Source organism: Cetorhinus maximus, chromosome 18, assembly GCF_964194155.1.
Source record: "Cetorhinus maximus chromosome 18, sCetMax3.hap1.1, whole genome shotgun sequence".
Classification (NCBI taxonomy): domain Eukaryota; kingdom Metazoa; phylum Chordata; class Chondrichthyes; order Lamniformes; family Cetorhinidae; genus Cetorhinus; species Cetorhinus maximus.
This window is the reverse complement of record NC_135896.1, coordinates 71,431,176-71,575,354: the sequence shown is the minus strand read 5'-3', so window position 1 is coordinate 71,575,354 and position 144,179 is coordinate 71,431,176. Positions and strand designations below refer to the sequence as shown.

Sequence of the window (144,179 nt, the reverse complement as noted above, 5' to 3'; positions counted from 1 at the left end):
CTGAGGGCACGGAGGCAGACCTCGGTAACCTCCAGGGACGCAGGGACACCAGGGACGCCTTGATCCAATGCTCCTTCAGTGAGGCTACCAAATAAGAACTACCACCTCATGCCAGGGCTGCCGCCTCCATCCTAGATCACAGAAATGACCCTTTCCTTGGCTCCCAAGATACACTCAGTGCCTGTGCAATAAAGGTTCGAGCCACCCACGTCCAGCATTACATACTGGCCTACCCTGCACCTGCAAAACAAATGAAGCATACTCAGGCTAATAACACAGAAGCAAATTTAATTGTATGCTTGAACTCAAATGGTATTGAACAGAAAGAAACCAGTGTTGGTAGTCATGCCATTAAAACATTTTTAAAAATGGTGGAACAAAAGATTACCTGTGAGCAGTCCCTCTTGTGCTTAAGGTGCTTTAAATTTATGTTTATGGGTGCCACATTGAGGTGCTCCCCCTCGCTGGCACCGGCATTGGAGACAGCCTGCTGACCCTGCTATCTTGTTGACCTTGATGAGCTTGGCGGTCATCCTCCGGCCAGTGGAGGCTGTGCTGGCCCCACCTGGGAGGGAGTGGCCAGTGCCATGGCTGGCATCTCCCCAGTCATTGCAGCTTCATTAGATGCCACGGTCACTGGTGGAGAGGTGGAGGAGCTGCAGCCGTCATACAGAGCGCCCTGAGGGGAGCCTGCAGAGACAACAAGCAGCTCATGTGCCAATGTGAGGTCGCTCTGGACCTCCCTGTTCACTACTGATGGACGGACACCTAGCTGGGATACTGAGTGCCTCATCCATCTCCCACACGGACACTGACCACCTGAGGTCATTGCCTGTGTGAGGGCTTGCAGGTCCGAGCCAAACCCCAGGAACCCCTTATTCTGTCCCTGGAGCTGCCTCTCCATGAGAGTCGGCACTCTCAATGGAGGAGGCAGTGCGCTCGGCCAGGAGGGTCAACGCATTGCTCATGCTCCACATGGACTCCTTCATCATGGAGACCATGGCACGCATTCCCTCATGTATCTTTGCCAGATCCTCCCGCACATCCTGCTGGGCATCCAGCAGCTGCTACCTAATGGACGACTCCAGAGACCCATCATCAGCCTTCAACTGAGCATTGTCCTGGTCCCCAGCAATCCTCCAACTGCCGGCGCCTTGGGCATGCTCAGCCTCCGCCTGCACCTCAAGCAATTGTGAAGTGCCCTCACCAATGTGCACCGAGATACTATCTGCTGAACTAATGCCCACTGGGTTGCAGGTATCTGCGATGGTCCCTGCTTCAGAGAGTGGGTGCAATGCATGGGGAGCATGGTGGTCCTCTGGTGTCAGGGGTGGTCCTTCAGGATCCAGAAAGGGACCGACTGCTGGTGAGCCTAAAAGGGAGAAGAAGGACAAGTCATTACTTAAAGTCATCACACTGTCACTGTGCATGCCAGGCACCCTGGTGAGACAATGGAGATCTGCATCACGTTGCCCTCGCCTTTCAATGGTCAATGGGGACTCAAGGTTTGAGGCTCACATCAATGAAGAGACTACACTAGAATGGTTGAACAAGCCGCAACTCTCACCACAGTGCACTGCGCTCTTACCTTCGTCTGACACCCCAGCTTCACCGCGGCCACTTGACCGAGGTGCATGGTGCCTCTCGAGCTCCTGCTCAGAGCGGGAGAGGATAAGCAGGTGTGGGGGTCCTCCGCCAGTCCGGGACCTCTCAATATTGTTATGGGGTGTCTTCTCCTGAAAGGATAGAGCAGCATTGATTAGTCCACACTCTACCCGCAGTGCCATTGCAGCCTGGCCTACCCCAGCTGAGGAGCACCTTGCAGGACAAATCTGAGTCCTGGCCCTCAAACCACAAGGCACTCAGTCAAAGCAGCCAGAGCCCACCCCCTCGGCCAGCCCTGGTGTGATTGACAATTGGCACTCAGACTCTAACACCCCTGAGCTCCATTGGGAGATGGCCAGCCCAAAACAATTCAACACACTGACCCATGCCAACATGGTGCTCACCCTTCCTGAGCACAGCAGGTCATTGAAGCGCTTCCAGCACTGCACCCAAGAGCACCACGCCACATCATGACTGCTTACCCAGGCTGCCACCTCATCCCATGCCCTCTTGGTGAGTTGCGGTGGCCTCCTCCTCCCATCACTGGAGACAAGGGTGTCCCTCTTGGCAGTCCCCTCCTCCAGGAGGGCAGCAAGGCACTCATCAGAAAAGCAGGGGGATGGGTGCCCCCCGACCTGCCTTCCCGCCTGCCATTTGCTGACACTCTGGACTCCATCCTTGCAGCGGTGGACAGATGTCCTTGCCTGAGGCTGCCTGGGCCGTTTTTAAACAGGCCGCCAGGCCACCATTGGACTTGTTGATCAACAGGCTCCCACCCCCGCTCAGCCCTTCCTGGCCAGTGATGAGCCATGTTTCATGCTGGGCAGGCCTTAATTGGCCCGCCAGCGTGAAATTGCGGTCCGGCCCCGTTCACAGGTGGCGATCAGCTTCCCAACCACCCCCGCCAAGCCTGCCCGACGAGGGCAAAATTCTGCCCATAGACTGTGTACTTACTGTGAATATTAAAGTATAAGATAGCTCTTATAAGACCATAAGGCTATAAGACAAAGGAGCAGAAATTAGGCCATTCGGCCCATCGAGTCTGCTCCGCCATTCAATCATGGCTGATAAGCTTCTCAACCCCATTCTCCCACCTTCTCCCCGTAACCTTTGATCCCCTTACCAATCAAGAACCTATCTATCTCGGTCTTAAATACACTCAATGACTTGGCCTCCACAGCCTTCTGTGGCAATGAATTCCATAGATTCATCACTCTCTGGCTAAAGAAGTTTCTCCTCATCTCTGTTCTAAAAGGTCTTCTGTTTACTCTGAGGCTATGCCCTCGAGTCCTAGTCTCTCCTACTAATGGAAACATCTTCCCCACGTCCACTCTATCCAGGCCTTTCAGTATTCTGTAAGTTTCAATCAGATCCCCCCTCATCCTTCTAAACTCCATCGAGTATAGACCCAGAGTCCTCAAACGTTCCTCATATGTTAAGCCTTTCATTCCTGGGATCATTCTCGTGAACCTCCTCTGGACCTGCTCCAGGGCCAGCACATCCTTCCTGAGATACGGGGCCCAAAATTGCTCACAATATTCTAAATGTGGTCTGACCAGAGCCTTATAAAGCCTCAGCAGCACATCCCTGCTTATATTCTAGTCCTCTCGAAATAAATGCCAACATTGCATTTGCCTTCCTAACTACCGACTCAACCTGCAAGTTAACCTTAAGAGATTCCTGGACTAGGACTCCCAAGTCCCTTTGCACTCCAGATTTCTGAATTCTCTCCCCATTTAGAAAATAGTCTATGCCTCTATTCTTCCTACCAAAGTTAATGACCTCACTCTTCCCCAGGTTATATTCCATCTGCCACTTCTTTGCCCATTCTCCTAAACTGTCCAAATCCTTCTGCAGCCTCCCCGCCTCCTCAAATACTACTTGTCCCTCCACTTATCTTTGTATCATCTGCAAACTTAGCCAGGATGCCCTCAGTTCCTTCATCTAGATTATTAATGTATAAAGTGAAAAGTTGTGGTCCCAACACTGACCCCTGCGGAACTCCACTAGTCACCGGCCACCATCCTGAGAAGGACCCCCTTATCCCCACTCTCTGCCTCCTGCCAGACAGCCAATCGTCTATCCATGCTAGTACCTTGCCTCTAACACCATGGGCTCTTATCTTACTGAGCAGCCTCCTGTGCGGCACCTTGTCAAAGGCCTTCTGGAAGTCCAAGTAGATAACATCCATTGGCTCTCCTTTGTCTAACCTACTCGTTACCTCCTCAAAGAATTCTAACAGATTTGTTAGGCATGACCTCCCCTTGATGAAACCATGCTGACTTTGCCCGATTTTACCATGCACTTCCAAGTATTCTGAAATCTCATCCTTAATAATGGACTCTAAAATCTTACCAATGACCGAGGTCAGGCTAATCGGCCTGTAATTCCCCATCTTTTGCCTCACTCCCTTCTTAAACAGGGGGGTTACATTAGTGATTTTCCAGTCCTCTGGGACCCTCCGTGACTCCAGTGATTCCTGAAAGATCACCACTAACGCCTCCACTATCTCTTCAGCTATCTCCTTCAGAACTCTGGGGTGTAATCCATCTGGTCCAGGTGATTTATCCACCTTCAGACCTTTCAGTTTTCCTAGCACCTTCTCCTTGGTAATGGCCACCATACTCACCTCTGCGCCCCGACTCTCTTGAACTTTGGGGATGTCACTCATGTCTTCCACTGTGAAGACTGACGCAAAGTACCTATTCAGTTCCTCCGCCATTTCTTTGTTCCCCATTACTACTTCTCCAGCGTCATTTTCCAGCGGCCCAATGTCCACTTTTGCCTCTCTCTTACCCTTTATATATCTAAAAAAACTCTTGCAATCTTCTCTTATATTACTGGCTAGTTTACCCTCATATTTAATCTTCTCCCTCATTATTTCTTTTTTAGTTGTCCTCTGTTGGTCTTTGTAGGCTTCCCAATCCCCTGGTTTCCCACTGCTCTTCGCTGCATTGTATGCTTTCTCTTTAGCTTTTATGCTGTCCCTGACTTCCCTTGTTAGCCATGGTTGCCTCGTCCTCCCTTTAGTATGCTTCTTCTTCCTAGGGATGAATTTTTGCTGTGGCTCCCAAATTACTCCCAGAAACTCCTGCCATTGCTGTTCCACTGTCTTTCCTGCTAGGCTCATCTCCCAGTCAATTCTGGCCAGCTCCTCCCTCATGCCTCTGTAGTTGCCTTTATTCAACTGTAATACCATTACACCTGATTCCAGCTTTTTCCTCTCAAATTGCAGGGTAAATTCTATCATATTATGGTCACTTCCTCCTAAGGGTTCCTTCACCTTAATCTCCCTTATCAAATCTGCCTCATTACACATTACTAATTCTAGAATTGCCTGTTCCCTAGTGGGCTCCACCACAAGCTGCTCCAAAAAGCCATCTCGTAGACATTCCACAAATTCCTTTTCTTGGGATCCACTACCAACCTGATTTTCCCAGTCTACCTGCATATTGAAATCCCAGTCCTGATCCCCTTGCAGCCATGTCTCCATAATGCCCACCACATCATACCTGCCAATTTCAATCTACGCCACAAGCTCATTTACCTTATTTCGTATACTGCGTGCATTCAGATACAACACCTTCAGTTCTGTATTTCCCGTCCCCTATCTCATTGTCGTCCCTTTATCTGACGTGCTTGAAGTTAGATTCCTAGCCCTTTCCAAACACTCTGTTCTATTTTGTGTTCTGGAGACTTTAATAGCCTCTCCTGGGCTCTCCTTTCTTTTCAGTTTTTTCATAATTTTCCATGAAGTTGAATCCACCCCCCCCACCCCCTCACACGCTAACCTGCTGCTTTGTTTCCCATTAGTCATACTTCTTGGAGTTTTACCCTTCCCTCCCCCCACTTTCTAGTTTAAAGTCCTGTTGACCACCCTATTTACCCTTTTCGCTAGAACATTGGTCCCAGATCGGTTCAGGTGGAGACCATCCCAACGGTACAGATCCCTCCTGTTCCAATACTGATGCCAATGCCCCACGAAATGGAATCCCTCTTTCCCACATCACTCCTTTAGCCACATGTTTACTTCCCTTATTCTCGTGCCCCTATGCCAATTTGCACGTGGCTAGGGTAGTAATCAGGAGATTATAACCCTTGAGGACCTGTTCTTTAATTTAGTTCCTGATAATCCCCAAACAGGTCCTCTTTCCTAGTCTTACTTATGTTATTTGTCCCGACGTGGACCACAACAACTGGATCCTCCCCCTCCCTCTCCAATATCCTTTCAAGCCGGTCAGAGATGTCCCTCACCCTGGCACCGGGCAGGCAACATACCATGCGGGACTCTCGATCCTGCTTACAAAGGAAGCTATCATATCATAACTTGTGTTATCCTTACAAATCTGCATATATATCTGTAAAGGTATAGTTGTGGGTGAAGGAGTGTTGTCATATAGTTCATCTTTTCTTTTGTAATAAATGTTTTATTATTTTGTTAAAAGTTCATTAGCTGACATAAATTCTGACAGGGATGGACAGACTGGATGCAGGAATGACTGGCTTGGGGGTCCAGAACAAGGGGTCACTGTCTCAGGATACAGGGTAGGCCATTTAGGACCGAGATGAGGAGAAACGTCTTCACTCAGAGGGTGGTGAACCTGTGGAATTCTCCACCACAGAAGGCTCTGGAGGCCAAGTCGCCGAACATATTTAAGAAGGGAATAATTAGATTTCTAGACTCTAAAGGCATCAAGGGAAGAGAACGGGAGTATGGTATTGAGATAGAGGATCAGCCATGACCATACTGAATGGCGAAGTAGGCTCGAAGGGCTGAATGACCTACTCTTGCTCCTATTTTCTATGTTTATATTACAGGCAGTGCATTCCAAATCACAACAAATCACTGCATAAAAAAACTTAATCTACCCTCTGGTTCTTTTGCCAACTACCTTAAATCTGTGTCCTCTGGTTATCGACCCTCCTACATTGGGAACAGTTGTAAAGCGAACAACCACAGTTTCTCCCATCTCTCCACATTACTGAAGTTCCTCACCCCAGTAGCATTCTAGTAAAATTCTGGGAAACGTCTTCTGTATTCTCTCTCAAGCCTTGACATCCTTCCTGATGTTGCCCAGAGCAGGACACAATGTTTCAGCTGAGTTATAATCAGTTATTTCTCAAGGTTGAGCTTAACCTTCCTGCTTTTGACTCTACGCCTCTATTAATCAAGCCCAGGATTTTTTTAACAGCCTTGACAATGCATCCCGCCACCTTTGAAGATTTATGTACGCATACTCCCAGGACTCTCTTCCTGCATTCCCTTTAAGATTATACCATGTAGTTTATATTGCCTCTCCTCATTCTTCCTACCAAAATGTATCACTTCACATTTCTCTATATTAACTAACTTTGAGTTATCTACATTCATCTAATTCTGGACTCTTGAGCATCCCCAATTTTATTCACCGCACTATTGGTAGCCGTGCCTTCAGCTGCCAAGGTCCCAAGCTCTGGAATTCCCTCCCTACACCTCACTGCCTCTGTACCTCATTTTCCTCCTTTAAAACACTCTTTAAAATCATCCTCTTTGACTAAGCATTTTGTCATCTGACTAAATATGTCCTTATGCAGCTCGGTGTTAAATGTTGTTTTATAATGCTCCTGTGAAACGCCTAGTGACGTATTATCACCCCGAAGGTTCTATATAAATATAAATTGTTGGTGCTAAATTTCACCTATGTGTCTCCCTATTTCACCAAACTATGTCCTCCTGAAGTCCTTTACTACCCTCCTCACTGTTTATTACATTGCTGAGTTTTGTTCCATATACAGAGTTTGAAATTATGCCCTGTATGCAATGTTCCTAATACCATTGCACACTTCCCTCCAGTCTGCAAACAATTGTCCACCTCTACTCTCTGTCCCTCAACCAGTTCCATATCCACCCTGCCAGTGTGCCTTTTAAATTTACTCAGTCAAAAGCATAGGAACAAATGTTTCCCCAAAGACTGCTGCACAAAGCTAATGTGGGTATGAACTTTAACCCACAACAGTTGGGCATTAACCACACAGCTGGTAAGTGTGTGTTTGTGCAGAGATAAAACACTAGATCTTTCACATCTTGCACTAGCCCAAGCACTGAGTCCATGGGTAATTGCCCCTTTACCTTTATTTTATTGTGAAAGACCAAAATCTGACCTGACAGACACTACTCAATAACTAGCATTGCTTCTCAAGACATCTTTCCGCCTGTGACCCATACCATACAGCAATCCCTTTAACTTAAATCTATAGTACTCTACATTCAATCATTCACAGCATTTTCATTTACTTCTTTATCTCCTCATTGCAAACAAGTTTGTAGCAATGACATTACATTTGTAATCTTACAACCTCTCTAAGCGTCCCATTCACTTGAAATGACAAGAATGGCCTTGATTTGGAGCAAACTCGAGGATTTTTACTCTAAACACATACTTAATACAAAGATAAGTAGTCATGTACTTACGGAGGAGACTGAGATTAATGCCAATATCTGCACAGTAACCAGGGACAGTGAAACCTTCATAATCACTCAGAGTTGAATGGGAACGAGAAATACACAAAATCTGCACAATTGATCCTGGTGCAGTTACAGAGAGCAGGGAAAGTTTCACACTAGCAGCTTTACGTGAGTCTCAGTGCCCCATACATACTCCAAAGCACTGCTTGCCTGTCTCCTACAGCCTCCTGTCCTGGGGCTGACTGAGCGATCTACTGCTGCTGGCGGAAGGAGTTCCCGGGAGAGGCCAGTGATGCGGTCCGGTTACACTCCTCCCTCCACCGGAAGTGGCTTCAGTTGAGGTTTTGCTGCGGTGGAGTGAGGTTGTGGGGAGGAGGATAGCGGTGGAGTTTAAATTAAAATCTTTTTAAAAAACAAGCAGGTTGAACTACTTCAGGACGTGGAAAAGGGCGCTGATGTCGTTTAGATAATAATTTCAAGATGTCAGAAGCACAGGTGTTACAACTTCAAACATCACCAAAGTAGAAGCAACTTTTAGAATAAATTCGCCCTGTGGTGTCTGAAACATAAAATCTTACAGCGCTGAAGGAGGCCATTCGGCCCGTCATGCCGTTTGTTGGAACCATCCAGCCCTTTCCCTGTAGCTCTGTAAATATTTTCCTGCCAACTATTTATCCAACAACTCGCGTAGTAAAAACCTTTCTCATCTCATCTCTCTGCTTTTTTGGCCAATTATCTTCAAACTTCCTTTCTGAAAATTGCTGAGAACTCTGCTCCTCATACCCAAGGCAGACTTAGTGGAAGAAGATCTTTTGTCATTTAGTTTCTTTGTTCAGAATTGCTTCGACGGTTTAATCCAAAACTGGCAACCCTACCAGGTAAAAAGCCCGGAGTTATGTCTGTGTGCTTGGGCTGTGGATTCTTGTGAGTTTGCATTCCAAGATTGTCTACCGTACGCCTGTGGATGACTTCAGGCTGATGATTTAGATGATGGCAAGCATGTTGTGAATCATGAGTGCAAAGATGAAATGGCTATTATGTGTCTGCTACCTTATCACTGAATTGTGTCGACAAAGTGTAATTTCCAGTTATTCTCTGAGTTCCGCGAGAGTTGGCAATCATGCACCATTTCACTTCTTTGCAGGTGTCAGCAGTGACTCAGTGGGTAGCACTCTCACCTGAGTCACAAAGTATTGGGTTGAGTCACAAAGTATTGGGTTCAAGTCCTACTCCAGGAATTGAGCGCAAAATCGAGGTGAACATTCCAGTGCAGTACTGAGGGAGTGCTTTTAGGTGAGATGTTAAACTAAGGCCCCATCTACCTGCTCGAGTGTATAAGAGCCCATGGCACTATTTCAAAGGAGAGTAATCCCCAATATCCCAGGAAATATTTATCCCTCAACCAACATCACAACAGATGATTTGGTCGTCGTCATATTGCTGTTTTGGCTGTCACGCTTCTTACATTTCAACAGTGACCACATTTCAAAAGTATTTTATTCACTGTAAAGTACTTTGTAAAATATTTTGGATTGTTGGCGTTTGTGAAAAGTGTAAGAATGGGGTGAGGGATAACCTGGGTCCAATTTGTGTCCCAACTGTGTCGCAAATACAAACTCACAAATTTCTAATACATTTGGCTATCTTTTGTTTGTATATTCTCACCACCCTCAAAACCAATGCCAAATCCTTAGCTAAGACTGGTGGGTCAGGTTTATGTAAACTACAATCTCTGGTGATTATTGAGGTTCCTGAATACCAGTCAGATTATTTCCGAAATATTCACTCTGTCAACCAGGGAATTGAGGCTAATTTCAGTGTCTAAATGCTAACTTGGTTGAGGCCAGGGATTAATCCCATTTTTTATATCTTCATACCCTGTCAGATTCTGCCTTTACTCACTAGACCAGCAGATAGGATTGCCAACTCAGGTTGATGTATTCCTGCAGATATAATCACGCGACTTCCCACCCCATGCTCTATCATTGGTTGCCCGACATGCTCATTGGAAACTGAATAGATTCTTCATGATCCAATTGGATGATTTTTGGTTGTTAATCAAAGCCTTTTCCCAACCTTTAACATTTTATAGCTAATAAAAATAATCTGATATGTGGAAAACACAAATTTTTTTAATGCCCCTAGAATTTTCCTATTGGCTTTCTCACAGGAGTATCCAGGAGATTATCTTCAAATCCTAAGACTCCAGGAAAATCCTGGAGGGTTGGCAGCCCTACCATCACGGAGAGCTTGGTCTTTGTCTTGCCCTTTAAGAGACCATTAGACAACGTACCTGGACTGTTTTAATTGCATTTTCTCGTTTGCTAGATTCAATGTGCATTTGTATCAAGAGTAATACTGAGAGATGCAGCCTAGGTAAGTTTTCAATTCAATCATTCATTTGTTAGGCAGCAGAAAGGACCCAAATTGTTAACTCCAAAGTGCCTATATTAGGGAGGGTTAAAAATGTATCATGGTGCCTGCCCCTTGCTGTCACATTTCAGAGGTGGGCTGATGCTCACCTCGGCAATGTCTAAAGTCAAAGATTGGTCACAGGGTGAGGAATTGCAGAGATACTGTCAGGACTCGGCTAAAAAGAGAAGATGGAAACACACATTTTGTCCTGTGATCATGTGTCAAGTGATCTGATCTTGCAGAATTTCATAGAGATGCCATTCAGCCCATCCTACTGCGGATGGAGGGGGAGGTTGTGGGAAGGCTTGATCTGCAGCAATCTACTGCAACTCTAATTCCTTGTTTCTTTTCAAATTCTTTATTTTCAGATACTTACCTAATTCTATTTTCAATGATACGGTCTATCTTAATAAGTGTAAGCAGTGGCTCAGTAAGTATCGCTCATGCCCCTGAGTTAGGTGGTTGTAGGTTCAAGACTCGCTACAGAAGCTTTAGCGCATAATCTAAGCTAGCATTCCCAGTGCCCGTACTGAGGGAATGATGCATTCACAGGGGTTGGGCAAACACGTTGTGGGTTCATTTATTTAAACTAGGCACATGAGGACATATATACATGGGTAGAGAGCTTGAAGACATCAACAGCAAAGCTGTGTGTGCTGTGTTCTGTTCACAGGCCAAAGTGAAACTGAGGCTCGATCACATAACACACCTCTCCCCTCGTGATGGCATGCTGATATCGCTTAAAAGGCATATTACAAAACTGTTGGAGATGCTGTCTTTTGAATTTGACATTAAACTGAGGCCTCGCCTGCCCTCTTTGGTGAGTCTAAAAGATCCCATGGCACTATTTTGAAGAGCAGGGGAGTTCTCCCTGGTGTCCTGACGAACCATCGTCACAAGAACAGATTATCTGGTCACATTGCTGTTCATGGAGCCTGATGTGCAAAAATTGGTCTGCCACATTTCCTATATTACAACAGTCATTACACTTCAAATGTACTTCATTGGCACATCCTGAGGTCATAAAAGGTGCTATAAGAAGTCTTTCTTTCTCAATAACAGCATCATTCCTTTCATTGCTTACTCAAGCCTTTTCAGAGTTGTGAAAATATCTGGTGAGGTACTTTTGCACTTTTTTTGTGTGCGAATGTTTGTTCTCATTGAGCTAATGATTGTCTGACTGAGGACAATTGTTATGATCTCTGTAGAAACTGATAACTTATAAAAGAAGATTTGAATTCCCAGTGACTGACTGACAAAGGATCACACAACAAGATTTCAAATTTTAAGACTGTTACTGCAATAAGCAAACTAAAAGCAACTATGACTAAACACAATTTAATTTAACACCCTAAATGGCAGAAAAGATATCTCCACCTTGAATTTATTAACTCAACCGAAAACCCCAGGCCACAGTTCTACTTCATTGCCCACTATCCACAGAATAACAGTCTTCTGTCCAGTTCTGACTAGTCCAACATCACTCCCAACTTCCAACAGGTTTGCTTCTCCCCGTTTCACCAAGTCGCAATGTTGACTGACCATCAAAAGACACCTCTCAGTTTTCTGCAGAAGTCTCAGCAGTAAGGCTTACTCCGGCGATTCTTTACCCCCTTCCCGGCCACACCAGGATGATCCTGAGTTTCCATATATTGCCACAGGGTGTGTCTCTTTAACCAAAGAAAGCATTCCCTCTCACATTTCTGCTTGGTAGCTTGCAGATGGGACACACTCTCCTCTCTGCTGATCACACCAGCCGCATTCCTTCTCTCTCCTGTCCAAAATCTCAGACACAGAAAGTCTGCCCAGTCAGTACAGCTGCTCTTGCCTTTGTTTTCAGGTGTTAATATTTTACATTTTGCTCCCAGTAAGTCTCACACTGCACCTCTCTGTCCCCTTGGTAACCAAGAAACATGACTCTCTTCACTACTCTTTACCTGGAATTAAAACATAATCATTTTATAAATCCTTACATTCACAACAAAGTACAACTCAGTGTTAGCACCCAGACATTGGGCAGAGTGCAAACTAGAATAACGCTTACCCTACTCTAGCCCAACAAAGGGCCTTAACCCAAACTTCACCACTCATTCATTATTGAGCTGGCGAAAAATGGGCTGAATTGAGAAGGAGTTATTAGTTGATGATGTTCAGCCATTTTGACTTATTTTTTCACTTGCCCTGCCCAGTCATCCTTGGCAATTTGAGAGTCGTTTTGTTTAGTAACCATGTGCTCTGGTTGTTGGTGACTTCCCAAATTCACGTCAGCCAAGAAATTGTCCAGTTGCTCAAGAGAAGAGCTTTAACCCATCAGTCTGGGCGGGGTTCAAACTGATGCCCCATTGGGGCAAATCCACTCAGCCCATAGTTAGAAGCTTACAGCAAAGAAGGAAGCCATTCGGCCCATCGTGTCTGTGCTGGATCTCTGCAAGAGCAATTCATCTAGTGTCATTCACCCACCTTTTCCATGTAACCATATAAATTTTTCTTCTTCAGATTATCCAATTCTTTTTTGAAAGCCTCGATTGAACCTGCCTCAACCACACTCTCAGGCAGTCCAAATCCTAACTACTTGTTGGATAAAAATGTTTTTCCTCATGTCTCCATTGCTTCTGTTGCCAATCAGCTTAAACCAGCCAACTCTGTTCTCGAACCTTCCACCAATAGAACAGTCTCCCTATCTACCCAGACCCCTCACTATTTTGAATACCCCTATCAAATCTCCTCTCAGCCTTCCCTTCTCCAAGGAAAACATTCCTAACTTCTCCAATCCATCTATGTAACTGAAGTTCCTCATCCCTGGAAACATTCTTGTGAATCTTTTCTGCGCCCTCTCTAATGCCTTCACATCCTTCCTAAAGTGTGGTGCCCAGAACTGGATGTAATACAGCAGTTGAGGCTGAACCAATGTACTCTACAGGTTTATCATAACTTCCTTGCTTTGTATTCTATGCCCCCTATTTATAAAGTCCAGGATCTTGTATGCTTTATTAACTGTGCTCTCGTAACCTGTCCAGCCGCCTTCAATAATTTGTGCATATGTACCAGTAGGTCCTTCTGCTCCTGCATCCCCTTTAGAATTGTATATTTCCAAGTCAGGATGGTGAGTGGCTTGGAGGGGAATTTCCAGGTGTTGGTGTTCCCATGTGTCTGCTGCCCTTGTCCTTCTAGATGGTATTGTTCATGGGTTTGGAAGGTGCTGCCTAAGGAGCCTTGGTGAATTCCTGCAGTGCATCTTGTAGATGGTACACACTGCTACTACTGTGCGTTGGTGGTGGAGGGAGTGAATGTTCGTGGATGTGGTGCCAATCAAGCGGTCTGCTTTGTCCTGGATGGAATCAAGCTTCTTGAGTGCTGCACTCATCCAGGCAAGTGGGGAGTATTCCATTACACTCCTGACTTGTGCCTTGTAGATGGTGGACAGGCTTTGGGGAATCAGGAGGTGAGTTACTCGTTGTAGGATTCCTAGCCTCTGACCTGCTCTTGTAGCCACAGTATTTATATGGCTAGTCCAGTTCAGTTTCTGGTCAATGGTAACCTCCAGTATATTGATAGTGTGGGATTCAGTGATGGTAATGCCATTGAACATGAAGGGGCGATGGTTAGATTCTCTCTTATTGGCGATGGCCATTGCCTGGCACTTGTGTGGCATGAATATTACTTGCCACTTGTCAGCCCCAGCCTGGATATTGTCCAGGTCTTGCTGCATTTGGACATGGACTGCTTCAGTATCTGAGGACTAAGAGATAGAAGGCTAAGAGGGGAGTTGAGAAATTTTTTCACCCAGAGGGTGGTGGGAGTCTGGAATTCACTGACTGAAAGGGTGGTTGAGTCAGAAACTCTCGTAACATTTAAGAAGTATTTAGATATTCATTCGCATTGCCATAGCCTCCAGGGCTATGGGCCAAGCGCTGGAAAATAGGATTAGCATAGTCAGATCTTTGTTGACCGGCAGGGACACGATGGGCCAAATGGCCTCCTGTGCTGTAAACGTCTATGAGCCTATGAGAGTTGCAAGTGATGCTGAACATTGTATAAGCAACAGAGAACATCCCCACTTCTGACCTTATGATGGAAGGAAGGTTATTGATGAAGCAGCTGAAGATGGTTGGGCCGAGGACACCCTGAGGAACTTCTGCAGTGATGTCCTGGAGCTGAGTTGACTGACTTCTAACAACCACAACCATCTTCCTTTGTGCTAAGTATGACTCTAACTAGTGGAGAGTTTTCCCCCTGATTCCCATTGACTCCAGTTTTGCTAGGGCTCCTTGATGCCACACTCGGTCAAATGCGGCCTTGGTGTCAAGGGCAGTCACTCTCACCTCACCTTGGGAATTTAGCTCTTTTGTCCATGTTTGAGCCAAGGCTGTACTGAGGTCAGAAGCTGAGTGACTCTGCCAGAACCCAAACTGAGCGTCAGTGAGCAGGTTATTGCTAAGCAAGTGTCGCTTGATAGCACTGTTGGTGATCCTTTCCATTACCTTACTAACTTAGTAAGAGAGTAGACTAATGGAGCGGTAATTGGCTTGGTTGGATTTGTCCTGCTTTTTGTTGTACAGACATACTCGGGCAATTTTCCACATAGCCAGATAGATGTCAGTGTTGTAGCTGTACTGGAACAGCTTGGCTAGGGGCACGGCAAGTTCTGGAGCACAAGTCTTCAGTACTATTGCCAGAATATTGTCAGGGCCCATGGTTTTTGCAGTATCCGGTGCTTTCAGTCGCTTCTTGATATCACATGGAATGAATTGAATTATCTGAAGACTAGCATCTGTGATGCTGGGGATCCCTGGAGGAGTCCGAGATGGATCATCCACTTGGCACTTTTGGCTGAAGATTGTAGCGAATGCTTCAGCCTTATCTTTTGCACTGCTGTGCTGGGCTCCTCTATCATTGAGGATGGGGATAGTTGTGGGGCCTCCTCCTCTAGTGAGTTGTTTAATTGTCCACCACCATGCACAACTGGATGTGAAAGGACTGCAGAGCTTAGATCTGATCTGTTGGTTGTGGGATCGCTTAGCTCTGTCTATCATTTGCCGCTTGTGCTGTTTGACACACAAATAGTCCTGTGTTATAGCTTCAGCAGGTTGACACCTCATTTTTAGGTATGCCTGGTGGTGCTCCTGGCATGCCCGCCTGCACTCTTCTTTGAACCAGGGTTGATCCTCTGGCTTGATGGTAATGGTAAAGCGGGGGATATGCCGAGCCTGAGATTACAGACTGTGTTCAAGTACAATTCTGCAGCTACTGATGGCCTCATGGTTGGCGCTATGGGCCATGAGTTGAGTTGCTAGATCTGCCCGAAATCTATCCCATTTAGCGTGGTGTTAATGCCAAACAACATGATGGAGGATATCCTCAATGTGAAGGCGGGACTTCGTCTCCACAATGACTGTTAGGTGGTCACTCCTATTGATACTGTCACGGACAGATGCATCTGCGGCAAGCAAATCGCACACTTGTTGTGAGCTTGCACACGAGCAGGGGAGAGACCTCATCCTGAATGAGACACAGCCAGAGTGAGTGTGGGTATTGGCAATTTGGTGCATAGTGGGAATTCGATGCAGAGGAGAAGAGGTGCTCTTTGCATTTTTCCTTTGCTATCCAACTTCTTAAATCTTCAGAGAGCGGTCTTGCCCTGCTGCAGCAGTAGAGGCTACAAGGGAGAGAAATGACTGGTAAGTAGTGGGTAAGTACTTACTACTTTTATCGCTTATAGTTTAAGGTATTTTTGCGGGTTATAGTTTGTATATTCTGTAGTAACAAGGATCAGGAAAGAAGGACCCTAGAGTAAATGATTTAAAAGGTTTAATTTAAAGGGATAGGTCATGGCAGGAGAGCTCAAAGCCGTGGTGTACTCCGCGTGTTCCATGTGGGAAGCCAGGAACATTTCCAGTGCCCGGGACCAGCATGTGTGCAGGAAGTGTGTCCTGGAAATTCGGGTTTCAGAGCTGGAACGGCAGCTGGGGACACTGTGGAGGATCTGCGAGTCTGAGAGCATCGTGGATAGCACATTTAGAGAGGTGGTCACACTGCAGATATAGGGACTTGAGGAAGGAAGGGAATGGGTGACCACCAGGCAGTCCAAGAGAAACAGGCAGGTAGTTCAGGAGTCCTCTGGGGTCCCGCTCGCAAATCAGTATTCCATTTTAGAGGCTGATGAGGGTGCTGGTTCCTCCAGGGAGTGCAGACAGAGCCAAGCTTCTGGCACCACAAACAGCCTGTCTGTACAGGAGGGGAGGAAGAGCAATAGTAATAGGGGATTCTATAGTTAGGGGAACAGATAGGAGCTACTGTGGCCGTCAACGTGACTCCAGGATGGTGTGTTGCCACCCTGGTGCTAGGGTCTGGGATGTCACTGAATGGCTGCAGGGCATCCTGAAGGGGGAGGGCGATAAGGCAGAGGTCATGGTACATGTTGGTACCAATGACATAGGTAGAAAGAGGGAGGAAGTCTTGCATCAAGAATTCAGGGAGTTAGGCAGTAGACTGAAAAGCAGGACCTCTCGGGTTGTAATCTCTGGATTACTCCCAGTGCCACGTGCTAGCAAGCACAGAAACAGGAGAATAGCGCAGATGAATACGTGGCTTAAGAGTTGGTGCAGGAGGGAGGGTTTTAGATTCCTGGATCACTGGGACTGTTTCTGGGGAAGGTGGGACCTGTACAAGCAGGACGGTCTGCATCTGGACCAGAGCGGGATTAACATCCTAGCAGGCAGGTTTGCTAGTGTTGTTGGGAGGAGTTTAAACTAATTTGGCAGGGGGAGGGGACACAGAATGTTAGCAGAATAGGGACACATCATAATACAGTAAAACAATCAAGTCAGAGGGAGTACAGCTGCATTAAGTTTCAAGGGAGTAAAGCAAGGCTGGATGGCCTCTACTTTAATGCCAGGAGTATTACAGGTAAAACGGATGAGTTAAGGGTGAGGATTGACACGTGGAATTGTGAAATAGTAGCCATCACAGAGACATGGTTGAGGGAGAGGCAGGATTGGCAGCTCAACATTCTGGGATATAGAATCTTCAGGTGAGACAGGGGAGAGGGTAAAAGAGGAGGAGGCATTGCATTATTAGTTAAGGAGTCAGTTACTGCAGTAAGGAGAGGTGATATCTTGGAGGGGGCATTGAATGAAGCTTTGTGGGTAGAGTTTAGGAATAAAAAAGGGGCAGCCACATTGTTAGGTGTTTATTATAGACCCCCAGATAGTCAACGGGAAATTGAGGAGCAAATATGTGTACAATTTGTGGAGGTGTGTAAAGACAATAACAATAGGGTAATTGTATTAGGTGATTTTAACTTTCCCAACAGGGAGAATCCCCTGCTCTGCAAATAGTGCCATGGGGTCTTTTACATCAACTTGGGGGGAAGACAAAGAATCAGTTTAAACTTCCATGCAAGAAAGCACGTCACTGAGTGGACAAGTTCCAAGTTTTGTCCCCAACATTATCCTTGTCTGAACAAGAATGTCAACAATAAACTGGAGATATATGAAGGCAACAGTCTAAGAAAGGATTAAGGGAAGGGTTGCGGAAAAACTGCAGTCATTGGTCAGTAGAGGCAGTGCCTTGAAAACAATTTCTTGAGATCTGTTTACCTCCATAATAAGGCAACCATTTGTATCTCTTCCCCTAGAAATCAGTTCCATCAAACACAGAACACTGCTCTTCTCTGAAATCTCTTGAACCCTCGGGGCAGTCCTGTTGAAACACCAAACCAGCACAATTCACTAATGTTATACGATGAGGAATAAATTTCACTGGAGGGCAATCAGAGGAAAGTCAGTGTGATGGAGATGGAAAATGACCCGACTTTCACTGCTCATTGGCAAGAGTCACGCACTAGCAGGTCAGAGAAAAGTCAGGCAGGAGAGATAACTCCCCCTACTCCCCTCTTGCTACTCCCCACATCTCTCTCCTCCCACCTCACTATATCCTCCCTCTCTCCCTACTCCTGTCTCACTACTGCCCCTATCTGTCCATACTCCCCCCTTGTTACTTTCCCCACACCCCTGACTTTCTCTGTTTCCCCACTCACCACTCCCTCCGTCCCTCTATTAAGCCTCCTCTCCCTATTCCTCCTCCTCTCCCCACCCCATCCACTCCCCAGGCCCCCTCCTCTCCCCGCTTCCCCTTCTCCTCACTCACCTTTTCCTCCCTACACTCCCCCTCCAATCCCCACTCCCCCTGGGGACTTTTTGGAAAGGGAGGAAAGGGTCAAGGAAAGAGACAGAGAGTTTCAAAGGGATAAAGAAGCCAGAAACTTTGAATGGGATAAGGAAAAAATTTGTTTACGTGGACAGGAATTAACCATCGCTGAATTCCCCACTATCAACATCCTTGGGGTTACCATTGACCAGAAACTGAGCTGGACCAGTTATATAAATACTGTGGCTACAAGAGCAGGTCAGAGGCTGGGAATTATGTGGCGAATTCATCCCAGATTTGCACTAAGTGCGGTAGTGGGCAGGAAAAACAATGTTTTACCCGCCGGCTGCAAAGGCAGCTTCTCACGCCGCATTGTCCCAATCCCACTGCATGAATTATGCATTCCCGGGAAAAGTGCTGTCTTGATGGCTGGCTGGCTTTCATTGCTTGCCATGACATTACTTTGCCGCTTCCTTACACCGGGTGCCATACTTAATGTGCATCTGCATGCACACCTTTCAGTACTTCTAGCCCAGGGCTGCTGCAAAGGAAACGTGGCCCTGAAAGGCAAGAAGACTGCAGTGCCATGATTAAGTGACGCGTCCCTTGAGTGCCTTTTAGATGCCGTGGAGGCTGGCCGTGATGTCCTCTATCCCAGCTTTGGCTGCAGGAGGGGCAGCAACATCCCCACTCCAGCTTGGTAGGTGATGGCAGTGGCGATCAGTGCCAATTCTGCACAGAAGAGATCGGCCATCCAATGCAGATAGAGGATGAATGATCTCATCCATGTTGCCAGGGTCAGGCAACGATCTCATCACTCCAAACTCACACACTCACAAGCCCATCATATATGCACTGGCATCTCACTCACTGCCAACTCAAGGGGCATCACCACTCACTCTCTCACACATACCCTCACATCTCCATCTGGCCTCATTTCCTCTGGAGATTGCCCTCTCAGCCCTCACCACCTTGAGGCCACTCGCACAGATCAACTTGTGCCCTCACACACATCCTGGGATACCTTCCTTCGCCGGTACTGTCCTTGCCCTGCAGCCTCTTCCCTTGCCTGAGGCCACTTCTCCCCCTTCCCCAAGTAAGCCCTAGCCCTGCAGCCGTTGAAAAGCCACTCCCACCTTATGGCTGCTCTGGTAGGTAGAGGCCTGCCTGTGAACCCCCCCCCGCCCCCAAAAGTGAGGTCGTGATGTCTGCGAAGCCTGGGCACTGATGACCATGAGTGCTGCCCGAAGCAAGGTAGGCAAACAAACCTCAAAGTCCTGCGCAAAGTGCAGCTTGCCAGGTGCACATCGCTTATGTACAGTTGTGAAACATGTCGGTGTACAATCCTGCTGGCGTGCTCAGATGCTCCAGTATGGGGGGATGATTCCAGCAAGCTGGGCTTATAATGATATGCAGATGTATTACAATGAGGTTCCCGACGTCCAATAGAGAGAAAAGCGGTCTACCATTGACGGGCAGAGTAGACGATTGCAAACTGGTTTGGTGATGTTGTGAAACCGATTTTTGTCCTTCTTGCCATATTGTCCACTCACACCACCAAACATGCCCAATGCCAACGGGCACTGAAAATTCTGCCGCTTGTCTCCACCAACCAAAAGGCCCAAGTCAGAAGTGTGGTAGAATACTTGCCTGGATGAGTGTAGTTCCAACAACACTCACAAAGACCAACATCATCTAGGACAAAGCAGCCCGCTTGATTGGCACCCCATGCACCACGTTCAACACTCACTCATTCCACCATGGATGCACAGTGGCAGCAATGTGTACCATATACAAGATTCACTGCAACAATTCACCAAGGTTCCTTTGACAGAACCGTCCAAACCCGTGACCTCTACCACTAAAAAAGATATAGATGCATGGGAAGACCATCACCTACAAGTTCCCTTCCAAGTCACACATCATCCTGATTTGGAACTATATCACTGTTCCTTCACTGTCGCTGGATAAAGATCCTGGATCTCCCTTCCTAACAGCACTGTGGGTGTACCTACACCACATGGACTGCAGCGGTTCAAGAAGGCAGCTCACCACTGCCTTTTCAAGTGCAGTTAGGGATAGGCAATAAATACTGGCCTAGCCTGTGAAAAAAATGAAAAAACCACAGGCAGATTGGATGATGATTTGAATTTAGCTCCTAGTTTTGATTTTGTCAGTAAGATTCACCTAGTGCCTAAATTCAGTGAGGTAGGAATTGAAAGGTATTTTGCCTCCTTTGATAAAATTGCTAAAGCTAGCTTGGCCACAAGAGGCATGGACCATTCTGTTACAAAGTGTTTTAGTAGAAAACACATTGGATGTTTATTTAAGCCTTTCGGATGAACAATCTGCAAATTATGATACTGTTAAAAATGTGGTACTTAACGCAAATGAGCTGATCCCAGAAGCTATAGATTAAAAATACCTGAGGAAAAGACAGAATCAAATGTTTGTAGAATTTAGGGAAAAGGAAATGATTTTTGACTGTTGGTCTCGTTCAATGAAAATTGAACAGAATTTTGAAAATGTGAGGGAGTTGTTGTTAATGGGGGAGTTTAAAAATAGTATTCCAGTGGGAAGAACATTTTGCAAAAAAATGGTTTGGATTGGGGAGAGCGGATTTTAGTAAAATAAGGTCATTATAATAATCTGGCCAAGGTGGACTGGGAACAGCTACTTGTGGGGAAATCTACAGAAGAATAGTTCAAAAAGGAAATGGGGAGGGTACAGGCTCAACATGTTCCCTCTAGGATGATATGAAGGAGTAACAAGCCCAGAGAACCATGGATGACCAGAGATATTCAGGTTACGATGAAAAGGAAAAGAGAGGCTTTTAGCAGGTACAAGGGGAGCAAATCAGCGGAGGCATTACTGGAGTACAGAAAGTGCAGAGTGGAGCTTAAGAAAGCAATTAGGAGAGCAAAGAGGCGATATGAGAAAGCTCTGGCTGGTAAAAGTAGGGAAAATCCCAAGATATTTTACCAGTATATCAATGGGAAGAGGATAACCAGGGAAAGAGTAGGGCCCATTAGGGACCAAGGGGGCAATCAATGGGTGGAGCCAGAGGACATCGATAGAGTGTTCAACGAATACTTCACATCTGTCTTCACCGAAGAGAATGAGGATGAAGGTATCGAACTCGGGGAGAGAGACTACGAGGTTCTTGAGCAAATTGATATAGGGAGTGACAAGGTATTGGAGGTGTTGGCAGGCTTAAAAGTGGACAAATCTCCAGGTCAGAATGATTTGTGTCCCAGACTGCTGAGGGAAGCAAGGGAGGAGATTGCAGGGACTCTGACCCAAATTTTTAATTCCTCTCTGGCCATGGGGGAGGCGCCAGAGGACTGGAGAACAGCTAATGTGGTTCCGCTATTTAAGAAGGGTTGTAGAGATAAGCCAGGGAACTACAGACCAGTGAGTCTCACGTCAGTGGTAGGGAAACTATTGAAGAAAATTCTGAAGGGGAGAATCTATCTCCATTTGGAGAGGCAAGGTTTGATCAGGGATAGTCAGCATGGCTTTGTCAGAGGGAGGTCATGCCTAACAAATTTGATTGAATTTTTTGAGGAGGTGACCAAGTATGTAGATGAGAGTAGTGCAGTTGATGTAGTTTATATGGATTTCAGCAAAGCCTTTGACAAGGTCCCACATGGGAGACTTATAAAGAAGGCAAATGCACATGGGATACAGGGTAATTTGATAAGGCGGATTCAAAGTTGGTTTCATTGCAGGAGACAGAGGGTGATGACAGAAGGATGCTTTAGTGACTGGAAGCCAGTGTCCAGTGGCATACCACAAAGATCTGTGCTGGGTCCCCTATTATTTGTCATTTATATAAACGACATAGATGACTATGTGGGGGGTAGGATTAGTAAGTTTGCGGATGACACAAAGATTGGCCAGGTGGTTAACCGTGAGATTGAGTGTCTTAGGCTACAGGAAGACATAGATGGGATGGTCAAATGGGCAGATAAGTGGCAGATGGAATTTAACCCTGAAAAGTGAGGTGATACACTTTGGAAGGAGTAATTTGACAAGGAAGTATTCAATGAATGGCATGACACTAGGAAGTTCTGAGGAACAAAGGGACCTTGGCGAGTGTGTCCATAGGTCTCTGAAGGCAGAGGGGCATGTTAGTGGGGTGGTGAAAAAGGCATGTGGGACACTTGCCTTTATCAATCGAGGCATAGATTACAAAAGTAGGGAGGTCATGTTGGAGCTGTATAGAACCTTGGTGAGGCCAGAGCTGGAGTACTGTGTGCAGTTCTGGTCGCCACATGGTAGGAAGGATGTGATTGCACTGGAGGGGGTGCAAAGGAGATTCACCAGGATGTTGCCTGGGATGAAACATTTAAGTTATGAAGAGAGGTTGGATAGACTTGGGTTGTTTTTGTTGGAGCAGAGAAGACTGAGGGGCGACCTGATCGAGGTGTACAAGATTATGAGGGGCATGGACAGGGTGGATAGGGAGCAGCTGTTCCCCTTAGTTGAAGGGTCAGTCACGAGGGGACACAAGTTCAAGGTTTAGGGGGGATGTGAGGAAAAACTTTTTTACCCAAGAGGGTGGTGATGGACTGGAATGCTCTGCCTGGGTGGATGGTGGAGGCGGGTTGCCTCACATTCTTTAAAAAATACCTGGATGAGCACTTGGCACGTCATAACATTCAAGGCTATGGGCCAAGTGCTGATAAATGGGATCCCATCCCATGAGATGAGGAAAAATTTCTTCACTCAGAGGGTGGTTAATCTATGGAATTCTCTACGACAGTAGGCTGTGGAGGCTGGCTCACTGAGTATATTCATGAAAGAAATTGATACATTTTTGGAAATTAGGGGCATCAAGGGGTATGGAGAGAAAGTGAGAATATAACGTTGAGATAGAGGATCAGCCATGATCATTTTGAATGGTGGAGCAGGCCCGAAGGGCTGATTGGCCAACTCCTGCTCCTAGTTTTTATGTTTCTATGTAGTCAAGCGGCAATACCACTACGCCATCACCACCCCTGACTTAACTTTAAATACAGCCATGCTTATCTAATCTCTAATACCCTTTTAAACCCTATAGCCCTGTCAACCTTTAAAGTATCAATAGCAGAAACGATAAGCACTTGACACTTCTTTATCTTGTGTAAATAAACATTGAGCCATTGGCAAAATAGATTAAGAAAACAGCTGTTTTCCCTTGAGTGAACCTCTTTCAACAAACGAATGGAAGTTTAGGTTCTCAGCCAAGTCTCATTATGCATTCTTAACTGAGAGCTTAGACTTCCATTACTTTGTTGAAACAGGTGCACACAAGGGAAAACATTACTTGATTGGCAAGGTTGTAGTAACAGCAGTTTTAAAAAAAAATGATGATGACTTTTTAAAAACATTTCCAGAGATGCCATTGTTACTATAGGGTTCATTGGTTTTGTACAGAATGTATAATGAGTGAATGGCCACGGAAGTGCTATGAGTTGGCATGGAGGGTATCAGGGGCCATTGGAGTGGGTGGACGGCCATGGGCTGGCATGGAGGATATGAGGGGCCACATTTCAATGACCCTTATTGCCAGTTGTGGAAATAGGCAGGCTGGGATTAGGATTAGATTACACATTTTTAAAAATTCATTCAGAGGGTGTAGGTGTTGCTGGCAAGGCCATTATTTATTACTCATCCTTAATTGTTTTTGAGATGGTGGTGGTAAGTCGCCTTCTTGAATGCAACAGAATGTCTACCTTGATCATTCCAGAGGGTAGTTAAGAATCAACTACATTGTTGTGAGTCTGGAGTCACATTTAGGCTGAACCAGGTAAGGATGGCAGATTTCCTTCCATAAAGGACAATAGTGAATCAGAGGGGGCAGAATTTTTCGGTCAGTGTGCAGGCACGATCAGCAGGCCTGGAAGTGGCCGAGGAATGGACTGGGGTCTGCAGTTGGCCGCTGATCGTGATTTCACGCTGGCTGGCCGTTACGTGAAGCATGTGCCAAAATGCTCAGCATTGCCAGGGTGAGGGTGGGAGGAGATCATGCGCTGATGTAAGCACGGGTGCAGGCAAGGACGAGCCCTGAATGAAAGCTCCCTGAAGGCAGAGAGCTGCCTCAGGGAGCTGAAGACTTTAAAACCTATAAATTAAGTTTTTAGAATCAGGAAAAAAATGTCCATGCACCACAATCAGTCACCTGAACATATACATGATGAAAATTCTGGCCATATATTTTTTTTATTTAATAATGGAAACTTCATCCTGCCTTTGGGTAAGGTTTCATCAAAAATGCAAAGTCTGCCTGGCAGATTCGCCCGTCCGCTAACCATAAGGTTAGACAGACCACGAAAAATCGGGGATAATTGGAACTTTAACAACTTTAATTGTCGGTGGGTATGCTTCCAACACTCACACGTGCCTGCTGACCAAAATACTACGTGAGTGCGGGATAACATTAGGATGCTCGCCTGACGTCATCACGCATGATTTCATGTCTGATTGGGTCGGGCATGTGCCCGCACGCCGACCTAAAAATTATGCCCAGGGGGTTTTTTAAAACAATGATCTAGTAGTTTCATAATCACCTTAACTGATATGAGCTTTTTATTCCAGATTCATTTCATTATTTCAATCTCAATTCCCTCAGCTGCTGTTGGGGGATTGAATTGATACCCAGATCACTAATCCAGGCCTCTGGATTACTAGCCCAGTAACATAATCACTACCATTACTGCAGTACTTCCCTCAGTTGAATAGCTAATTTTGACCGTGATGCCCTTCATTGTCAAATGGCTTGCTTACATCTACTGTAAGGGACTCACCTGGGCATTGGCCATAACTCAGCAAGAATTAGTGTCATTGAGAGAGTAGAGGAGAATGAGAGGGGAGAAAGTGGGCCAGTCCTTCAGTCAAGTTGTTTATAAAAATATATACATTTCACAACCTTTCCAGCATGTTCTTTCTTGAAAAACTCCTGCCCTTTTTTGCGTTTTCTGTTTTATGATTATTATCTCTCACAGCAGCTATTAAACTGGGTGTAGGCCCTTTCAAAACTCCAGTCCCACCCAGGTTCAGCTGGCTGCTGCTCTCAGCACACTCAGTTTTTCATTCAGCAAACAATAATCCCTGATACAGATACGTACAAGGGAAAATGGCTTCAGCCTTCCCAATATTTAATTGGAGGAAATCTCTGCTCATCCAGGACTGGATGTCGGTTAAGTAGTCTGATAATTTAGAGACAGTGAACAAGTCATGGTGGTGAAGTAGTATACATGGGTGTTGTTAGTATACATGTGAAAGCTAACACTCTGCTTTCAGATAATGTTGCAGAAGGGCAGCATATAGATGTTCAATAGGAAGGCCAAGGAAAATTCCTCGTGGGACACCAGAGGTAATGATGTGGGAGCAGGAAGAGAAGCCATTGCAAGTGATTCCCTGGCTAAGATTAGATAGATAAAATAGAATCAGGTGGGAGCTTTCTCACCCAGTTGGATGACGGTGGAGAGGTGTTGGAGGAGGATGATGTGGCCAATCGTGTGAAAGGGTGCAGACAGGCCAAGTAGGAAGGAAAGTTTACCTTGGTCAAAGTCACATAGGATGTCATTTGTAACTTTGAGAGCATAGCGAGATCAAAGGGAGGATAAAAGAGCAGACTGACCACATTCAAACCAAAATTAAAGTGTGACATCACAGGGAAGCAAATAAGTGATTAGCAGGTGAGTATTTTTCTCTCCAAACTTGGGCATTCGTTCAAATTAGGACCTGGAAAATTAAAAAATTCAATTGGATTAAGGATAACAGTGAGTGAATTAATAAGAATATAAGCACAGCACACGTCTAGATGCATTCATTAAAATTAAATTTAAACAAGGTACTAACTAGATTCTTAAAGAGAAAATAGAGGTTTTTTTTTTAGATCATAGATGGGATCTGAGTCCTGTTGCTTGCAATTCCTGCTCCACGTGGGAACTTCAGGATGCTCCATGCGTGTGGGGAGTGTCTCCAACTGCTTCAGCTCAAGCTCAGGATTTCTGAGTTTGAGGAGCAGCTGGAATCACTCCAGAGCATCAGGGAGGATGAATGTTTCCTGGATCGTATGTTCCAGGGGTTGGTCACCCAATAGGCAATGACAGTTCAGGATCGTAGATAAGTGGCCATCCGGGAGAGTAGGAAGAGATAGGTAGTACAGGAGTCTTCAGGGTGTGTGCCTATCAAACCTATCAAACAGGTACTCAGCACTGAGAGTGATGATACCCTGAGAAATGCAGCCCTATCTGTTTGCACTTGGGGTATGGATTAGTGAGTAATATGTTTATTACAGAACAGAACAAATACATTTTATAAAAAAACATGTCCCTCAAGCTTCAGATGTCCCACTTTGTGATATAGTATAAGTGTAACATTTGTATGCTGTTGGTTCAAATCATAAAACAGGAACAAGGCACAACTGAACATATAGAGAAATCAGTCAGAAATCAGTTACCCAAGAAAAAGAACTTGCAAGAAGATGAGGGGCTACCAATGGAATCACCAAAATATTATTTGAAACTACAACTCTCAGAATGCACTACACCTCCCAGAATGCTCCATAGTGTCAATGTACTTCCAACTTTCGGATTCATTAGTGTCAATAGCATCCTTCCCTCTCTGAGAGGTGATGTGAATGCAACCTCAGAACTTTGGTGAGGTCAGGTGAGATTATCTGCTTCACTTCTCTGATGGCTGGAAAAGCCAGTTCTGGAAAGGCAAAATCTGTCACAAGTGTCATACATGAAGTTGCCCCTTTTTGACGCCTTGTTTGCAGGCTGCTTTGGAGATTCTGAAACCACATGTTGTCATGGTGGTGAACTCATGCCCACAGCTGGTTTCACCATTTGCATTGATCATCAGCTAGAGTTTTCCAATTGTTGTGACTGATGTTGAGGACTTTCCTGTCTCTTTGACAGCATCTTTGAGTCAGAGCCCTGGGCACCCTGCTGGTCTATTGGCATGGGCTAGCTCCCCATACAGCATATCCTTGGCAATGAGGCCATGCTCCATCCTGTCCAAGTCAGTAAAGTCCTCTTTGAATGATTAATGCTAGCATGCTTGGCATATTTCCCTAAAAAGGACTCTTTCATTGGTGACTTTTTCTTTCCATGCGATGTCAAGAATGCATCATAGACACTGGAGATGGAAGTGATTGAGCCTTTGTTCTTGGTAGATGTAAATTGTTCAGGCTTTGCTGCCATATAGCAATGCGCTGAGGATACAGGCCTTGGAGATAAGCATCTTGGTCCTGCAGGTCACTTTGATGCTTTTCCATGCCCATTTCGTTAGTCGGCCAAAGTTGGTGCTGCCTTTCCAACATGTGTGCTGAGCTCTTCGTCAAGAGACAGGTTGTCTGTCACCATAGATCTAAGGTAGCATAAATCGCTGACTACTCCCAGTGTTGTGTTGTTGAGCCTGATCACAGGCAGAGACACAACACCCTGTTGTTATGACTCCATGAAGCTACAGTTTTCTTGGGTGAGGGAAAACATGACACAAGTATGGGACAGATGATTCACAAGCCTTTGGAGCTGGTCTTCTGGCTGGACAACTAGTGCGGCAATATCAGCATACAGAAGTTCTCAGATCAAGATATGCTGCACTTTTGTCTTGGCTTTTAGTCTTGATATGTTGAGGAGTTCTCCATTTGATCTTGTATGGAAGTAGATGTTCTATGCTGGAAGGAAAACATAGGTCAGGAGGACAGAGGAAAAGATACCAAACAGAGTAGGGGCTAAGATGCAGCCATGCTTCACACCATACTTGCTCTCAAAACTGTCAGAGGTGGAGTTGTCAAATTGAATGGTGCAGTTCATGTTATAATGGAAGAACCATGCAAGACTGCAAGTCTTAGGAGTACAGCCAATTTTCTTTAGTATCTTGCAGAGGCCTGCCTTGCTCATGGGGTCAAATGCTTTTGTGAGATCCACAAAAACAAGGGAGAGTAGTGTTTGCTGCTCTCTGCACTTCTTTTGTTGAAATCCTGCCCGTCCCGTCCCCCCCCACCCCCCTCCCTCACCCCCGCCGCCGATTGCCTTTCTTGTTTAACCTGATGATGTCTATGTCATGCATATTCAGTGGGACAGAGGAGGAGGAGGTCAAGAACAAAGAAAGAACAAAGAAAGGTACAGCACAGGAACAGGCCCTTCAGCCCTCCAAGCCTGCGCCGATCATATTACCTGTCAACAAAAACATTTTGCACTTCCGGGGTCCGTATCCCTCTATTCCCATCCTATTCATGTATTTGTCAAGCTGCCTCTTACACCACTATCGAACCTGCTTCCACCACCTCCTCTGGCAGCGAATTCCAGACACCCACTTCCCTCTGCGTTAAAAAACTTGCCCCGCACATCTCCTCTATAGTTTTCTCTTCTCACCTTAAATCTATGTCCCCTAGTAATTGACTCTTCCATCCTGGGAAAAAGCTTCTATCTACTCTGTCCATGCCACTCATAATTTTGTAAACTTCTATCAAGTCGCCCCTCAATCTCCGTCGCTCTAGTGAGAACAATCCGAGTTTCTCCAACCTCTCCTCATAGCTAATAACCTCCAGACCAGGCAGCATCCTGGTAAACCTCCTCTGCACCCTCTCCAATGCCTCCATATCCTTCTGGTAATGTGGCGACCAGAATTGCACGCAATATTCCAAGTGTGGCCTAACCAAGGTTCTATACAGCTGCAGCATGACTTCCCAGCTTTTATACTCAATACCCCTGCCAATGAAGGCAAGCATGCCATATGCCTTCCTGACTACCTTATCCTCCTGCGTTGCCACTTTCAGTGACCAGTGGACCTGTACACCCAGATCCCTCTACCCATCAATGCACTTAAGGGTTCTGCCATTTACTGTATAATTCCTACCTGTATTAGACCTTCCAAAATGCATTACCTCGCATTTGACTGGATTAAACTCCATCTGCCATTTCTCCGCCCAAGTCTCCAGCCGATCTATATCCCGTTGTATCCTTTGACAATCCTCTTCACTATATGCAACTCCTCCAACCTTAGTGTCATCTGCAAACTTACTAATTAGCCCAGTTACATTTTCCTCCAAATCATTTATGTATACTACAAACAGCAAAGGTCCCAGCACTGATCCCTGCGGAACTCCACTAGTCACAGCTCTCCATTCAGAAAAGCATCCTTCCACTGCTACCCTCTGTCTTCTATGACCAAGCCAATTCTGTATCCATCTTGCCAGCTCACCTCTGATCCCGTGCGACTTTACCTTCTGTACCAGTCTGCCATGAGGGACCTTGTCAAAGGCCTTACTGAAATCCATGTATATAACATCCAGTGCCCTTCCATCATCAATCATCTTTGTCACTTCCTCGAAAAACTCGATCAAGTTAGTGAGACACAACCTCCCCTTCACAAAACCATGCTGCCTCTCACTAATACGCCCATTTGCTTCCAAATGGTAGTAAATCCTGTCACGAAGAATCTTCTCCAATAATTTCCCTACCACTGACGTAAGGCTCACCGGCCTGTGATTTCCTGGATTATCCCTGCTACCCTTCTTAAACAATGGAACAATATTGGCCATTCTCCAGTCCTCTGGGACCTCACCCATAGCCAGTGAGGTTACAAAGATTTCTGTCAAGGCCCCAGCAATATCCTCCCTTGCCTCCCTCAGTACTCTGGGGTAGGTCCCATCTGGCCCTGGGGACTTATCCACCTTAATATTCTTCAAGACGCCTAACATCTCTTTTTTGATCTCAACATGATCCAGGCTATCTACACACTCTTCCCTAGACAAATCGACTGCTAAGTCTTTCTCTTTAGTGAATACTGATGAGAAGTATTCATTTAGTATCTCTCCCATTTCTTCTGGCTCCACACACAGATTCTCACCTCTGTCCCTGAGTGGGCCTACCCTTTCCCTGGCTACCCTCTTGCTTTTTACATATGTATAAGAGGCCTTGGGATTTTCCTTAATCCTGGTTGCCAGTGACTTTTCATGACCCCTTTTAGCCCTCCTAACTCCTTGCTTAAGTTTCTTCCTACTTTCTTTATATTCTCCACGGGCTTCATCTGTTCCCAGCCTTCTAGCCCTTACGAATGCTTCCCTTTTCTTTTTGACTAATCTCACAATATCCTTCATTATCCAAGGTTCCTGAAAGTTGCCATACTTATCCTTCATCCTAGCAGGAACATGCCGGTCCTGAATTCTTATCAACTGACGTTTGAAAGCCCTCCACATATCAGTTGTTGATTTGCCCTCAAACATCCGCCTCCAGTCTAGATTCCTCAGTTCCTGCCTAATATTGTTATAATTAGCCTTCCCCCAATTAAGCACCTTAACCTGAGGACTCCTGTTATCCTTATCCACCAGTACCTTGAAACTTACCGAATTATGGTCACTTTTCCCGAAATGCTCCCCTACTGAAACTTCGACCACCTGGCCAGATTCATTCCCAAATACCAGGTCCAGTATTGCCCCTTCCCTAGTTGGACTATCTACATATTGTCTCAGGAAGCCCTCCTGGATGCACCTTACAAATTCTGCACCATCCAAACCCCTAGCACTAAGTGATTCCCAGTCAAAATAGGGAAAGTTAAGATCACCCACCACAACAACCCTATTGCTTTTATATCTTTCCAAAATCTGCCTACGTAACTGTTCCTCAATCTCCCGCTGGCAATTGGGAGGCCTATAGTAAACCCCCAACATTGTGACTGCACCCTTCCTATTCCAGAGCTCTACCCATATTGCCTCGCTGCATGAGCCCACCGAGGTGTCCTCCTGTCGAACAGCTGTGATATTCCCATTAATCAGCAGTGCAACTCCCCCACCTCATCTACATCCCTCTCTATCCTGCCTGAAACATCTAAGTCCTGGAACGTTTATCTGCCAATCCTATCTATCCTTCAACCAAGTCTCTGTAATAGCAATAACATCATAGTCCCAAATACTAATCCAAGCTCTAAGCTCATCTGCCTTGCCTGTTATAATTCTCGCATTGAAACAAATGTATTTCAGACCCCCAGTCCCAATGTGTTCAGTAATTTCTCCCTGCCTGCCCTTCCTCTTAGTCCTACTGGCCATATTCATTGGTTCCCAGTCATTTATTTCACCTGCTGACCTATTGCTCTGGTTCCCATCCCCCTGCCATACTAGCTTAAACCCTCCCAGTGACACTAGCAAACCTCGCAGCCAGGATATTGGTGCCCCTCCAGTTTAGATGCAACCCGTCCTTCTTGCAACAGGTCCCACCTGCCCCGGAAGAGATCCCACTGATCCAGATATCAGAAACCCTCCCTCCTACACCATCTGTTCAGCCACGTGTTTAGCTGCACTATCTTCCTATTTCTAGCCTCACTGGCACGTGGCACAGGGAGTAATCCTGAGATTACAACCCTAGAGGTCCTGTTTTTTAACTTTCTGCCTAACTCCCTGAACTCCCGCTGCAGGAACTCGTCACTCTTCCTGCCTATGTCGTTAGTACCAATGTGTACCACGACCTCTGGCTGTTCTTCCTCCCCCTTCAAAATGTCCCGTAACCGATCAGAGACATCCTGGACCCTGGCACCAGGGAGGCAACATACCATCCTGGTGCCTCTTTCACGACCACAGAAGCGCCTATCTGAGCCCCTGCCTATAGAGTCCCCTATGACAATTGCTCTTCTGTGCTTTGACCCCCCCCCGCTGAACAACAGAGACAGCCATGGTGCCACTGCTGTGGCTACAGCTGTTGTTTTCCCCTGAAAGGCCATCCACCCCAGCAGTATCCAAAACGGTATACCTGTTAGAGAGGGGGACAGCCACAGGGGATTTCTGCACTGACTGCCTGCCCCTTCTAGCGGTCACCCATCTATCTGTCTGTATCTTGGGTGTGACCATGTCTCCAAAACTCCTGTCAATGACGCTTTCCGCCACCTGAATGCTCCTAAGTACATCCAACTGCTGCTCCATCCGATCCATGCGGTCTGTGAGGAGCTGCAATTGGGTACACTTCCTGCAAGTGTAGTTGTCCGGGACACTTGAAGCGTCACAGATTTTCCACATCCCACAGGTGAAGCACTTCACCCCAGCAACTGCCATTTCTAGAACTATTTAATAAATTAATTTAAATCTAATAACTGCTTATTGACTCCTTATTAACTATACGTTCCCTAGGGCTAGATTTCTACTATAAATGCTAAATTCTAAGAACAGTAATCCCCTGATTCTGGTCTAGATACCCTCTACTTATTAATTAAGTGATTAATTTTTTGGTTTAATTAATTGGTTTAACAGGTCGTGCAGTTACGTCAGCAGGTGGGGCTTTCCATACTTGAATAGCTCAGCTGGTATTTCCTCCTTTCAAGTTTTTTCCTTGCTGCTAGGAAGTCAATGGCCTTTTTGAGCTCAGGGAATGAGGGTTCTGCATTGAGCTTATATGTGACAGGTAGCTGCAGAGCATCATCAAGCACAGGCAGAGAGGTATCTGTCTCACGTGGGTATAGCTTGGAGAAGTGCTCTACCCAACAGGTCATTTGCTTAGCCTTGTCAGTGAGTAGTTTGCCATCTGTGGATTTCAAGGGAGCAACTTTGGTGATGGTGGTACTGGATGCTCTTTTAATACCTTCATACATAGTATGATACAATATCTTTACAAATAGGCTGCGTTTGCTGCCAAAACCATGCATGCGGAGTTGTATGCTGATGACAGGCCTAGGTTAACGGCTGCCATATTTATAGGGGGCAATGTGCAGCAGGACATCTGATCATCACTGGCAGCAGGAGGAGACAATGCTGTAAATTTCTATCCTGGACTGACAATGATGGATTTTGGAAATTCCTTTTACATGGCTTAGAAGGGAAAGATTTGCAGATGGGAAGCTAAAATCTTTTCCTTGTGGGATGATTTACTGCAGACTTGGTCAGTGTTTCTAAAGTCTGTCTCACTATCCCAGGAATGTAAGTATTACCATGTCTAACACTTGCAGCAACCTACAATCCACTTACATTGCTGGGATAGAGTGACAGAGTTTAGAAACACTCACCAACATGACCGCAATAAAATATCCCACAAGGAAAAGATTTTAGTTTTCCATCTGCAAATTATTCCCTCCCCCTTCTGCCACTCTGAGTTCCAGGTTGCAGGCTCCAGCAATGACGTCATTGGATTTCTGTGCATGTGCGGACCATTGCACATGCACACATGGGTATCGGGGGCCATCTTGCGTGGCCATATTGCGTTGGCAGGAGACATAGTGTTACAAGTACCATGACATTATCAGGCATGGGAGGTGCAAGAGACACCAGTTTATAACAAGACAGGTCACTCATATAGTACGGCAGGACTTGGAGTCTGTACCCGGCAGACACTCCTCCTACAAACTCAGAGAAACTATTCTTCTGATGAAAGGTCACGAGCTGAAATGTTAACTCTGGTTCACAGATGCTGCCAGATCTGCTGAGTATTTCCAGAACCTTCTGTTTTTGTTTCAGATTGCCAACATCTGGAGTATTTTGCTTTTATAGCTATTATTGGGACTTACTTATTATTATATTTATTGGGGACAGGGAAGAAAAAGAGAGAAGCAGAGAAAGAGGGCCCATGCAGAAAAAAGGCTGCAGTTGGCAGACTTAAAGTAATGAGGGCTTGGAAGAAGCCCTGAAGATCTAAGAAGGCAACAGAAGTTGGTGGCTCTGTGCTGCAGGCCACTGGGGTGAAGGTAACTCTTTGGAGCAGTAGTGTTATGCTTGATATGGCTGAAGAGCTGAATTTATGCTTGTGAGTTGGTGCTGGAGTGCAGACTGAGGAATCTAGGGGAATGGAGTCTTGGGAGACGAGTTTGAAACCGTGCGAGGTGGGCCTTTGTTGATGCTGTCTGAGTTGGAGTGGCTTTTGGAGAGAGTTCCAAGGCAAGATCTTCAAAGGCGAAGATTGGAATCCCTTGTGAGAGAGAGAGAGAGTTTCAGCGAGATTGGTTGACTCATAGGGCGGGATTGTCTGGCCCCACCCACTGACGGGATTGTCCAGTCCTGCCAACAGTCAGTGGATGTTGGATGCTTAGAAAATAAATCAACAAAGCAAATGAAGGGCCATAACTTCCAGTGGAGTGGCAATTGAATTGGATAGCCTTCTAATTTTTCTTCTAACTTTTTCTGGGTAACTATTACTTTAAGACAGTCAGGACCATCCGAAGTTTGCAATTTAAGTCACATTTTCAGATGGGGTTCCCAGTGCAGGGCAATTGATCAAAGGAAGTTTGAACTTCCCAGGCAATTGCTGTGCAACCCTTACCCAGTAACTTCTGGGGTGGGGAGGGATTCCCCAACGCATCTTTGGGGTACCCCCCGGCATTACACTGCCCTGGAGCTCACAAATTACCAAAATGTTAAATCAACCTAAAACAGTGGAGTAACAAATGGAATCGCACCAAATCTCATTTACCCATAATCCCTGTGTTTGCTGATCTACATAGGCTCCCTGTTTAGCAATGGCTAGATTTTAAAATTCTCATCCTTGTTTCTAAATCCCTCCATGGCCTCAACACTCCCTATCTCCGTAATCTCCTCAGCCCCACAACCCTCTGAATCTCTAAAGTTTTACAATTCTGGTCTCTTGAGCATCCTCGATTTTATCACATCACCTTTGGTGGCTGTGCCTTCAGTTGCCAAGGTCCAAAAGCTCTGGAATTCCCTTCCTAAACCTCTCAGCCTCTCTGCCTCTTTCTCACCCTTTAAAATGTTGCTTAAAACCTATCTCTCTGACCAAACTTTTTGACACCCAATATCTCCTATTGTCCCCTTCTGTGGCTCAGTGTCAATTTTTGGTTGGTTACACTCCTGTGAATTGTACAGTGCTCTGGTCAAATCACAGCTTGAGCACTTCTGGTCAGAGGCATGAGTTTATTTGAATAATTCTGTGCCATGTTGACATCCTGTTGTAGGAACTGCCCCAGATTGTAATGCTGTCATCCTTGGTTCTTTACCAAGCTTTCTAAGAACGAAAACAGAATATAGCCAAGACTGTTTTCACATCTTTGCATTCACAATTAGTGTTCAGTAGCGAGAGGATTCGCAGGGCTGATTAACAGACAGACTACTACATAAGAACATAAGAAATAGGAGCAGTAGTAGATTAAAATATGGTCCCTTGAGCCTGCTCCATCATTCAGTACTATCATAGAACTATAGAACCATAGAAAAGTTACAGCACAGTAGGAGGCCATTCGGCCCATCTTGTCCATGCCAGCCCGAGGACACCCAGGTGCCCTTTCTAATCCCACCTTCCTGCACCTGGCTCATAGCCCTGCAGCTTACAGCACTTAAGATGCAGATCCAGGTACTTTTTAAAAGAGTTTAGAATTTCTGCCTCTGCCACCAACTTGGGCAGCGAATTCCAGACACCCACTACCCTCTGCGTAAAAAAGTTCTTCCTGATGACTCCCCTACACCTTCTGCCACTTATCTTGAATCTATGTCTGATTTTCTACCCTAGATCCACTTTCCTGCCCACTCCCTATTATCCCCTGAGATATCAAAAATTTGTCTATCTTAGCTTTGAATATATTCAAGAATGGAGCATCCACAACTCTCTGGGACAGAGGATTCCAAAGACTCAGGGCCCTTTGAATGAAAAAATTTCCCCTCAATGCTAAATTTCTCCTCACTCCTAAATGATTGGCCCTTTATCCTGAGAATTTTGCCTCACATTCTTGATTCCCCAGCTGGGGAAACAACCCCTCAAGGTTGACCCTGTCATGTCCCTTCAGAATCTTGTAAGTTTCAATGAGATCCCTAATTTTCTCCAAAACTTTTTCTCTGTTGATATTAAATACCTTAAGTTCCTCACTCTTTTTAGCCCCTTGGTCACACTCTAAGTAATTCACACACACAGAATATGTAATTTGTATCTTCTGCTGTGAAGATGGACACAAATTTTTTGTTCAAAATTCCTGTTATTTCTTCATTCCCTGTGATAATTTCTCTGATCTCTGCCTCTAGGGGACCAACATTGAAGATGGCTACTCTCCTTTTGGTCTACTTGTAAAAACACCCTGTTCTTATATTTCTGGCTAGTTAATTCTTATATTCAATTTTCCCCCCTTTTTCTCAACCTTTTGATTGCCCTTTGCTGCTTTCTAAAGCACTCCCAATCCTCAGTCTTACTTCTATTCTTTGCAAAAAAAAAGCTTATTTTAACCTAATACTATCCTTAATTTCCCCATTAACCCAGGGATGAATCTTTCTCACTGAGATTTTGTTTTTTTAATGGGGTGTTGAACATTCTGAGTTGGTTCTTTAAAAATTTCCCCCTTCTTGTTTGCCACTGTACCTTTTAGTCTGTTTACCCAAACAATCTAACGCTCCTTCCTTGGCAGTAGCCATCTTTATACCAGCCCATGGTTCCATACAGTGGGATGTACCAGATGGTTTTATGAACTCCTACAATCCACACAATGAGGCAGGTGGGGTGGGGGGTACCCACTAGGTGTGAGTATCCCACTGGATACCAACCTACAATTCAGCTCTGGACCTCTAACCTCCACTCAATTGGAGTGGTGTTTGAATCCTAGACCTTCTGATCCAAAGTAGGGATATCTGCCACTGAGACAAAGGCTTTCTCCGTAATCCCGGTGATACCAAGTTTTAAAATACATTATTCCTGCAATCTAAATGTTTATATGGCAACTTTAACATAGTAAAATGTCCCAGGCTGTTTCAGAGGAGTGTTATCAGACAAATTTTGACATCAAGCCATATAAAGAGGTATTGAAACAGGTGACAAAAAGCTTTCTTAAAGTGGTAGATCTAAGGAAGGTCTGAAAGGAGAGAAAGAGGTGGAGAGGTTTGTGGGTGCGGGGGGGTGGGGTTGGGGAGGTGGGGGCAGTGCATGAGTTCCAGAGGGTTAAAGTAAAAAGTTCCCACAACAGTGTGAAATCTTGAATGCTCATTTCAGATTTTTCACTGGCAAAAGATAGATTACTTTTTGCTAATACTAAACTGTCAAACCCGTATAAACAGTGAAGCTCACAGTACTAGGATCATTGGCATCTATAATCACAACCCACATGTATCTAGCACTCAACTTTGAAACTGTCTCAAAAGTGCTTTATAGGGTGTGTGAGGATAGAGAGAAAGAACTAATTTAGCAATGAATGCCAAGCCAATGTGTGAGAGGTAGACGTAATGTAAAGTTTGGCTAAAAAGTGGGTTCTGAGAAGATTTTTAAAGGAGGCAGGGATTGGTTAAGTGAAGGATTTCCAAGAGGTATGGTCTATGCAGGCTGAAGGCCATGTCACCAATTGTGATACAAAGGGAGGCAGTGAGCATAAGGCCAGAGTTGGAGAACTGAAGGATGTGTGAAGGGACACAAAGCTTGAGAAGAATGCAGCGGTTGGGTGAGGTGAGGCTGTGGAAGGAATATTTATTCATGGCATATGAGCATTGCTGGCAAGGCCAGCATTTATTGCCTGCCTTGAACTGCTGCAGTGTAGGTACACACAGTGCTGTATGGGTCAGAGTCCCAGGGTTTGATCCAACAGAAGTGAAGGTACGGTGATATAGTTCCAAGTCAGGATGGTGTCCAACTTGAAAGTTAACTTGAAAGTGCTGGTGCTCCCATGCATTTATGAACATATGAAATAGGAGCAGAAGTAGACCATTCAGCCCCTTGAGCCTGCTCTGCATTCAGTAAGATCATGGCTGATCTGTTTGTGTTTCGAATTCCACATTCCCATCTACCCCAATAATCTTTGATTCCCTTGCTTAACAAGAATCTATCTATCTCTGCCTTCAAAATATTCAGTGACGCCTCCTCCACCACCTTCTGAGGCAGAGAGTTCCAAAGCTGCACAGTCCTCTGAGAAAAAAAATTCTCCTCATCTCTGTCCCAAAAGGGTGACCCCTAATTTTAAAACAGTACCTCCTGGTTCTGGACTCACCCACAAGAGGAAATATCTTTTCCATATCCGCCTTGTCAATACTGTTCAGGATCTTGTATACTTCAATCAAATCACCCCTCACTCTTCTAAACTCTAGTGGAAACAAGCCCCGTCTGTCCAATCTTTCTTCATAAAACAACCCGCTCGTTCCAGGTATCAATTGAGTAAAGTAAAAGCAAAATATTGCGGATGCTGGAAATCTGAAACAAAAACAAAAATAGCTGGAAAAGCTCAGCAGGTCTGACAGCATCTGCGGAGAGGAACACAGTTGACGTTTCGAGTCCGTATGACTCTTCATCAGAACTAAGGAAATAGAGAAATGAGGTGAAATATAAGCTGGTAGAGTGGGGTGGGACAGGTAGAGCTGGATAGAGGGCCAGTGATAGGTGGAGGCAAAGAAGAGATTGCCAAAAATGTCATAGACAAAAGGACAAAGGGGTGTTGATGGTGGTGATATTATCTAAGGAATGTGCTAATGGGGACATTAAGGGTAGCAAGCAGGACAAACAAGTGGCAGATGGCCCTAGTGGGGGGTGGGGTGGGGGGAAGGGATCGAAATGGGCTAAAAGGTGGATATAAAACAATAGATCGAAATAAATTTAAAACTAGATGGGAAAAGAAAAATATATTTTTTTAAATGATAAATTATTGGAAAAAGGGGAATCGGAAAGGGGGTGGGGATGGAGGAGAGAGTTCATGATCTGAAGTTGTTGAATTCAATATTAAGTCCAGAAGGCTGTAGAGTACCTAGTCGGAAGATGAGGTGCTGTTCCTCTACTTTGCGTTGAGCTTCACTGGAACATTGCAGCAGGCCAAGGACAGACATGTGGGCATGAGAGCAGGGTGGTGTGTTGAAATGGCAAGCGACAGGGAGATCTGAGTCATGCTTGCGGACAGACCGAAGGTGTTCTGCAAAGCGGTCAGCCAGTCTGCATTTGGTCTCTCCAATGTAGAGGAGACCAAATTGGGAGCAGCGATCAATTGAGTAAACCTCCTCTGAACCACCTCCAGTGCATTTACATCCTTCCTTAAATAAAGAGACCAAAACTGCACACAGTATTTGAGATGTGGTCTCACCAATGCCCTGTATAACTGAAGCATAACATTCTTACTTTTATGTTCAATTCTTCACGTAATAAAGGATAGTATTCCATTAGCCTTCTTAATTACTTGCTGTACCTGCATACTAACTTTTTGTGGCTCATGCACTAGAACACCTGGATCCCTCTGCACCTTGGAATTCTGAAGTTATTCTCTGTTTAAATAATACTCTGCTTTTTTATTCTTTCTGCCAAAGTGAACAACTTCACATTTTCCCACATCTGCTACCCTTGTCCTTCTAGTTAATAGAGGTCTTGGGTTTGAACGATATTATTGGGGAGCTTTGGTGAGTAGCTGCAGTGCATCTTATAGATAGCCACACTACCACTGCGCACCAGTGGTGGAGGGAGAGAAGGTTTAAAGAAAGAATGACTTGCATTTATATAACACCTTTCATGACCACTGGATGTCTCAAAGTGTCTTACCGCCAATGAAGTACTTTTGAAGTATAGCCACTGTTTTGATGCAGGAAGCACGGCAACCAATTTGTACACAGCAAACTGGTACAAACAACAATGTGATAATGACCGGATAATCTGTTTTTGTGATGTGGGCTGAAGGAAAACTATTGGCCAGGACGTTGAGGAGAACTCAAATAAAAACAGAAGTTCTGATGAAGGGTCATTGTCTTGAAATGTTAACTGTTTCTCTGCACAGGTGCTGGCTGACCTACTGAGTTTTTTTAGCATGTTTTGTTTTTATTTCAGATTTCCAGCATTTACAATATTTTGCCTTTGCACCAGGCTCATTAAAATGGTTCCATGGAATAGTTTATGTCCACCTGAGAGGGCAGGCTGTTTAGTATCCCATTCAAAAGGCAGCCCCTCCAATAGCCCAGCACTCCCTCAGTACTGCACTTTAGTGTCAGCTCTGATTTTGTGCTCAAGTCCTGTAGCGGGACGTGAACCCACAACCTTCAGACTCACAGGCAAGAATGCCATAGCTGACACCTTCCGAACATCTTTCTTAGTAGCAAATCACCAACTTTGACCCTCTTCTTGTGCTCTCTCCTTCCAACATCTGGTGTTATTTTAATCAGTAAGGGAATCAAGGGTAATGGAGAAAAGGCAGGAAAGTGGAGTTCAGGATTATCAGATCAGCCATGATCTCATTGAATGGCAGAGCAGACATGATGGGCCAAAATTAGAAGAGAGAGCAAGTGAGTCCGGAAGGCATAGAAATTATAGGTCAGTTAAGGCACAAGGGAGGTTTGCAAGGTTGAACAGTATTTATTATTAACCTTTGCATTAAGCAAGGAGTCTGACGAACAAGGCAGATGAGTTGAGGGCACAAATTAACACATGGAAGTATGATGTCATTGCTGTCACAGAGACATGGTTGAGAGAGGGGCAGGATTGGCAGCTCAATATTCAAGAATATAGGGTCTTCAGGCGAGATAAGGAAGGAGGTAAAAGAGGAGGGGGTATCGCAATATTGATCAAGGAATCAATTACAGCAGTAAGGAGGGATGACATCTTAGAAGGCTCCTCAAATGAAGCCATGTGGGTAGAACTTAAAAACAAAAAAGGAGCAATCACATTGCTGGGAGTGTACTGTAGGCCCCCAAACAGTCAGAGAGAAATAAAAGAGCAGATATGTAGGCAAATTTCAGTGAAGTGTAAAAATAATAGGGTAGTAACAGTGGGGGATTTCAACTTCCCCAACATTAATTGGGTTAGTCATAGTGTGATGGGTTTAGAGGGAGCGGAATTCTTAAAATGCATCCAAGAGAGCTTTTTAAGCCAGTACATAGAAGGTCCTGGGTTTAATTTTAGGGAATGAAGCCAGGCAAGTAGTAGAGGTATCAGTGGGGGAGCATTTTGCGGATAGTGATCATAACTCCATTAGAGTCAAGGTTGTTATGGAAAAGGACAAGAATGGGCCAGAAACGAGAGTTCTAAATTGGGGAAGGCCTATTTTAATAAGATCAGATATGATTCGGCCAGAGTGCAGCTACCTTTAGGTAAATCTGCTTCAGAGGAGTGGAGCTCATTCAAGAAGGAAATATGGAGAGTACAGGGCCAACATATTCCAATAAAGATGAAGGGTGGGACCAACAAATCCAGGGAACCCAGGGATTTACAGGATTGGATAAAGAGAAAAAGGGAGGCTTACGCCAGATACTGAGGGCTCAAAACAGCAGAAGCCCTAGAGGAGTATATAATGTTTAGGGGGGGACTTAAAAAGGAAATTAAGAGAGCAAAAAGGGGGCATGAAAAAACATTGGCAGGTAAAATAAAGGAACATTCAAAGTTATTTTACAAGCACATTAAGAGTAAGAGGGTAACTAGGGTAAGAGTAAGAGGGTAACTAGGGAAAGAGTAGGGCCCATTAAGGACCAGAATGGTAATTTGTGTGTGGAGCTGGTAGGGTTCTAAATGAATACTTTGTGTTGGTGTTCACAAGTGAGAGGGACGACGTGGGTATGGAAATTAGGCACAAGGACTGTGATATAATCAAAGAAATTGGCAAAGAAAGTAGGGTGGTTCTAAGTGGTCTGGCAGGCTTAAAAGTAGATAAATCTCCAGGCTTGGATGAAATGTATCCCAGGCTGTTGAATGAATTAAGGGAGGAGATAGCAGGAGCGCTGCCAATAGTTTTCAATACCTCTATTCAATACCAGGAGAGGTGCCAGAGGACTGGAGGACAGCCAATGTGGTACCATTATTCAAGAATGGAGGAAGGGATAAACCAGGGAACTACAGACCAGTCAGTCTAACCTCAGTGGTGGGGAAACTGTTGGAAGCAATTCTGAGGGACAGAATTAATCTACACTTGGAGAGGCAGGGATTAATCAAGAACAGTCAGCATGGATTTGTTAAGGGGAGGTCATGTCTGACCAATTTGATTGAATTTTTCGAAGAGGTGACCAGGTGTTCGATGAGGGCAATGCATTTGACATAGTCTACTTGGACTTCAACAAGGCTTTTGATATGGTCCTGCATGGGAGACTGATAACGAAGGTAAGAGCCCATGGGATCCAAGGCAATTTGGCAAATTGGATCCAGAATTGGCTCAGTGGCAGGAAGCAGAGGGGTGTTTTTGTGACTGGGTGCCTGTGTCCAGTGAAGTTCCACAGGGATCGATGTTGGGTCCCTTGCTGTTTGTGGTATATATCAACGATTTAGACTTGAATGTAGGAGGGTTGATCAGTGAGTTCGCGGATGACATGAAGATTGGTGGGGTGGTAAATAGCGAGGAGGATAGCTTTAAATTACAGGGGGATATAGACGGGCTGGTCAGATGGGTTGATCAGTGGCAAATGGAATTTAATCCAGATAAGTGTGAGGTGATATACTTGGGCAGGACAGACAAGGCATGGGAATACACGATGAATGCTAGGACCCTAGGAAGTACCGATCAGAGGGACCTTGGTGTGCATGTCCACCGGTCCCTTTAGATAGCGGGACAGGTTGATATGGTGGTTAAGATTGCATATGGAATACTTGCCCTTATTAGCCGAGGCATAGAATATAAGAGCAGGGAGGTTATGCTGGAACTGTATAAAATGCTGGTTAGGCCACAGCTAGAGTATTGCGTGCAGTTCTGAAATCCACATTATAGGAAGGATGTGATTGCACAGAGTGAGCAGAGATTTACCAGGATGTTGCCTGGGTTGGTGAGTTTTTTTTTAAATGAGAGACTTGATACACTGGGGTTATTTTCCTTGGAGCAGAAGAAATTGAGGGGGGGACATGATTGAGGTGTCTAAAATTATGAGGGACATAGATAGGGTAGACAGGAAGGAACTTATCCCCTTTGTGGAGGATCAATAACCAGGGGGCATAGATTTAAGGTAAGGGGCAGGAGGTTTAGAGAGGATGTGAGGAAGAATTTTTTTCACCCAGAGGGTGGTGGGAATCTGGAACTCACTGCCTGAAAGGGTGGTAGAGGCAGAAACCCTCATAACATTTAAAAAGTATTTGGATGTGCACTTGCGATGCCATGGCATACAAGGCTATGGGCCTAGTGCTGGAAAATGGGATTAGAATAGTTAGCTACTTGTTTGACCGGTGCAGACTCGATGGGCCGAAGGGCCTTTTTCTGTGGTGTGGACCTCTATGACTCTAAGTATCATCCCAAAAATAGCCGTAAATCAGAAATTGGAAGGGAGGGAGGAACTGAAAATTACAATCACCAGGAAAGTGGACAGAGCAAATTGTTGGAACTGTGGGTTGACAAGTCCCTGGGTCCTGATGGATTTCACCTTAGGGTCTTAAAAGAAGTGGCTGGTGAGAAAGTTGGGGCATTGGTTTTAATTTTCCAAAATTCACTAGATTTGGGGAAGGTTCCATTAGGTTGGAAAATTAGCTAATATAATTCTTATACTCAAAAAAAATTGTCTCAGAAAGTAGGGTTGGACGGGCAGCGATAAATCTTTCAATTATTAAATTAATGTCTTTAGTAGGCCTCTTAATTGTCAGCGGGCGTGCTGCCACCTCTTGTGTGCCCCCGCTGGCCAAAATATGCAAGTGCACGATGACATCGTTGTGCGCTATTTTACGCCCGTTCGGGTCAGGTGCGCACCCACCCACAGGGCAGAAAATTCTGCCCATGTGTCGCAACTACAGCCTCAGTTCACCTATGTTTTTTCCTCCTTAAAGCTAGATTACAGCACTTTGGCACTTTCTCACTCTAGTAAAATCTCCTGTGCACCTATTCCAACGCCTTGACATCCTTCCTCACTTGTAGCGTCAAAAGTTGGACAAAATACTTCAGCTAGATTCCTAAGCAGTGGTTTATAAAGGTTTATCATAACCTTTGTGCTTTTGTACTCACCTTAAGCAAAGGATCCCAAAGGCTATTTTTTAAAAAGTCTCCTTAATTTGCCTTGCCACCTTCAAAGATTTGTGTCCATAAACACCCAGGTCCCTCTGTTCCTGCACTCCTTTCAAATTTGATCATTTAGTTTTATATTGCCTTTCTTTACTCTTCCTACCGAAAAGGATCATTTTTGCCTTGTTAAATTGTATTCGCCACGTGTCTGCCAGTTTCACCAGTCTATGTCCTCCAAAAGTACTATCCTACTCACTATTTACATTTCAAGGTTCTGTAAACTTTGAAATTATGTCCTATGTTTACAAGTGTAGATCATTAATATGTACAAAACAACAGTGGTCCTAATACAAGTCCCTGGGTGAGATCATTGTATGCCACCCTCCAATTTGAAAAACAACTGTTCTCTATTATGCAGTTTTCAGTCTCTTGACCAATTTTATATCCAAACTGCTACTTCCCTTTTAATCCCATGAATACTGGGGAGGAATCTCCCATAAAACCTGATTGCCCCTTGTTAAAGGAAAGAACGGAAATAGAAGACAAGCAAAAAAGTAGGTAAAATGAAAATTACCAATAAACAATTGGAGTCACCCACAGCCTTTCTAAATCTAGTGTATTCTTTATTTGGATGGTGAACCCAGTTATTTACACAGATGTTGTTGGAGCCTCTCAGACTCAACTTGTGAAATCCATCCTCTCAGTGACTGTGACCGAAATTATGATCTATCTTCTGGCCTGATGCCCAAAAGACACAGCTGATTGATGTACCAATAACTGGCTCTTTGCTAAAATATGGGTTGTTATAAGCCACTGTTACTATAAACTATAATCTCCTCCAAGTCACAAAGGAAGAGGACAGTGGAAATCTGGCTTCTTAGAACAGGCATACTAAGCAGTCTGGAAAAGCAGTCTTGCCCCTGTATTTTACACATCGAGAACCCAACAATTATATGTGAAGATGTGCTGTGTGTGTTTTTGACAGTGTCCATCAATAACCCGATAGGTACATAGTACCCCATTCAAAAACTGGAATTTAACATTTAGGCTCTAAGCAAAACTTAACAGTTTAAGTTCTGTACATCCACCATACATACTGACTTCTTGCTGTTTTCAACAGGACCATTTTGTCATGGGCCATCGCTGCTTCTCCAAGGATTCATTTACACTACAAAAAAACATTTGTACTAACGATGCAGGAGGTGTATTTTGTAGGGGTTACAGAATCAGAAAGAATTCAGACCAGCCAGGTATTACCCACGGGGAAAGGCGAAATTAGAGTCTGCTCTGTGCAAAGTTCTTAATTCTCTTCCTTTCTCTATCTAACGGAATGTGGAACAGGAAGTGGCAAAATCAATATTTTAAAGCAAATTTAACAGTAGCACACAGTTGGATTAAGCTTGAAATTTTCAGCAAAAGAAGGGACAATAATGTTGAGAATGAGCCCAAAATAGTTTGGAATGATCTTAAACTTTATGAAAGGAGGACATTTTGAAGTTTGAGCCCTAAACTTACCATTGCTTGATTTTAGCAGATTCCTTGTGCCCTGGAGCTTCTTGGCTTGAGGTGGTGAGGTCTGGTGAATAATTGCAGAACATTCCCCAACCCGCTTCAGGGAGTGTTTTGTCCTATGATTAGATTATTATCCACCCCTTGGATAGTAAAACAACTCACTCTACAGTATCTTAAACACCTGGAATACACAATTCCTAGCCTCTGACCTACTTATACATATGAACATACAAATTAGGAGTGGGTCACTCAGCCCCTCGAAGCTGCCCCACAATTCAATAAGATCACAGCTGATCTGATTGTAGCATCAACACCACATTCCTGCCTACCCCCGATAACTGTTCACCCCTTGTTAATCAAGAATCTATCTGGCTCTGCCTTAAAAGATATACAAAGACTCTGCTTCCACCGCCTTTTGAGGAAGAGCGTTCCAAAGACTCACTACCCTCAGAAAAAAATTCTCCTAGTCTGTATTAAATGAGCAACCCCTTATTTTTAAAGTGACCCCTAGTTCTAGATTCTCCCACAAGAGGAAACATCCTCTCCTCATCCACACTGTCAAGACCCCTCCAGAACTAAAAAGGTTTCAATCAAGTCGCCTCTTACTCTTCTAAATGCCAGTTGATACTAGTCTAACCTGTCCAACCTTTCCTCAAGACAACCCGTCCATTCCTGGTATTAGTCTAGTAAACCTTCTCCGAACTGCTTCCAACACACATACATTTTTTACTCTTGTTACCTCAGCATTTATATGGCCAGTCCAGTTAAGTTTCAGGTCAAAGGTAATCCCAGTACATTGACTGTGGGGGATTCAGTGATGGTAATGTAATTGAATGTCAAGGGCAGATGGTCAAGCCTGAACGTTGCTCTTACCTTGCTACATGCAGGCACAGGCTGCTTCAAAATCTGACAAGTTGCTGCTGATGGCTCACAGTGCCACATGGATACCCACTTTTGAGCTGCTGGATCTGTTCTGAAGCTATCCCATTTAGCACAGTGGTAATGCCACACCACAAAGGACATCCTTCGTTGTGTTAAGGCAGGGCTTCGTCCCCAAAAGGCCCATAGTCATCCTACCAATAGTGTCGTGGACAGTTGCATCTACAACAGGTAGGTTGGTGAGGGCAAGGTTGAATTGTTTATTCTTTTTGGTTCTCTCTCCACTTTCCCCAGGCCCAGTCCAGCTGACATGTCCTTCAAGAATTGGCCAGCTCAGTCAGTGGTGCTACTGAGGTACTTTTGGTGATTGACATTGAAGTCCCACATCAAGGGCACATTCTGTGTCCTTACTTGTCTCAGTGCTTCTTCTAAGTGGTGTTCAATATGGAAGAGTATGAATTAATCAGCCGAGGATAGAACTTCGGTAGTAATCAGCAGGGGGTTTCCTTGCCCATGTTTGACCTGATGCCACAAGACTTCATGGTGTCCTGAGTCAATGTCAATGACCCTCTGGGATCCACCATCCTGACTTTATCCCACTGTGCTAACACCTCTGGTGGCTCTATCCTGCCAATGGGACAGGATATACCCAGAAATGGTGATGGTGGAATCTGGGACATTAGCTGTAAAATGATTTGTTAAGTATGACTGTGCCTGATATCGATCCTGAATGGCCTGGTTCTAATTTTAAGGTTATGCTGGCTTGTTCTGGATCCCCACATGGGAGGAAACAGTTCTGTTTACCCTATTGAATGCTCTAACCATTTTAAACACACCGATTAGATTCCATGTCACCCTCAAGTCTTGTGGAAAATGTAAGATGTGCCATGGGTGATTTCATGCTGACTCCCATTTCACTCCCCCTCCCAATTATACATTAGGCCTTGGTCACAGAAAGAAGGCAGCAAGAGGCAAATTTACAGTATATCACTAACTTTTAATTGCTGGTCAGGAACCCAGAAGGAAATCCAATTGGTTTTCCTAAAGAACCCAAACGTTTTTTTTAAAAGATTCAATATATTTGTGTGCATCTCTCAAAACATCACAAAATTCACCGTTTCTGATTCACATCAACTTCTTTAAAAAAAAGTACAAAAAGCAAAACATCACAGTTGCTGGAAATCTGCAATAAATACAAAATGCTAGGAAATATTCAGGACACCCAGTCATCGACCTGGAATTTTAACCCTTCCTTACTCTCTCCACTAACTGACCTGCTGAATGTTTCCAGCATTTCTTATTTTTATTTCAAAAGTATGCTGGTGTTCCTTTAACCATTAATTTGGGGAAGAAAAGTTCAATTCAGGGTGAAGTAAAGTTCATGGTGTGTTTATTCAAGAGGTGTTTACTTAAGGGGGCCACCGCCAGTATGGAAAACTTTCTTGATAATACAAAAATCTTTTACATAATAACTTTGCAAACTAAGAAACATTCTGGAAACTGAATGGAAACAGTTTGTTTTCATTGCATTGTAACATTATTTACAGAAATGTCACATCCAGAGAAAGGCTGTGCTGAACCTTTCACCAAAGCAGCTTGCAATTCTTTGCTTTGGCCCTCTTACATCTCAGTAGAAATGCATTTGTGGTGTTAAAACCGCAACCAGTCCCGCAGAGACAAGGCTGGCTGACTTCAGAATTGTGCACTGGCATTAATCGGATTAGAAACACAACAAATTCAGCAGGTAATTATAATCCACACAGGTTCCACAGAGCTTTATTGTTCTCTACTTCAGATAGATTATACCAATTACAAAAAAGTCTCTTTTCCAGTGCTCAGCATGAATACTTACAGTACATCTTGGAAACACTTATTCCAAAAAAAAACTATATATAAAACTGATATAAAGCAAGTTGGTCCATGAATGGACGGACCAGGTTATCTGTAGCAAAGTAGAAAACTAGCCCAAATGTGATTGAGATTGGAAGTGCTGGTAAAGCCTTCTTAAAGATGGCAAGCAGCAGGAGAGTAAGGCACAAACCCTGGAACACAAAGTGGAGGCAGATTATCAATTTTGGATATTTCCTCCCAAACCCCACCCCAAAAATAAAACACAGAAAAAGGAGAACAAGCCGTCTTAGTTTATACAGATTAAAAGCATTAAATTCCACATTTTGGTTGGCTGAAGTGGTATGCTTGATGGTGGAGTGGAGAGGGGGGGGGAAAAAAAGATACTTTCAACCCGAACCCCAGCCAACCACATCGGAGAACGTTCTGAAGGAGAGTATCTGTCTCCACTTGGAGAGGCAAGGTTTGATCAGGGATAGTCAGCATGGCTTTGTCAGAGGGAGGTCATGCCTAACAAATTTGATTGAATTTTTTGAGGAGGTGACCAGGTGTGTAGGTGAGGGTGGTGCAGTTGATGTAGTTTATATGAATTTCAGCAAAGTCTTTGACAAGGTCCCACATGGGAGACTTATAAAGAAAGCAAATGCACATGGGATACAGGGTAATTTGATAAGGTGGATTCAAAATTGGCTTAGTTGTAGGAGACAGAGGGTGATGACAGAAGGATGCTTTAGTGACTTGAAGCCAGTGTCCAGTGGCGTACTACAGGGATCTGTGCTTGGTCCCCTATTATTCGTCATTTATATAAATGACACAGATGACTATGTGGGGGGTAGGATTAGTAAGTTTGCGGATGACACAATATTGGCCGGGTGGTTAACAGTGAGGTTGAGTGTCTTGGGCTACAGGAAGATATAGACAGATTGGTCAAATGGGCAGATAAGTGGCAGATGGAATTTAACCCTGAAAAGTGTGAGGTGATACACTTTGGAAGGAGTAATTTGACAAGGAAGTATTCAATGAACGGCATGGCACTAGGAAGTTCTGAGGAACAAAGGGACCTTGGCATGTGTGTCCACAGATCTCTGAAGGCAGAGGGGCACGTTAGTGGGATGGTGAAAAAGGATGGTGAAATATGGAACACTTGCCTTTATCAATCGAGGCATAGATTACAAAAGTAGAGAGGTCATGTTGGAGTTGTATAGAACCTTGGTGAGGCCACAGCTGGAGTGCTGTATGCAGTTCTGGTCACCACATTATAGGAAGGATGTGATTGCACTGGAGGGGGTGCAGAGGAGATTCACCAGGATGTTGCCTGGGGTGAAACGTTTAAGTTATGAAGAGGGCTTGGATAGACTTGGGTTGTTTTCGTTGGAGCAGAGAAGACTGAGGGGTGACCTGATTGAGGTGTACAAGATTATGAAGGGCATGGACAGGGTGGATAGGGAGCAGCTGTTCCCCTTAGTTGAAGGGTCAGTCACAAGGGGACATAAGTTCAAGGTGAGGGGCAGGAGGTTTAGGAGGCGATGAAAGGAAAAACTTTTTTACCCAGAGGGTGGTGACGGTCTGGAATGCAGTGCCTGGGAGGGTGGTGGAGGCAGGTTGCCTCACATCCTTTAAAAAGTACCTGGATGAGCACTTGGCACGTCATAACATTTAAGGCTATGGGCCAAGTGCTGGTAAATGGGATTAGGTAGGTAGGTCAGGTGTTTCTCACGTGTCTGTGCAGACTCGATGAGCTGAAGGGCCTCTTCTGCACTGTGATTCTGTGACATAGCAAGATCAGCAGAAAGGTAAAAGAGCGGAGGAATATGGGCTGAGTGAGATCAGAGTGAAAGCAGGGGTAGGATAAACAAGTTGCAGCATCAGGACAGAGTGAGAGCACTGTGACCAGTGGCAGAATAAATGAGCGGTAGTATAGGGACTGAGTGTGAGAGCAGAGACCAGCAGGCGAATAAACAAGAAGCAGCGTCAGGATTGAGAGTCAGAGCACAGAGAGACCAGCAGGTGGATAAACAAGCAGCAGCATCAGGCCTGAGAGTGAGTGCACAGTGAGACCAGCGGGAGGATGAACAAGTGGCAGTGTCAGGACTGAGAGTGAGCGCACAGTGAGATCAGTGGGAGGATGAACAAGTGGCAACATCAGGACTGGGAATCAGGGAAGGCTGGGAAGAGTGTCCTGCAGTCAGCGTCACGGTGAAGCAGTCTGGGAAGAGTGTCCTGCAGTCAGCATCACAGTGAAGCAGTCTAGGAAGAGCATCCTGCAGTCAGTTCTTGTTAAAAATAACAAGAGTGACATCACAAGACAGCGGGAGAGAGCAGTGGAGAGATGTGAACCAATGCAAATTTGGGGAAGATTCAAAAAGTGAAGTCAGCACAAAGGTGAGAGCTGATTGGTGAGTAGTAGGTAAGTGTTTTTCTCCAATTTAAAATAGATTAAACTAAGGTAAGAGTTCTAGTTTTTATTTAAAGTACATAAATAATTTAACTTTTTTTTAAACTGTATTTAACTTAAAGGGTTTTTTTTCAACTAGAGGCATGGCAGGACAGCTCAGTCCCGTGTTATGTACTGCCTGTAACATGTGGGAAGACCTAGACGCTCCTTGCACTCTGACCGACCACATGTGCAGGAAGTGCCACCAGCTCCAGCTACTTGAGCTCTGGGTTTCAGAGCCTGATCAGCAACTGGAGGCACTGAGGTGCATCCGCGAGGCTGAGAGTTTCGTGGATGGCATGCTTTTAGATGTGGTCACCCCACAGCTTATGGAAGTGCAGACAGAGAGGGTATGGGCGACCATTCAGAAGAAAGATGTTAGGCAGCTAGTCAGGAAATCCCCAGAGTGCATCTCGCTCGAGAGCCGTTTTTGTGTGTTGGAAAATGGTGAGAGTGACGATTCCTCTGGGGAGTGCAGCCACGCTCAATACACTGTGAGTGGCTCAGCTGCACAGGGAATGGGGGTGGGGGTGGAAAAAGAGGGGAACAGCAATAGTGATAGGAGGCTCGATAGTAAGGGGAACAGACAGGCGTTTCTACGGCCATAGACGTGACTCCAGGATGGTATGTTGCCTCCCTGGTGCCAGGGTCAAGGATGTCACTGAACGGCTGCAGGGCATTCTAAAGGGGGAGGGCAAACAGACAGAGATCATGGCACATATTGGTACCAACGACATAGGTAGGAGGGATGAGATCCTGCAAGCAGAATTTAGGGAGCTAGGAAGCAGATTAAAAAACAGGACCTCAAAGGTAGTAATCCCTGGATTACTTCCGGTGCCATGCGCTAATGAGTATAGAAATAGGAGGTTAGTCCAGATGAATGTGTGGCTGGAGAGATGGTGCAGGAGGGAAGGCTTTAGATTTCTGTGACATTGGGAACATTTCTGGGGGCGGTGAGACCTGTACAAGGCGGATGGGTTACAACTGAACCAGGATGTGACCAGCATCCTAGCGGGGAGGTTTGCTAGTGCTGTTGGGGAGGGTTTAAACTAGCTTGGCAGGGGGATGGGATCCTGAGAGGAGGTTCAGCAGGGATAGATGCACAGCCAAAATTAGAAGAGAGAGCAAGTGAGTCTGGAAGGCATAGAAATTATAGGTCAGTTAAGGCACAAGGGAGTTTGGCAAGGTTGGATGGTATTTATTTTAATGCAAGGGGTCTGACGAACAAGGCAGGTGAGTTGAGGGCACAAATTAACACATGGAAGTATGATGTCATTGCTGTCACAGAGGCATAGTTGAGAGAGGGGCAGGATTGGCAGCTCAATATTCCAGGATACAGGGTCTTCAGGCGAGACAAGGAGGTGAAAGAGGAGGGGGTATTCCAATATTGATTAAGGAATCAATTACAGCAGTAAGGAGGGATGACATCTTAGAAGGCTCCTTAAATGAAGCCACATGTGTAGAACTTAAAAACAAAAAAGGAGCAATCACATTGCTGGGAGAGTAGTATAGGCCCCCAACAGTCAGAGAGAAATAGAAGAGAAGATATGTAGGCAAATTTCAGAGAAGTGTAAAAATAGTGGGATAGTAATAGTGGGGGATTTCAACTTCCCCAGCATTAACTGGGTTAGTCATAGTGTGATAGGTTTAGAGGGAGCGGAATTCTTAAAATGCATCCAGGTGAGCTCTTTAAGCAAGTACACAGAAGGTCCGACAAGAGATTGGGCGGTCCTGGACTTAATTTTAGGGAATGAAGCCGGACAAGTGGTAGAGGTATCGGGGGGAGCATTTTGCAGTTGTGTTCATAACTCAGTTAGATTCAAGGTTGTTATGGAAAAGGACAAGGATGGGCCAGAAATCAAGAGTTCTAAATTGGGGGAAGGCCGATTTTAATAAGGTCAGATATGATTTGGTCAGAGTGGAATGGGAGCAGCTACTTTTAGGTAAATCTACGTCACAGCAGTGGCACTCATTCAATAAGGAAATAGGGAGATTACAGCGCCAACATATTCCAGTAAAGACAAAGGGTGGGACCAACAAATCCAGGGAACCCTGGATGTTGAGGGATATACAGGATTGGATAAAGAGAAAAGGGGAGGCTTATGGCAGATACCGAGGGCTCAAAACAGCGGAAGCCCTAGAGGAATATAGAATGTTTAGGGGGGAACTTAAAAGGGAAATTAGGAGAACAAAAAGGAGGCATGAAAAAACATTGGCAGGTAAAATAAGGAAAATCCAAAGTTATTTTACAAGTACGTTAAGAGTAAGAGGATAACTAGGGATAGAGTAGGGCCCATTAAGGACCATAGTGGCAATTTGTGTGTGGAGCCGGAAGACATAGGTAGGATTCTAAATGAATACTTTTGTGTCATTGTTCACAAGTAACAGGGACAACGTGGGTATGGAAAACAGGCAGAAGGACTGTGATATAATTAAAGAAATTAGCATAGAAAGGGATGAGGTTCTAAGTGGTCTGGCAGGCTTAAAAGTAGATAAATCTCCAGGCCCGGATGAAATGTATCCCAGACTGTTGAGTGAGGCAAGGGAGGAGATAGCAGGGGCGCTGCCAATAATTTTCAATACCTCTCTGGCCACAGGAGAGGTGCCAGAGGACTGGAGGGCAGCCAATGTGGTACCATTATTCAAGAATGGAGAAATCAGGGAACTGCAGGCCAGTCAATCTAATCTCAGTGATGGGGAAACTTTTGGAAGCAATTCTGAGGGACAGAATTAATCTACACTTGGAGAGGCAGGGATTAATCAAGGACAGATGGCATTATTTTGTTAAGGGGAGGTCATGTCTGACCAATTTGATTGAATTTTTCGAAGCGGCGACCAGGTGTATAAATGAGGACAATGCATTTGACATAGTCTACTTAGACTTCAACAAGTCTTTTGATATGGTCCCGCATGGGAGACTGATAACGAAGGTAAGAGTCCGTGGGATCCAAGGCAATTTGGATCCAGAATTGGCTGAGTGGCAGGAAGCAGAGGGTGATGGTCGAGGGGTATTTTTGTGACTGGATGCCTGTGTCCAGTGGTGTTGCACAGGGATCGGTGTTGTGTCCCTTGTTATTTGCGGTATATATCAACGATTTAGACTTGAATGTAGGAGGGTTGTTCAGTAAGTTCGCGGATGACAGGAAAATTGGTGTGGTAAATACTGAGGAGGATAGCCTTAGGTTACAGGAGGATATCGATGGGCTGGTCAGATGGGCTTTCAGAATTTAATCCAGATAAATATGAGGTAATGCACTTGGGCAGGACAAACAAGGCATGGGAATACATGATGAATGGTAGGATCCTGGGAAGTACCGAGGATTAAAGGGACCTTGGTGTGCATGTCCACCGGTCCCTTACGGTAGCGGAAAAGGTAAATAAGGTGGTTAAGAAGGCATATGGGATACTTGCCTTTATTAGCTGAGGCATAGAATATAAGAGCAGGGAGGTTATGCTGGAACTGTATAAAATGTGGTTAGGCCACAGCTAGAGTATTGCGTGCAGTTCTGGAATCCGCATTACAGGAAGGATGTGATTGCACTAGAGAGAGTGCAGAGGAGATTTACCAGGATGTTGCCTGGGCTGGGGAGTTTTAATTATGAGGAGAGATTGGATAGACTGGGGTTATTTTCCCTGAAGCAGAGGAGATTGAGGTGGACATGATTGAGGTGTAAAAAATTATGAGGGGCATCGATAGGGTTGACAGGGAGGAACTTTTCCCCTTGATGGAGGGGTCAATAACCAGGGAGCATAGATTTAAGGTAAGGGGCAGGAGGTTAAGAGGGGATGTGAGGAAGAATTTTTTCGCCAAGGGTGGTAGGAATCTGGAACTCACTGCCTGAAAGGGTGGTAGGGGCAGAAACACTCATAACATTTAGAAGTATTTGGATGCACACTTGCGATGCCATGGTATACAAGGCTATGGGCCTAGTGCTGGAAAATGGGATTAGAATAGTTAGGTACTTGTTTGACCGGCGCAGACTCGATGGGACCTCTATGTGGACCTCTATGACTCTAAGCAGCAGCATCAGGACTTTGAGTGACAGCACAGTGAGACCAGCGGGAGGATAAAAGAGCAGACTGACCATGTTAAAAGAAAAATAGTGACATCACAAGTTAGCCGTTAAGTGACACATTTGCGAATACTTTTATCTCTAAACTTAAGCATTTGATCAAAATAGGAGTTGGCAAATTAAAAATTTGAATTGGGATGGGTTAAGGATAACAGTGAATTAATGAAAGTATGAGCACAGAGCAGGTCTAGATGCATTTATTAAAATTAATAGTTTAAACATGACACTAACTAGATTGTTAAAGAGCAAAGAGAGGGTTTGTTTTAAATCACAGATAGGGATCTGAGTTCTGTTGCTTGCAATTCCTACTCCATGCGGGAACTTCAGAAGCTTTACGTGTCTTGGGGTACCACTTTTGGAGTAAATGTCTTCAACTGCTTCAGCTCAAGATTTCCGAGCTCCAGGGGCAGCTGGAGTCATTGCGGAGCATCAGGAAGGACGTGTGTTTCCTGGATCGTACCTTCAGGGAGATGGTCACCCAGAGGCAGAGAGGGGTCAGGATAGTAGATGAGTGGTCAAGTAGGATCAAGTAGGAGCAGGCAAGAAATTCAGGAGTCTTTAGGGTGTGTGCCACTATCAGGTACTCAGCATTGGAGATTCTGGGAGTGATGACAGCTTGAAGGAGCGCAGCCCAGACCATGACACCAATGGGCAAGGGATCATACAGGAGGGAACAGCAAAGCTTAGAAATGCAATCTTTATAGGAGATTCCATACTTGGGGGCCAGACAGGCATTTCTGCAATCATCAGCATAATGTGTTACCTCCCTGGTGGCAGGGCAAAGGACATCACTGAGAGGATGGAGAGTATTTTGCATGGGGAAGAGATTCAGAAGTTGTGGTACGCATTGGGAGCAATGACACTAAGAGGGCAGGTATTGAGGTCCTACCATCAGAATTTTAGAAGCTAGGGAGAAGGTTAAAAAGTAGGACCTCAAAGGTAGTAATCTCTGGATTATTCTCAGCCCCATGTGCTAGTGAGAGTAGAAATAGGAAGATAAGGATCAATGCTTGCAGGAGGGAAGGTTTCAGATTCTTAGGGCATTGGGACCAGTTCTTTGGCTTTATAAATTGAGGCATTAAGTACTAAAGCAGGGAAGGTGTGCTAAACCTTTAAAAAGCTCTGGTCAGGCCACAACTAGGGCATTGCATTCAGTTCTTGTCAACACACTTTAGGAAGGATATGAGAGCCCCTGAGCGGTTGCAGAGGAGATTTACCAGAATGGTTCCAGGAATGGGGGATTTTAGCTGCAAGGTTAGGTTGGACAGGCTGGGGTTGTTCTCCTTGCAGCAAAGGAGATTGAGTGGAGATCTAATAGAGATGTACAAGATTATGACAGATTTGGATAAGGTATACAAAAAAAAGCTGTCCCCATTAGCTGATGCATCACATGGACTAGGAGGCGTGGATTTAAAGTTTTGGGCGAGAGATGCAATGGGAATGCGAGGAAGAAATTTTGTTTTATTTGCACAGCAAGTGCTAATGATCTGGAACTTGCTGCCCATGAGGGTGGTAGAAGCAAGGTGATCAATGATTTCAAAAAGAAATTGGGCGGGCACTTGAAGGAAATAAACTTACAGAGCTAAGGAGTGAATGGGACTGACTGGATTGATCCATGGAGGGCCGGCATTGACTTGCTGGACTGCCTTCTGGGCCATAAGTGGCTGACTCTATACGAAAGGAACTCTGAAGAGAATTTCACAAACAGCAATTGTATAAAGTGCTGGTGCACCCATCAATACAATAGTTATAATAAGGTGATCATGTCCAACATGGGTATGTTCAGTGGGAGATCTAGATTCATGCTACCTACTCACTCTTGGTCAGAACTTTTAAAAGTATTGAAGGAAATTAGGGTGATGAGAAAGAAAAAGGTCAGGAACACAGGAAATTATAGAGACAGGATGAGGTCAGTGAGCCCCTTGGGCCTACTCCACCATTCAATTAAAACCATGGCTGATCTGCACTTCAATTCCTGCCTTTGTTCCATAACCTTTAATACCCTTGCCAGACAAAAAAATCAATGTCACTCTTGAAAGCTTCAATTTGTCCCCCAGAATCCACTTGGGGAAAAGAGAGCTCCAGATTTCCACTACCCTATAGGAAAAAACTGCTTCCTGATTTCACTCATGAATAGCCTAGCTTTAATTTTAAGGTTATGCCCCCTTGCTCCGGAATCTCCAGCCAGAGAAAATAATTTCTCCATATCTATGGTAACAAATATTCTGATCATTTTAAAAAACTTGATTAAATCACTCCTCAATTATCTAAACTCAAGGAAATACAAGGCAGATTTTTGCAACCAGTCTTTATAACTTAATCCTCTAAGCCCTTATATCATTCTGGTGAATCTGCACTGTACTGTCTGCAAGGTCAGCAAAAAACAATGTATTTATTCTGCACCTTACAGAGTCCTACATCACTCAAATAGGCCATGTGGCACAGCAGGTCCATGGTGTTGATGCTCCACCCTTCATTTAACCCTGTCAACATATTCTATTTCTTTCTCCTTTATGTATTCCTCTCGTTTTCATTGAAATGCATTTATGCTACTGGCCTCAACTATTCCTTGTACACTGTGACAAATGTGAGATTGGGACAGGGATTATTTTCTTCGACATTCTCACCACTCTGGGTAAATACATTTCTCCTGAGTTTCTCATTGGATTTATTAGTGATTATCTTATATTTATGGTCCCTTGTTTTGGTCCCACTGAAAAATGAACTCACCTCTATATCTACCCTAATATAATAAAATTCATAATCTTAAAGATCTCTAACATGCCACCCTTCACTCCATATTACATCATTAAGTATCACAGTATCGCTACATGCGGAAGGAGGCCATTCGGCCCACTGAGTCTGCACTGGCTCTCTAGGAGCATTCCACCTAGTCCAACTCCCCTGCCTTATCCCTGTAACCTTGCACATTCTCTCTCTTCAGGTAACAATCCAATTCAGTTTTGAATACCTCGATCGAACCTGCCTGCACCACCTGTTCAGGAAGTTCATTTCAGACTGCAGCCACCCTTTGGGTGAAAAAATTTTTCCTCATCACATTTACTCCTTTTGCTAATTATTTTGAATCTGTGCCCCCTAGTTCTTGATGTTCTCTAGAGTGGGAACAGTTTCTCACTACTTACCCTGTCCATACCCCTCAGGATCTTGAATATCTCTATCAAGTCTCCTTTTCTCCAAGGAAAACAGTCCCGACCTCTCCAATCTATCCTCATAACTGCAGTTGTTTATCCCTGGAATCATTCTTGTTCCTCTGTACTCTCTCTAATGCCTTCACATCCTTCCTCAAGTATGGCACCCAGAACTAGACGCAGTACTCCAGATGAGGCCTAACTGGTGTCTTATACAAGTTCAACATGACCTCCCTTAGTCTTGTATTTAATGCCCCTATTAATAAAAGCCTAAGATACTATATGCTTTATTAACTGCTCTCTCAACATGCCCTTCCATCTTCAATGACCTATGTATGCATACACCAAGGTCCCTCTGTTCCTGCACCTCGTTTAGAGGCTCTCCTTTTATTTTAGACTGTCTTACCATATTTTTCCTGCCAAAATGAACCATCTCTCACTTCTCTGCATTGAACCTCATCTGCCGCTTATCTGTCGAATCCACCAACATGTCTATGTCCTTTCGAAGATCAAGACTATCCCCATCATAGTTGACAACATTTCCAATCTTCATATCATTTGTAAATATTGAAATCATGCCCTGCACACCACAGTCTAGGTCATTAATATATGCAAGGAAAAGCAAGGGTCCCAACACTGACCCCTGAGGAACTGAACTACAAACCTTCCTCCAATCTGAAAAACAACCATTTATCACTCCTCTGCTTCCCATCACTCAGCCAATTTCTTATCCAAATGCCTAGTTTCCCTTTTATTCCATGACCTAGAATTTTGCTCACAAGTCTGTTGTGTGGCACTGTATCAAATGTCTTATAAAAATCCATATACACCACATCAACAATATTTCCCTTATCAACCTCCGCTGTTACCTCCTCAAAAAACTCCAGCAAGTTAGTTAAACATGATTTTTCCTTAATGAATTCATGCTGGCTTTCCTTAATTATCCTGCACTTGTCCAAGTGACTATTGATTTTATCCTGTACTAGTTTCCAGAAGTTTCCCTACCATTGAGGTCAAACTGACTGGCCTTTAGTTGCCAGCTTTATCCTTGCACCCCTTCTTGAACAAGGGTGTAACATTCATAATTCTCTAGTCCTCTGGCATCTCTTCTGCGTCTAAGGAAGGCTGGAAGATTATCACTAGTGCCTCTGAAATTTCCACTCTCACGTCCAAAGTGACATTCTGTTCTCAGGCTTTGGGATCTTTCAACTTTCCATATAAACTGCCTCACCAGGAGGGCCATAGATCTACCTACTTAGTTAAAGAGCATAGCCCATCACAGCTTAGTTAGAACATGTATACTTAAGTACGTCTGCCACTTGCTGCATTAATTCCACAGGGTAAGCTTCTTAAACAAAGGCTGTATAATGGCGGTCACTAAACGTCACTACACAGCAGCAAGCAAACTGCAATCACCAAGCTAATCTGGCTCACCCATTCTCCAAAGTCTGATTCCATTGTGATTAATTAGGGGTTTCAATTTAGCTTATTAACATGGAAGTATAAAGCCTACTGATATTTCAGCACTGCACCTCACAGAAAGAGCAGGGTGGTAGTAGTGGTGTTGGGGGGGATAGTGAAGAAGAGGAGCCTGAAGAAAAGTAGGTATTTATTAGCCAGGATATCTACTCCAGTGATTCTTATTAGAGTGTATGTCAAGGAAGGACTGAACCAGATTCAGCTGCGCTGTCTTCTGAGGTAAAATTGCTGACCAACTCTCAGTAAGCTCACCAGTCTTAGACAAGGTACCAGAGACTTGTACCCCAGCAAGGGTCAGTGCCTTTAATATTCTGCAATGTTACACCATTTACTTCTCATTATTTGTTGAGATTCTTGGACACTTTTACTTCACAACAACAATCGGTTGTGTATATTTTCCTTAGACTGTACTAGGAAACTCTTATAGCGTATACTCACAATTAATATTGCTACGAAGCAGGCTAGAGTTGTATTCCAGTCTCCACTTGCTGCCGCAGATGCTTTTCCAACAAGAACACTGTAGAATATGAAGTCACCTAAACCAAGTTTCACACCCCCTAAATGTAAAGCAAAAGAGAATCTGATAGTGATGAATAAAAGAATGAGTCCCACTGAAAGGGGTTACAAGGAAAAGGGGAGAGATGAGGGAAAGGGGGGAAAAACAATTACATGAAGAGCACAGCAAATCAAGTCATTGAAGGTGGCAGGAGAGGTTGAGAGAGATTAATAAAGTATACAGAATCCTGGGCTTTATCAATAAAGGAACATAGAGTACAAAAGCAAGGAAATTATGTTAAACCTGTTTAAAACACTGGATCAACTTCAACTGGAGTGTTGTGTCCAGTCCTGAGTGCCACACTTCAGGAAAGATGTGAAAGCATTAGGGAGAACATAGGAAAGATTCACGAGAATGGTTCCAGAGATAAGAAACATCAGTTACATAGATGGGTTGGAGAAACTGAGACTGTTTTCCTTGGAGAAGGTTGAGGGGAGATTTGATAGAGGTATTCAAAATCATGAGGGGTCTAGATGGAGTAGATAAGGAGACTGTTCCCATTGGTGGAAGGGTTGAGGATGGAAGGGTAGCACAGGGTTGATGGGTGAAAGGGACTGGGTGCGACCCTAACAATCTATTCCTACCAATGGTACGGTTACTTACTTTCCTCTGGATCTTCAATTGCCACTGGAGGGCTTGGCAGAGACTGTACAGCTGACCGACTCTCCTGGGTCGATTCCATAGGACCCAACGTGGCATCTCTGCTGTTTGTCCACTCTTGGGTGAACCCTCCATCATCTGCATGGGTCGCACCATCATCTATCTGGGCCTCACCATCGCCTGCACATGTTTGATTAAGGGCAAGGTCTACAGAAATTAAGAGAGAAGCCACATTACTAACACAGACAGTTACTGTTTACACTGAGACAAATTATAAGGTCTGATTGTACCTAGGTACCACCTCAATAGTCAAAGGTTAATATATTGCAAAATGGTGTGAAAAAAGAGCACAGGCCACTTCATCCAGTCAATGATGCAACTTGGTGCACTCTGGAAAGCACTGCCAACACTGGTGGAAGCAGATTCAATAGTAACTTTTAAAATAATTAAATACTTGGAAAGAAAAAGTTTACAGGGCTATTAGGAAAGAACAAGGGAATGTAACTAATTGAATAGCTCTTTCAAAGAGTCAATACAGCCATAAGAACTGAAAGACTGTATCATTCCATGATTCTAGCTCTCATACTGTTCGCCCATTATGGTACCATATAATACCCTGGGAGATAAAAATTATTGGGGGCGGGAGGTGTGAGATTCAGGCCTCGGAGGAAAAGGGGTAGTTTGTGGCGGAGGGTGTTGGGCCGTAGTGGCGGAGGGAGCAGAGGAGCGGAGGGGGTGGGGAAGTCAGAGTCGGGCCTGGCAGGGAGTCGCGGAACGGTCCCCGCGGAGATGGGGGAATGTGGGAATCCTATGGGCTGGGGAGTTCTTGTCCGGGGGTGTAGCCTTTTGGGGGTGGGGGAGTCCCATGGGCCTGTACAATAGTTACCCAGAAGTTAGAAGAGTTTCAATTCTTCTAACATTTTCTGGGTAACCATTGGTGTAATCCAATCAGATCCACCCAAAGTTTGCAATCTAAAATCAAGTTTTCAAATGGTCCCCAGTGCAGGGCAATTGACCAGGGGATGTTTGCACTTCTGGGCATTTGCCATACAAATCTTGCATGCGAGCCTCCAAAGGGGATTTCCCAGCACATCTTTGGAGAACACCCCCAATTCAACACCCTGGAGCTCAGAAGTTATGGCCCTATGGCTCCATATGCCTCAACATAATCGCAACTATAAAGGAACTTCAATTATACCACTACCAATCATGCATTACTCCATTGAAAATAGAAGTAACTCTTGACCCCTGAAATAATAACTAAGAGCTCTGGATTTGGTACTATTCTGAGCCTTAATCTTTGTCACTAGGTTCAAGACCAAAAAACTTCATGAAGGTGCCAAGCATTGTACACTTAATCAGCCGAGAAAACAACCTAAATCTACTGAACCAAAATTCAATGCAATTTAGAGCTTAGCTGATGTTGACAATTCACCCAACACCCCTGTACTCATTGAGGCTCCTAGTCCAGCAACAGCTCAGATTTAAATGCCTCATCACTTGCAAAACCCTCTGAGATCTTGCCCCTCCCCATCTGTATAACCTTCCCCAGCCATCCAATCCTTCAAGATATCTGTGCTCCTCCAATTCTAGCCTCTTGTATTGCCTTCACCCCGATATTGGTAGTCGTGCTGCAAGTTGCTGTGGCCTTAACAGCAATAGAATTCCCTCCCTAAACCTCATTGACTCTCACTTTCCTTTAGTATGCTTGTCAAACCGTACCTCTTTGACCAAGCTTTTGTCCTAATATCTCACATGGACATCTCAATTTGTCTGACAACACTTCTGAAAAGCCCACTGGGATGTTTTACTACTTTAAAGGTGTTTTATAAATGGAATCTGTTGACAGTTCTTCCCTCGCCCGCAAGCTCCACCACTGAAAACGACAAGTGCAGCAACATCACCCCCAAGTTCACCTCCAACTACATCCCACTGTCACTTGCGCACAGATTGCAATTCATGGGATGTGGGCTTCGCTGGCTAGGCCAGCATTTATTGCCCATCCCTAGATGCCCTTGAGAAGGTGGTGGTGAGCTGCCTTCTTGAACCACTTCAGTCCATGTGGTGTAGGTATACCCACAGTGCTGTTAGGAAGGGAGTCCAGGGTTTTGACCCAGCGACAGTGAAGGAACGACGATATATTTCCAAGTCAGGATGGTGAGCGACTTGGAGGGGTACTTCCAGTTGGTGGTATTCCCCTCTATCTGCTACCCTTGTCCTTCTAGATGGTAGTGGTCTTGGGTTTGGAAGGTGCTGTTGAAGGAGCCTTGGTGAATTCCTGCAGTGCATCTTGTAGATGGTACACACTGTTGCTATTGAGCGTCAGTGGTGGAGGGAGTGAATGTTTGCGGATGTGGTGCCAATCAAGCGGGCTGCTTTGTCTTGGATGGTGTCAAGCTTCTTGAGTGTTGTGAGAACAGCGCTCATCCAGGCAAGTGGGCAACGTTCCATCACATTCCTGACTTGTGCCTTATAGATGCTGGACAGGCTTTGGGGAGCCAGGAGGTGAGTTACTCTCGTCGCAGGATTCCTAGCCTCTGACCTGCTCTTGTAGTCACAGTATTCATATGGCTTGTCCAGTTCAGTTTTTGAACTGCTGGCTTATGATCATCACCAAAAGACTGCAGATCAAAAGCAGTCCAAGATCACCTTCTCAAGGAAACGGAGACAGGCAACCACAGTGACCTTGCCATTTCAAGTACAAAATACATGCTTCAACCAACCATGTTTGTTAGTGCCTAAGCAAAGTTCAGCTGGGACACTTGAAAATATTGCTTTATAATAGCTGGCTTTTTTTTTGAAAGTTAAATACACAGTAGGAAGCAATCAGTTGGAGCAAGTGGAGTAGGGATGAACATAGGAATCCTTCTGCTTTTTCTTCATATATTCCTGCCACTTGCAGCATACTGGAGGGAGCCTGGTGTCTAATTTACAAGTCAATTTTTTTTTGCAGTGCATTTCTTCCACTTAGAATACTTGTCTTCACAGACAATTGTGACAGAACTCTCGACGAACATCTCTGCTTTTGAATACATGTCCAATATCTACATAATAAATACACAAATGCATAGTCAAAACAGACTGCATTTACACAGAGGTGTCTAATGTAACATGATCCAAGGCACTTCACAACAGCATAACTGGACCAAATTCTTCACTAAGCTCCATAAGCAGATATTAGTTCAGCTGACCCAAAGCTTAGCCAAAGCAATAGGTTTTGAGGAGTGTCTTAAAGAAAGAGGGAGAGCAGACAGGTTTAATGAAGGAATTCTAGAGCTTAGGGATTAGACAGCCAAAGCTGGCCGTCAATTATGCAATGATGAAAATTGGGCTGCACAAGAGACCACAATTGGAGGAGCAGAGAAAATGAGCTGGATTTGGTGTTTAAACCGTTTTGTACTCTGGTCAGACTCTTTCCAATGCTCCGGAGCTAGTGCAGAAGAGAGTCATGAGACTTTTCCTTAACGTCACAGGATTCATGAGGTCAGAACGCAGAAAAAGGCTTCCTGAGGCCTTGGTGCAAGGCAACTGATGACGTTTTAAAGGTGTACAAGATTACTAGTAGTATAGATGAGGCTTTCTGTGGTTACGGTTGCAACAAAGGGTTGTTAGTCCTGCAACCATAGTCTCGCAAGATACAGGTCCAGGTGGTATTAAACAAGCTTTAATGTCCATTGACTTACTGATAGTGTCATTCATATACTACTTTTGAAGAAATAACATTAAATGGCAAACGGAGTAATTAGCACAAAGGCCAATTCCACAGAACTTGGGAATTTGAGTGAAGGAATTTGGCACTGAGAGGAAAAAGATGCCAATGTAACATGAAAATTGTATTCATCGACCTAGAGAAGGCTTCTGATCAAGTGGCTAGGGGAGGAAGTCTGGAGATGTGCTAAAACTCGTGGAGTCTCCGAGAAGAACTTACAACTATTAAAGGATGTGCACAGGAGTGCCAGGCAAGAGTAGGCAGCAGCATGGGGGAGAGTGAGAGTTTCAAAGCCAAAGTTATTTCGCACCAAGTGTCGACACTGAGCTCCTTCCTCTTCATAATTGTCATGAATGTTCTAACTGAGAAAGTGAGACAGGAAGTGCCATGGTCAGTGATGTTTGCATTGAACTATGTAGTGGGGATGATGAGAACATGATTAAGTATTTGGAGAACAGCACTGAAAGACAGGAAATGAGGTTCAGTAGACCAAAGACCCAATACATGGACTGTCAATCTGAACAATGGAAAAGGATCAGAGTGAAGGTGTAAAGATTATGGGTGAAATCTTGGAGAAAATGAGTAGCTTCAAGTACCTTGACTCAGCGGTGACAGAAGATGAAAGTATGAAAATTGAAATTAAGCATCGGATGAGCTCTGGTTGGACTAAGTGGAAAAAGTGCAGTGGAGTGTTATGCAATAGAAACACACCACTGAAACTGAAAGGAAGAATCTACAAGACAGTTGTGACAATCCTTGTAATATTGTACAGAAACTTGGGCAACATCAGGAAGAGAGGGGAACAACAACTGGATACTTATGAGATCACAGAATCACAGTGCAGAAGAGGCCCTTCGGCCCATCAGTGAGAAACACCTGACCTACCTACCTAATCCCATTTACCAGCACTTGGCCCATAGCCTTGAATGTTATGACGTGCCAAGTGATCATCCAGGTACTTTTTAAAGGATGTGAGGCAACCCGCCTCCACCACCCTCCCAAGCACTGCATTCTAGACCATCACCACCCTCTGGGTAAAGAAGTTTATCCTCACATCCCCCCTAAACCTCCTGCCCCTCACCTTGAACTTATGCCCCCTTGTGACTGACCCTTCAACTAAGGGGAATAGCTGCTCCCTATCCACCCTGTCCATGCCCCTCATAATCTTGTACACCTCGATCAGGTCGCTCCTCAGTCTTCTCTGCTCCAATGAAAACAACCCAAGTCTATCCAACCTCTCTTCATAACTTAAATGTTTCACCCCAGGCAACATCCTGGTGAATCTCCTCTGCACCCTCTCCAGTGCAATCACATCCTTCCTATAATGTGGTGACCACAACTGCACACAGTACTCCAGCTGTGGCCTCAATAAGGTTCTATACAACTCCAACATGATCTCCCTACTTTTGTAATCTATGCCTCAATTGATAAAGGCAAGTGTCCCATATGCTTTTTTCACCACCCCACTAACATGCCCCTCCCTCTGCCTTCAGAGACCTATGGACACACACCAAGGTCCCATTGTTCCTCAGAACTTCCCAGTGCCATGCCATTCATTGAATACTTCCTTGTCAAATTACTCCTTCCAAAGTGTATCACCTCACACTTTTCAGGGTTAAATTCCATCTGCCACTTATCTGCCCATTTGACCATCCCGTCTATATCTTCCTGTAGCCCAAAACACTCAACCTCACTGTTAAACACCCGGCCAATCTTTGTGTCATCTGCAAACTTACTAATCCTACCCCCCACATAGTCATCTATGTTGTTTCTATAAATGACAAATAATAGGGGACCCAGCACAGATCCCTGTGGTACGCCACTGGACACTGGCTTCCAGTCACTAAAGCATCCTTCTGTCATCACCCTCTGCCTCCAACTAAGCCAATTTTGAATCCACCTTATCAAATTACCCTGTATCCCATGTGCATTTGCCTTCTTTATAAGTCTCCCATGTGGGACCTTGTCAAAGGCTTTGCTGAAATTCATATAAACCACATCAACTACACTACTCTCATCTACACCTGGTCACCTCCTCAAAAAATTCAATCAAATTTGTTAGGCATGACCTCCTCTGACAAAGCCATGCTGACTATCCCTGATCAAACCTTGCCTCTCCAAGTGGAGATAGATACTCTCCTTCAGAACTTTCTCCAATAGTTTCCCTACCACTGATGTGAGACTCATTGGCCTGTAGTTCCCTGGCTTTTCTCTACAACCCTTCTTAAATAGCGGAATGACATTAGCTGTTCTCCAGTCCTCTGGCACCTCCTCAAAACAGATGCAGATGCTGAGATGAATGTGTGGATTGACAAGAAAAGACAAATCAGGAACCAGCACATCAGAAAGTCAGTGAAGATTGTGGAGGCATTGAAGAAAGTAGCCAAGAGACTGAAATGGTATAGTCATCTGTTGCAGAGAGGAAATGAGGTGAGACAAGTGATGGAGATGGGGCTGCTAGAAGAGGAGGAGGAAGGCCTAAGACTAGATGGAAAGATGCAAGAGGCTTAAATGCAGCATGAAGAATGGGTGACTGAAAGGAGGAGATGGAGAAGGGTCATCAATTACCATTGTGGCAAACCCAAGAAAAATGGGAGAAACCAAAAGGAGGGAAGGAAGAGGTGCTGTTCTGGTCTTTTACAGAACAAACAGTGGTCTTGTAGGAAAGGTCATGCTTGATAATTAGTTTTAGTTTAGTTATGTGTCATGATCAAGTAATTGAAGCATATCAATTAACCTGAGAGGAGAGTGTGAGAGGGGGACCCTGGGACAGGCAGTCAGCAGCACCTAGAGGAGAGTGCGAGAGGAGGAATCTGGGACAGGCGGTCAGCAGCACCTAGAGGAGAGAGCGAGAGGATGACTCTGGGACAGGCAGTCAACAGCACCGAGAGGAGTCGGGAGTTGAAGAGGAGCGCGAGAGGAGTCAGGAGTTGAAGAGGTGCTGGGAGAGCAGGGGTGACTGAGGGAAAACAAAAACAGAATTACCTGGAAAAACTCAGCAGGTCTGGCAGCATCGGCGGAGAAGAAATCAGTTAACGTTTCGAGCCTTCATGGCCCTTCGGCAGAACTGGAGCATAGTTAGAAGAAGGGAGAAATATAAATTGGTTTAAGGTGGCGGGGTGGGGGGGAAGAGACACATTGAGGGTGTGGTGTGATTGTGGAGATGAGCAGATAATCAAAAGATGTCACAGACAAAAGGGTCAAAGAGGTGTTGAAGGTGGTGGTATTTGTCTGAGAAAAGTGCTAATTAAGAATGGAAGACAGGATATTCAAAGTACAGCTCTAGTGGGGGTGGGGTGGAAAGACTAAAGGTTTTAGTTTTAGATTTAAAAATAATGGAAATAGGTGGGGAAAGAAGAATCTATATAAATTATTGAAAAAAAAAAGCGGGGGGGGGGGGGGGGGGGGGGGGGGGAAACGGGGTGGGGATGGGGGGAGGGGGAGTTTAAGATCTAAAGTTGTTGAATTCAATATTCAGCCCGGAGGGCTGTAAAGTGCCTAGTCGGAAGATGAGGTGCTGTTCCTCCAGTTTGCGTTGGGCTTCACTGGAACAATGCAGCAAGCCAAGGACAGACATGTTGGCAAGAGAACAGGGTGGAGTGTTAAAATGGCAAGCGACAGGGAGGTTTGGGTCTTTCTTGCGGACAGACCGCAGGTGTTCCGCAAAACGGTCGCCCAGTTTGCGTTTGGTCTCTCCAATGTAGAGGAGACCGCATTGGGAGCAACGAATACAGTAGACTAAGTTAGGGGAAATGCAAGTGAAATGCTGCTTCACTTGAAAGGAGTGTTTGGGCCCTTGGACGGTGAGGAGAGAGGAAGTGAAGGGGCAGGTGTTGCATCTTCTGTGTGGGCATGGGGAGGTGCCATAAGTGGGGGTTGAGGAGTAGGGGGTGATGGAGGAGTGGACCAGGGTGTCCCGGAGGGAACGATCCCTACGGAATGCCGTCAGGGGGGGTGAAGGGAAGATGTGTTTGGTGGTGGCATCATGCTGGAGGGAGTTCGGTGAGGAGGGAACGAGGTGATCCTTTGAGTACCGTGAGTACAGCCGGGTAAGCATTTACTTTTAAGGTCTTATTTTGTTCATCGTTTGTAGGGGCTATATTCTGTAACACGAGAAGCAGGGAAGAAGGATCCGAGAGTAATTGATATCAAGTATCTTCCAAAAGGATTAATTTAATTTAAAGGGGTAAGTCATGGCAGGAGAGCTCAAAGCCGTGGTGTGCTCCTCCTGCTCTATGTGGGAAGCCCGGCGCATTTCCAATGCCCGGGGCCAGCATGTGTGCGGGAAGTGTCTCCAGCTGCAGCTCCTGGAAGCCCGGGTTTTGGAGCTGGAGCGGCGGCTGGGGACACTTTGGAGCATCCGCAAGGCGGAGAGTATCGTGGATAGCACGTATAGAGAGGTGGTCACACCGCAGGCTAAGAGTCCACAGGCAGGAAGGGAATGGGTGACCACCAGGCAAAGCAAGAGGACTAGGCAGGCAGTGCAGCAATCTCCTGTGGCTATTCCCCTGCAAAACAGATATACCACTTTGGATACTGTTGGGTGGGAATGGCCTCTCAAGAGAAAGCAGCAACAGCCAAATTTGTTGCACCGTGGTTGGCTCTGCTGCACAGGGGAGGAGTAAAAAGTACGGGAATGCAATAGTTATAGGGGATTCAATTGTAAGGGGAATAGATAGGCGTTTCTGTGGCTGCAGACGAGACTCCAGGGTGGTATGTTGCCTCCCTTGGTGCGAGGGTCAAGGATGTCTCAGAGTGGCTAGAGGACATTCTGAACGGGAAGGGTAAACAGCCTGTGGTCGTGGTACACATTGGTACAAACGACATAGGTAAAAAAAGGGATGAGGTCCTAAAAGCAGAATATAGGGAGTTAGGAAGTAAGTTGAAAAGTAGGGCCTCAAAAGGTAGTGATCTCAGGATTACTACCAGTGCCACGTGCCTGCAGGATATATCAGATGAATATGTGGCTAAAGAGATGGTGTGAAGGGGAAGGTTTCAGATTCCTGGGGCATTGGGACCTGTTCTGGGGGAGGTGGGACCAGTACAAACTGGACGGGTTACACCTGGGGAGAACCGGGACTGATGTCCTAGGGGGAATATTTGCTAGAGTGGTTGGGGAGGGTTTAAACTAAAATGTCAGGGGGCTGGGAACCTATGCAAGGAGTCAGAGGAGGGGGAATCAAAGACAAGAATAAAACACAGAAAGCAGAATAAGAAAAGTGATAGAGAAATCAAGGGCAAGAATCAAACAGGGCCTCCATGAAAAATAGTGGGAACGGGACAAGTAATGTTAAAAAGACAAGCCTTAAGGCTTTGTGCCTTAACGCGAGGAGCATTCACAATAAAGTGGATGAATTAACCACGCAAATAGATATAAACAGGTATGATATAGTCAGGATTACGGAACTGAAGATCCAGGGGTATTCAGTATTTAGGAAGGACAGACAAAAAGAAAAAGGCGGTGGAGTTGCATTGCTGGTTAAAGAGGTAATTAACGCAATAGTGAGGAAAGATATTAGCTCCGACGATGTGGAATCTGTATGGGTAGGGCTGAGAAACACTAAGGGGCAAAAAACATTAAAGGGGGTTGTATATAGACCCCCAAACTGTAGTGGTGATGTTGGGAATGGCATTAAACAGGAAATTAGAGACACATGTAATAAAGGAACATCTGTTATTATGGGTGACTTTAATATGCATATGGATTGGGCAAATCAAATTAGTAATACCGTAGAGGAGGAATTCCTGGAGTGTATACGGGATGTTTTTCTGGATCAATACATTGAGGAACCAACGAGAGAACAGACCATCCTCGACTGGGTATTGTGCAATGAGAAAGGAATAATTGGCAATCTAATTGTGTGAGGCCCTTGGGGATGAGCGACCATAATATAATAGAATTCTTTATCAAGCTGGAGAGTGACGTAGTTGATTCTGAGACTTGGGTCCTGAATCTTAATAAAGGAAACTACGATGGTATGAGGCGCGAGTTGGCTATGATGGATTGGGAAACGTTACTTAAAGGGATGACGGTGGATAGGCAATAGCAAACATTCAAAGAGCGCATGGGTGAACTGCAACAATTGTTTATTCCTGTCTGGTGCAAAAGTAAAACAGGAACATTCACCAAACCATGGCTTACAAGGGAAATTAGAGATAGTATTAGATGTAAGGAAGTATGAGTATGAGAGTAAGCTTGTAGGGAACATAAAAACTGACTGTAAAAGTTTCTATAGGTATGTGAAGAGAAAAAGATTGGTAAAGACAAATGTAGATCCCTTACAGTCATAAACAGGGGAATTTATAATGGGGAACAAAGAAATGGCTGACCAACTAAATATAGACTTTGGTTCTGTCTTCACAAAGGAGGACACCAGTAACATATCAGAAATGTTGGGGAACACAGGGTTTAGAGAGGGAGGAACTGAAAGGAATCAGTACTAGTAGGGAAATGGTGTTGGGGAAATTGATGGGATTGAAGGCTGATAAATCCTCAGGGCTTGATAATCTACATCCCAGAGTACTTAAGGAAGTGGCCCTAGAAATAGTGGATGCATTGGTGGTCATCTTCCGAGATTCTATAGACTCTGGAACAGTTCCTACAGATTGGAGAGTAGCTAATGTAACCCCACTATTTAAAAAGGGAGGCAGAGAGAAAACAGGGAATTATAGACCAGTCAGCCTGACGTCGGTAGTGGGGAAAATTCTAGAGTCCATTATAAAAGATTTAATAGCTAAGCACGTGGAAAACAGTGGCAGAATCGGACAGAGTCAGCATGGATTTATGAAAGGGAAATCATCTTCGAAAAATTCCAGTAGATTTGTCAAGCATGTAACTAGTAGAGTTGATGAGGGGGATCCAGTGGATGTGGTTTATTTGGACTTTCAGAAGGCTTTCGACAAAGTCCCACATAAGAGATTGGCGTGTAAAATTAAAGCGCATGGGATTGGGGGTAGTGTACTGAAATGGATAGAAAACTGGTTGGCGGTTTAGAGTAGGAATAAACGGGTCTTTTTCCGAATGGCAGGCAGTGACTAGTGGGGTACCGCAGGGATCGGTGCTGGGACCCCAGTTATTCACAATATATATGATTGATTTAGATGAGGGAATTAAGTGTAATATCTCCAAATTTGCAGATGACACAAAGCTGGGTGGGAGGGTGAGCTGTGAGGAGAATGCAGAGATGCTTCAGTGTGCTTTGGACAAGTTGAGTGAGTGGGCAAATGCATGGCAGATGCAGTACAATGTGGATAAATGTGAGGTTATCCATTTTGGTTGCAAAAACAGGAAGGCAGGTTATCATCTGAATGGCTATAAATTGAGAGAGGGGAATGTGCAACGAGACCTGGGTGTCCTTGTACACCAGTCGCTAAAGGTAAGCATGCAGGTGCAGCAGGCGGTAAAGAAGGCAAATGGTATGTTGGCCTTCATAGCCAGAGGATTCGAGTACAGGAACAGGGATGTCTAGGGATGTCTTGCTGCAATTGTACAGGGCCTTGGTGAGACCACGCCTGGAATATTGTGTGCAGTTTTGGTCTCATCATCTGAGGAAGGGTGTGCTTGCTATAGAGGGAGTGCAGCGAAGGTTTACCCGACTGATTCCTGGGACGGCGGGACTGACATATGAGTTGATTAGGATTATATTTGCTGGAGTTCAGAAGAATGAGGGGAGATCTCATAGAAACCTATAAAATTCTAACAGGACTAGACAGGGTAGATGCAGCAAGGATGTTCCCGATGGTGGGGGAGTCCAGAACCAGGGGTCACAGTCTGAGGATATGGGATAGACCATTTAGGACTGAGATGAGGAGAAATTTCTTCACCCAGAGAGTGGTGAGCTTGTGGAATTTGTTACCACAGAAAGTAGTTGAGACCAAAACATTGTATGCTTTCAAGAAGGAGTTAGATATAGCTCTTGGGGCGAAAGGGATCAAAGGGTATGGGTGGAAAGCAGGAGCAGGCTATTGAGTCGGATGATCAGCCATGATCATAATGAATAGTGGAGCAGGCTCGAAGGGCCGAATGGCCTACTCCTGCTCCTAGTTTCTATGTTTCTAATATGATATTCTGCTTAACTTTAGTCAATGTAAGACACTTGCATCACACCATGCGAGTCTTTGTCTGTAGCTACATCCTTTCTTGACAAGTGCAATGCAGCACATGGCCCTAGTCCTGTGTAAAGTACACTTTTATGGCTTACTTACAGAACACATGCTGCAAAGTTCGTCAAAGCTGGATGAACCAAGGCCTGAAACCATTATACTCCCAAGTCATCAACACTTAGTTATACTTTGAGTTAGAAGGCCCTATTGTCTGAAGAAAACAGCTGTGAGTTTTCAAACCTTGTGTCTTAAATTAATTTAGCCTTTTAACTTGTAGTGTCTTAAGAGAACTAGTTACTTTCCTTCAAAACATACAACAGACCTATGCATTACTTTGGTTCTGTAACTTTGAGAATTATGTTCTGTGATCAGTTTTGATCATGACTTTTATTCCCTATGAACATATATTATTTGAATGTATTATGCTGTATCTTGGTACCTCAGTTTTAACATACTGGTTATCTTTATGCACTGATGTTAGAGTACTTTGTAATTTCAGTATTAGTTTAAGATTATGTCCCCCTTGTACAATTTTGTTATTTTTAAGTAACTTGCTTCAGGCAACGTCATGAGGAAGTCACAAATAGGCATTTGAACTTTCCGGAACACCTGAGATATATCAATTAGGTATTTTAGGATGATGAGCTCGAAGCATCAATCATTCGGAAGTGACGCCACACATCCGCTTATCTCAAATAAGCAGACAAACAAATTACCTTGTGGTGCCTCGTTATCTTAGTGGAAAGCTATAAATTTAATTAAAACACAGGGAATAGCTGTAATGGGAAGGATGCTCCCACAAGTGACTGGCATCTTAGAGAATCATCAGTCAGGGTTTAACAGGAAGTGATATCAATAAGGCAACCATCACCCTTAAGAGATCAGACATGAATCATGCAGAACCTAATCAATCAGGAACTGATCACACATTGTCTGGACCAGAGCTAGGGATACCACTGGTCATGCACAGAAGTAGCACCTAGAAAGGGTTAATAAGCACCAGCATTTAGCAACCAGGCGTACAGCATGAAGAAGAAAACAGACTTCAGTCAGCAGAACAGAATAAGAGACAGCAATGCAGTCAACTGGAAGTCGCGAGTCAGTGTTCCAAAGTGAACTGACTGCTTCCACTGCCTTTACTAAGTACTACATTTTTATACTTATTGTAATTAACTTAATAAATTCTGTGAAACTTGTGACAATATATTTGTAGCCACCATGGTCTGTAGCTAGTCGGAACTGCAAGTCCTTTTTAAATCAGCTCTCCTAACTCAGTCTAACAATTGTAACTGACTTAAATCTTACAATTAAGTTAACGAGGACCCCAGATCTTACAGTCCGAGAGAGGGAGTAAGAGACAGGGAGACCTGAAAGTCCAGTGACATGAATTAGGTAAGCAGGTAAGTGATTGGCTGGTGAGCATTAAGTTCCTTTCTTCTCTAAACTGCAGCAGTTGTTTAAACCAGTACTGTATTCAATTTTTGGTTAACCAGTTAAGCCACTTAATATAACCACAAATTATCACTGAGTGGTATTTCTAAACTTAAAACCCATATTAGTTACATAAAGTAAAATAAAGGTGACAGTACAGGTGATGTTTTCCAGCTATTACACCTGGGTATGATCCAAAGCAACCACATCCACAGTACGTGTCTGCAGCTTGAGGAACTTTGGCTCAGAGTTGATGAGCTGGAGTCCAAGCTTCGGACAACGCGATGCATCAGGAAGGGAGAAAGTTAGTTGGACACTTTGTTCCAGGAGTCAGTTACATCTCTTAAATTAGCTATATCCGATTTAGTCCGTGGCCAGGGACAGGGGTGAGGCAGGTATTGGAATTCAGAAGGTAGCACTGGAGGAACCTCAGCCCTTGCACTTGTCCAACAGGCTCAAGGATCTTGCAGCCTGTGTGGATAAGGACAGTGACTGCAAAGAGGATGAGCAAACTGACCAGAGCACTGTGATTCCAGGGGTAGTAAAACAGAATGTGGTTGTAGTAGGGGATAGTATAATTATGGAGATGAAATACTGCTCTCTGCACCTGAAAGCATGAGTGACAAAGGCTGCATTGCCTGCCAGGGTTAAGGACATCTCCTCGAGGTTTGAGAGGAACTTGGAAACGGGAGGGGAGGGATCCAGTTGTCGTGGTCCACGCAGGTATCAATGACATAGGAAGAACTAAGAAATTCTGCTTAGGGAGTATAAGCAGCTCGAAGCTAAATTAAAAAGCAGAACCACAAAAGGTAATCATCTCTGGATTACTACCTGAACCACAAGGAAATTGGCACAGGATAAGATCAGAGTGTTGAAAGCATGGCTCAAAGATTTGTGTGGAAGAAATGGGTTTTGATTCATAGGGCACTGGCACCAGTACTGGGGAAAAGGGAGCTGTACCATGGGTTGCACCTATGCATTAACAGTATACCTAGGTGCATGGCTGTAGACAGTACGTGTGAGGTGTTTACCCCACAATCCATTCAGCTGCCAACTCTTGTTGTAGAAGCTTTGTTCATTGTATTGTGACGCATTGGCCGACCTTTATCTTTTACTGTGGCACATGAGTATGGACTATCTCCTGTGCTGGGTGTTCATCATTCTGTGTTTTAAGTTTCCAAACTGTCTTTGTTCATGTACAGAGATAAGCTTCAATTTTCCCTTTCCTCGCATTCGTGCTTTGAATAAACAGATTCAAGTAAAGCATGCTGAGACATGTTGACCACTTAAACCACTTTGAAATATTCTAACAAACTCTTATTATTTCCTATGAAACTACAACAGTTGCGCAAACACAGGTTTAAACTGGTGAACAGCAAATTTAATACAGGAGGTTCTTGCTCATGGAAGAAAGCATCAAGGATTTCTTGGCAGAATAGTGGAAATGAAACTCAAGCTATTTAAGAAACAGTTGGATGCAATTATTGAAAGAGCTAAAGCAGACTGAATGACATTCTGAGGCTGTAACTATCTTCTGACAAGAGTACAAGACACATATGCACTTTTAAACATGAAAGGCAATGACAGACAAAGGCTGATGGTGGGGGAAAAGCATAAATTTTGTTTACCCTAAACGTTTCTTTTCAATTATCTGTTTTCTAAACCTGAGCAACTTAAAAAAAAAACTTAGATTATAGTTAATTGCAAAAAAAAAATTAAGTAAAACCTTCCTCTGCTACTTGGGCTGGTATTATTGCATGTTGTAAATGAAAGAATCAAGGCTTTATAAACATTGTTCAGAAATTAAATGCAACACTAACAAGCACAAAATTAGAGAAGTATGACAGTTTTACATATGGTGAAACACTGCCTCTGATTTGCACAATTTTATTACATAACTTACATAGTGAATTTGTTGATTTTACTTGTTTTCTATAAAGCTTAGAAAAAATAAACTGTTGAACTCACCGGGCGGTGGCAAACCAGAATCATTCGGAGCACTTGGCCTGGCTTCTGGATCAATATCTGCCATGTTAACCAACCATACCATTGTCGCTATGCAAGAGCAAACAGGAGAGTTAACCCAGTGAATGAAGACTTTCAGTTAAAGAAACAAAAAGAAAAAAAAAACAAATCTTAACTTACAGGAATAGATTAGAGCTGGAAATATTGGTTCATTTCTCTCTTGGGCAGTCTCAACCAGAATGCGCAAGGGGCCCTTGGGGCATAGCACCGCTACCAGATCTGAAAAACAACATTTGCTCAATACAAATTTTGTATCATTTGATAGGAAAGTTACAAGGAAACATAAAACTGAATCAATACAATTCACACACTCTAAACCTTGCCCTTCTGGGTGGTAGAGGTTGTGGGTTTGGAAAGGTGATCTTGGCAAGTTACTGCAATGCATCTTCTAAATGGTACACACTGCTGCCACTATGTGCCAGTGATGGAGGGAGTGAATGTTTAAGGTGGTGGATAGGGCATCAATCAAGTGGGGTGCTTTGTATTGTGGCGTATCGAGCTCCTTGAGTGTTCTGGGAGCTGCACTCATCCAGACAAGTGTAGGGTATTCCATCGCACTCCTGACTTGTGCCTTGTAGATGGTGGATAGGCTTTCGGGAGACAAGAGGTAGGCTACTCTGCTGAATTCCCAGCCCTGGACCCACTCCTATAGCCACAGATTTATGATGCTGGTTCAGTTAAATTTCTCATCAATAGTAACTCCCAGGATGTTGATGGTGGGGGAATCCAGAAATTGTAAAGCCGTTGAATGTTACGGGGACATGATTAAATTCTCTCTTATTGGAGATGGCCATTACCTAGCACTTGTGTCGTGAATGTTACTTGCCATTTATCAGTCCAAGGTTGAATGTTGTCCGGGTCTTGCTACATGCAAGCACAGTCTGCTTTATTCTGAAGAGTTGCAAATGATACTGAACACACTGCAATCATTAGCGGACATTCCCACGCAACCTTAATTTTGCAAAGTATAACACAACCAGACACAGATAGGACTACATTGCATGTTACATGGAATGTACAACACAAACTGGCCATTCAGTTCAACTGGTTTATGCTTCACACAAGACTCTTTCCACCCTTCATCCCATCCTGTCAGCATGTCCTATTCTTTCCTCCTTCAAGTGCTTATCCAGCTTTCTTTTAAACACATCTACCTCAACCACTTCAGATGGTAGTGAGTTCCACATTCTAAACTTTCTCTGAGTAAAGTAATTTCCCCTGAATTCTTTATAGGATTTATTAGTGACAATCTTATATTGATGGCCCCTAGTTTTGTACTCTCCACAAATGGAACCATTTCTTTACCTCTAGCCTATCAAACCCTTTCAATCTTCCAAGGCATCTATGAAGTTACCTCTGAGTCTTTTCTAGAGAAACGAGAACAGCCTCAACATGTTTTTTGTTTGTTCATTTTGGGATGTGGACGTCACTGGCTAAGCCAACATTTATTGTCCATTCCCAATTGCCCTCGAGAGCTGCCTTCTTGAACTGCTGCAGTCCAGATGGTGTAGGTACACCATAGTGCTGTTAGGGAGGGAGTTCCAGGATTTTGACCCAGCGACTGTGAAGGAACATTTGGGAGTTTGGAAGGTGCTGCCTACAGAGCCTTGGTGAGTTTCTGCAATGCACCTGGTAGATGGTACACATTGCTGCCACTGTTTGTCAGTGGTAGAGAGAGTGAACGTTTGTGGAAGGGGTGAAAATCAAGCGGGCTGCTTTGTCCTGGATGGCGTCAAGGTTCTCGAGAATTGTTGGAGCTGCACACATCCAGGCAAGTGGAGAGTATTCCATCACACTCCTGACTTCTGCCTTGTAGATGGGGAGTCAGGAGGTGAGTTACTCGCCCCAGGATTCCTAGCCTCTGACCTGCTCTTGTAGCCACAGTATTTATTTGGCTAGTCCAGTTCAGTTTCTGGTCAATGGTAACCCCCAGGATGTTGATAGTGGGCATTCAGCGATGGTAATGTCACTGAATGTCATGGGATGATGGTTAGCTTCTTTCTTATTGGAGATGATCGTTGCCTGGCACTTCTGTGGCGCAAATGTTATTCACCGCTTGTCAGCTCAAGCCGAGATATTGTCCAGGTCTTGCTGCATTTGGACATGGGCTGCTTCAGTATATGAGGAGTCACGAATGATGCTGAACATTGTGCAATCATCTGCGAACATCCCCATTTCTGACCTTATGATGGAAGGGTGATCATTAATGAAGCCGCTGAAGATGGTTGGGCCTAGGACACTTCCTTGAGGAACTCCTGCAGTGATGTCCTGGAACTGAGATGATTGACCGTCAACAACCACAATCATCTTCCTTTGTGCTAGGTATGACACCAACCAGCAGAGGGATTTCCCCTCGATTCCTATTGACTCCAGTTTTGCTAGGGCTCCTTGATTTGACTCTTTGTTAAATGCTGCCTTGATGTCAAGAGCAGTTACTCTCACCTCACCTCGGGAATTCAGCTCTTTTGTCCATGTTTGAACCAAGGTTGTAATGAGGTCAGACGCTCAATGACCCTGGTGGAACCCAAACTGAGCATCAGTGAGCAGGTTATTGCTGAGCGAGTGCTGTTTATAGCACTGTTGATGACCCCTTCCATCACTTAACTGATAATTGAGAGTAGACTGATGGGGCCAGGTTGGGTTTGTCCTGCTTTGTGTGTACAGGACATACCTGGGCAATTATCTACATTGCCAGGTAGATGCCAGTGTCATAGCTGTACTGGAACAGCTTGGCTAGGGATGCAGCAAGCTCTGGAGCTCAAATCATCAGTGCTATTGCCGGAATATTGTCAGGGCTCAGATTTTGCAGCATTCAGTGCCTTCAGATGTTTCTTGATATCACGTGAAGTGAATCGAATTGGCTGAAGACTGGCATCTGTAACGCTGGGGACCTCTGCAAGAGGTCGAGGTGAAGCATCCACTCGGCTCTTCTGATTGAAGATTGTTGCGAATGCATCAGACTTATCTTTTGCATTGATGTGCTGGGCTCCTCCATCATTGAGGATGGGGATATTTGTGGAGCCTCCACCTCCAGTGAGTTGTTTAAGTGTCCACCATCATTCACAACTAGATGTGGGAGGACTGCAGAGCTTAGATCTGATCTGTTGGTTGTGTCAATCCTTTCCTGACAGGTAGAGCTTCTCAGTTTTGGTATAATCAATGTAAATCTTTTTTATACCTTCTCCAGTGCCTCTATATTTTTATAATATGGAGACCAGAACTGTGCACAGTATTCCAAGTGTGGTCTAGTGAATGTTTTATATGATTTTAATATAACATGACTGCTTTTCAATTCTATTGGCCTGGAAATGAACACAGGTATGCCAAGCACCTGAACTTTACAAAAATATTTGGTACCACTGACTTTTGCAGGTAAGGAAACTTTGCAGCCGTGTTACTGAAAGATGTCAAGGGAAAACATTCATCGTTTAAACAAATAGCCAGTATCCTAAAATCTTTGGCAGTCATTCAAATCATTCCCTGGATGACATGCTACCTAGTTTTTATTTTCTTACTCATTTCTAGGTATGACACAATTTTTAACTTGCTTGATTAGTGTGAACCAGAATATTACGCTTATAACTGAAATTTCTGCTTGTTCATGTCATAACTCACTTGCCTTGGACTGATACTTTAACTGACAACATCATGTATAGGAGTCTACAGATACAAGCATCCACAAACCAGTTAGGAAAGAAAAGCTAGATTTTTGGTTCTGGTTTCAAAATGTATATTTTATGGACTTTGTTTTCCTACAACATTCAACAAAGCCATTACTGGGACAGTAACCCTGCATCCATACCTCCCCTTATATTTTAATTCATAGGTCTGGCACTCTTTCAAATGGGACAAGATACCACACAGATTTGGGGGGAAAAAAACAGAACTGAAATATTACTAGATTGAGTGAACATAATGTTTACTGTGTATTTTGTCACTAGAGATTGGGTCCTTCCTATTTTTGGATATTGTGATGGAATCCATTTGAAGCATGTTCTTCAATGAATATTTGGAACGCTAACTGAAGAATTAGATTAGGCATTCAGGACATCTTCAGGTTATATATCTCCTTACTCGATGTAACATATGGGTATGGGTACTTTTGAAGTGTAGTCATTGTTGTGATGCAGGAAATGCAGCAGCCAACTTGCACACAGCAAACTTCCATTAACAGCAAATAAGAAACTGACCAGATTATCTGTTTTAGGTATATGCTGAGGACTAACATTGGTTTCAGTGAGACATCCACTATTCTTCCAAATAGTGCCTCATCCACCTGAGGGCAGGCAGGGCTTCAATTTAACATCTCAGGTACTGAACCAGGAGTGTCAGACTGGACTTTGCGCTCAAGTGTCTGGAGTGGGATTTAAACCTTATGGCTCAGTGGCAAGTGTGTTACCAATAAGCCACAAATGATGCTGTGACGGTCAGAATGGGCTAGGGTAGGTTTTTGAGGTGGTGGACTGGGGAAAGAGGTTTAGAGAACCTGAGTGTAGTGGTTGAATTTGTGTCACCAATACTGGAATAGAGTGAGTACTAAACACAGAATAAGTTGCCATTCACATGAGCTGAGGGTATTCGCTGGGGCTAATATTTGCTGAGCGCTTGAAGCAGAGTGATCCATTGGGATGGTACAGTGGAATACATTTCATGACACCTGGCATCCCTCAGACTCCGGACTAGTGTACCTGGTGTTGACAGCGATAATTATGTGGGCATCACAAATCGTATTAACGGTCATTTTGCATCTTTTCCTCACGACATCCTCTCTCTCTCTATGGAGATCATACCAGCTTACATGCCATCCTAAAACCTTGCCCAATAGTGCAACTGTGGTAGATTTACCACAAATTAAAAGCCATAAACATTATGAGGAGGGCCTAATGGCATTCCTATGCACTCAAGAGAATTCACAATCGAATTTAAACATATCGCTAACACGTATTCTCAGCAAATTATATCACATTGGCCAAGTCCCCTGCCAGTGGAAATGAGCGATCGTCACCCTGTGCCAAGATCAAACCTGGCTATTGATGAGAACGAGCGCCCCATTTCTGTCATTTTGCCAAATTAGCCAAAAGCTTCATCGTGAAGTGGATGATGAAACAGTTAGACCATCAGCAGTTTGGTAATAAAAGGATTGTCTACAGTTCATTGTCTTGTGTATCTCCTCAATCAGCTGTATCTTGTGTTGACAAACGGAGAAAAAAAAGTAATGCTAACTGATTTTAGCAAAGCATTTGACCGTGTAGATCATAACATCGCAATCAATAATTGCCTTGAATTAGGAGTGAACCTATCGTGTGTACAATGGATCTGAGACTCAAGCGTAGACGTGTTCAATACAAATCGAATATTTCCAGTTGGATAACACTACACGCTAGGGTCCCACAGCAGTCAAATTAGGCCCCAATACATTTTTAGCCATCATAAACAATGTCTATATTAATATTACCATGCCTATTCATCACTAAGTATTTGGATGGCCTGACCCGCTTGGATTGTCATTATCAAGGTGATGCATCGCATATGCAAGAAGGGGCAATCACTTTGTTGAATGAATGAGAATCACATGAGACTGAACCCCCAAAAGTGCAATGCTATGGAATTGTGTTTCATGCGTAATCCCTCAATCCCTCCTATCAATTTAGACTATGTTGACATCACCCAACAAATGTGCGTTAAACCATTAGGAATCTACATTCAAAGTGACCTCAAATGGGATTACCAAGTGTGTGAAATGCTTAAGGGAACAAATGGAAAACTTCAAATGCTATGTCTTCACAAGCATCACAATGCATCTTAAATTGACCTATTCACTGTGTTTAATAGCTATGTAACACCCATTGTTGAATATGCCTGTTTGGAATGCTGAGTTTACCAAACAGTGTATACTAAAGCTACTCTGACAGAATCAAACAACTGAATATGTGCCATGAAGGCTCGAAACGTTAACTGATTTCTTCTCCGCCGATGCTGCCAGACCTGCTGAGTTTTTCCAGGTAATTCTGTTTTTGTTTTGAATATGTGCTCTCTCGCTAAAAGGTGGAAGAAGCTCTGACCGGACTTCGTTAGAAAACTTTTGAATCACACTTCTTGTTAACATTCTCCTTCTAAAACCTCCCAAAAGTAAATGTGAGATAAAGCAGCAAATTTGACAGAACAGCAATTTTGTCAGGGGGATGGGGATAGAGCGGTAAAGGTGCAGGTGACAGATGTTACAGGATGGAAGTGGTCTGAACAGATGTTCATCATCCAGACCTTCCTGCAGCAATTTACATGCTGACCTTGATCCCATCTGCTTCACTCACTATTGGCTGGAAGTGTGGAATCTTGGCCCTCCTAAGCTTGACTCTCAACCTGCTGCCCTTGTCCTTCTAAGGTGGTGGAGGTCGCAACTTTAGTGATGTTGCTGAAGGTTTAATGTTGGCTAAGAAAACAGGAGAAAACTGCTCTTCTAAGAATAATGGCATGGGATCTGTTACATCCACCTGAGAAGACAGAGCTTAGTGTCTAGGAATGATTACATGGTGGAATCACTACACAGGGGGAAGGATGGTGATCACTGTTTGCATCTCTCCACCGTAAACTTCCAGCCTCGCTGAGCAATTCAAGGGCCAACTGCTATATCACTAATAAGCAACACTGGCTGATACTGGCAGCAAGTGTCCAACAGATGGAACACTTGGACAGTACCAATTCTCATGGACAGGAGATGGGCTTCTTCAGCCTCCAAGCACTCACTCTGTCACAAACTTTGCCTATCTCTGTATTATTCTGCTGTGATCAGAGTTCTTGCACAGCAAATACAGCTTCTACATTGTCACCTTTGGCCCAATTTACACTCCTGTGAAGTGTTATGGGTCTTTCACTGTTAAAGGAATAGATAAACACAAGTTCTTCTTGTACTCTTCATAGCTCCTCATTGCACCCTCTCCGATTCCAACTCATTAATTTCCAGGAACTCGACTGTAAAACACCTTCTGTATCCCCTTTCTCAACATAACTAAAAGTAGATAATTTGGTAATTTCTCACTGCTATTGTGGGAACTTACCTTGTGCAAATTGGTTGCTGCATTTCCTCACATCACACAGATACTTTGTTAATACTTGGCTGCAAAGTACTTTGTGATGCTGAGATCGTGGAAGGCATTTTATAAAGGCAATTCCTTTCCTTTTTCTTGTGTAGTACGTTGCTTCCTGTTTTCTCCATTCACAAGCCCCACTCTATGTTATTCTACATGTTTATTAAAATGCTGGGAACAGCTAGTCTTTGCCTGTTCGGCTCCTACTCAACCCTTAAAGGTATTCATCAAAGGACTTTTCCTCCACACGAATTAGACTGTCAGACAAAGATTTTTTTAGAAGAAATTAAAGACACATATCAGCCATGCTGATGTGTTTTGTAGTAGCAGTAGTCAGTACCAGTATACTGTATTACAAATTGCCACACTGAATGGCACTGCCAGAGAATTAAATGTGGGCCAGTTAACATGAAGTTTACCTCCTGTGTTACTAAACTCTAAAACCATTTACTTCACCATAAGCTTCAGAAAGCTTCCAGGCAGGAAAAGAATTAGGTTTTGAAACCCAAGCTTATTATCACTGAACCACTACATTTCAACGTATCCTTTTCCCTACACATGTAACTTCCTGAACTATGCACCTGGGCTTTTCAATACTACAACCAAATTAGCTCTGTATTCCTCCAAAGTCTCCATTCTCTGAATCCTTCCCCCACCCAGTGCCTCCTGTATTGATGGTGGCAGATGGAGGCTTGCAAAGAAAAAACACCACAATAAAAGGACTACTATGTTTGATGTTCAAAGACGAGCTTTAATCTACCTCAGAAGAACATCCCAGTATGAATGTACCTGAACATGTTGATGCAATAAATAATATATAACCTGGGGGGGAAATGCACACTTGGGGAAGACATTTTGTGTCTGCTACTTTTAATTATATTAAACAGATAGCTGTGTGTGGCTTTGGTGTTTGCTTTTGAAAAGACAAGCCCTTTGGGAAGTCTGGATACATCCTCCCCCATTAATAGGCAACAAAAGGTAAGTCTTGAATATCACTTTAGACAAAGTGGAATGGGAAATTCGCATTCATCAGTGGGGGCTAATAGCAAAGAGAATGTTTAACAATTGACTTGAGATGGAGTTCATTTAATTTCAGCTGTTCTGAGGATCTCTGCAAAATAGACCAATATAAACTGAAAACATTAAATTATTTTAATGTGTCACATTACCACAGCTTTCGGAGTGAATGGAACATTCTAATTTGGAGGTAGTGGGCAATGGAGAAAGGAAGGAAGTTAGGTGACTTACTTAACACTACCACCCACTCTGCAAATGTGGAAATCTGGAACTCTCCCTTCCAAAAGGCTGTGATTGTTGGGGTCAGTTAAAATATTTCAATTGAGATCAACACAGTTTAATTAGGTAAGGACATCAAGGGTAATGGAACAAAATGAATTGAGCTGCAGATAGCTATGCTCTGACTGATCAGGGTGGGAGCAATGAATTTTGTTTGACCCACACAAAATTTGCTTTGGCCCCTTTGAGAAACAGCATAAAAGTATAACACAATCGTGTCTGAGCACCGTCCATCTACTTTATGCCATGTGACCCATTTAGGAAACTAACCTTTTCCCAAAGCAATTATATTGCCATTATCTGCCATTAGTTGGTCCCTAAAGAGGGAGGGCTCCAGGTCACACTGATTAGTCAGAGAGCACTCTGCATGGAGGCTCTACCAGACACTGACATCCTGATGGCCACCTTTGTGTGCGGCTGCATCGAGCTGTGCATAGACCCTCAGTACGCAAACACCAAGGGTCACTATGTGCTGAGGTTCTACCTGTCCCCAGTGTTGCGAAGGATGGGTCTAGCCACGCTGCCACGGAATGCTCCAAGTAGTTGGACCGTGCCGTACCACCTGTCCCTCGTAAAAATTTATGCAGAGAAACACTTTTGACCACAAGTCCATCAGGCAGTGGTCAGTACATTACATCCTAGAGGCCCTGAGGGAAAAGGAGATGGTGGATCCTGTCGGATGGTTCACCAAGCAGACTGTCAAAGTCATTTGGCAGAATGCCTCTTCGCCAGAACTTTCCAACAAGCACCAAGATGTAGCTTGGCTGGTGGTGAGAAAGGCCCTCCCCGTCAGATCCCTCCTGCACACCAGGAGTCTCACCCCCTCTGCACATTGCCCTCGAGGGGGTTGTGGTGGGGAAGAGACCGTTGTTCACTATCTTGTGGAATGTGCCTTTGCAAAGAAGGTCTGGAGAGACACACAGTGGTTTTTGTTGAGGTTCATCCCGAGCAGTGCTGTGACACAAGACTCTGTGCTCTACGGGCTGTACCCAGGGCCACACACCGAGACAAACATCAACTGCAGCTGGAGGATCATCAACTCGGTAAAAGATGCTCTTTGGTCTGCCCGAAACTTGTTGGTCTTCCAGTGCAAAGAGTTGTCCCCGACTGAGTGCTGCAGACTGGCACATTCCAAGGTCCAGGACTACGTGCTGAGGGACGCACTAAAGCTTGGGGCAGCTGCCGCAAAGGAGAAAGGTCGCTGTCTAAGACCGTTCTGCTATAGTGCACTGAGGGGCTAGGAAAGGTATAGACCCTTCAGGCTGTACGACTCACAATATATGTATGAATATTAAATACATCATAATTGCATTGAAGCACCGCAGAGTGCAACATGATGTATGTTGATAACTCCAATACCATTGCACTATCTGACTGTCTGTAATGACCATACTGAATTGACTGTAATATTCATTGACTGGACTAAAGCACCTCGTGATCCATGTGTAAAAGTTGAAAATGATTGTACTTTTTGTGATGGCCAGTTAGAAATATTTTGTAATGTTCTTTCTGATCAGACGGAGGACTCAGCAGACAGTAAACCCATCATGTGAAGAACTGGATTAATAGTTGAAATTGGTTTGGCAGCCAGCGTCATCGCCACACCTTTTTCTGAGCACTGTTTTGATTCAGAGTCATTGATGTTGTGTGAATTAGTATCAAAAGCTGAATCTCGAGCTAAATAATTCAGCACAGCATATCAGAGAAATGCAGGACTACACTGATTTTAATGAAGGAAAAGTAGTTGAGACATTAGATTGGGCTTGTTTTATTCAGTGCAATGACTGCAATGGACTTTGCATAAAACTGAACTTTCAACCTTAATAAACTGCAAGGTTGTGGGCATAAATTCCATCAGGAGAAGTTGTGAAACTAAATTTGGTAACTTGACATTTGTGGGCTAGCACTAGATAAAGAGTCATGAAATCTGCCGGATTGTTGTAAAAATCTAATGTCTTTCAAGGAGAGAACTGCCATCCCCATCCATGTTGGTCCACCCAGTCCTACATAGTGTAGTTAACTCTTGATGCCCTCAAAGCATTTAGGCATTGACAATAAATATTGCCTGAGTGTTGTTCATATTCCAAGATCAAATTAGAGGGATCATGCACGTGCATCACTCCCCTTTAACAATAGCTGTGCACGACTCCACCTCATTTCAGCTCACTCTCCATGTCACAAGAGCAATAGGCACCACACTGAGCTTACCAGACACCTGCCCTGCCTTGCCAGAAACCACCCAAGAACCAGGTTCCAAGTGGGCATCACTTGGGGTACAAAACAGCAAAGAGGCTTCATGCACCCTCCATGCCTCCCATATCCTGACAGTCAATGAGAGCACAGTGCCATATGATAGTATTATACAAGTATGAAAATCAACTTGATTGTCAATTATTTTCTATAACTCAAATTAATGCCAGTTAGTCGGTATGAAATGCGGGTAATATTGCCTCAAACATGGCCATGCTGCAGGAAGGGAGAATCCAGAAAGAAAACCTGCCCTCCTTGCTCTAGATCACATCCTTACCTGCACATGTAGGTAATTGAGGGAAGAATCAAGCTCAGACTACAATATCCTCCTTGTCCTCACAGTCCAAGATCTCATCAAGAATTTCATCCATACAAACGTATTATATATATGTAATATATTTCATATATATTTTTACTTGGCAAAATGTTGACCATATTAATTAATTTACTCCAAGTACCAATTTAGGGCTACAGGTTCTTTAAGACCGGAAAGAGGTGACATGTTTTAAAGTGCAGAACACCACATAGAATGCTTCCTTAAAGGCGCAAAATAAAATCAGAGTAACTTAGTCCTCACACTTCCATCATCCATGCTGTGCCTCCAGAGTGCCTCTTAGCATTGCCCATCTTTAATCTGTTTTTACAGCCTACTGAAGCTGGCCATCATTCAACTCCCATAGCTAACAATTTGAAAAATGAGGCTTTAGGCAGCTCCAATCAGCTCTTTGCTAAATACATATCAACTGTTGGATTCCATTTAAATAAATTACCCCATTTTAGATCAGTTCTCAACAATTAACTAGGTTAGGAATCCTAACTTCTTCAGAACCTTAAGCACTTTGCGCTGAATGAATTTGGCATCCATTATGTATAACATTCAAATTGCATTAGCACAAGCATACCTGCTATAATGTGGAGGGGCCATACCAAAGTCCAAAAGTAAAAGTGAACAGTGGTAATAAGGCAGCTGCCTACATTCCACATTATTCATAATGTTCATTGACTGTATTGAAGCACCTCTTGATCTATGTGGAAAAGTTGAATATGATTGCACTTTTTGTGATGGCCATTTTGAAACGTTTTGTAATGTTCTTTCAGATATTTTATGAATAAAGTATATTTTTCCAAAAAAAGGGATTTAAACAACACTTTTGCTTGCCTTGGGCAATTTGAAATGCATTTTGCTCTAAAAATCACAGCCCTGCTGCTGAACGATGTAAATTTCTTTGTTCAATCCTGTTCTCTTGAAACAAAACTCCAATAAAATGATTTTTGTCAGAAGCAATAGGCCACATTTTCACTGGATAAGAAGCTGCTCTAGGATCGAATCAATTACAACTGACATTCATATAGCACCTTTAACATAGGAAAAGAGCCCAAAGTGCTTTTATGATTTATTTTGGCCAATTTGGGACAAAATGAAGACAAATATTTTAAATATTAAAAAAAAAAGACAAATATTTTAGTAACTTAAGGAGGAATTAAGTGACGACTTGTGGAGTGGTTAAAAACCAGTTATTAGACAGGACAATTCCCAGTAGTTTGATATATTTTCCCAACAGCAGCTAAGTGCCTAAGTGTACCTAAGTACACTTAAATATACAGCCCTAACTCTGATCCCATTCCTAAAGGACCAAACTAAGCCATAAACATATAAAATGCAATAAAAAATCATTTACTTGTGTGTAGGAATTGTTATTCCGACACTCAGTCGCACCCGACCCGAATCAGGATATGCACACTGGCACTTCACTGATCTGCTAAAAATTCCACATTAAAATGCTGGGAAGTATCCCTGTATTACTAAGGGCCCTGAATCAGGGACAGCAAAGGAATCACAGAATTCACACCTTCAAAATTTGCCACCTAGCTGGGATTTAATAAACTAACAGAAGAAATTAATACTTTGAAAGTGTCTTCAAGAACCAACAGGAACCACTGTCAGACCTGTAGCTTTCTGCTTTCATTTCAGCGGGAATGATTCTTACATATACAAGCAAGATATCGAGAAAAAAGTATTTATTTCATTCTAAAGTTTGCCAGGAGCCTTTCTCTACCTATTTTGAATGTGCACGAAAAAAGAGAGAGGAAAAGAGCTAAAACAAAAAGGTAGTCTTTGGGACAAATCCACACATCACTAATCTGGCCTCATTATATGAAGGAAGAACAATAATCTTGCATTTATAAAGCAGATTTTGTCTCAGGACATCCCAAAATGCCTAAGTACTTTTGAAGTGTAGTCACTGTTGCAGGAAACGCAGCAGCCAAATTGCCCACAAGGTCTCACAAATAGCAATGTGATAATGATCAGTTAGTCTGTTAATAGGAAGAATATAAGCAGATCTTTTTCCTCTTTCTGTCTAAAAAAAAAGAAGTCTTAAAACAGAAAAAAAGAATCAAGTCTATAGTGAAAAGGGATGTAGAATTTGGTCCAAATCTGTTTTTCCCAATAACTTGTGTAGCTATACCAAGTTTAAACTTTGGGACTTAAATTGCTACAACTTGAAATGCTAGAAAATGCTGTGATTGGACCTGGATTACTAGACTAAACATGTCAGTGCATTTAAACCGGCTCACTACAGACAACTGTGCCAATACGTACTGGTAAAGACTTGCAGATTGACACCCAACTCACCTTTCGGGCAGAAGCTAACTTGATTGAAGGCTGAGAAGTGAACAAGCTGATTTATGTTGATGCACAATCAACAGAATTTAATTTGTATAGGTGATTATTTAATAACTGGCCCATGGAAGGTCAGGTTACTCTTTTCCTCAACAAAAACAGAAATACCTGGAAAAACTCAGCAGGTCCGGCAGCATCGGCGGAGAAGAACAAAGTTGACGTTTCGAGTCCTCATGACCCTTCAACAGAACTAAGTAAAAATAGGAGAGGGGTGAAATATAAGCTCTTTTCCTCCCTTGCCACTAGCTATCAGAACCACTAGGTTCCAAGAAAACCTTTTGAAAAACTTAAAGCTTTAAGGTTTAGGTCACTAATATCATAATAATCAATCTGCAGTTACAAATGCATCACACTCAATCACTCATTCACAATCCATCCCTCTCCAAATCAAAGTAAACTCCTTCTGATCAGCAGATTACAGAATTCAAGCATGAACTCCCATGATTGGATCTTACCATATATTGAGATCACAGCCAGGATTAGCCAGGCAGTCCATTCTGGGAGGTATTTGATGAAAACCAGGGCCATCAAAGCACTAATCATGATCAAGTAGGCCTGCTGGAGTCGAAGTGGCCCCTTCCAGTGGATACATACCATCCCGACCACTCCAAAGTTCCAGATCACCAAAGCCAACGTGAAGTAATCCATGGCGACATTGTAGGTTTTGAAGACTTCCCTGTTGAAGAGTAACAACACAACCCTGGTTTACTGAATGAATCACAGAATTTCAATTGTTACAGCGCAGGAGGCCGCCATTTGGCTTGTCATGTCTGTACCTGCTCTCCACCTGAGCAACACATCTAGTGCCATTCCCTGGCCTTCTCCTCATAAATCTGCACATTCTTCCTTTTCAGATAACAATCAAATTCCCTTTTGGATGCCTCAAATGAACCTGCTTCCACCACACCCTCAGGCAGTGCATTCTAGACCCCAACCACTCACTGCGTGAAAAAGTTTTTCCTCATATCGCTTTTGCTTCTTTTGTCAATTACTTAAAATCTGTGCCCTCTCGTTCTCGATCCTTTCACAACTGGGAAATTTTGCCCCATCTACTTTGTCCAGGTCCCTCATGATTTTGAATATCTCTATCAAATCTCCTCTCAGCCTTCTCTTCTCCAAAGAAAACAATCCCAGCTTCTCCAGTCTATCATCATACCTGAAGTTTCCCATCCCTGGAATAGTTCACGTGAACCTTTCTGCACTCTCCCCAATGCCTTCACATCTTTCCTAAAGTGCAGCATCCAGAAATAAAACAAAGTATTCTTTTCCTGCAGGCCCACACTCTAATCATCCACCCAGGCACTCATGTTCTCTTTTCTCAGTTGGTGGAGAGTTTAAGGATAATGGTATTGTCACACCCAATATCAGTATCTAGATTGGATCCAGAGCTCTAGACCCACCAGCCAATCCAGTCAAGGCCAAAATTGGAATTGTGGTACTCAATGAACATCCAACAGCTCCAAGAACCAGGTTGCCACCAATTAGGGAAAGAGCATCAGGATTTTTATGGCAGACGTAGACTATTAAATAAAACACTAGTGCAGTTACATCTTTTTAAAAAGGTTGAACTTACCCTAAATAGATGAATGAGAAAAAGAAAAGCAGCAAGAGTGAAGAGATTATCAACCACCCGTGAATGACCTGTTCAAAAGAGTCCAAGATAAGGCTTCAGGCAACAAAAAGCTAGACTGATTTCCAAACCACCCCCCACAACCCCCCCCCCCCCCACCCCCCCACCAACCCCGCCCCCCCAACCCCCCCCCACCCACCCCCCCCCCCCCACCACTACTCCCCCACCGCCCCCCACACATGAGGGCCACATAAATTGATAGAAATACTGTTTGGTTTTGATCTCTATGGTGTCAGGGTAGGGAAGAGGCAGAGATCCTCTTCAGACAGCTCATGTCCTCTAGATACTTAGTGATTTAGTGTGGCCAGGTTGGTAGCACACTCACCTCTTAGTCAGAAGGGTTCAAGTCCCACTCCAGGGACTGGTGCACTTAATTGCAATATTGAGGGAGAGCTGCACTGTTAGAGGTACTTTTCTTTAGGATGACTTTAAAATGAGGCCCCATCTCCCCTTTTTTGTTCCAACCTGGTGCCCACCCCTTGCCAGATTTCTTTAATCCCTTACCCTAGTTAATGTTTCCACAAGGACATTGGTCCCAGCCCTGTTGATTTGCAGCCTGCCCACCTTAAGGACAAAAGGAATAGGAACAAGAGTGGATCTGTTGGGCCTGCTCCACCATTCAATACAATCATGGTTAATCTTCTGCCTCAACTCCACTTTCCAGACCACTCCCCATATCCAATGATTCTCTGACAGGTCAAAAATCTGTTTATCTCGGCCTTGAATATACCCAACAATGGAGCATCCATAACACTCTGGGGTAGACAATTCCAAAGATTCACAACCCTTTGGGTGAAGAAATTCCTCATTTCAGTCTTAACGTGATCAACCCCTTTCACTCTCGATCACCGAAAAGGAACATGCATCTTTCAGATTACACAACACACCTTTTCCTGCGATATGTGGAGTGTCACAAACTTGGCAAATATGAAGTTAGAACTCAGTTGTGTAGAACATAACCATTTTGCCCATTTCCCCCAAAGGTGCTTTAATCTTATTTTTGGTCATTCTGTGAATCAATCAAAGGTGTTCACTGGGAAAGGGAAGTCAAATTTACATGAACAAAACTGACCAAAAAGAATGCGCCTTGAACCTGTGAACACATACCTTGTAGCACCTGTACTTATAGAGAAGTACAAGAATCAGGGTCATCACTACAATAACACTGATCATAATGAGGGCATTCAATATGGAGTTTACAGCTCGCTCTCCAACAGTGTCTGTGTCTTCTGTAAATGGAGTGTACAACCTGAAAGCAAACATTCTATGTCAGACCATTCTCATTAGAACAATGAACTGATCCAGTACCAGTTTTCTTAGCAATCAATTAACTATTCAAGAGTTCTCAATATGCAATGCAACAGATAAAGGTTAAGTCCCAGTCATTCTACAATAGAAACGCTTAGGCTGATATCCCCAATTTCTGACCATTCTGCATGTTTTAAAGGATTTGACAAGCTCTCCTACCATTTTTTAAATCTATGCGAGTTTTCCTTAATAAGTTACATTAGCCATTTGTGTGGTGAATGCAATTACTGGGTGTGCAGTATCCCAACTCAAAATATTTGAAGTAATTCCCCAACACTTGGGCTGACACAGCGCTAAACTGTGCGCCAAACAGGAAGGTTCACCATAAGCAAACAGGGAACTTGCCTTGGTCCAGCAGCACCCAAAATCTCTCCTTGCTCTCCTCTGTACCCCAAAGTTCTCTCCCTGTTTTCCCTCTCCACAGATGTTGCCTGACCTGAGTGCTTCAAACTTTTTCTGCTTTTATTTCAGATTTCCAACATCTGTCGTATTTTGTTGCTCAAATCATCCTACATCATCATGATTCACTCAGGTGCTGCAAACTCAACTCGTAAATGTTTCCAGACCTATTGCTTCACAGTATCTATTTGAAACAAACTTGCAAATTTCCAGTTTCCCAATCTGCATGTTTATTCAGTTGGAGTAATCTGATTAATTGCATGACAATTTCTTGTCTTAGACACTTAAGCAACACTGTACAAGTTTCTAGATTTTAAACAAATATTTCTAAATGAATATTCAGAGAAATATAGGCTCTTTTAGTTACTTCTTGGTTTTTCTTCAAATTGTGCTTCCAAAAACATGTCTCTTTTATGTGGATTTATAGCTTAAACCCCTAGGATGGAAAGTTTAAAAAAAAATTTAATTCTTTCATGAGATGTGGGCTTTGATGGCTAGGCCAGAATTTATTGCCCATCCCTAATTGCCCTTGAAAAGGTGGTGGTGAGCCACCTTCTTGAACTGCTGCAGACATGTGGTGCAGTTATACCTACAGTGCTCTTAGGGAGTTCTAGGATTTTGACCCAGCGACAACGAAGGAATGGTGATAAAGTTCCAAGTCAGGATGGTGTGCAGCTTGGAGGGGAACTTCCAGGTGGTGTTCCCATGCACCTGCTGCCTTTGTCTTTCTAGGTGGTAGAGGGTGTGGGTTTAGAATGTGCGAGGATCATAGGACTGCTTCAACATTCAATATGATCATGGCTCATCTGGTTGTGGTCTCAACTCCACTTTGGCGTCTGTCCTCCCCCCCCGCCCCCCCACCCTCCCATAACCCTTGACTCCCTTGCCTATCATAAAATTGTCTAACCCTACCTTATATTGAATGACCCAGCCTCTCACTTTTTTCTGGGGAAGAAAATTCCACATACTAATGACCCTTATGACAGAAAAACTACCATCTTAAATGGTAGCCCTCTTATCCTTAAACTGCGTTCCCTGATTCTAGTCTCTAATTCTAATGCAATTACATCTTTTTCAAATAAGGAGACCAAAAAGTACTCCAGATGTGATCCCACCAGCTGCAGTAAAACTTTTATACTTTTATATTCCATTCCCCTTACAATAAATGCCAACATTCTATTTGCCTTCTTAATCACTGGCTATACCTGCATATTAACTTTTTGTGATTAGTGTACCAGGACCTGTTAAGGCAAGCGGATGGTAAATGCCAAGCTGCTCAAATCCCAGGGGGAAACCTGAAGCTGCTTCAACTATTTGCAATTTGTATTTATTTCAAGATGCGGGCTTTGAATTCAGTAAAAAGGTCACCGAGGCTTAGGGAGTTTTTACAAAACTAAATTAAACATTTATGAATAAAAGAAATAATTTTAAAACACAGACATAGGCCTACAAGTTACTACTATGATAACTCCTTGCTCCCCCAATTAATCTAACTCCCAGTTACACCTCCGTTAAGGCAACAGAATTTAAAAGGCTCAGGCAAAGTAACATGATACCCTGAACAGTCAAATTCAAAAGTGAGTTTCCTAACTTCAGTTCTTGTAGACAGCAATTTGGGCACAAGGGCCGGAGGCTTTTTCACATTTGTTAGATTTTAGAATTCCTGCCCTTACACACAACCTTCTCTCCTTTATACATATTTTCCCCTTTGAATGCAAATTCCCATTGTTTCACTATGTCTTCGGGCTTTACCTCTTCCAAAAATAAAAATCTATCATAGTACCAGTTATCTTTGGGGAAAAATGAACACACTGTTTCTTAACTTCTCCTGGCTAGGTAAAGCATTTCACCCCCTCTTTTGAATTCAAGCTACTCTGGTTTATCTGAAAATGCAAATATTCCCTTCACACCTCACATTCTAAAACTTCACCCATGCATTTCAAATCTAGCTTCTCTTCTTACATCAAAGCCTTCAGACTAGCTGTCTCTAATTCAATTATGTCCCACACACAGACACACACATATACATAGGCACAGACCCTATTACTCTACTTTACAATAAATTCCAACTAACGTTATGAAAATAATTATATCTTCCTGACATCTCCCTCCTTATTGAAAAACAAACTGTCATAATTTTAAAAAAAGCTTCATTTTATTAACCCATCTTACACTACCTCCTATACTTATCTATATCCTTACACTATTACATTACCAGATGCATGCATTAACCATATATATATATTCTCATCCAGTCACATGTATAATCTGCAGATTAAATGGTTGCAGTAATAAACTCCATCTGAATAGCCTTGCACTTCTGTCGCGAAATTTGTCCAGAAACTTTAAAGGATTGTGGTCAGTATAAACAATTGTTTGCCATGCAATTTTCAAAATGTTGCAAACTAGCACCAGACCCAAAGTCTCTTTTTCGATCGTTGAATATTTTGTCTGTTGTACATTCAGCTTTTGTGAAAAATACCCTATCGGTTTCTCAAATCCAGTGTAATCTTCTTGTAACAATACGGCCCCAATGCCTTTATAGCTTGCTTCAACAGCCAACTTAAATTGCTGGGCATAATTGGGTGTAGTTAATAGTTTTCAAACTGTCAAATGCTTTGACACTCCTGTGTCTATTGAAACTTCTTGTTCTTTTTTAATAGTTCAGTGTCATGAAGCTATTAATGTATATATTATTGGAAAATATTTTTCCTTTAAAATAGAGGTTTAGCCTGTGTGTCTGTCTTAATTGGATTAAAGCCAGCTACTCTGGGTGATTTGATGTGCACTAGCTTTGAGATGTAAGAGAGGTAGAGTGCATTTGCATTTTTTTTGAATGGAGCATTCAAGAAGGCAAGCGAAATCTGGCACCTAGCTAGCAGAGGCCAAGCAATATGCTTATATTACTAATAAAATTGTTACTATGAAAGGGGTTCTATTGTTAAAAGAGGCTGGTGATACAATGAGAATTTACATTCAATGAGCTGTGCTAGGTATAACTTCAGCAGTTGTGTGTGTGCAGGGCAGAGGCAATGTAAGATCAGAGTAGCTGTAAGCCCACAACTGTCTCCACAGGAACCAAAGTGAAAGGAACCTCACTTTGAATTCATAAGGTGAAAATGCTCTGTCTGGTGTCTGGTTGAGTCTTTGGGTTACTGTTGCCTTAATGAAGATTAGTTTGGGAATTTATTAAAAGTTATGATAGTAGTAATTTGTGGCCACGTGTATATATTTAATTTGTGTAAATTAATAAAATGTTCCATTTAGTTTAATATAAAACCTCTTGAGAACTGGTGGTCCAATTCCTGAATTTAGAATTACATCTGAAACATATTAAAAATATAGACTATGGCAGTTGTTTAAAGTTTCCCTCTGGGATTTTTAAATAACTCAGCTTTACCAAAAGGCTGTCTCATAACAATTGGGGGCTCTTGCTGGGATAAAAATATTTATAATTCCTTGATTGGTTTGGAATTGGTGTGTCTTAAGGTTATAAGTATGAGAAGCACTTTGAATTCAGAAGTCAATGAGGTATTTTTAGATGGCTTTGGCAATTGCTAAGACTTGTCCAGGAGTAGAAGAGATAACACTGATTGGGTTGGAGAAAATAACCAAAAGTAAGTTAACAGAGTTGGCAGATAAGTTAAAATTGGGGTTGCTTGAGGGTGCTAGGAAATCAAATATGATTAAAAGTATAGCACAGCATCTACAGCTAGAAGTGAAACCTGACACCAGTGAGTCACAGCTGGGGTAGTGAGACTTCAGTTGCAAATGAAAAAGCTTGAATTAGAACCAAAGAACAGGGAAATGGCTTTTAAAGGGGAATTAGAAATTGTGAAGATGGAGAAGGAAAGAGAAAAAGAGAGAAAGAGAATTCCAACTGAACATGTTGGCAGTTAAAAAAGAGATGCCAGTAGGTGAGGAAGGATTTATCTCTAGAGTAGAACCCACTGGGGATATATTTAAATTTGTACAAGATCTTCCAAAGTTTGAGGAAAAAGATATTGAAGCATTCTTTATTTCATTTGAGAAGCTAGCTAAACAGATGAAATGGCCACAGGCAAACTGGACTTTATTATTACAGTCTAGGTTGTTAGGTAGGGCGCATGAGGCATATCCTTCGCTATCAGGAGAAATACTGGTTAATTATGATGTGGTGAAAAAGGCTATTTTGAGTGCATATGAGTTAGTTCCTGAAGCATACAGGCAGAAATTTAGGAACAGGAGAAACTTATATTGCGTTTGAAAGGGTAAAACAAAGTAATTTTGACCGGTGGATCCGGGTGTTAAAAATAGAAGCAACCTACACAGCTCTTAGGTAAGTAACGCTTTTGGAATAAATTAAAGGTTCAATCCCTTCAGTAATGAGAACTCATGTGGAGAACAGAGGGTTGATTCTGTAAGACAAGCAGCAGAGATAGCTGATGATTATCAGTTAGTTCATGGAGCTAAACCTTTTGCTCTTCACCCTTTCAAATTGGAAAAGGATAAAAAGTGGGAAGGTGAAAGGGAGGTAGGTGGTCAGAGGAGTAGCTGGGAGTTCCAGAAAGATTTTTCTCAGGATAAAACGGAAGGTGCTGAAGGTGCAGTGACATTCAAGAATTGAGGTGTTTTCATTGTAATAAAGTGGGGCACGCAAAGTCAGTGTGTTGGAGATTGTAGGAAAAATCTGGTGGAAATTTTGGGATACAGAAAAGCTCTGGAAGTAAAAGTACTTTGGGTTCTGAGGTTCAGGTATAGGAGAAACCAGTGGTTTGTGTACAGGTGAAACAGGGAGAATCAATGAAAGGTGAAGAAGTGGGATTGTGTATACCAGAAGACCATAAGACATAGGAGCAGAAATTAGGCCATTCGGTCCATCAAGTCTGCTCCGCCATTCAATCATGGCTGATAAGTTTCTGAACCCCATTCTCCCGCCTTCTCCCCGTAACCTTTGATCCCCTTACCAATCAAGAACCTATCTATCTCGGTCTTAAATACACTCAATGATCTGGCCTCCACAGCCTTCTGTGGCAATGCATTCCATAGATTCACCACTCTCTGGCTAAAGAAGTTTCTCCTCATCTCTGTTCTAAAAGGTCTTCCCTTTACTCTGAGGCTGTGCTCTCGGGTCCTAGTCTCTCCTACTAATGGAAACATCTTCCCCACATCCACATCTATCCAGGTCTTTCAGTATTCTGTAAGTTTCAATCAGATCCCCCCTCATCCTTCTAAACTCCATCGAGTATAGACCCAGAGTCCTCAAACGTTCCTCACATGTTAAGCCTTTCATTCCTGGGATCATTCTCGTGGACCCTTTCCAGGGCCAGCACATCCTTCCTGAGATATGGGGCCCAAAATTGCTCACAATATTCTAAATGTGGTCTGACCAGAGCCTTATAAAGCCTCAGCAGCACATCCCTGCTTTTATATTCTAGTCCTCTCGAAATAAATGGCAACATTGCATTTGCCTTCCTAACTACCGATTCAACCTCCAAGTTAACCTTAAGAGAATCCTGGACTAGGACTCCCAAGTCCCTCCAGATTTCTGAATTCTCTCCCCATTTAGAAAATAGTCTATGCCTCTATTCTTCCTACCAAAGTGCATGACCTCACACTTCCCCACGTTGTATTCCATCTGCCACTTCTTTGCCCATTCTCCTAACCTGTCCAAATCCTTCTGCAGCCTCTCCGCCTCCTCAATACTACCTGTCCCTCCACCTATCTTTACAGTTTATTCAAGTGAGTTCCGAGGAGCAGGTTGCAGGAATGTTTAAAGATTTTGTATGTGAAGGGAAAGTCTTTCCATGTGTACAGGGTGGAGTAAGCAAAGATGTTAAAATTTTAAGAGACATGGGGGCTAGTTAATCCTTAATGTTGTGGGATAGTGATATTTGTTGTTCTGAGGGAGTTTTGCAGGAGCAGGTGATTTACAACAGTTATATCAGAAAGCTTATTCAGAAACAGAAGCAAAATGTATTCCAGTATGTTATCTTCAGTAAGGTATTTTAATGAGAAAGTGGCGGTCGGATCATGTCTCAGCAAATGAAAGCTGGAGGGAGGTGCATCAGATTGTTATCCCATTAGGGTATAGAAATGAGATTCTTAGGATTGCTCATGAAATCCCATTGGGGGACATTTAGGAATTAGGAAAACACAGAAAAAGATAGAGGGTTTTTTGGCCAGGATTGCATAGGGATGTAGTCAAATTCTGTGGAACCTGTTATACATGTCAAGTAACAGGAAAACCATAAGCAGTAATTAAGCCGGCGCCTTTAATCCCATTACCAGCATTTGAAGAACTTTTTACCAGGGTCATGATTGATTGCGTAGGAACCCTCCCTAAGACTAAAAGTGGAAATCAGTATTTATTGACAATAATGGATGTGTCTACCAGGTTTCCTAAAACAATGCCTTTAAGAAACATTACAACTAAGAGGAGTTAATTACATTTTTTTTTTACAAGATATGGTTTACCTAAGGAAATAAAATCAGATCAGGAGTCAAATTTCATGTCACAGCCGTTTAAGGAAGTAATGAACAGTTTGGGGATATAACAGATTAAGTCAACAGCTTATCATCCAGAGTCACAAAGAGCTTTGGAAAGATGGCATCAAACTTTTAAAATATGATAAAAGCATACTGTCAGGATTATACACAGGCTTGCATACAGGAATTCCATTTTTGTTATTTGCTATGAGAGACGCTCCTAATGCATCGACTGGTTTTAGCCCCTTTGAACTAGTTTATGCTGATGAGACAGAGGACTCTGAAATTGATTTGCCTCTAAACAAATTGGGTAATGAGGGAGTGCTTGAAAATTTAAATGAAATATTAAGTTACCTTCCAAGCAAGTGTCAAAGTGATTTGGAAAAGCTATTGCCGTCAATGGAGCAACAACTCTGCTAAAATTTGGAACAAATTTCCGGTAAAACCCACTCATGCGAGAAATCTCAAAACTTCTCGTTTTGTTGTCGGCATGGAGAAATCCACAATAGCCTTGACTTTCACATCTCTTGGAGCCACCTTACTTTGTCCAATGGTACGGCCTAGACATGTAACTTATACTTTTGCAAATTCACTTCTGGCTAAGTTCATCACCAAATTAGCTTCTTATAATTGCCAGAACAATTCTTCCAGATGCTCTAAATGGTCCTCCCACATCTGACTGAAAACTATCAAGTCATCAATATAAACCACACAATTGCTCAAACCTGCAATTACTTTGTTTGTCAACCTTTGAAATGTTGCAGGTGCATTTTTCATACCAAATGGCATAACCTTGAATTGATATAGTCCACCTGGTATCACAAAACCAATATCTCTTTTAACAAGTCAATCTTTGTGATAAATTTTGATTGTCCCACTTTCTCTGTGCAATCTTCCAACCCTGGTACAGGATATGAAAGCGCTTTTGTCACAGCATTCACCTTTCGATAGTCCCCACACAGTCTTCGTGTTCCATCATGTTTTGGTACCAACACAACAAGCGAACTCCAGTTACTGCAACTAGACTCAATGATATCATTTTGAAGCATGAATTCAATTTCTTTCTGTACTTGTGATAACTTTGCCGGATTTAATCAAAAGGATGTTGCCTTACCCAAGGAGAAACTTCTACAGACATCAGGTATAGTTAAATTTCTCCTCCCCCAACTTATTTCCACAAATAGATTTGTGTGAATGCAATAGCTTCTCCAAATCACTTTGACACTTCTCTGGAAGGTAACTCAATATTACATTTAAATTTTCAAGTGCCTTCTCATTATCCAATTTGATTAGAGAAAAATCAATTTCAGGACCCTGCATTTCTACCTCTTTCTCTTCCTCTACTGCCACTTACACCTGCTTTTGGTCCTCTCCTCTGTCAAATTACATTTTAAGTATATTTACATGACACACCCTCTGCTTCTTTCTTCTATCTGGACTATTTATTAAATAATTTACTTCACTCAGTTTCTTTTCAATCCTGTAAGGCCCACTAAACCTTGCCTTCAATGAGTCATCCAGTACTGGTAACAAAACTAACACTTTCTCCCCAGCAACAAAACTACAAGCTGTAGATTTCCTATCTGCCTTCAATTTCATCACTTGCTGTGATATCTTTAAATGTTCCCTAGCTAACTCTCATGCTCTGTCCAATCCCTCTCTGAAGTTTGAAACATAATCCAGAGAGTAGTTTCTGAATTTTGACCCACCAATTTCTCATGAATCAATTTCAGTGGTCCCTTTACCTCATGACCATAAACTAGTTCAAAAAGGCTAAAACCAGTTGATACATTAGGAGCATCCCTAATAGCAAATAACAAGAATGGAATTCCCCTATCCTAATCCTGTGGATAATCCTGACTATATGTCCTCATCATAGTTTTTAAGAGTTTGATGCCATCTTTCCAAAGCCCCTTGTGACTCAAGGTGGTAAGCAACAGCTTAAGTCAACAGACTTAAACTGTTTTATCCCAAAACTGTTCATTACTTCCTTAAACAGCTGTGACATGAAATTTGAACACTGATCTGATTGTATTTCTTTAGGTCAACCATATCTTGTAACAAATTTAATTAATTCTTCCACAATCTTCTTTGTTGTAATATTTCTCAAAGGTATAGTTTCAGGAAACTTGTAGACATATCCATTATGGTAAGTACTGATTTCCACTTTTAGTGTTGGGGAGGGGCCCTACACAATCAATCATGACCCTAGTAAAATGTTCTTCAAATGTTGGAATTGGAATTAAAGGTGCCGGCTTAATCACTGCCTGTGGTTTCACTATCACCTGACATGTGTGACATGTTCTACAGAATGTGGCTACATCCCTATGCAATCCAGGCTAATAAAAATGTTTTTGTATTTTCGCCTGTGTCTTTCTAATTCCTAAATGTCCCCTATTGGAATTTCATGAGCAATTCTCAGAATCTCATTTCTATATCCAAATGGTATTACAATCTGATGTACCTCCCTCCAGCTTTCATTTGCTAAAACATGATAAGGCCTCTATTTTCTCATTAAAACATTACCCTTAAGGTGCCAACATTCTGGAATACATTTTGCCTCTGTTTCTGAGTAATTGTCTGATATAACTTTTATTTGCAAATCCTTTTTCTGTAATTCCACTAATTGCCTTGAGCTAAACACCTCAGTTGCATTGTCTTCCAGTCTTTCTTCCTGAACAATCTGCCTTTGAACTTCCTGTTCTTGTTTCAACCTATGAGCCTGTGATGTTTTTATTACACAATCTGGAAACAATCCAGGATGCTCTCTTTGCAACCCTTCTGTTGAAAACACTTCTACAGGCTGCTTATCTACCATAGGCAGCACCAACATCTGGGACCCAGCTATATCACTACCCAGAATAAATTGAACCACTGCAATGGGCAATTTTTCCGCTACTCCAACAGTCACCTCACCTGTTTTCCACTTGCTCTTTAAATTTTCCTTCCACAATGGAAAAAGTTTAGCATCTTCATGAACTCTGCTTATTATCACCTGAACAACAAATGTCACTATCCCACAACATTGAGGATTGACTAGCCTGTGTCTCTTAAAATTTCAACATTTTTACCTACTCCACCCTGTACACTTTTCCTTCACTCACAAAATCTTTAAACATTTTTACAACCTGCTCCTCAGAATTCTCTTGGCTGAATTGTGAACACATTACTACTTCTGTACCTATCAATGATTCTTCCTGTTTTGCCTGTACACAAGCCACTGGTTTTTCCTGTGCCTGAGCCTCAGAACTCACAGCACTTTTACTTCCAGAACATTTCTCTACCCCAACAATCCCAATAGATTTTCCCTGCAATTTCCAACACACTGACTTAGTGTGTCCAACTTTATTACAATGAAAACACCTCAATTTTCGATTGTCACTTCTACCCTCAACACCTTCCTTTTTATTCTCAGAAAAACCTTGCTTCCCTCACTACCCACCTTCCCACTTTCTATCCTTTTCTGATTTAAAAGGGTCATGAAAAGGTGTAGCTCTACGAACTAGCTCATAATCACCAGCTATATTTGTTGCTTGTCTTACCCTTTCAACCCTGTTCTTCCACGAGTTCTCACTACCGAAGAAATTGAATCTTTAAATTCTTCCAAAAGAATTACCTCTCTAAGAGCTGCATTTGTTGTCTCTATCTTTAATTCCCGTATTCACCAGTCAAAATTACTTTGTTTTACTCCCTCAAACTCAATTTAGGTTTTCCCAGGTTGTTCTCTCATAATTCTAAACATCTGCCTGTATGCTTCAAGAATCAACTCATTTGCACACAAAATAGCCTTTTTTACCACATCATAGTTCACCAACATTTCTTCTGACAGTGAAGCAGAAACAACAATGTCCAGTTTTCCTGTGGCCATATCATCTGTTTAGCTATCTTCTCAAATAAAATAAAGAATGCTTCAACATCTCTTTCCTTAAACTTTGGAAGAGCTTGTACAAATTCAAACGTCTCCCCATTGGGCTTTAGGTTAAAGGTTTTCGCATCATCAGAACTTTCCTCAGCATCTGATGTCTCCTTTTTTAAAAATTCAGTTTTTTAAGCTGGTACACTCTGCCTCTTTCCTTCATTCTCTCTACCATTGCTAACCTTTCCCTTTGGAGATCAGGTTTTCGCATTTCCATTTCCTATTGAAATAATCTCTCTTTTTCCCTTTCTTTTTCTGCTGCCTCTAGTTCCAGTTTTTTTCATTTCCAATTCTTTTTCCTTTGTTTGCCTCCAATTCAAGTTTTCTCAGTTCCTTTGCTTGTTCAAATTCAAGCCTCTTCATTTCTAACTGAAGTCTCACTACCTTCAGATGTGACTCATTAGAGTCAGATATCACTTCCAACTTTAAATGCTGTTCTATCACTTCAACTAGATCTGCTTTCTTTGCCTCTTCAGTTAACCTCAACTGCAATTTATCCACCAACTCTGTTAACTTATCCTTGGATACTTTTTGTAACCCAGAGAGTTATATCTTCTACTTCCAAAAAAGTTTGAGCCATGGATACAGCCATTTTTGCAGTCTCACCACTTTAAAAATCCCTCACACCAACTCCTGAATTCAAAGTGCTTCTTGTTCTGGTAACCTTAAAATTCACCAACTCCAAACCAATCAAGGAATTTCAAATATATCCTGGACGAGCCTCCAAGTTTGTTATGGTAGGCGGATGCTAACTGCCAAGCTGCTCAAATCCCAGAGGGAAACTTGAAGTAGCTGCCACAACTATTTGCAATTTGTATTTATTTCGATGTGCGGGTTTTGAATTCAGTAAAACGGTCACTGAGGCTTAGAGGGTTTTTACACAAATTAAACATTTATTAAAAAAAGAAATAATTTAAAAAACATATATAAGTCTGCAAATTACTACTGTGATAACTCCTGGCTCCCCTAATTAATTTAACTCACAGCTACACCTCCGTTAAGGCAACAGTGAAAATACATAGGCCCGTAACTTCTGCGCTCCCCAGCATCGGATTAGTGGGGTACCCCAAAGATGCGCTGTGGAATCCCTCTGGCAAGTTTCCAGGCAAGGGTTTGCGTAGCAATTACCCAGAAGTGCTAACTTCCTCTGGACAATTGCGCGGGGAACCATCCGGAAATGTGATTTAAATCATAAATTTCAATGGTTCTGCCGGGGTTATGCCAACAGTTACTCAGAAAAAGTTAGAAGAATCAAAACCTCCTCAGCAACTGGGTAACAATTGTAAAGACCAAGACTGAGCTCACAGGACTCCCTCAAACTCCCACCCACCCATCCCAACTCCCCCCCACGGAACTCCCCCTATACCCCTCCCTACCGCCGACCCCCTCCCCCCAGACACACACCACCCACCCCCCCACCGACCTCCCCGGACACCCCCAAGCTCTCCCGGCCACACCCAGGCCCCCCTGGCCTCTCAACACACCCAACCCCCCATCTCCCCCCACCAAACACACTCAACCCTCAAATCCTATGTACTTACCTTAGACATTTACCTTCCGCTAGCCTGTCAATTTCCCTGGCCCTTTAAACTTACCTGCTTTATGGCTGCAGGTGCTGTGAAATGGCCTCCTTGAATACACTGGGTCTAGGCTTTGCTGGGGCCTGTGAAGAGTCTTTCAATGCAGGCCCCAAGCAGCTCCGGCAATTGGAAGTGGCAATGCAATTTTCAAGACTAGGTAAGCGTGCATCTATTTCTTCTAATTTCTGCAGGTCAACACTTTCCAACACTGGTCAGAGATTACGACCCATGGATTTTAGAAGACCCAGGCAAAGTAACACGATACTTTGAATTTGATTGTTCAGGGTGAGTTTTCTTAACTTCAGTTCTTGCAGCCAGCAGTTTGGGCACAGAGGCTGGAGGCTTTTTCACACTTGTTAGATCTTAGAATGCCTTCCCTTGCATACAGCATTCTCTCCTTTATGCATATTTTCCCCTTTGATTGCAAATTCCGATTGTTTCGCCATATCTTTGGACTTTACCTCTCTAATAACAAAAATCTATCATAGTACCAACTTTACTAGCAATCTTTGGGAAAAATAAATATACTGTTTCTTTTCTTCTCCTGGCTAGGTGAAACATTTCGCCCCCACTTTTGAATTCAAGCTACTCTGATTTATTTAAAAATGCAAATGCTCCCTTTACACCTCACATTCTAAAACTTCACCCATGATTGCCTATCTAACATTTCAAACCTAGCTTCTCTGCTTACATCAAAGCCTTCAGACCAGCTGTCTCTAATTCAATTAAGACCCACACACGCAGACATAGACACAGGCCCCACTATTACTCTACAATAAATTCCAAATAATATTATGAAAATTATTATATCTTCCTGACATCCCTCTGTATCACCAAGTTCTGCAACCCTCTCTTTTTAGATAGTATACTGCTTTTTCATTCTTCCTGCCAAAGTGGACAAGGTCACATTTTCACATATTATATTCCATCTGCCAATTTTTTCCACTCACTTAACCTGTCAATATCCCTTTGCAGGCTCTCTACCTCCTTTTGAAAACTTACTTTCTTGCCTATATTGGTGTCATCGGCAAACTTAACTCCCAGACATTCCGTCCCTTCATCCAAATTATATAGATTGTAAACAGTTGAGGCCCCAGCACTCATCCCTGTGGCACTCCAATTGTCTCAGCTTGCCAGCCCGAAAAATAAACATTTACTCTCTGCTTTGTGTTAGCTATCCAAACATTTATCCATTCTAAAGTATCATCCCCTACACCATGTAATCTTATCTTGATGTGGCTCCTTACCAAATACCTTTTGGAAATCTGAGTACACCACACCTACAGGTTCCTCTTTAACCACCTTGCTTGTTACTTCAAGAAATACTGATAAATTAGTTAAACATGATCTTCCTTTCACAAACCCATGTTCACAGTATCTTTACAGTGCAGAAGGAGGCCATTTGGCTCTTTGAGTCTGCACTGGTTCTCTACAAGAGCATTCCACCTAGTCCCACGCCCCTGCCTTATCCCCATTACCTTACATACTCTCTCTTCCCAGGTAACAATCCAATTTCGTTTTGAATACCTTGATCAAACCTGCCGCCATCACCCTTCCAGGGAGTTTGTTCCAGACTCCAACCACCCTCTGGGTGATGTAAGGAACATATCTTTTTATTTCTGTTGGACTGTCGTAAAGAACATATCTTTTTCTTTTCTTGGACTGTGGTTTTAAAATTGGACTGTGTCTTTAAAAACTACTGTGGTTGCAGTTGAAAAACATGTTCACTGGAGCAGCATGAGGAACATCTACAAGGTTGCTATCCTACAACATGGGGTGCCATAAGAGAACAGGATGGTGCCGGAAAGGAGTCCTGGACTAAGGGGAACTGACAAAAGCATTTTCATTGGCTCCTGACTAGGTGACCAGGGTTTTGTGCTAACAGAGCAGGCAGAACAGTTCCTAGCCTGCAAAGAGGGAAGACCTGAAACCTTTCTCTCCTGTATTTGTAAGATTCCATCAATTTTGCCATAATAGCTAGCTGGCTATCCCTCACATCTCTGTAACCTTACTCTGAAAACCCCTGTCAAGAGGAAAAGGGGAAAAATCACCAGGAGAGACACTGAAAAGCACATTTTTCAACCAGTGAACCACAGACTGAAAGTGCTGGGAGACCACCTCATGTCATTAACAACAAACTGCAAGGAATTTGGAAGACATCAATCAAAATCAACCCATCTAATCCTGTACTCCGGGTTGGTGCTACTGAACTGTTTTATCTCACCCTTAAAATCCATGTTTTGTGTGTCTTATGTATGTGTGTTTGCATATTGGGATTTAAGAAGGGGTAAGAGTTTAAGTTATTGAGTTAGAACTAAGCAGTTCATGTTTCTTTCTTTTGACACTAGTTAAAGACAATTTGTTCAGTAAACAGTTATTTACTTGTTAAGTTTACAAACCTGGTGCTCGTATTCTGTTAACCTAAATTAAACAGTTAGGTAGAATTGGGGCAATCTGGTGGTTTGGTCAAACTTCTCACATTTGTCGTGGCTTGGGGAACAGTGGGGCTGATATTACAGCGCACTATCCCCAGTGAGTTGCGACAGTGAAAACATTTTCTTCATCACATTTACTCATTTTGCCAATTATTTTGAATCTGTGCCCTCTAGCTCTTGATGTACTCTTGAGTGGGAACAGTTTCTCACTATTAACCCTGTCCATATCCCTCAGGATCTTGAATAACTTTATCAAGTCTCCTCTCAGCCTTTTCTCCAAGGAAAATGGTCCCAACCTCTCCAATCTATCCTCATAGCAACAGTTCTTTAACCTGAGAATCATTCTTGTGAATCTCCTCTGTATCCTCTCTAATGCCTTCACATCTTTCCTCAAGCATAGCATCCAGAACTGGACACAGTACTCCAGATGAGGCCTAACTAGTGTCTTGTATAAGTTCAACATGACCTCCTTAGTCTTGTACTCAATGCCCCTATTAATAAAGCCTAAGATACTATATGCTTTATTAACTGCTCACTCAACATGCCCTGGCATCTTCAATGACCTATGTATGTATACACCGAGATCCCACTGTTCCTGCACCTCCTTTATTTTATATTGTCTTACCATATTTTTCTTGCCAAAATGAATCACCTCACATTTCTCTGCATTGAGCCTCATCTGTCACTTATCTGCCAAATCCACCAACGTGTCTATGTCCTTTCGAAGTTCAAGACTATCCCCATCACAGTTGACATCATTTCCAGTTTGTCTCTGTCTGTTCAAATTATGATTTTCTAAGTATCCTGCCATAACCTAGGTTAGATAATGGATTCTAGCAATTTTCCTAGACAGATGTTAGGCTAACTGGCCTGCAGTTTCTTGCTTTCTGTCTCCCTCCTCTCTTGAATAAAGGTGTAATAGCTATTTCCCAATCCACTGGAACCTTTCCAGAGTCTAAAGAATTTTAGAAGGCTATAACCAATGCCCCTACTATCTCTGCAGTCACTTCTTTTAAAACCCTGGCCCTGGGGACTTATCAGCCTTTAGGTCCAATAGCTTTCCCAGCATCTTTTCCCTGATGGTGATTGTTTTAAGTTCCTCCCTCCCATTCATCCCTTGATTTTCAGGTTTTTTTTTTAAGTCTTCTACAATGAAGACAGAAAATACCCATTCAACACCTCTGCCATTTCCCTTGTTTTCCATTATCAATTCTCCAAGCTCTCTCTCTATAGGACCAACACTAGCTTTAGGTACTCCTTTCCTATTTAAATACTTGTAGAAACTCTTGCCATCTGTTTTTATATTGCTAGCCAGCTTTCTCTCATACTCAACTTTCTCCCTCTTCTTTTGGTCAAATTTTATCAACCAGCAAAGAATGCCAATCTTCTGACCTACCACTGATCTTTGGAGATTTGCAGTGTTTCTTTCAATTTGTTACTCTCCTTAACTTCCTTATTCAGCCAAGATTCCTCCTTCTCATTGGGATAAATCTTTCCTGAGAGTTATTTAATATCTCCTTAAAAATCTGCCACTGCATCTCTGTCTTACCTTTTAACCTAATTTCCCAATTCACTTTAGTTAGCTCTTTCATACCCTTATAAATACCTTTATTCAGGTTTAAAACACTAATCTTAGACTCACACTTTTCTTAAAATGCCTGAAGGAGTCTTGGTGCACATTGCTGTCACTGTGTGTCGGTATTGGAGGGAGTGCATGTTGAAGATGGTGGCTGAGGTGTCAATCAAACGGGCTACTTTGAGTTGGGTGGTGTTGAGTTGGAGTGTTACTGAAGCTGCACTCACCCAGGCAAGTGGATGGTCTTCCATCACACTTCTGCCTTGTGCCTTGTAGATGGTGGCCAAGCTTTGGGGAGGCAGAAGGAGAGTTACTCGCTGCAGAATTCGCAGCCTCTGGCCTGCTCTCATAACCACAGTATTTATACAGCTGGTCCAGTTCAGTTTCTGGTCAGCGGTAACCTCCAGAATGTTGATAGTGAGGGATCCAGTGACAGTAATGTCACTGATTATCAAGAGAGGGTTAGACTCTCTTGATGGAGATGGTCATTGCCTGATTACTTGCCATTTACCAAGCTAAACCTGAATAGTGCCCAGGTCTCGCAACACATGGACACAGAATGCTTCAGTATCTGAGTCATCAATGGTGCTGAATATTGTGCAATCATCAAACACTCCACTTCTGACCACATGACGTAGGGCAGGTCATTGATGAAGCAGTTGAAAATGGGAAACTGCCCTGAGGAACTCCTGCAGTGATGTCCTGGGACTGAGATGACTGACCTCCAACAATCACAACCATCTTCCTTTGTGCTGGGTATAACTCCAACCAGTGGAGAGTTTCCCCCATCCCAGATTCCCATTGACTTCAGTTTTGTTAGGGCTCTTTGATGCCACACTCTGTCAAATGCTACCTTGATGTCAAGGGCAGTCACTCTCACCTCATCTCTTAAGTTCAGCTGTTTTGTCCATCTTTGGACCAAGGCTGTAGTGACGTTAGGAGCTAAGTGGCTCTGGTGGAACCCAAACTGGTCATCAGTGAGTAGGTTATCACTGAGTAAGTGTTGCTTGATAGCACTATTGACGACCCCTTCCATCACTTTGCTAATGATCAAGAGCCAACTGATGGCGTGGTAATTGGCCAGGTTGGATTTACCCTGCTTGTGGATAGGATGATTTTCCACATAGCCAGTGACATGCCAGTGTTGTAGCTGGAACAGCTTGGCTAGGGGGCGCTTCTAGTTCTGCAGCACAAGTCTTTAGTAACCTTTTGAGGGCCCATTGCCTTTTTAGCATCTAGTGCTTTCAGCAATTTCTTGATATACATATCAACAACGAATTAGGAGCAGGAGTAGGCCATTTGGTCCCTCAAGCCTGCTCCGCCATTCAATAAGATTATGGCTGATCTGGTTGTGGCCTCAACTCCACATTCCACCTGTTCCCAGTAAACCTTTCACTCCCTTGTTAGTCAAGGACCTAGCTCTGCCTTGAAAATATTCAATGAGCCTGCCTCCGCCCCGCTCTTCAGGGAAGAGAATTCCAAAGACTCATGACCCTCAGAAAAGATTTCTCCTGATCTCCATCTTAAATGGGAAACCTTTACTTTTAAACTCTCTCTCCTAGTTCTAGTCTGTCCCGCGAGGGGAAACATTCTTTCAGCATCCACCCTGTCAAGCCCAGTCTTATATGCTTCAAGAAGAACACCTGTCATTCTTCTAAATGCCAATGGATAGAGGCCCAGCCTGTCCAATCTTTCCTCACAAGATAAACGCTTCCCATCCCAGGTATCAGTCGAGTGAACCTTCTCTGAGCTGCTTTTAATGCATTTATGTCCTTTCTTAAATAAGGAGACTAAAACAGTACACAGTATTCCAGACGTCCATTTCCGTTCCTAATCACTTGCTGTATCTGCATACTGACTTTTTGGGATTCATGTACCAGGACACCCAGTTCGCTCTGTACCTCATTCTGCAATTTCTTTCCATTTAAGTAATATGCTGTTCTATTGTACCAGTCAAAGTGGGCAAGGCAAGGATACAATTTAGGAAGACGTGGTAAACCAGAATACAGACAAGGCAAGAGAAAAATGTATTAATATGGGAAATGATAAGCAGGCTATGCCAGGAAGGGACAGACAAAGTACAAATCTAAGAGTAAATCAGCAGATAAGGCTAGACGCTAGAAAAATAATAAAAGGAGAAAACTAAAGGCCCTGTATCTAAACATATGCAGCATTCTAAACAAAACAGATAAACTGATAGTACAAATAGAAATAAATAAGTACAATCTGATAGCCATTACAGGGACATGGCTGCAGGATAACATAGATTGGGAACTGGTTACATGACATTTAGGAAGGACAGGAAGTCAGGAAAAGGTGCAGGGGTGGCTCTGCTAATTAATGACGGTTTTAGCACATTAGAGAGGGATGACCTCAGTTCAGGAAACCAAGATATAGAAGCAGTTTGGGCTGAAATGAGAAACGATAAATGCAAGTCACTTGTGGGAGTGGTGTACAGGCCTCATAATTGTAACTACACAGTAGGACAAAGTATAAAAGAGATAATGGGAGCTTGTCAGAAAGGTACATCATGGGGGATTTTAATCTACATATAGACTGGAAAAATCAGATGGGCAAAGGTAACGTAGGTGAGAAGTTCATAGAATGTTTTCAGGATAGTTTCTTAGAACAGCACATTCTGGAGCCAACCAGAGAGGGGCTATATTAGACCTGGTATTGAGCAATGAGATAGGATTAATTGATAACCTCCTCATGAAGACACACCTAGGGAGCAGCAGTCACAATATGACTGAAATTTACATTCATTTTGAGGGAGAAACAAGTGTGTTCAGGAGTAGTATTTTAAACTTAAATAAGGGCAATTTTGAGGGCATGAAAGTGAAGCTACCTAATGTGAACTGGCAAATGAGGTTAAGGGATAGGTCAATAGAGGTTCAGTGACAGACAATTAAAAGCATATTTCAGAATACACAGAATACATACATTCCAATGAAAAAGAAAAATTCCAAGGGGAGGGCCCACCATCCATGGTTAACTAAATAAGTTAGACAGGTGGCAGGTCAGAAGATTGGAAAGAATTTTCAGAATATAAAGAACAGCAAAGAATGACAACAAGATTAATAAGGAGGGAAAATTTAGAGGATGAGAGAAAGCTGGCTTGTAATATAAATACAGATAGCAAGACTTTTGATAGATATTTAAATAAGAGTTAACAAAGTGAGCATTGGTGCTATCGAAAGTGCATCTTGGGAACTGATAATGGAAAGTAGGGAAATGGCGGATGAATTAAACAGATATTTTGCTTCGGCTTTCACCTGAGGACAAGTAACATCCCAGAAATAGCTGTAAAACAGGAAATGGAAGGGAGGGGAAGGAGGAACTCGGGAAAATTACAATCACCAGGGAAGTGGTATCAAACAAATTGTTGGGGATGAGGGCTGACAAATCCCTAGGTCCGGGTGGACATCATCCCAAGGTCTTGAAAGAAGTGGCTAGTGAGATAGTTGATGTGTTGGCTTTAATTTTCCAAGATTCCCTAGATTTGGGGAAGGTTCCATTAGATTGGAAATAGCAAATGCAACTCCTGTATTCAAAAAAAGGAGGGAGACAGAAAGCAGGAAACTACAGACCAGTTAGCCCAACTTCTGTCATGGGGAAAATGCTAGAAGCTATTAAAGATGTTATAGTAGGGCACTTAGAAAAACATCAAGGTATTCAGGCAGAGTCAACATGGTTTTGTGAAAGGGAAATCATGCTTAACCAATTTATTGAAGTTCTTTGAAGGAGTCACATGTGCTGTGGATAAAGGGGAACTGGTGGATGTACTGCATTTAGATTTCCAGAAGGGATTTGATAAAGTGCCACAGCAAAGGTTATTGTGGAAAAGCTCATGGTATAGGGGGTAACATATTGGCATGGATAGAAGATTGGCTAGCTAACAGGAAGCAGAGAGTTGGCATAAATGGGTCTTTTTCTGGTTGGCAGGATGTGACGAGGGTGTGCCACAGGGATCAGTGCTGGGGCCTCAACTCTTTACAATTTATATAAATTACTTGGATGAAGGGACCGAAGGAATGGTTGCTATATTTGCTGATAACACAAAGATAGATAGAAACATAAATTATGAAGAGGACATAAGGCAGCTACAAAGTGACATGGGTAGGTTAAGTGACATGGGTAAGTTAAGTGAGTGGGCAAGGATCTGGCAAATGAAGTATAACGAAGGCAAATGTGAAATCGCTCATTTTGGCAGGAAGAATATGAAAGATTATCTAAATGGTGAGAGTGTGCAGAGCTTGAGATTCAGATAGACCTGGGTGTCCTAGTTCATGAATCACAAAAGGCTACTATGCAGGTACAGGAAGTAATTAGGAAAGCTAATAGAATGTTAGCATTTATTGTGAGGGGAATCGATTACAGAAGTAGGGAGGTTATGCTTTATTTGTATAGGGCACTGGTGAAACTACATTTGGAGTACTGTGTACAGTACTGGTATCCTTATTTAAAGAAAGATGTAAATGTGTTAGAAGCAGTTCAAAGAAGGTTTACTAGACTAATACCAGGAATGGGCAGGTTGTCTTATGAGGAAAGGCTGGACAGGTTAGGCTTGTATCCACTGGAATTTAGAAAGGAAGAGGTGACTTGATTTAAACCTTTAAGATCCTGAGGGGTCTTGACAGTGTGGATGTGGAGAGGGTGTTTCCTCTTGTGAGAGAATCTGGAACTAGGGGTCACTGTTTAAAAATAAGGGGTCGCTTATTTAAGACAGAGATGAGGTGAAATTTTTTTCTGAGGGCAGTGTCTTTGGAACTTTCTCCCTCAAAAGGTGGTGGCAGCAGAGTCTTTGAATATTTTTAAGGCAGAGCTAGATAGATTCTTGATTAACAAGGGGGTGAAAGGTTATCGGGGGTATGTAGAAATGTGGAGTTCAGGTTACTCGAGGGGCCAAGTGGCCTACTCCTGCTCCTAATTCCTATGTTTGTATATTCCGAGGGACCTGGTGCCCTTGGTCTTCTAGGTGGTAGAGATCATGTGTTTGGAAGGTGCAGTTAAAGGACCCTTGACAAGTTGCTGTATTGCACCTTGTATATGATGCACAATGCTACCATTGTGCATTGATGGTGCACTGATTGAATGTTTAAGGCGGTGGATGGGTTGATGTCCTGGATGTTGTCGAGCTTCTTGAATATTGGAACTGTACTCATCCAGGCAAGTGGAGAGTTTCATCACAGTCCTTACTTGTACCTTGTGAACAGCTTTGGGGGAGAAAGGGGCGAGTTACTCACAGGATTGCCAGCCTCTGACTTGTTCTTGGAGCTACAGTATTTATATGGCTGGTTCAGTTCAGCTTCTGGTCAATGCTAACCCCAAGATGTTGATAGTGGGGGATTCAGCAATGCTAATGCCATAAATGTCAAGGAGAGGTGGCTAGCTTCCTGTCCTGTTGAGAAGATGGTCATATTTGTGCAGCACGAATTTTACTTGCCACTTATCAGCCCAAGCCTGAATGCTATCCAGGTCTTGCTGCGTATTGAGGAATCATGAATGGTACTGAACATGGAATAAGCGATGAGGGTGCAGGGTTCGAGGCGGGGACCAAAGACAATGGCTTCGGTCTTCTCAATATTTAACTGGTGCAAATTCCTGCTCCTCCAGTGCCAGATGCTGGATATTCAGTCTGATAATTTAGAGACAGTGGAGGGGTTAAGAGAGGTGATGCTGAGTGTCATCAGTGTACAGGTGGAAACTAATGTGTTTTTGGATGATGTTGTGAGGGGCAGTATGGAGATGAGAAATGGGAGGGGGCTGAGAATAGATCTTTTGGTGACAATTAGATAGGAATCCTTATTAGTAAAACTTATAGTAAACTTTACTATGTTACTGATAGAAAATTTATTTGGAAAAGAGGGTTGAGTGCTGCAGGTTTATAACTGCAAGCTCAGTGCATTTTACACATAACAAGTGCGCCATCTTCTGGTGGGCATCAGAATGGGATTACGATACATCCATTATGTCATCTAACAAAGCACAGTTACCAAATTCAAAGAGGGAAATGTTACGGTTTACAGGGAAACATTGTATTGCATTTTGGACATGTCTGCATTTTAATTCCCACTTATTTACTTCTCTTCCCTGAGCTGCAGATGGTAGAGCAATGGCAAGATACTTCAGACGCTGGAAATGTGAAGTTAAAACAGGAAATAATGGAAACATTCACTCGATCAGGCCACAACTGTGGAGGGAGAAAGAGAATTAATATTTTGATCATTTTCATTGGAACTGTAAGATGTTTAAATTAACAGTTTAAGCAAATACAGAGCAGTGGTGAAGTGGGAATTTTTCAGGTGCAGGAGCCCTAAGAAAATGTGTTGGTCATATCATTTCTAAATCTATCAAGTCGTTTTCCTAGTTTTAATAATTTGAGTCTCCAAACATCACAAAAACTTTGCTTAAGTGAAAAATATTAGTGCCAGTAGGCATTTTATTTCGAACCATGTGGTATTTTGGAACATCAGTCTTTAACATAGCCAGAATTCCATCATGCAACAGTTTTACTAATTCAATCCTATTAAAAACATGAATTACAGAAGACTTTACTTCTGACTAGGGGATGGTATACGGAGGGGTCACGGCTTTTCTTGCTTTATATTTAAAACCAAGTCTTGGGTGTACAGAGCACCATTTCAAAATTTGAAGATATGCCAAGACTTAAAAGTATTGTGAACTGTGAGGAGGATTGTCATAGACTTCAAGAGGATATAGACAGGCTGGTGGAATGCGCAGACACGTGGCAGATGAAATTTATGTTGGGAAGTGTGAAGTGATGAACGAGGAGAGGTGATATAAAATAAATGGCATAATTCTAAAGGAAATGCAAGGGCAGAGGGTCCTGGGTGTATGCTCACATAAATTATTGAAGGTCGCGGGGCAAGTTGAGAAAGCAGTTAATAAATTATACTGAACTCTGCATTTTATACATAGGGGCACAGAGTACAAAGGCAAGTAAGTTATGACCCTTCATAAAACACTTGTAAAGCCTCAACAGGAAGAATGAAGGTTTTAGAAAGGGTGCAGTAAAGATTTACAAGAATGGTTCCAAGGATGAGAGACTTCAGTTATGTATATAGAAATAGTCATTTGGTAGTACAGAATTTGAGTATTGTTGAAAAGAGACACGTCTAAGCTTTTGGAGTTGTGACCAGGACACTTGCAAGAATACCAATATAAAGGGAAGACAACAATTTATATCAAGAGAGTGCTGATTGGTTGGCAAGTGGCGTGGCCATGGAGAACTGACAGTTAACTGCCCAGCATTGTTTGAAATTTAAATCAGGCAGCTTGACCCTGATTGGTCAAGGCATGGCCCTGAGTCAGCAAATGGCTGTCACTTATTCTGCTTAGCTAAAACAGGCACAATATATGTACATGTCCTGTCTGTCTACAAAGAACAGGGCCCTGTGTATTAATTTAGTAAACACAAATGCACTACACTGCGCTGCGAGCCTAACTGACAATCTTAAACTGGCAAATCACATCCAATGTTGAACACTGTGTTTTGACGTTAGCAAGCACATGCTGGTTGGGTACGGTTTGTACCCAGCCTGTTGCGAACAGCAACTGGGACATGCAGTTTGATACGGTCCTCCAGTCTTTGGGACATATGGCCTACATACCGAGCATCACACTGGCAATGGAATTCATATACCATATTACTCATTTACGTGATAGGCAGAATGTCTTTTTAGCTTGAACGTAGCATCCTGTTAACAGTGAATACCATGCGTATTGCTACTGCGTAGTAGCAGCATGAAAATGCCTGTGGCTCAAATGTTTGAGACACCTTGCCCTTCCAGGGTAATCTGAAGTAGACTGGGCACTTTTCAGGACTGAAAGCGATGGCCTTAGGCCCGTTCATGAGTTTGCGTGATATACAGTGCAAAATGATCTGATCAGGGTAGCCATTTTTCTGCAGGGTGCCTTTAATGCGTCCTATTTCTGCATCAAGCTTACACAGTGAGCAAATGGCTCGGGCACTATTTACAAGGTTACCTATAAAACCAATCTTATAGTGCAGTGCAGTGTAAGAATCCCAATGCGAATATTGACCAGTGAAGGTAGGCTTGTGGTACACCATGGGAGAGAATCCCCTAGCAAATTTGTCAATGAGTATGACAAGGGAAGGGAGCTCAGCTGCCTACCCCATTTCATAAGTGAATTTGAGCGCAGGACAGAGCCCAGAATGCTGAGCAACAGCTGAAGTTACACATACACACGCCCCGCCCCCTCGCACGCGCCACCTCTCCCCGCCCTGCCCACGTTCCCGCTCCCTCGCACACGCCCCCTCGCCCCCTCACGTGCATCCACTTGCATGTGCCCTGCCCCCTCTCCACGACCCCCGCGCCCCCTCGGACGCGCCACCCCCTCCGTCGCACACACCCCCCCTGCCCGCCCCGTCACACGCCCACCCCCCCTCCCACACACCCTCTACCCGCCCCGGCCCCTCGCACGCCCCCCGTCGCACGTAGCCACCCCCCCCACCTCCCCGTCCCATCTCACCCCCACTCCTGCACACCCTGTCCCCATCCCCTCGCACGCGCCCTCTCCCCACCTGGCCCCCTCACGCGTGCCCTCTCCCGCTCTCCCCGCCCTCTCCCGCTCTCCCCGCCCTCTCCCGCTCTCCCCGCCCCCTCCCGCTCTCCCCGCCCCCTCCCGCTCTCCCCGCCCCCTCCCGCTCTCCCCGCCCCCTCCCGCTCTCCCCGCCCCCTCCCGCTCTCCCCGCCCCCTCCCGCTCTCCCTGCCCCCCCCCCGCTCGTGCCCCCTCCCACTCGTGCCCCCTCCTACTCGTGCCCCCTCCTACTCGTGCCCCCTCCCACTCACACACACACACACACTCCCACTTCACCTCACCCACCCCACCCATTCCGGAGGGACCGTTCCCTCCGGGACACCCTGATCCACTTCTCCATCACCCCCAACACCTCATCCCCCTCCCACGGCACCTTTCCATGCAACCGCAGAAGGTGTAACACCTGCCCCTTTACTTCTCCTCTCCTCACCGTCCAAGGGCACAAACACTCCTTTCAGGTGAAGCAGTGCTTCACTTGCACTTCCTTCAATTTGGTCTATTGCATTCGCTGCTCCCAATGCAGTCTCCTCTATATTGAAGACACCAAATGCAGATTGGGTGACCACTTTGCAGAACACCTTCAGTCCATCCGCAAGCATGGCCCAGATCTTCCTGTCGCTTGCCATTTCAACACACCATCCTGCTCTCATGCCCACATGTCCATCCGTGGCCTGCTGCAATGTTCCAGTGAAGCCCAATGCAAACTGGAGGAACAGAACCTCATCTACCGACTAGGCACTTTACAGCTTTCCGGACTTAACCTTGAGTTCAACAACTTCAGACCATGAACACACTCATCCTCATCCCTTTTTTATCAATATTCATTTTAATTTCTTATTTTTTATCCACGTATTTTTTTTTTCACTTTCATTCACTGTTTTATCCCCACCGTTTATCCTATTTTCTATCCTTTTCCCGCTCACTCCCAAAAGGGCCATCTGTCACTTGTTCATGTTGCTCTTCCCAGAGTGCTTACCCTTGTCCTGCTATTACCACATTCTGCTTTCTAACCTTAATACCACCATCAACACCTCCTTTAGCCAGTACCACTACCATTAACACCCCTTTGTCCATGACACCTCTGTCAATCTCTCCTTTGCCCCCACCTTCTATCCAGCTTCACCTGCTCCACCCCAACCCGCCTTCAACAGTATAAATTTCATCATATTTTTACTGCTCTTTAGCTCTGAAGAAGTCATATGGACTCAAAACGTTAACACTGCTTTTCTCTCCACAGGTGCTGTTCGACCTGCTGAGTTTTTCCAGCATTTTCTGTTTTTGTTTAAGTTGTGATAAACCTGTATAAAACACTGGTTCGTCTCAACTGTAATATAAAAGATTCAGAGAGTGGTTCCATGGATGAGGAAATGCAGTTATGTAGATAGTTTGGGAAGTTAGGATGGTTCTTGGAGAAGTCAAGGTTAAGACGAGATTTGATGGAAGTATTCAAAATCATGAGGAAACTGGACAGAGTAGATAGGGAGAAACTGTTTCATTTGGTGGATGGTTCTGGAATGGAGAACCAGAAGCACAGATTTAAGGTAACTGGCAAAAGAAGCAATGGCCATGAGGAAAACGTTTTTTTTTAAAAAAACACAGCGAGTGGCTAGGAGCTGGAATGTATTGCCTGTGAGTGTAGTGGAGCAAGATTCAAACATGGCATTCGAAAGGGGCTTGGATCATTATCTGAGAAGAAAAATTTGCAGGGCTACTGGAAAAAGGTGGAGAAGTGACACTAGGCGACTTGCTCTTGGACAGCCGGCATGGGTACGATAGGCCAAGTGGCCTCCTTCTGTGCTGGAACCATTCTATGATTCATTGCTATTGATTGGCTTACATTAATTTTGTTGAGTCCCTCACCCTGATTCAATATCAGCTTCCTTGGAATATTTAGCATGCTCTTTCTCTACTGTAAATACTGATGGAAAGTAAACATTCAATATGTCCACCAGTTCCTTATTTTCACTGACAACATTATCAGTTTTTAAGGAACCATACTGAACCTGTTCACCTCCTTTTTCCTAAAGTTAAACATGTGTTTTGATTTTGATATCCTTGACGAGCTTTTCATTCTCCCTTTTTATAGCTCTCACTGCCTGTTTTGTCATCCTTTGTTGCTCTTAATATATTTTCCATTAGTCAAGACCTGTGCCATTTCTTACTGTGCTAGTTTTTCCTTTAATTTTTTGTTCTCTTACCTCTTGTGTGGCCATGGTGTGTTTTCTGGCAAGTAAAGCTCTTGTCCTTTAGGGATATAAACTGGTTCTATATCACATTAAATTATTTTATGAACACCTCCCACTGACCTTCTGTCATTCTACCCATTAACAGATTTGTTCAGTTTACTGTGGACGTTATCTGTTTCATCCTATTGAAGTCAACTTTAGCTATTTCTAGAATCTTAAAGCTGTTTCGCATCTCTCCTTTTCAAACATCATTTTGATCTTGATTGCTAATTGATAAATGTTCATGCACTGTTAAGATGTTAACTAAATCTGGCTCATTAGGCAATACTAAGTTTAATATGGTCTGTCCCTTGTTGGTTCTAGGACATCTTGATGCAGAAAACTATCATGAGCACACAAGAAATTCACTATCTTTCTGACATGCGATGGTATGTTTATCCCAATTCACATGAAAACAAAATCCCACATTAAAACCACTCTGCCTTTGACACATGCATATCGTCCTCTCAAAAGAGGGAGGGAAGAGGGGAGAAGATTTGCAAAAGAAAAAATCTCAAAATTCTCAAGAAATACTTACAACTGGCCATCCTTCCGTGTGTAAAAGGTGACCGATTTGATAGTTGCTACCACGACCACCATGCATAAGGTGACAGGCACAAAGAGCATAATGACGTGTTTGGCCCCATATTTAAGAGTCAGTTCTTCCTCATCCCCTTCCTCCTCCTCCTGGATCTGCCTCCTGGCACTCTGAGATTGGCCATTGCTCTCCTGACAAGGTTCTTCAACACTCTGCCTCCTGCAGGCAAGATCGGACTGTGAAAAGGTTTTTGGGGGTTGGGGTTGGAAAAAAAAGTAACCATGAAAAGAAACTACTCAACAACAAAAGACAAGACAATTTCTGAATCACAATGGTAAAGCTTGCAGTATCGGAGAGGTAGGTGGCTGGGAGGGGTGGGGAAAGGGGAGGAACACGCAAGGGTTAAGGGAGGGAGGGACAGAAAAGAGAGGTAAAAATGCAAGAGGGAGGGGTGGGACTGCAGAGGAGGGGGGAGGGGTAGGGAGGAAGGAGGGAGAGAGGGAGGGAGGAAAGGTTTCATGCAGTTCGGATGAGTAGAGACTAGAGCTCCAGCTCAGAATTTTTTGTTGTGGCTGGTCAGTCTGAATCCTTCTACTACTGAACACACTCCTCAGTAGGTAGAGCGCAAAGATAACAAAACAACCGTCACACATGCACTGGCTTTAGGAACTAAATTGTTCATTAAATAAAATTATAATAAAAGGGTCAAATTTTGGAGTTTGAGATAAGAAACTTCTCTTATACCTCCGACATCTTGTTCTTTACTAGAATCCGGTTCTGCAATACTCAGCAATCCAACGTGAAGTTTCTCAAGACTAAAAACTATTATACAATCTTACAATGAATGACAATGAATAGCGCTGGGAATAGTATTGCAGTTAACCCTTTTCCCTCTAACAGGGAGTATTATTTGTCACTTCAACTGGATTTTTGTACTTTAAATTCTTCTGTCAGAAACAAGTTCACAGGAATTATAATGGAAAGGCCCAGAACAAGAGTTTTGAACTAAAATACTTAACTTTAGAAAATGTGGTATGTGTTCCCAATTTAGTATTACATCCAATTGCTAAACAGAGGCTGCCAAGGAAAGCTTAGTCCTTTACCAGAAACTGGGTGTCTGAAGTTCACTAAACCCTTACTTTTATGGCCACAAGAAAAATCAGTTAAACAAGCCCCAGTGAACACAAAATATCTCCTTTGTGACACAGCAGTATCTGAAAGCACAAAATTCACTTCCTCTTCAAGTAACTGGGCTGTTCCACTATGATCAACAATGAACAGCAGGGAATGAAATGAAATTGGCAGTAATGGCTACTAAGTTCATTTAAGATATTGGTGATGGTCATCTCTGCCCTTTTGAGAACTGTCCAAAGCACAGGCAAGAGTCAAATGCTCATGGTTGCAAGCGCGCAACCACTGAATTTTCGTGATGGTGAAAGGGGGACTTTGAGGGACAATGGCTGCTCATAGGCAGAGGATCCTTCGGGAAAAGGATTTGTGTTTCCTCTAAGCAAACATGAAGGGAAACCGCCTCCTGTATTCTTTTCCCTAGTCATATTGCTTACTGAAGTTGAAAAATGGGGGGCACTTGGGAGCAACTGAAGAGGAAAGGAGAGGACCACAAGACATGGAGAAATGAGCAGAGAACCTGCCCTTACAATAATGAACCTGTACAATAATGGAACATGCAGCATTTTCAAAACTAGTTAAAACAGGAATGGTCCCTGTTCTGCCGGTGGAACAACTTTAGTTTCTGACAACTACAAACTTGTCTCCTATTGAACAACAGTACAATTGATTTATTAATCTAGGCATATGACTGATCTCACCAAGAAGCTGGTAATATCTTTCAACAAATATGTTGCTAGAAAATTTAGTTATTTATGGTGTTTGATCTGAACATTGATAAGTTGTTCCGAAGAAAGTTAAATAGATTTATATAGAGATCCAGCTCAGATCCTGTGCTGTAACCATCCTATGATTCTACATTGTTGCAATTTTAAGAGAAAAACTTTGCATCTGTTTATGAGAAATAGTTACATGGAAGCAATTCTGAGGAGGATCATGGTCCCTTTGCATGTCATATATATTCCCTGTTATTGTTCATTATGACACTGGAGCTCAAATGTCTTCAGTGCTGTCTACTTTTGGGTAGATGGACAAAAGAGAAACTTAACAGCTATCAAATTCTTCCATTCTCTTTGCTTGCATTTCACTGGACTAACTTTAGCCAGGGATCAAATCTGGGTCATTCTTGTCTGTCTCTCTCAGTTCTGCAATGAGTTTAGTAGCCAAATCAGTTGGGCTGTTTAGCAGTCAAACATTAAGCGACAACAGGCATCAAGCTACAGGCATTTCCCTTTACTGTTTATCAATAAAACAGAGCTTTATGAGAACATAAACAGGAGCAGGCCACTTGGCCCTTTGAACCTGCTTTGCCATTCAATACAATCATGGCTGATCTTTTACCTCAAACTCCACCTTCCTGCGCTATTTCCACATCCCGTAATTACTTAAGTACCCAAACATCTATTGACCTCTGTATTGTATATACACAAAAACTGAGCATCCTAAATGGCCGACTCCTTACTCTGAAACTATGATCCCTTGTTTTAGATTCCTTAGCAATGGAAGACATTTTCTCAGCATCTATCTTGTCAAGCCCCTTAAAAATGTTAGCTGTTTCAATAAGATCATCTCATGCTTCTAAATTCCAGGGATTATAGGCCCAGTCTACTCGATCTCTATTCATAGTACAATCCCCTCATCCCAGGAACCAGTCTAGTGAACTTTTGTTGCATTCCCTCTAGGGCAAGTATGTCTTTCCTCCAGTAAGGGGACTAGAACTATACACAGTACTCCCGAATGGCCTCACCAGTAGTAGTAAGTAGTAAGACTTCTTTACTCATAATCCTTCGCTCCTTCAACAGCACCTTCCAAACCCATGATCTCTACCACCTAGAAGGATAAGGGCAGCAGATGGGAACACCACCACCTGCAAGTTCCCTTCCAAGTTACGCACTATCCTGACTTGAAATCATATCACCATTCCTTCACTAAGTCAAAATCCTGGAACTCCTTTCCTAACACCACATGAACTGCAACGATTCAAGAAGGTGGCATCAAGTAGATTATAAATAGCTGACGGCCCAAGTACTGATCCATTCAGTACCCCACTAGGTACAACGTACCAAGCATGAAAATGTCCCGTTTATTCTTATTGCTTTCTGTCCATTAACCGATCCTCAATCCAAGCTAATAGGTCGCCTTCAATCACATGATTCCTAGTTTTGTGTAATAGCCTCCAATGTGGCCCTTTATAGAATATTTTTTGGAAATCCATATACACTACATCCACTGGAAAAGTTCTTAAAGATTTCCCTTTCATAAATCTGTGTTGACTATGATTAATTATATTATGATTTTCTAAGTGTCCTGCTATCACGTTCCTAATAGATTTTAGCATTTTTCCTACTCCCAATGTTAGGCTAACTGGCCCATAGTTTTGTGTTTTCTCTCTTCCTTCTTGTAAAGTTCCTGTATTCGCTTTAAGGATCTGTGAGTATTGTGTTTTATTCACTCTCCTCTCTCTCTCTCTCTCTCTCTCTCTCTCTCTCTCTCTCCCACCCCCCGCTCCATTAACAGCATGCAACTAGGTGTGGTAATATAAAAGCTTTTAAAGTTCCAAAGTCTCCTCAGGAACGTAATTCAATTTGTCCTTGAGCGAGTTTAATGAACATTGATAGTTGTTACATTTTAATCCCATTAAAGGGGAATGTTACAGGAACTTCTAACCCAGTTAGCTTACAAGCCACACTTTTATGTACATATGTGTCTCCAATTCGTTAAGTTTCTCCCTAGCCTCTAACATTACTCAAGGATATGAAACAGGCAATTAATGTAGAAAACATAGATTTCGAAGTAAGAATACATTTGTATATAAGTGCAGCTGCATCAGCATATAAAAAATTATTTAAGCACTAACTTAACTAAAATTTTAAATGCTGGCCAATTCTACTGAATCAGGAAAATCTTTGTTCCTTTATCTGTGACATCTTTTGATTATCTGCTCCTATCACTGCTTGCTTGTCCCTAAAACGACTCCCCCCCCAACTTCTCTCCACCCCCCACCCCTGACCTTAAACCAGCTTATATTTCACCCCTCTCCTATTTTTACTTAGTTCTGTTGAAGGATCATGAGGACTCGAAACGTCAACTCTTTTCTTCTCCGCCGATGCCGCCAGACCTGCTGAGTTTTTCCAGGTCATTCTGTTTTTGTTTTGGATTTTCAGCATCCGCAGTAGTTTTTTGTTTTTATCTAGGCTGTTCAGGACTGAAATCAGGAAGTGCTTTTTCATACAAAAGGTCTACAAATAGAAATCTGAAACTCTCCCTAGTCAAAAAGTCTGTGAACACTGACAATTGAACCATTCAAGACTTTGGGCTCAATAGACTTTTGATAGGCATGGTATCAAGGAGGATAGGTTGGAAAATCAAGTAGCTGAATAGTGGAATAGGCTTGACAGGGTGATGGGAGGGTTGGGGGGGTTGAGAGGAGAAATAAAGAACAAACAAACAGACTAAAACACACTCAGAAGAACTAACAGTTTAACATTTTAAAAATATTTTCCATCACCAATACCTGTGAAGCACAGCTAAAGTCAGTAAATCAGTAAGACTGTGCCAGATCTTTTGAAGTGTACTCACTTTCAGCTGCATTCCCAACAAATCTCATCATCAAGGCTATGCTCCCAGTACTACTGAAAGTAATCATCAGCACCTTCCATATCTATTCACTCAACAACTGATGTGGAATTATTGAGCCCCTGATGAACTTAAACTTAGAAATTCACCTCGGCAAACTCTCCTTCTGTATGAACTTTTTCTGCTTGTCTGTGCGCCAGGAGATAAGTTTCTTGCTAATGTGCAGTGAGAAAGCTGTCTGAAGATTTGTTACATCAGGCACAGGGCCTAGACAAACTTTGCTGCTTTGTCTCAGTCAGGGCCGGCAGCCTACCTGGTCAGCTCTGATAGTCTTGCTAGACATCTCCTCTAGGATCAGCAAAGGAACACTCTCATTTTCATCAGCACTATCCATTTCAAAAAGTCCTGCTCAGAACTTTGGGAGGTTGTTGGCGTTTTCCTCTCTATAGTGAGGCCAGCCTGGCTTGAGAAAAAGACAGGTGCTTACCATTGAACTGTACACAGGGGAAACCTAGGCAACAAAGTACTTGGTTTTAGTGAGTCAGCACTATGGCCAGATCAAAGAATAAGACTACAAGTGAAGCTAAGGACACTGTTGTAATTTGTTCATTATGTAAATCGAAAACTTACTACAACAACTTGCATTTATATAGCACCTTTAATTTAGTAAAACTAAATTTAATTTAATTTCTCAGAGGCAGAGGCAATCAGCCAAAATTTGATGTTGAGTCACATTAGGACAGGCGATCAAAAGCTTGGTCAAAAAGATTGGCTTTAAAGGAATGACAAAAGAGGACAGAGAGGTGGCAGAATGAGTGGTTTAGGGAGGGAATTCGAGCTCAGTCTAGACAGCTGAAGGCATTGCCACCAATAGTGGGCCAAAGGAAGTTGGGGATGTGCAAACAGCCAGAATTGGAGCAGCGCAAGGAACTCTCATTGTGGGGCTGGAGACAATTACAGAGATAGGGAGGAACAAGGTCATGAAGGGAATTGAAAATAAGGATGAGAATTTTAAAACTGAGGCATTGTTTTCCAATGTCAGTCATTGAGGTGATGGGTGTACAAGATTTGGTGAGTCACGATACAGAGGTTTTAATTTCATTTTTTGTACATTTATATTCAAATATTTAAAAAACTTAGCTCACCAAACCCATTCTCCAGCAAATCATTGACAATTTGCCCAATCGGACAAAGCAATCAAAAATAAATCCTCCAAGGCCTGTGAAATCAGTTCCCAACTCCCAAAAGCAACAGAATAAAACACAAATATATCAATTCAATCCTGCACCATAGATTGATCTCCGATCAGCAGCAGTTAAATCACCCAAGCCCATCCAATATCATAACCTCCCCAGCACAGTTAGTATGAGCATCAAGCTGAACCACACAAAACAGGACAACCAGAGGTTCAACCCCCAGTCAGTGCAGAGTTGGCATTCAGTCAGACTGGCAGTTACAGCACAAAATGGGTTATAGCAACCTGAGGCAAGAGAAAGATAACGCAGTTGGATCAGATTGTGACAGTCCCTGCCGAAAGGCTGACAAACATTCACAATCCAAGGTTACATTCGGAAGAAAAATAGCAACTTGGGACAAGATAACGGCGAGCAATCAACTCCCTATTTACCTTGCAATAAACAAAGAGAAACATCTTAAAGTGAAGTGTAAACATGAGTCTGTGTTGAGGACACAATAATCAAACTAAGAAAGTTCTTGGTTGATGTTAAGGTAGATAAACATCACAAACACCAAAGGTGGCAAATTCACAGCTGAGCCGAGTCAAATTAATTCTAACTTCAACTTTCCTGGCCACTAGGCATGGAGACAAGAGGGTGCATGCACACAGATGCTGTGCCACCCACTTGGAATAATTAGGGACAAAAACAGAATTACCTGGAAAAACTCAGCAGGTCTGGCAGCATCAGTGGAGAAGAAAACAGTTGACGTTTCGAGTCCTCGTGACCCTTCGGCAGAACTGAAGTATACTATACTTCAGTTTTGCCGAAGGGTCACGAGGACTCGAAACGTCAACTGTTTTCTTCTCCACCGATGCTGCCAGACCTGCTGAGTTTTTCCAGGTAATTCTGTTTTTGTTTTGGATTTCCAGCATCCGCAGTAGCTTTTAGCTTTTTGTTTTTATCTATGGAATAATTAGGGACTTGTCTCTCAGTTCACAGAGCCTTAAGGAGAACTTTCACAGCAATGAGCTTCTGATATATATTCAAAGGTGAATGATATCTCAACAATTGGCCTCGTTTGGTTAAACAGAACAGAAGCACTAGAACAAAAGTTCCAACCACATAAATAATTCAATCCTCCTCATATTCAGCACCACACGGTTTACACGATTGTCTAGGAGATAGACACACTGTCTGCTACAGGACTAAGTCATGACTAGAAGCTCCCAGATTCTAGTCTCAACTTGGAGTTCACCTGACATCAGCTGCAGCCGTAATTAAGGTTCTACTTTTGGCCTCCCTCAAGATGCAATGGGGCTGGGGAGGGGATGTGAGAGAGGAGGAAAAAAATAAGAACAAAGGGAAAAATGGTCTCGACCTCTGTCACTATTCGGGGACGCTCATTGTCTTGTCTGTGGCTCTCTTCATGTACGCCAAGTCATTCAAGGATTGCTGGCACCTCAAGCCATTGCAAGCAAGATAGCTCCTTATGATGGGGGAAAAAAGGTCAGACAGAGAACAGGGCCAAACCCCAGAATGATGGGTAACCAAAGAGAACAATCCAGATTAGGAAATTTAAAATAAATCAGAAAAGGCAGCTGGGAGAGCGGATGATAAAAATACTATTTGTGAATAAAACCCATTTAACCTTCAAGCTCTATCGAACCAAAAATTCAAAGCGCAATCACTTCGAGTGCTATTAAGCCCAAACACAAACTACTATACAGAAGTGACATGAATGTCCTAAATACTCAATCTCAGATATGCCCTCCACAACACTTTTGCACAAACATATGAAAAATATTTTCAATGCGTTTGCCATACTAACAATGTCACTAGAAAGAATCACATGCTATTTTTAATCCGCTAACTTAAAATACCTAAGGTCGTGCACTAACTACAATGGCATAAATGTTATACTCAGATTCAGGATTCAAGATGTGTAAACATAAAGGCAGGGCATGTAGAAGAAACATTTCAGGAAATGCATTGACACCCAGAATATTAAAGACTAAATTCTTAGCACATTATTGGGAATTATACATTTGGAGTAAGCACCCTGTACTGGAAGCAAAAAGCAGAAGAGCATTTACCAGGTAAGCATTTTCAAAATTCAACAGGCCACATCTTGAGCAAAAAACAATTAAAGAATGCTTATAGCACAGAGGGAGGCCATTTGGCCTGTCATATCTGTGATGGCTCTCTGAAGGAGTAATTGACCTAATGCCATTCCCCAGTCTTCTCCCCAAAGCCCTGCATATTAATTCTTTTCAGATAATAATCCAATTTCCTCTTGAATGCCTCGATTGAACCTGCCTCCATCACACTCTCAGACAGTGCATTCCAGAACCTAACCACCCGCTGCGTGAAAAGGATTTTCCCTCATGTCTCTATTGCTTCTTTTGCCAACAACCTTGAATCCGTGCCTCTCGTTCTTGATCCTTACACCAATAGGAACGGTTTTTCCATATCTACTTTGTCCAGACCCCTCATGATTTTGAATACTAGTATCAAATCTCTTCTAAACCTTCTCTTCTCCAAGGAAAACAGTCCCACTTCTCCAATCTATCTACGTAACTAAAGTTCCTCATCCCTGGAACCATTTTCATGAATCTTTTCTGCAACCTCTCTAACACCTTCACATCCTTCCTAAAGTGTGGTGCCCAGAACTATGCACAAAACTCTAGCTGAGGCCATGTTTTATACGTGTTAATTTAAACTTTCTTTTGCACTCTATGACATTATTAATAAAGCCTAGGGTGTTGTATGCTTTATTAACCTCTCTTGTAACCTGTCCTGCCAACTTCAACCATTTATGCAGATGCACCCAGATCCCTCTGCTCCTTCACACCCTTTGGAATTGTACCTTTTATTACATCTTCTCTCCCTGCATTCTTTCTACCAAGATGAATCACTTCATACTTCTCTGGATTGAACTCATCTGCCATTTTTCCACCCATTCCACCAACCTATATCCTTTTGAAGTTCTACACTATCCTCCTCACAGTTCACAATGCTTCCAAGTTTTGTGTAATTCACAAATTTTGTAATTGTGCCCTGTACACCAAGGTCTAGGTCATTTATATATATGTCAGGAAGAGCAGGGATCCCAAAACCAGCTCCTGGGCAACTCTGTTATAAATCTTCCTCCAGTTTCAGAAACATCCATTAACCACTACTTTGTTTCCTTTCACGCAGCCAATTTCCTCTCCATACCCACTGTCACATTTATCTCATGAACTTTGCTCACAAGTCTTTTTTTATGGCACTTTCTCAAATGCTTAAGTCCACATACACCTCAACAGCATTATCCTCATCTATCTCCTGTTACCTCATCAAAAAACTCAAGAAAGTTAGTTAAACACTGTTTGCCCTCAATAAATCTGTGCTAATTAACCTGCATTTTCCCACCTTAATTTAATTTTTTCATGAGTTATCATTTCTAGAAGCTTCCCCACCAAGGTTAAACTGACTGCCCTGTAGTTGCTGGGCTTATCTTTACACCTTTTTTGAACAAGGATGTAATATTTTCAATTCTCCAGTCCTCTGGCACCACACCTGAGTTTAAGGAAGACTGGAAAATTACATTCTTATTTTCTTCTGTATTGACGGAAGCATCTCGCTCGTTCCTGATGCCTTATCAACTTTTGGTACAAACATCCCATCCAATACCACCTCCTTATCAATTTTAAAGCCTTCAAGTGTCTGAACTACCTCCTCTTTCACAATGGCCTGCGCAGCGTCTTCCTTGGTAAAGGCAGATGCAAAATATTTATTTAATACCTCAGCCATGTCTCCTGCCTCCATGCATAAATCCTTTTTGGTTCCTAATCCACCCACTCCTCCTCTTATCACCCTTTCACTATTTATACGCTTACAGAAGACTTGGTTCCCTGTTACATTAGGTGCCTGGTCTCTTTGCATACTCTCTCTTTGCTTCTCTTATTTGATTTTCATTTCCCTTCTATACCTTCTACATTCAGCCTGATTCTCAGTGGTATTATCCAGCGAACATCTGTCATAATACACTTTCCCTTCCTCATTTTATCTCTGTCTTTTTTGTCATCTGGGAAGCTCTGGATTTGGTTGTCCTAACTTTCTCATTCGTGGGAATAGACCTTGGTCTAGGCAGCAAAACAATTTATTGATATTATCAAAACAGAGTAATTCTGGCACAAACAAGTGACTGAAAAGAAAGTGTAGCCTCCACCTGTTGTCAAAAATTGACTGAAATCAAGTTGAGTTACTTCTGAAACTGGGCACACCACGTTTATGCTTTTGATGACTCAAGCCCTATTTTAATCAGCAGCAGGATATTGTTCCTGATCGTTCAGAAGTATTGTGATGATCTTTTTCCTTAGAAACCAAATCCTTATAGAATAAAACAGCACAGGAGGCAGCCATTCTGACCATTGCGCCTTAGAACCATAGAAAAGTTACAGCACATGAGGCCATTCAGCCCATCTTGTCCATGCCAGCCCGAGGACACCCAGGTGCCCTTTCTAATCCCACCTTCCTGCACCCGGCCCATAGCCCTGCAGCTTACAGCATTTTAGGTGCAGATCCAGGTACTTTTTAAAAGAGTTTAAAGTTTCTGCCTCTAACACCAACTTGGGCAGCGAATTCCAGACACCCAATACCCTTTGCGGAAAAAAGTTCTTCCTCATGTCCCCCCTACACCTTCTGCCACTTATCTTGAATCTATGTCCCCTGGTTCTAGAATTCTCCATCAAGGGAACAATTTTTTTCCTGTCCACTCTATCTATTTCCCTCATAATTTTGTACACCTCAATCAAGTCACCTCTCAGCCTTCTTTGTTCCAAGGAAAATAACCCCAATCTATCCAATCTCTCCTCGTAGCTACACTTCTCTAACCCTTGCAACATTCTTGTAAACCTCCTCTGCACTCTCTCCAGAGCTATTACGTCCTTCCTGTAATGTGATGACCAGAGCTGCACACAATACTCCAGTTGTGGCCTCACCAATGTTTTATATATTTTTTATTCTCTGCCACTCTCTCAACCTGCCCTGCAGCCTTCAATTATTTAAGCACATATACCCCAGGTCTCCCTACACCTGCACTCAATTACAAATATACCCTTTATTTTATATTGGGTTTTTTTCTCCAAAATGAATCACTTCACACCATTAGCAGAGCAGAAATAATACAACCCATTCCAGTCCTAATCTCCCTCTCAAACATCTCTAACAAGAACACCATAGGGAAAATCAACTGTCCTCATTTAAGGTTAATCCCTCCTCTCCACATCTTAGGCCACCACCCACGTCATTCATGTCGAGCTTCCCACTGGGAAAACAACTGCAGAATCTTGACAGCTCTTTAGTCTCACTCCCCTTGTTGTGTACACAGCCAATCAAATTTTTACTTTTCAAGTAATTACCCAATTCCCTTTTGAAAGTAACCACTGAATCAGTTTCCACTACCTTTTCAGGCAGCGAATCGCAGATCATAAATCACAATGTAAAGAAAGGGTCTCCTCATTACTCTGTCTCCCACCATTGTTTGTTGCATCAATAATTTTAAATCTGTGCCCCCTTGTAACTGACCCTCCTGCTAGCAGAAATTGTTTTTACCGATGATCAAAGTCATTTGTAATTTTGAAATACAAGAGATCATAAGATGTAAAATGAAGAGCATGAGGTCTCACCGAGTTGGTTTGGTGGCTTTCTAATGCACTCTCTCTCGGCTGCCCACCCTGAAAGACGGGCACAACCTGGGCAGGTAATTCCGACATCAGGGAGGTCCCACTGAGCAAATCAAACGGTCTCCCTCGTCACTCACGCTTCCTCCCTCGTCACTTTCACTTCCTCCCTCACTGCAAAGCATACAAGGGAAGAAAAACATTTCTGGTTAAAAGAATTATCCTATCTTCCAGGCAGCCAATATGGACAATATGAAGGAGAGAAAGGTAGAGAAGCAGAGATGTTTAGGGAGGTATTTCCAAGACCTTGAGAGTTGAAGTCACAGTCATCAATGGTGGAGCGATTAAAATCAGAGATGCTGAATTGGTTAGAATTGAAAAACCACAGATCGAATGTTTCTAGGGCTGGAGAAGGTTACAAAAATAGGGAGCGGTGAAGCCAAGAGACAAGGCAAGGGTCAAGAGAGGTGGTGGTGAGGTACAGTAGGGTGTCAGCGTACAGGTGGCAGGCATTGGGACTTTAAATGGTGTGTCAAGGTGCAACATGTAGGTGAAAAATAGAAGGCAGCCAAAAATATATGCTCGACAACACCAGAGGCAACAGTGAGAGAGCAGGAGGAGAAATCATTGTAAGTGACATTCTGGCTATGATTAGATAAGAATGGAAAGCAGTCCCACACAGCTGGATGACAATGGAGAGGCATTGAAAGAGGACAGTGTGGCCAAATGCGTCAAAGGTCATAGGCAAGTTGAGGAGGACGAGGATGGATAGTTTATCTTGGTCACAATCACATAGGATGTCATCTGTGACTTCGATAAGGGCTCTTTCTGTGCTGTGGCAGGGGAGGAGTCCTGATTGGAAGGGTTCCAATAAAGAGTTTCGGGGAAAATGGACACAGTTCTGGGAAGCAACAACACATTCAAGGACTATTGAGAGGAAAAGAAAGTTTGGAGATGGGGTAGTAGTTTGTAAGGGCAAAGGGGTCAAGGGTGGGTTTATAAAGAGAGGGATGATGATGGCAGATTGGAAGGGGGAGGGGGGGAAGTCAGCACCCAAGGAGAGGGAACCATGAGATCAGATAACTTCAGGGCCAGGAAGGGAAATTGGCGATCAGTTTATCCTCTCTAAAGACTTCTTGAAACCATTAGAAGTTCAAGGTAGAAACTAAGGAGTATGGAATACAAGTGAGTGATAATGTGAAGGCACTTGCTTTTTATCAACCCAGAATATTAAGGAGAGGTTGCAACAAAAAAGAATTGATGTTGCATTAAAAGTGAAGATATTCTCTACTCTCAGCTCATTCTCATATGTCCAATGACATGTAATCTCAACATTGATGAGGCCAAGTGACTTAAAGTTAGTTTCTTGAAATAATGGCTAAATTCCAAGACACATCATCATAATATGTATAATTAGGTGTTATGCTTTAAATATCCATCCAGTTTGTTAGGGTTCTGCAGAAAAACTGGATTATCACTTCTATCCTCTATGATTCAGAATATATCTCATTGTTCTTCAGCAGCTTGTCTAATTTGTTGTGGCCAAATTTTTACAATCTATAATTCAATACCCAATTATAAATATGGGATAGGCTGGAGAGCTCATACTGATTTACTAAATGCAAGTAGCGCGTGACAAACTTGCAACCTTTTCTTTAGAAGGAGTGATCAATTCCATTATTGAACAACATAACACAGAAGGAACATAAAGTTTGCATGCAGGTACAGGAAGCATTTAAGGCAGCAAATGACATGTACAGCTTTATTGCAAGGACATTGGCATACAATAAGTAAGTCTTGCTACAACTGTATAGGGCTTTGGTAAGACCATACCTGGAGTACAGCACACATTTTCTGTTTCCAATCTAAAGGAAGAATATAATTGCCTTGTAGGGGGTACAGCAAAGGTTCGCTGGGTTCCTCGGATGAGAGGGTTGCCTTACAAGAGGCTGAGAAAATTGGGTCTAGACTCTTTGGAATTTAGAAGAATGAGAGGTGATCTCATTAAAACAAAGAAGATTCTGAAGAGGTTTGACAGGGTAGACACAGAGGCTTTTCCCTATGCTGGGGAATCCAGAACACAAGGACAGAGTCTCAGGATAAGGGGTCAAACATTTAGGACTGTGATGACGAGAAATTTCTTCAATGTGTTGCAAATCTTTGGAATTCAGTTCTGTTGAAGGGTCATGAGGACTCGAAACGTCAACTTTGCTCTTCTCCGCCGATGCTGCCAGACCTGCTGAGTTTTTCCAGGTATTTCTGTTTTTGTTTTGGATTTCTCTACCCTTGAGGTTGTGGATACTCCAATATATTAAAGGCTAAGACAGATTTTTGGTCTCTCAGGGAATATGAGGTATGGTTGCGAAAGGATACGTAGACCAGTCATGGTCACATTGAATGGTGGAACAGACTTAAGAGGTCATAAGGTCGACTCCCATGTTATTATTACAATATTCACATTAAAGACAGGCCTTTAGGGGTGATGTCAGGAATCACTTTACACAAAGCTCCCCCCCGGCCGCAGCCACCCCGGGGATGGGAAAGTGCACCCTCCTCGAGACAAGGAGATGGCGAAGCGGACTCACCCGGAGTTGACCGACCCCCATGCTGTATCAAGACCAACGCCCACTCGCACTCGATCCACAATCCGACCCTTCCTCGCACACGGTCGTCTCCCCTCCCACAGGATGTGATCCACACTCCCCCGACGTCACTTCCCTCACAAACATCCAGGCGACGGGCCGCATGACGTCACAGCGTCTCGACCATGTGACCTGCGGCGCACGACGTGGTTTCTCGTTTGACTGATCGTCACAGTTCGCAGCGCAGGGAAAATAGCCATTTGGTCTGTGGCCGGCACCCCTGCTAACAACATAACACAGAGAATTGATTTTACCGTGTCTCCCCAATAATGCTCGACTTTTCTTCAATCCATTCACTCTGCTTAATCTGTACTGAGCTGTATTGGTTATTGGGTGTAGTAATTAATGGTTGGTATGGTGATATGGTGGTTATTGGGTACTGTACTGGTTAATGGGTTTGGTGGTGTATTGATTAATGGGTGGTACAGTGATGTTTTTAATAGTATGGTGGTTATTGGGTACTGTGTGGTTAATGGATACAGTGGTGTAGCGGTTAATGGGTATGGTATGTGGTTTTTCCATAGAATTGTTTGAAGGGACAACGCATAAGACAATTTACTCTATATCTAACCCGATTCTCTACCTGCATGGGGAATGTTTAGTGAGAGCATCAGGGTGCTTTATATTGTATCTGATCTGTGGTGTACCTGCTCTGAGAGCGTTTGAAGAGAGCATACATTGAGCTTTACTCTGTATCTAACCTACGCTGTATCTGCCTTGCGAGTGTTTGATTGGATAGTGCAGAGGGAGCTTTACTCTGATTCTAATCCCAGTCTTGGGAGTGTTTAGTGGGATAGTGTGTTGGAAGATTTTCTTTGTATTTAAACTGCTGCTCTGCCCTGGATGTGCTTGATGGGACAGTGAAAAGGGAGATTTACTCTGTCTAACCCCCATGCTGTACCTGCAGTGGGTACGATTGATGTGACTATGTCGAGATTTACTCTGTATCTAATCCTTGCTGTATCGGTGCTGGGCTTGTTTTATGTTACAGTGTAAAGGAGATTTTTTTTCTATCTCTCCTGTGCTGTACCTGCCCTGGGATTGTTGGATGGAACGGACTTGAAGGAGCTACTTTGTATCCAATCCTATGCTGTACCCATTTGGGATTGTTTGATGGGATCGTATAGAGGGAGCCTTCCTCTGATCTAACCTGCCCTGGGATTATTTGAAGGAGCATTGTAGAGGAAGCTTTATTACTTATATAACCCCATGCAGTACAGTGTACAGAGAGATTGTCTGTATAACCTGTGCTGTACCACCCCTGGAGGGTTTTGGACATCTTCCAGTGAGCTTTACTTGTTATCTAACACCAAACTGTACCTGCCCTGGGAGTATTTCATGGGAAGTGTAGACGGAGTAAATGCTCTCTTTTTCACTCTGTGCTGTCCCTGTATCTCACCTGCGGTGTACTTGCTCTGAGAGTGTTTGATGGAATAGTATAGATTGAGCGTTACTCTGTGTATAACCTGTGCAGTATCTGCCTTGGGAGTGTTTGATTGGACAATTCAGGAGAGCTTTACTCTCTATCAAGCTCCTGCTATAGCTGTCCTGACAGTGTTTGATGGGATAGTGTGTTGGAAGATTTTCTCTGTATTTAAACTGTGCTGTACCTCAACTGGTACCACCCTGAGTAAAGGGAACTTTAATTTGTATCTTTCACTTACTTTTCCATCCCTGCATGTAGATTCAAGGCACTCTGTAGACTATTCTCTGTATCTAGCCCCATGATGTCCTGTCCTGGGAGTGTTTGATAGGACAGTGTAGAGACACCTTTGCTTTGTATCTGACAATTTGCTGTACCTGCACTTGGAGAGTTTGCTGAAGCAGTGTGGAGGGAGATTTATGCAGCATTTAAACCTGCGCTGTACCTGCCCTAGGAGTGTTTGATGGGAGAGGAAAGAGAGAGCTTTACTCTGTATCTAACCTGTGGTGTACATACCCTGGGAGCGTTTGATGCATGCTACAGTCTAAAGGGAGCTTTATTCTGTACCTAAACCCATGCTGTACCTCCCCTGGGATCTTTTGATGGGTAATGCAAAAGTAGCTTTCCTTTGTGTATAACTCTTGCTGTCCCCGCCCTGAAAGTGTTTGTTAGGTCAATGTAGAGGGAGTTACTTTGAATCTAACCCAGTGCTATAGTTGGCCTGAGAGTTTTTGATGGAATTGTATTGAAGGAGCTTTACTCTGTCTCTAACCTTTCCCGGGATTGTTTTGTGGGACACTGTAGAGTACATTTTACTCTGTACTAACCCCATGCTGGAAAGTGCAGAAGGAGTTTTTCTCTCTAACCCCTGCTGTACTTGCCCAGAGAGTGTTTGATGGGCCAGTGGAAAGGAATCTTTACTCTGTATCTAACCCATGCTGTATCCGATCTGAGTGAGTGGTGGGCCAGTGTAGAGGGAGCTGAGGGTAATGATCATGCTTTAATCTGTCTCTAACCTGTGCTATACCTGCCTTGGGAGTGTTTGATGGGACAGTGTGTTGGAAGCCTTTCTCTGTACCTAACTTGTGCTATACCTGCCAGAGTTGTGCTTGATGGGACAGTGTAGAGGGCATTTTATTCTATAGCCGACCCCATGCTATACCTACTTTGGGAGGTGTTGGAACAGAGTAGAGGGAGCTTTTCTCTGTATCTAAACATTTGCTGCACCTTTGCTGGAATGTTTGATGGGACATTGTGGAAGGAGCTCTCTTCGGTATCTAACCACCTGCTTTACCTGCCCTGGGAATGTTTGATGGGACAGTGTAGAGGGAGCTTTAGTTTGTATCTGACCCCATGTTGTACCTGCCATGGGAGTGTTTGATGAGAGGCTTTAGAGGAAGCTTTATGCTGTATGTAACCCCTGCTACAATTGTCCTGGGAGTGTTTGATGGGACACAATATTGGAAACGTTTCTCTGTATCTAACCTGTGCTTTACTTGTTCTAGGTGTGCTTGATGGGGCAGTGTAAGGGCATTTTATTACCTATCAAACCCCATGCTGTACCTGCCTCGGGAGTGTTTGGTGGGACAATGTAGAGAAGGCTTTCCTCTATGTCTAACCTCCATGCTGTACTTGCCTGGGAATGTCTGATGTGACAGTGTAGCGGGAGATTTACTCTATCTAACCCCAGAATGCATTGGGATTGTGAGTTTCTCATGGGTCTCCCTGTGACTGAACAGGTCAATTCTTGACCCACAGATCTTTGGGCACATGGGGCAAAACATCACACTAGGTAGTGGGCTAGGATTTGTTCCTTTTCTTTCCTTCTCTGCCACCACTCTGTCTCATCATTAAGATGTTAGGACCTGAAGCATGATGCAGCTTGATGGACAAGTTGTTGCCATTCTGAATGATTGGTAGTGAGCTCCTCCAGTCATTAATGTCAATGCTGTCACACTTTAAGAACTTCATAGTGTCTTTGAAGTGTTTTCTTTTTCCTCTCCTGAAATATTGGCCCTTTGAGAGCTGGGAAAAAAGGACCTGGCAGGGAAGATGGTTTTCAGCCATCCGGACACAGTGTCCAATCCAGCCTAGTTGACATTGCAGAACTTCTGCCTGAATGCTTGTGGAGATGGCTTCAAGAAGGACATGAGCGATTATTTGACAGTCCTCCCATTGAATCTGGAGGATGCGATAGAGGCATTGCTGATGGAATTTCTCGAGTGCTCATATGTGTCACTAATACACAGTCCAGGTCTCACTGCAGTACAGGAGTGTGGTGATGACAACTGCTCTGTACCTTAGGACTTTTGTTGACTTGCGGAGGTCTTTGTTGCCAAACACTTGTTGCCATAGTTTCTAGAAGACTGAACTGATGCAGCCAATCAGGTGTTGGATCTCCTTGTCAATAGTGACCTTTTGAGAGAGGTAGCTGCCAAGGTATAGGAAGTGCTCAACATATTCCAGAGTCTCTCCTTCCAACATATATGGGAGGTGGAATATTTGGCTGACCAGGTGTGGGTTGATATATAAGTTTTATTTTGGCAACATTTAAGTTTCTTGTATGCAGAATTGAAGAGATCAAGAGTGGCTTGCAAATCTGGTGCCGAGTGGGTAACGATACTTCAGTCATCTGCAAACTGCAGATCATGTATATTTATGTTGGTTGGTTTAGTTTTGGCATGGAAGCAGCTGAGGTTAAAGAGTTTCCATCCAGATGGTATTTAATGCTGATGTCAGAGGACAGTTGATCTTTGATGAGGTGAATAGCCACTGACAGGTGGATTGTAAATAGTATGGGGGCTATCAAACAGCCTTGCTTGACCCTGGTCAGGAATTGGAGGCATCTGTTTCAGATCTCCCACTTAAGACAGTTTCAGTTAGGTCACCATGAAGCAATTGCAGGATTGTAATGAAGTTTCTTGGACATTCAAATCATTGCAGCACAATCCACAGAGCCTCACAGTTTACTGAGTCGAATGCTTTGGTCAGGTTGCTGAGTGCAATGAAGAATTCCTGATGTTGTTCTCTGAAAGATCTAAAGCCACACTGTCTCTGGGAGGATTTCCTCCACCGCAGGAGAATGCGTGTGAGGATTTTCCCTGCTATGGATAAGAGGGAAATACCTAGACAGTTTCCACAGCATGATTTAACTCCCTTCTTGAAGATAGTTACAACTGAGTATTACTGAAAAAAGAGACATGCCTACATAGCTAGCATCACACTGAAATTCAAAAACCACATTACTCATTTGTGTGATAGGCAGAAAATCTTTTTGGCTTGACGGCAGCATCATATTAGTGGCGAAACCACTCATGTTGCTACACCATAGTAGCAGCGTGAAACAGCTAGCTTCACCTGTTGCTCAAATTTTTGAGATACCTTGCCCTTCCAAGGTAATCTGAGGTAGACTGGGCACTTTTCAGGATTGTAAGTGATGGCCTTAGGCCTGTTCATGAGTTTGCGTGATATAGAGTGTGAGATGATCTGATCAGGGTAGCCATTATCCTGCAGGCTGCCTTTGATGCGCCCTATTTCAGCATCAAACTTGCACGGTGAGCAAATGGCTTGGGCCCTATTTACAAGGTTGCCTATAAGTCTAATCTTATAACGTGTGCAACTGTAAAAATCCCAATGCCTGTATTGACCAATGAAGGTAGGTTTGTGGTAGACCTTGGCAGAGAATCCGCTGGCAGATTTCTCAACTAGTATGTCAAGGAAGGGGAGTTAATTTGACTGTTCCATTTCAAAGGTGAATTGGAGCACAGGATGGAACCCATTAAGACATGTAAGGAAATTGTTGCATGCAGTTGTGGATTTAAGTATAGCAAACATATCATTCAAATATTGGAAATATGTGAGATGTAGGGGGTTCAGTGTCATTCCATTGAAGACACGTTTCTCATGGAACCCATCAAAGATGTTTGCTAGAGCTGGGCCTAGAGGGAATCTCATGGCAACACCATTTACTTGGTGTCGTTAAAGCTGAACTCAACTGCGTGAGTTGCTGAGTTCATAAGCTCAATAAATACTGATTCACGAAATGGTGGCAGGTCTAGATCGCCATGCTATAATGCTGCAGTGCAAAATGGCTTCCTTAAGTGGAACATTGGTGAATAGGCTCGCAATGTCAAATGAGCACATGGACACAGCATTGCTATCAGTATGCAAGTCCTGTGTGGCCTTCGCAAATGTGAAGGAGTCCTTCACCATGTATGTGGAAAACTTGGTCAAAACAGATTGTGCCAATTTGTCCAAACATTTGGCCAATTCATGTTGTGCAGAACCATAGATAAGATGGCGCACAGCGGGACATCACTTTTGTGTCTTGGGCAGCCCATTGGGCATGCCATTCTAAATGACAGGTCCAAATTTTTATCCATTGGATCTGCTGCTCAACATGAACAGACAGCCTTGCTCGGATGTAAGCTAAAAAAACACTTGCTTGTAAGACTTGTAACCACTTGTAAGAGCGATGAGCTACCCCGTGATATATATGACAGGGTTCGTCCTCATGGTTTGCTATGTCTGCATATGTATTCACCACTAACAGGATGCTGCCATCAAGCCAAAAAGACGCTCCGCCTATCACACAAATAAGTAATGTGGCATATGAATTTCAGTGCCAGTATGATGCTAGGTATGTAGGCCATACGTCCCAAAGACTGATGGATCATATCAAACAATATGTCCCAGCCACAGTTTGCAACGGGCAGGGTACAGACTGTACCCAACCAGCCCGTGCTTGTAAAACTCAAAACACACTGTCCAACATTAGATGTGATCCTGCGATTGGACAACATTTGCTAAATAATCCTGAGTGTGCTAAGAATTACGCTGAACATACCAGAAATGTTGGGGAACACAGGGTTTAAATATGCAGAAAGAAATCAGTATTAGTAGGGAAATGATGTTGGAGAAATTGATGGGATTGAAGGCCGATAAACCCCCAGGACCTGATAAGCTACATCCCAGAGTATTTAAGGAAGTGGCCCTAGAAATAGTGGATGCACTGGTGGTCATCTTCCGAGATTCTATAGACCCTGGAACAGTTTCTACAGATTGGAGGGTAGCTAATGTAACCCTGCTATGTAAAAAGGGAGGTAGAGAGAAAACGGCAAATTATAGACCAGTCAGCCTGACGTCGGTAGTGGGGGAAAATTCTAGAGTCCATTATAAAAGATTTAATAGCTGAGCACTTGAAAAACAGTGGCAGAATCAGACAGAGTCAGCATGGATTTACGAAAGGGAAATCATGCTTGACAAATGTACTGGACTTTTTTGAGGATGTCGCTAGTAGAGTTGATGAGGGGGAGCCAGTGGATGTGGTTTATTTGGACTTTCAGAAGGCTTTCGACAAAGTCTCTCACTAGAGATTAGCGTGTAAAATTAAAGTACATGGGATTGGGGGTAGTGTATTGAGATGGATAGAAAACTGGTTGGCAGACAGGAAACAAAGAGTAGGAATAAACAGGTCTTTTTCCGAATGGCAGGCAGTGACTAGTGGGGTACCGCAGGGATCGGTGCTGGGACCCCAGTTATTCACAATATATATTAATGATTTAGATGAGGGAATTAAATGTAATATCTCCAGATTTGCAGATGACACAAAGCTGGGTGGGAGGGTGAGCTGTGAGGAGGATGCAGAGATGCTTCAGTGTGATTTGGACAAGCTGAGTGAGTGGGCAAATGCACGGCAGATGCAGTATAATGTGGATAAATGTGAGGTTATCTGCTTCGGTAGCAAAAACAGGAATGCAGATTATTATCTGAATGGCTATAAATTGAGAGAGGGGAATGTGCAACGAGGACTGGGTGTCCTCGTACACCAGCTGCTGAAGGTAAGTATGCAGGTGCAGCAGGTGGTAAGGAAGGCAAATGGTATGTTGGCCTTCATAGTGAGAGGATTCAAGTACAGGAGCAGGGATGTCTTGCTGCAGTTATACAGGGCCTTGGTGAACCACGCCTGGAATATTGTGTGCAGTTTTGGTCTCCTTATCTGAGGAAGGATGTTCTTGCGAGAGAGGGAGTGCAGCAAAGGTTTACCCGACTGATTCCTGGGATGGTGGGACTGACATATGAGAGATTGAGTTGGTTAGGATTATATTCACTGGAGTTCAGAAGAATGAGGGGGGATCTCATAGAAACCTATAAAATTCTAACTGGACTAGACAGGGTAGATGCAGGAAGGATGTTCCTGATGAAGAAGGAGTCCAGAACCAGGGGTCACAGCCTGAGGCTATGGGGTAGACCGTTTAGGACTGAGATGAGGAGAAATTTCTTCACCCAGAGAGTGGTGAGCCAGTGGAATTCGCTAACACAAAGTAGATGAGGCCAAAACATTGCATGTTTTCAAGAAGGAGTTAGATATAGCTCTTGGGGCAAAAGGGATCAAAGGATATGGGGAGAAAGCGGGAGCAGACTATTGAGTTGGATGATCAGCCATGATCATAATGAATGGCGGAGCAGGCTCGAAGGGCCGAATGGCCTACTCCTGCTCCTATTTTCTATGTTTTCTATGACAATCAATTTAAGATTGTCAGTTGGGCTCGTAGCATGGCACATTTGTGTGTACTGGAAACTAAATATATTAATTCACAGGGCTCTGTTCTTTGCAGACAGAAAGAACATGTAGACACATTGCACCTGTTTCAGCTAAACAAAATAAACGACAGCCATTGGCTGACTCATTCATCCAGGCAATGCCTTGACCAATCAGGGTCAAGCTGCCGGTTAAATGTCAAACAATACTTGGCAGTTAATTGTCAGTCTCCGTCAGTGATGCTTTCTCTATAGCAATGCCATTTGTCAACCAATCAGCACTCTCTTCACATACAGTATAAATTGTTGTTATAATTCGTATTTTACCTTATATTGGTATTCTTGCAAGTGTCCTGATGGGTGCAAGAGGAAAAGCTTAGAGATGTCTCTTTTCTTCAGCAGTACTCGGTACTCAAGTTCTGTACTACCAAACGACTATAGTTACAGTTGTCACATTTCTGAAGTTAGGTTTGGGGGTTGAGGGGTGTGGAGTTGTTTCTCCTCCCAAATCCATGGAGTCTTGATCTGAGCAAAAGTCCACCACTTTTGAAGACCTCAGCTGTAAGGCTGTCAGGCTTTGTTGTTTTTCATCTACCTGATTGCTTGTTGCAGCTCTCCCATCGATGGTGGTTCACTCATTGATTCTACCACAGGGTACTGGGGGAACAGCCTGTAGAGTATCAGCTGCCACTGTGGATTTATAGTTGGGAAGTTGTTGAAAGAGCTCTTCCACCATTGACGGATGGCATTGCCATTCTTGAGAAGAGAAACACCACTCTGTGATCGAAGGGGATTTTGTCCATTTGACCTTCATCTATAGATGTTCCTTGTGACTTTAAAAAAGCTTCACATGTCATGATGATCAGCATATTGTTGGAGCTCTTGGGCTTTCTCTTCCCACTGCTTGTCCTTTTCCTTCTGTATTTGTCTTCATGTGTCAGCTTTGAAAAGTTGGAATGCTGCCTTCTTGATTTACAACCTTGGGTTGTTCGGCCAGGCAGTGAGCACTGCTTGTTTTTGTTCCAGGAGGTCACATGTTTGAGCATAATTTTCGCCGAACCCAGTCCTAGTGATGATGATGCTGAAATCCAATGGTCCGGGCACCAGGTTCTAGAACAGCTGACTTTATTTGATATCATTGTTCTGGAACTGAGTTGGATCTGTAAAGATTTTCCATGTTTGTCATGAGCAGCACTTGGAATTCCTCTCTTTCATCAGGCCGCTTTAGAGATGAGACATTGATCATCTTCCTCTTGGACTTTTGGGCCTTGCGATGCCTGAGCAAACTATTGGGATTTAAGGGGTGGCAAGTCCCCAGGACCTGATGACCTACATCCCAGGGTCTTAAAGGAAGTGGCAGTGGAGATAGTGGATGCATTGGCTATAATATTCCAAAAATTCCCTGGATTCTGGAAAGGTTCCCGTGGATTGGAAAAATGCTAATATAATGCCCTTATTCAAAAAGGTGGGGAGACAGAAAGTAGGAAACTATAGACCAGTTAGTTTAACATCTGTCGTTGGGAAATTGTTGGAATCCATTATTAAGGAAGTAGTAATGGGGCATTTGGAAAGTCAAAATGAAATCCATCAGAGTCAGCATGGTTTTATGAAGAGTAAATCATGTTTGACTAATTTGTTAGAGTTCTTTGAAGATGTGACAAGCTAAGTGGATAATGGGGATCCTGTAGATGTAGTATATCTGGACTTCTAGAAGGCCTTTGATAAGGTGCCACACAAAAGATTTATACACAAGATAAGATCACATGGAGTTAGGGGTAATATATTAGCTTGGATAGAGGATTGGCTAACCAACAGAAAGCAGAGAGTCAGGATAAATGGGTCTTTGTCTGGATGGCAAGCTGTAACCAGTGGGGTGCCACAGGG

At 43.3% G+C, this 144,179-nt stretch overlaps 1 protein-coding gene across 2 annotated transcripts; it reads right to left on the bottom strand.

Annotated features, from left to right (window-relative positions):
* Positions 1–48,510: 48,510 nt before the first annotated feature.
* LOC144693244 (presenilin-1-like) lies at positions 48,511–134,413 on the bottom strand. 2 transcript variants are annotated; one of them, XM_078562908.1, is made up of 11 exons: positions 134,276–134,413; positions 131,697–131,864; positions 120,146–120,381; positions 92,221–92,362; positions 91,057–91,124; positions 89,939–90,159; positions 76,290–76,388; positions 76,113–76,199; positions 60,905–61,108; positions 60,184–60,302; positions 48,511–48,804 (listed from the first exon to the last, which is right to left on the bottom strand). In XM_078562908.1, exons 2-11 carry the CDS (start codon positions 131,781–131,783, stop codon positions 48,649–48,651), a joined length of 1,419 nt encoding a protein of 472 aa, XP_078419034.1. In that variant the 5' UTR covers positions 131,784–131,864; positions 134,276–134,413; the 3' UTR covers positions 48,511–48,648. The 2 variants fall into 2 exon arrangements, with proteins under 2 accessions (XP_078419034.1, XP_078419035.1); XM_078562909.1 differs by lacking the exon at positions 60,184–60,302 and having other exon boundaries at positions 134,276–134,409.
* Between the last annotated feature and the right edge of the window lie 9,766 nt (positions 134,414–144,179).

Excerpts from the sequence above, each read along its gene's own strand:
- LOC144693244 (XM_078562908.1), bottom strand. The coding sequence starts at position 131,783 with ATGTCGGAATTACCTGCCCAGGTTGTGCCCGTCTTTCAGGGTGGGCAG. Across the intron at positions 91,125-92,220 it reads ATAAGTACAGGTGCTACAAG|GTCATTCACGGGTGGTTGAT; the intron begins GTATGTGTTCAC and ends TCTTTTGAACAG. Across the intron at positions 76,389-89,938 it reads GGCTGTGATCTCAATATATG|ATCTGGTAGCGGTGCTATGC; the intron begins GTAAGATCCAAT and ends GTTGTTTTTCAG.